Consider the following 121896-nt stretch of genomic DNA (forward strand, 5'->3'; position numbering starts at 1 on the left):
GAGATTGCTAATCGGGGGTCACTTCTTCTGTTTCTCTTCTCAAGCACCCTTTCATTATTCTTATGTGGGATGGTTCGTACTATGATTTGCCAATCTCTATAATGTGTTTTATGGAAATAATTTTCATTTATATTATACTTTTAAAACTGTCTCACTAATCATTGCTTAGGTCACGGTCCTGAAATCAGAATGCATGCATACACAGAAACATGGTGGTTCAACTTTTAATAACCTACTCCTTATACAGCTACTACAGTGGAACTACCTTAGAAATAGTTATAAATAGTCTTTTGGCATTAGATCAGGTACAGTAAATTTGGTTTCAAAGATTGTTACTTAGAGTAGCGTGTTACAAATGTGTTGTACTTGGAAGAAAACCACTTAAAGCATCCATATTTCAAGGGAAATGGAAACTACATTTTACCTTCCATCATCTGATCTACAATCTACTCCTGCAAGATTGGAGAGAAAATTGTAGGGGGTGCAGCCCAAGAATCAAGCTAAAGAGAGAGAATAAATACTGAAGACACTGAAGGGTTGGTTATTTACTGAACACAAGCATAAATATCTCAATAGACAGGACATCAAATAGAATAACAGGGGTGGAACTTCACATTCACCTTTTCAAAAGCAAGATTATACTCAGGAAATGGAACATATTACATCAGAAATGTTGGGGTTTTATTAGCTGGGAGTACGTTCCCTTCCAACATTAATTAATCTTGCCTAATTAGACCAATTTTTGTTATTATTAAAAGCCCTTCCACTGTCTCCAGCTTTTTAAATACAAACACCACTTAATTGATCTTTGCTGTTTTCCTTCTTCCAAAATCTATATGCACCCCTCACAGGACAGAAACAATTTTGAAATGAAAAATGGCTATTCAAAAGTAATGTTCTTTTTTCTCTCCAAAATACTTTTGTCATTGTTCTGGATATTCAACACCAAAAAAAAATGCATATTTAGACATTTTCCCACACTGTATCTAAAAATGTAAACCTGGTATAGCCATAGTTCAGAATGGAAGCTGAACATAAAACAAAAGAAGTTTTAATTTATTTATATATGTTTAGGCTTAGCCATCATAGAAAAATTGGTTTTGAGCAGAATTGAAGAAATAAAGACAGCACTGGAAAAATATTCTAGGAGTCTCGTCTGAACTTTTAAGGGTGACAAGGAAGGAAGTATCCTGGTCCAAGGCCATGGGTGGCCCTTGACTTCAAAAAGCAGAAACAGAAAGCACTACAAGATGAAAAAAGTAGACAGTGGTACCTGAAGCTTACCCATATTTTTGCTCGTTACTTCTAATCTGCAGTTTTAAATTAAAACATGTCCAGGTTTAATATGACATCCATTATAATTATGAGGATGCCTGGCTGAAAGATGGAATAGTCCAAATTCAATATTACGATGCCATACTTAGTGACCATACTATAATAAGCTTCCTGGGAATAAATGCTATTTAGTTAAATGGAACTTACTCTTAAATATAACGCTGTAGTATAAAATCCAATGATAGCAAATTTTGACTATTATGTCCAATAAAACCTTGGCAGTGGCTTAGAGAATGTGAATTCATAGTTAGGGTCACAAACTATAATGTGATTTGCATATCACATTATATGTTGTTGTTAGCTGCGAAGTCGTGTCCGACCCATCGCGACCCTATGGACAATATTCCTCCAGGCCTTCCTGTCCTCTACCATCTTCTGGAGTCCATTTAAGCTCACGCCTACTGCTTCAGTGACTCCATCCAGCCACCTCATTCTCTGTCGTCCCCTTCTTCTATTGCCCTCAATCTTTCCTAGCATTAGGCTCTTCTCCAGTGAGTCCTTCCTTCTCATTAGGTGGACAAAGTATTTGAGTTTTAGCTTCAGGATCTGGCCTTCTAAAGAGCAGTCAGGATTGATCTCCTCTATCTCCTCTGGTATCATCTGCTCACATTATATATCAATCCATTATTGCATAGTGTGCTGTGAGAATCAGACTACTTTGGATAGTTCAATAAGCCACAGTTTGAAAAATCCTAGTTCAGTGTCGTGTATAGACAAAAGCACATTTTAATATTATAGACAGAATGTTTTAACCTTGGTCATTTTAAGATGAGTGGACTTCATCTCCCAAACCATGGCTTGAAATGGAAAAGCTTGGGAAACACTGCTATATGAACATTTCAGTATTTGTTGACTAATTCTGTTTGGTTGCATTTAAGTACTATTGTTTATGCAAACTTATATCCCAGAAGGAAACTGATAAGCCATCATTTAACTGACTTCATCCATCTATTGCTCTATTAGTTCATTTTAGTCTCATAGCTTTTATTTTTTAACCAGGGAATGTTCTCCAGCCATCAGCTTTCTACTCTAGTGACTACACATTTTACCACAAAACTGAAATATCAGATAAATAAAGTTTGGGTTTCCATAATAGAAAGAGCACATTCATAGTATCTCTAAATTGGTTGACTAAAGGTGTTATCAATTAATCGATAAAATAACTTCAGTTTCATTTCTGGTTTGAAATAGGAATTTTGTTTGGTTAAGGCAATAAACTACTTGACCCCACTAACTAGATTTGTATTGTGCCTCAGTTTTCTGCTGACTCAGAACCCATGAAAGCAGAATTTCCCCTGGTGATGTTAATTCACCTGCATTGTCAATATTACTTGGAGCTGAATGAACCTGAAACTCCTGGGATATTTCTGTAAAGGGAAATTATCCTTCAGAAAGTTGAATTATATCTGTGGGACTCCATTACTTCTCCAATTTACCTACCAGATGGCTGCTCTGTTTTATTATGGATTATCCCTTAATTGAAACATCAAGATACTTCAAAGGAATACATAATGGTACCTATGCTCCAGAGCTATAAGCCATATGTTTAGTTCTATGGCACAGTACTAATGTTTTTTGTTGCTTTCTTCTGTTACCATTGTTACATTCTGAAAGGTAGAGGATTTTCCAGACAAAATTCCTAGCATTTAGATGTAAATTCTGCAGCTCATTGGCAGAACACAATATTTTTATGTAATTTTATTTTTTTAAAAAAAATCAAATAACAAGCAGCATATGTTCTCCATTGTCCAGAGGCTATTGGTGCATAAAAATCACATTCACTGCAAAAAATGGGCCTTCTGTGTTTAATAGTCCTACATGATGAGATGCCTTATTTTCTCTTTATTTATGAATGCAGGGAAGGAAGACCTCGACAATCACCCCTATTCACCTTCCACATAAAAGCTAAAGGAACTTTTTAAACAGTTTAAACACACAAACAATCAATGCAGGGTGGGTTTTTCCCCCAAAAATGGATTCACTGAATTCAATGCACACTGTATTTGTTTGTTTGTTTGCTTGCTTGCTTGTATCCCATCTGTATGCAGTACTATGCCTCCTAAAATGGTAAAGGAATTGTGTCATTTCCCCTCTCCCTTACACTAATGTTTTCATTGGAGTTAGAATTGAGCAAGACAGACTTCTGTGGGCCAGCACAACAGAATTCCCGCTTGGCATGCTTAAGTCTTACACTATACTCACGAATTGCTGGAGTATTGGTGCCAATCACTTAGCAGTAAGAGTCAGCAATAAGTCTGGGTTTCAAATCTTTACACAAAATTAAAACCTAATTTCTTTTATTATATTCTTTTAGTCACAGTTGCTAATGTTAAATTGGATTGTTCCGATTATTCAATTGTGAGGAACAGAAAGAAAAATGTATGCCTTTCTGTGATTCCATGTTATACATAAACTCCTATCCAAGTTATTGTATCCCTCTTTAATTATATTTTTGTAGATGCTTATTTGAGTGTGGAATTTTACTGCCACCCACTGTCAATTATTCAAATGCTTAGAGAATTTATGACTTAACCAAGCAGCATATTCAAGAATGTGTGGAGTTGCCCTTTTCTCTCTCTCTCTCTCTCTTCTCCTTCCACAACAAAGTGCAGAAATTCTTAGAATAATAATTAGAAACTTGGCACCTGTAATACGTCAGAGGTGCTGTGATATATCTCAAAGAATATGTCTGTAGTGGCTTCAAACTTTGAGTCAAACCTATGTCTTTCTTTTTCTTCTCTTGTACTCATAGCAGTTGCAAAGCTATTGTCACTGTATTTTGAAGCCTCTGCTAATATATATGCCTCTGACCAAATGTCTTTAATCAAGATTCTGTACAAGACCTATGTAAACTTGATGCTTGTGTTCTTGGCTTATTTGAGAGCAAGAAACAAGTGACTCCCTGAAAAATCTAGCCATAGAAGCAATCAAATAATTGTTAAATCTTCTCTACTTGCTGGTGTTTTTTTAAATGGATTTTTTATCACATGATGAAAGTGTGTTTTTTTTTCATCTTGAGGAAAGTAACATGTTATCTAATAGGACTTTTTGTCATATGGGCTTCCCTTGCCTATAGGCTGATCTTGATTTTTCATACCAAAAAGATTATTTGATCTACATTTTTTGCTGTTTTGATTAATTAAAAACAGTGGACATTGGGGCAGGGCAGTTTTCACTAAGCCTACTGCACTTCCAGGAGAGAAAAATTCTACAAACAAGGGCAGCTAATAGAGGTTTGACAGGAGAGTTCAGTGAAGGAGTTGAAAGGGTAGGTCTCTAATGAATCACCTCACTAAGTTGACAGCATATCCTTGTATTCTGCCTGGCAATAATTTGTTATATATTGCCAGGAAGGACAAGTGTACAGCAATGCTTGAAGGAGAAAATGTAAGAGGATTGCAGGAACAAGCAGCCACACTTCAGTTTTATGAAGATTCATTAGAAGGCTACAACAGAGGCTGACAGAAGCAGCAGTTTTCTACAAGAGAAACATATAAAAAGCAAGCCAAGCAGAGGAGAGTGATAAAAAAAAATATTTTGCTGAAAACTTGGAAATCACTTTCAGGCCTGCACTTGTGCTGGAGGGGAGGTAGTGTCCATGTGTGCTCTGTGTCTCTTAGGAAGATATGAGATTGCACTCAACAGAAGACAAGAAGCTGAAGAGCTGGGGGAATGCAAATACAACTTGAAAGAGGTCGCAAAGCATTATAAAATAAGTGAAAAGAATAACTAAACTGGGGTTGGATAAACCATTTAATAAAAAATCAGGATAAACATTAACTCCTAAAGATTATGAACACTGTCTTTATGTGAACACTCAGAGGAAGGAAAATAAGCAACCTGAGCTTGAATTCATGTTATAGGAAAGTAAATATGATGTCCTAGTGTAGTGCATGCCTTTAAAGCATACACGGAAATGTCAGCACAGCAGGGGGCTGGACAGCTCCAGGCTATAACCGCTTTTGGCGGGAAAGCCTGAATAGAGCGAGTCGTTGACAGCCCCAGGGCATGGTCAGCTTTGGCAGGAAGCCAGGGTTTAAATCCATTGGCCACCTGCACTGGCGGGAAGCCCAGGTTTAAATCTATTGGTCACCATTCACCTGGGCAGGTATAAGAGACGCCAGGTAACCCCTTCGCTCCAGCTTCATTTCTGACTCAATAAAGTAATACTACCCAGCTCAAGTGTCCATCTCTCCGTACAACCATGCGACTTTGCACCTAGATATAACTGAGATCTGGTGGGATTAATCATATGATTGGAATAAGCGGACCTAAGGATACAATATTTTCAAAACAAAGCCACAACCAAAAGGGCTAAAAAATAAGACTGATACTATATGTTTAAAAGTATCCACATAAGCACAGAAATGCAAGGGAAATCATTCTGCCATTATTCTTGAAAGGCTCTAAGATAAACAAAGTATAAGAAGAAATAAAATTCCACCATTTTTGGCATATGCTGCTGACCGTCAATAAAGAAGAAAGCAAATTGCTGGTATTGCAAAAAATAATAATTAAGTAGTAACAGTGACATCTTTGTAGAAACAATCTCTGTCAAAAATGGAAATCACAGTAAATTCCTGACCTTTTATGCTGACAACTTCATCTTTCCATGTGCCAGAAAGATGGGCTACTGACAGTACAGTGGTATATCTTCAAAGGATCTCTTTTTCATATTTTAACAACTGGAAAATTTCATAAAGAGAAGTTCTGCTAGGACTAAGGTGGAAGCTAAATTTCCACAGTATTAATAATACAGAAAACTACTTTAACTGTGAAGAAGTTATCTGCAAATGTCAGGTGAAATCTAGCCCTATGTTGTAAGTGAGGGCATAGCGCATAGAAATGGAGGTAGAAATTTCTTTCCTCACTTCACTTTTGATGCTGTGTCCTCCAAACACAGATTTCCTATTAGTGCTATGAAGGATACTCCCCAAAGCATCGACCTGTGAGCCCATTTCTGCATGCAGATAGTCATGAGCAGTTGAGGCACAGGGGCTCAGGCAAAGAATAAGAAGTAAACTTAAGACAATAGCTTAGGCAAAAAGAGGAGAGTTTGGGAGAAACAGTTGAGCTCTTTTCCTCTCCCTCAATCCCTGGTGCTAGTCTAGGCATTATAGTATCAATAGCAAGAGTAGATGTGTTAGAACTGCATGAGCAAAGTGCATTGTAAAACAAAAACATAGTGGGAATATTATTATTATTATTATTATTATTATTATTATTATTATTATTATTATTATTATTATTATTATTATTATTATCAACAACAACAATAACAACAACAACTAGGAGGCCTTTCTGTGAACATGTCAAAAAGCCACTTCCAGAATGTTAGTATGCACACAGGCACACCCCATCATGTGTCCTCCACTGAAGTTAGTTATTTTGTTAAATATCCCCTGCACTATGTGGTAATGCTACTCCTTGCCTGAATGCATCCTATGTGTTGCCTATAGCCCCTGAAGCTGCCAGTCCTGCCATCTTAGTTTCAAGCCATGTGATCCTAGATAGTCCACTATAATGTTCCCTTCCTGAATGATGCAGTGAAGACCTATCAACTTCATTACCACACAGTCACTTTCTCCTGTTCTAATGAGATGTGTGGTGAATAGTTTTATGCAAAGTTTACTATGCGTTAGCCACAGGAATCAATTGTCCCAGAGGTTTCGTAAAAGACAAAGGAAATCTGATGGGATAAATAAGAGGTAGCAAACATACCGGATGAGGATTGACATAAGCAGAAGAACTTTATTTGTAAGAGATCTCTCTCTTTTATTCATACAATCTTTGCTTTTCCAACATAAGCCATAGTTATTATGTGCAGCTAGCTTCTTATAATAACCATTTTCTTTCTGTGATGTTCACTTTCCCTATTTATTCTAATTTCCTTTTTATAACTTAATAATGAAAAAAAAACACCTTGGAAATAGGAGTCAATAGTTAGGCTCACTTGTTTCATCTTCTCAAATTGGCCTTTATTGATTCTCACTTAGAAAGTCAGAAAAGATCACAGGTAGATGTTTAGTGAGCTTTTCATCATCAAATCCATTTGGCTACTACAAATGTATGGCATTATAACAGTCAGAATGATGACAGAAGCAATACTTCAAAGTCATGGAGGAGATTTCCAACTCCAGTTGCACTGAAAAAGAGAAATCCCAGACAGTTGTGTGGAGCTTCCCTGGGAGCTATTTCAGGAGATTGTGCTCCAGCCCTTGCAGCCTGACCAGTATGTGCCAGGTGAATTAAATTCTGTCCCCTTCCTTCCTTTACAAAAGGCCTTTGAACTCATTTTAAATATGTGAAAAGCCTACATTTCCCACTAAACGTCATACCTTGAATAGTACCAATTTTAGACTAATCACCTTCTAAAGATTTTGCTCTGCTTGAATAATGAAAAAAGGTGATATAAAAATGGTATGAAACTAGTATGTCCTAGGACAAGTTGTGTTGAATGTAATTACATGTGCTTCAGCAGCTGAAGCAATGTGCTATGAGAAAAACTTTTAAAGTGGCATAAGTTAATTGCACCAGTTCTAGAGAGAAGAAAAGGGGGTTGGGTGCAGAAGGAAGGAAGTTGGTTGGTTCTTGATTTTTCTAACTGGGAAAAGTAAAATTCCTCTAAAAGCGATAAACAGGGAACACATTTTATAATCAAGAAGGACTAGAGACCATTATCTTTCCCTAGACATAAAGCAACTTCATTGCCATGAGAGAAAACTCCTCGTGCACAAGAGTCTTATGATGTATCAGCATACAAAAGAGGGCAACCATCTGTAAAACAGATCATGCTACTTCTTTAGTGATATTGATCAACATGGTATTACTCAGAGGGAGGGAGAAGGGGAAAAGTAATCTTCAGGCTCTACCAGAAATGACAGCATCATAGATTTATAATCAGTGGGCTCCAGAATCCCCAGATTCTGTTATCTTTTCCCTATGGAATATGCAAAACTTTGAAAAAAGACTCTGGCACTGCCTTCAGGTCTTTGGAGAAGATGACAATTATGGTCCAAAACATTTGTGGATGCCCAAGTTTGGAAAGATTGGTTCCTCCGGGTGAGATTCAAGGTGCTGGTGATGACCTATAAAGCCCTAAATGGCATGGGCCCGGATTATCTAAGGGAGCACCTGCTGCCAGCGTCAATTTCCCATCGTCCTGTGCGCTCCCACAGGGAGGGCCTCCTCAGGGTACCACCGGTCAAGGATTGCCGATGAGCGATCCCCAGGGGGAGGGCGTTCTCTGTGGGCGCGCCTGCCCTATGGAATCAACTGCCAACGGAACTCTGGACTGCCCCTGACCTTTGTTCATTTCGCCGGGACCTAAAAACCTGGCTCTTTGAGCTATCTGGTCTGGACTAAGGGGTTTAATGTTTTTAAATTGTGATTTTAATTTTTGTGGCTAGACTTAATTTAATTTAATTTTAATTTTATATTGTATTGTTTTTAAATTTTGCCTTGTAAACTGCCCTGAGTCCTTTGGGAGTAGGGCGGTATATAAACCGAATAAATAAATAAATAAATAAATAAATAAATAAATAAATAAATAAATAAAATAATTTCTTTAATGAACACAATGCTGTGTGAGGACTATAAGAAGAGAAGAAACTGTACGCTACTCTCTCTATAGCTGAGCATTTAGAAAGTATACTCTTATAACAAAAAATATAAAAAGAATAATTAAACTCTTAAAAGCTGTCTCCATAACACATGCACATACATGGACTTTTTAGAAAAAGGAAATTTGACACGATCACCTTGGATTTAAGAAAGACAAATAACAGCAATTTTTTTTCTTTTTAACCAACTTAAATTTAGTTTCTCTGAAGAGAAATCTTCCTTATTTGTAAGTGGATTAATTTTTTAAAAGACAACACTACTGCTTTAAAAGGTGACACTAGTGCACTTGCAAATGTTATACTTTTTTGAATGTACGTGGTTTGCTAAAAAAAAATGGTGAAAAAGAGGTTCTGACCAGGATTACTCAAGTTAGGTTAGAAAGTTGAAAAGAATGAAAAAGTATCTACTCAACAAAACAGATATAGATCAACCACAATGATGCAAAGGACCCAGGACACAATGACCATACATAACCCCAAGGACACAGAGCTCCCAGAACCCCTGTGAAACAGATAAGTATTTTCGTGAACCCATTGATTAAATGATTATGTTCCATCAAGTGTTGTTGACTGTTAGCAACCAGATACTGTAGATAAAATTTTCTTCATTGCAATCTTTTCCTGATCTAGTCTTTTAGGTCTTCCAATGGCATACTTGTTGTCACTGTAGCTGAGTTCAACTTCCTTATTGTCAGTCATCCTCTCCTTCCAGCCTTCCAGCATTACAGCCTTCTGTCCAGAGCTAATTTTTTCATCATGTGCCCAAAATAGAATAATTTGAGCCTGGTCATTTTTACCTCAAGGGAAAACTGTGAATCAACTTGTTTGCTTTCTTGGCTGTCCATGATATTCTCAGGTGTGTGTGTGTGTCTGTGTGTGTGTGTGTGTGTGTGTGTGTGTGTGTGTGTGTTTTCCAATATCAAAGTTCAAAAGTATCAATATTCTGCTTCTTCAAAGTCCAACTTTCACTTTCATAAAGCATCACAGAAAATATATGCTTTCATGATTTGTGTAAAGCCATGTTACTTTCTAAAGATCCTGCATACCATAATTAGAACCAAAAGTTTCCCTATTGCAGACCTTTATATGCAATATCGGCATGCCAGCAACCGGTCTGCACAAACAAGCAAAACCCCATCTGTGGGATGCAGGCAGCACACAAAACCATGCCCCCTCTGGTGTGTGGAAAAACCTCTCTCCAAAAGGTGCCCAAAAGGTTGGGGACCTCTGGCCTACAGCACCAACATAATTAATATGACATAGGTGAAGAGATTGTCAAAAATGTCCATGGTTTCAATGATGTCTAGGATAAGACATACCGTATTTGTGGCTGCCCTGGTAATTCTGTAGAAGATCCACTCCATGCAGAAAACACAGTTTGGAAGTATATGTTATAGGTATGCACCAGATAAAATTTAGCCCCAAATCAGGAAGTACAAAAAATGTTTACTACTTTGTCTTGATGAACTTTGAAGATTTAATGAATAAGATAATGAAATTATAAACACAATGACTTGAACCAGCATGAAATCTAGAGAAACTATCTTCTGAAATCTATCTTCTCTATACTGTATCTGATGAAAGGCAGAAATCTTTCTTTCCTGAGGCTCACCTCTGGTCAGCAGTCATTAAAGTCTTGGTTACTATCAAGCACATTTCCTTTTTTTTCTTTGGAGGGGAAGCTTCATTCACTGATTCAAATAGAACTCCCACACATAACAGGGGATGTGATTTTTTTCAAACTTTTCCCCAGATTTGGGAAGGAATGGGATTGTAGTTTCCTGTGTTTTCCTAACTTTTTTTTAAAACTATCCTACAGTGTTGATCTCTTCCCAGGGTACCGCCAATGTTTATGCTGACCTAACAGGTTAATAGGAATGTATACAGCTAAGAGCCTACAAGGTCCTACAAAAGACATCCAGCTGTCCTTTTCTCGTGATCAGGACTTTATTTCTAAATGTTATTTACAAAAGAGGAACTTATTTGTATTGATTTTCATCAAACACACAGTACACATGTGCACACATTATTTCCCATACTCCCAGGGCAGACCTGTAGGAGAACAAAGAAAGGGAGATTTGACAGAAATCACCTTCCCCCATCTTTCATTAAGTCAAAAGCCCTGTTGAGCATGAAAAAGCACCTTCTAAATCTAATCCATTGTCAACTTCTTATGAATATGTTACTCACATCATCTTATTAATTCTTTCTAGAAAATTAATAATAAAGTAGCCGCAATTTTCCTTACAGGCATTCAGGACAAGGAGGAGAGGAATGATTCTGGAAATTCATTTCAGATTTCTCCTTTTATTGCTTATCAAGGGACATTTTAGAAGCCTGTTAGCTTAACAGAAAAGGACAATATTTTATAACAAGAAAATGGAAATGTTTCTGTGTTGGTTCATTCAGAAAAAAAATCTACTGACTGTTTTCATGTATTTACATACCTTTGTGTGGGAAATTCTTAATAATCTATCACTCTCTGCAGGATGTATTGGTTACTTCTAAGACTAAGACTAATTCAGTCTCTGCTCTGATTCTAGCTATAATTTAATCATGGTTTCTCATTACAAAATATATTTATAGTAACATGGATAATCTGATTTCTTGATTAGTGTACACAGGAGCTAGTAAACACAGCTGTTCATAAAGGTACAATTCATCTCATTTCTTTTTAATTGATTTTCCAAGCCCCCTTTTATTTGTATTGCTCAGCAAAATCTTTCATTTCAAATGTTTCAGTGTGGCAGATCAGAGGATATTTGTTTCTAGTTTATTGCTCAATCATTCGATTTTTACAAGTGAAATACTAGAAATGTTAAAAAAAATAAAATAGAGCATATGGCTTGGAAGATATTATAAAACAATCTACAGAATAACCAAATAAATACTGTAGGTCCTATGCCTTTTGTTTCATGTCATTCATTGTGACTTAGAGACAGGGTTTAATTTAAACTAAGACATTCCTGGAACATATCTGAAATTCACTTACCCTGATTTCAAACTAGGAAAAAAAGAGGTATAGGCACGAACACAAAACCTGCCAATAATATATTAAAGAAAATGTGATTGTGATTGTTTTCACAACTGGCTAGTATTCTTGTTTTCCAGAATAGGATTTATGCAGTCATAGCATAATCCCCTAGCACCCATCTTTTGAGGCAAAAATTCACCATTGTTGCCTCAGAACAGTTCTAGATTCTTCTCATAACTAACATATAGACTTTAAAACAGGTATGTCACAGTGTCTGCCATGAGAATATTAGCTTTAACAGAGACAACTGCTTTTAGTAAATATTTCCATTCCTTTTTTTCCTTCTGTGCAGCTTTCATTACCATTGATCATCTGTAAACTCCCACTATTTTCTAACCAATCTTTGTCCCTAAACACTGATCAATTTTTTCTTTTTTTAAAAAAAATTACAAATTGTACTCTCCCAAAAGATGTGGCACTGCCTTATATGATTCAGAACTTTAATTTATTTCAGGCTTCCCCAATTTTGTATCTTTGGTGGGCAATACTTACTGGAAATTCTAGGAGGATTTTATTTTGTTTGGTTTTCACAAACATACCCTTGCACCATAGTTATAACCCAAAAAGTAGCTGGCTCAGAATTGTATAAAGCTTAATGAATCAGTAGATTTAAAACTGATAGAATAGTTATAATCATGGTTTATATTGTAAACTAGAACAAGAAAAGAAAAACTGTCTGTAAATATATTTCATAAATAAGTTCAACCTGATTATTTATAAAAAAAATTTCTAGGAATTCTGGTATTTGTACTCCTAACACATCTGGAATGGATCAGATAACTTAGGTTACAGCTACTAAAATAAAGTTGAGCAATTATAACAGTATTATTGTTTAGGGCTGCTTAGTGAACATGGAGGACCTTTGCCAAGCAATAGATTCCTTTGTGACACGTCAAGCATTTAAAAGGGATGGTTAATATGAGATAACTTTATTTTAATGACCCATAACATCTTGAGAAAAAGAAAAAGAATAATCCCACAGGACATACTGTGGCAAGGAAAGATGACATTAGTGCATGTTTGTAGATCTAAAAAGAAATCCCAGGAGAACAGCATTTCTCCCAGTTCTCTTATTACTGACATAATAAATATACACCAATCTGACTCTGCTTGTGCAAAAATGCCAGCATGGGAGTCCTTCGAAATATAGCCTGTTTTATAACCCTTCTCAAGAGTCACCTTAACATGTCACAAAAAGGGGGAAGAAGACAGAGGGTGGGTAGTAAAAAAAAGTAGAGGAAAAGAGCTAAATTCTTCTCACTGACTGCTTTAATAGGTTTCGGAAGCGTGAATGTAGCCTCCAAGGCTAATAATTAGAAAGAATATTGCCTCTCCTTTCTTCTCTTTAACAGCCACAGTACTATCAAGATTGGCTTAAAAAAGAGATGGAAACAAACATGTCCCACACGGTTTGCTGAAAGAAAGCTAAAGATACATTTCGGTGGTCTTATTGAATCTGTTATGAATATCAAAGTGTGCTATCACCCTTTGCCTTTTGTTTCTATCATTGTTCTGTTGTTGTAATGTAACACTAATGCTAACAATAATAACATAACAGAGTCGGAAGGGACCTTGGAGTTTTTCTAGTCCAATCCTTTGTTCAAACAGAAGACCCTATACCATTTCAGACAAATTGCTGTCCAATCTCTTCTTAAAAGCTCCAGTAATGGAGTTCCCACAACTTCTGGATCAAATAGTTCCACTGATTAATTGTTCTCACTGTCAGAAAATTTTCTTCTTAACTCTAGGTTGGATCGCTTTTTGATAAGTTTCCAATCATTACTTCTTGTTTTGCCTTCAGGTGCTTGGTCGACCCCTTCCTCTCTATGGCATCTGTGAGCCAATATTAATGTAAATATTTTCATTATTCAATAATTCTCTGTATAAATTAATTTTGGAGTAGTATTCATATTAAAGCCAGATTATCCAACAAATTTTTAAAAAGTTTGATAATTTCCCTAAACTAAGTTTAATTTTCTTTTCAAAAGTTCTACCAACTTCTGATTTCATGTAGACTTCTGTGAAAGTATCCTCAGTGTAGATTGATCTTAATTGTGCTATCTGTGTAAATGTTCCATTTATTTTATTTGATACAATTTGGGGCATATTTTGCTTTGTTTGTGCTTGTGTTTTTGACTGTTCATGTTTTTTATTACATGTTCAGTGTTTTAGAAGCTGACTGGCTGTAAACATTTATTTATAAAAATCAAGTTGGAGTCCTACATTTGTCATAATTCTCATAGAACTGCTGCTATTATTCCATCATGCCATAGAGGGAGTTCTGATTCCAGGTTACAGAGGTCAAAGTAGCAAGAATTAAGGGGAAGAAATTAACTTGGTGTAATGGTGTTTACTCACATCAGTCACATAGATCAAATGATAAACAATAATGCAAGATACAAAACAGAAGGATGCAAACTGAAAATATCTTCAGCAGCTTTATTTCTTTTTGCCATAGTTATTAGAAATTTGCCAATATCCTTCTAACCAATAAATTATAATTCAGTAATTATGGATGTGGAAATCATTCCTAGTTATTATGAAGGGTATTATTGTTGTTATTGTTAACTTGATTTGGAGACCAGTCAACTCAGTGGTGGGATTCAAATATGTGAACAACTGGTTCCCTGTGCGGATGCCACTTCCAGAAGTCCATTCTGGATCTGGGCAGCAACAGATTAGCTACCAGTTCTGCCAAAGTGGTGCGAACTGGCTGAATCCCACCACTGAGTCAACTCCTCTGAGGTGCTAGGTGGCTTACAATTACAAATTCAATTTGCTTCCATAGTATGGAACTCTAAATCAACTATCAGAATTAATATGGCTCAAAAATATAACTGTATTGCCTGATTGCAAAACAGTTTTCAACAGTAGTTCCTCTATCCCTGTAGCTATAGTAAAAATGGCATCCACCACCACAACCATATATTGATTTTCTTACTTGTCAACACAAACATACACATATTCTTTTGGAACGAAAGACCAAAGGGTATAATGTGGAATGGCATATTAGATGGCAGGAGTTCAATTTTAAATAGAACTAAAACATGATTTATGGGGGTTTTATGTTTCCCTAAAGTCTATAAATGAAAGATCTGGGAACTGGCTTTACATATTAATGCTTGTGTTATAGCTCTGAGACACTGGGTAACATAGATCCATGCTGGACTTTGTTCTTGTTGCTGTTAATCTCACTCTGCAGTTGCCAAAGGGTAAGTATAGCACATGTATCATAGAAGTATTATTGAAGGTTTCTTGGTACAATTTGTAATTTTTAAAGAAAAGAAGCTTCTAAAGAGGAAAAACAGTGTTCATTCAAAAGCCTTGTGGGTGTGCGCCATTCAGATAAGGGAGTCAATGTAGGAATAAAATATGATGAGATGTTATTGGCACAGGATAGCATAACCTATGTGCAAGTTGCTTGACAGAAAAAACCTGTTAGGTTTTCCTTTCATAAAAATAAAAAAGATAAATAATCCGTTGTGTGTCTAGACTTTAATCTAAGTGTTGTATCTATGTTTTATCTGTACCCAACAAAATCCAATTGCTTATACCAGGGGTCTGCAACCTTGACAACTTTAATACAGAACCTATTGTTCCTGGGCCGTAGGTGCTCCCATTCCATAATTTGGGTGTGATGTGATTGTCAGAGCTGCTGCAAAAATGCTACTGAATTGTAATAATGAGCTTTTTGCTCCTTTGTATTTATTATTATATTGTTTTATTGATACTTCTTCTGTGCTTTTACTTTGTGAACCAGTAGTTAGAAAATGGGTGTTGTGTACGTTAATTAAATAAATAATAATATAAGATATATTACTAACACAATACAATATCTAAATAAGATTTCCTGGACATAATTGAGACAAATTACAACAAAATTAATAATAAAACTGGATATTCCATTATTTCAAGCATAACGGCCAATAGATTATCAGTTTTCTCCTCCATTTCCAATAAATCTTCAAAATATCAATGTATATTCCATCTTCAGTTGAGCTTAATTAAACAATTAAAATTAATAAACTAAAAACATTAATATATTAAGAAAAAAAATTCAAATTATACTTTCAAATTATTTTAAGAACAATAGAACTTTCATAGGATCAAGATTTCTCTGATGAATAAAAAGAAATAACCTGTAATAAGTCTGAATTAAGAAGGCTGACCTCAGCATGAGGTTTATCAGTAATTGTGAAGTGATTTAAAGGAAAGGACCTTCAATGTTTGTACCTATATCCTGTGGCTGTAATTATCTGTGGAGAATTTTAATTGCAACAATGCAAACCCTGGCAACATTATATGTGATAAATATTTTTTTCCTAAAAGAAGAAAATCAAAGAGAAAATCTTATTCTGACCATTAAACTGTGTTGGGAAAAGAAAAATCAAGATAATAGGAGCAATAGAAAAGCACATTTGTAATTGTCTCTATGACCCCTATGCTATAAAGACAAGTTATTTCATGCAGAAGACTTTAGTAAGACTTTAGGTAAAGGTAAAGGTTCCCCCGCACATGCGTGCTAGTCGTTTCCAACTCTAGGGGCCGGTGCCCATCTCTGGTTCAAAGCCAAAGAGCCAGTGCTTGTCCGAGGACGTCTCCATGGTCATGTGGCCGGCATGACTAGACGCCAAAGGCGCACAGAACGCTGTTACCTTCCCACCGGAGTGGTCCCTATTTTTCTACTTGCATTTTTTACGTGCTTTCGAACTGCTAGGTTGGCAGAAGCTGGGACGAGTAACAGGCGCTCACTCTGTTACGCGGCCCTCGGGATTTGACCCGCCAAACTGCCGACCTTCTGATCGACAAGCTCAGCGTCTTCCATTAAGAATTAAAAATAAAGAGACATCAAGACTGGTTTTGAAAAAAGCTCTTTGAAAAGGAGGCTAAGATAAAAAAATAAACTAAAATAATTAAATATCTGCCTACTCCCATCTACAATAATTTGAGCTCTTTTGTGAATTCAAATACAGCTAACCTCATTCTGAAGTTTTCTAACTAGGACCCTTTTTTCTGATTATTCTTTTATCCTGACTATATTGCAAAGGGATAAATTGCTAAGGTAGCAAAGCAACGGGTGTGTTTCTTGCAAATTCATTGAAATCTAATTCTGAACCAAAGCTGGATTACAAATTAACATTCCAGCTATAAGTATTTTATTCATTAATAAACAATATTTTTTTGCAAAATTTCAGGTTTTCCTTTAATTAGAGCATAAAATATATCAAAGCTTCCTAACTGTCTCCATTATTAAGTACCCAAATTATGTAATACCTCTCAGTATCCAAAATATGTTCCCTGACTATATAATTAGAATATTTATACTCCTCTAGCAAATTTCCCCTGTCATGAACCTGGCCAACTCACTTCAGCAAGATCTAGCTAATGCTTAGATTGAAACATGCGGGAAATCCCAGGGCTGTATCTTATAAGGGAAATTGAAAATGAACCACAAAAGAAGGTAAAACAAACTGATTCCATCATATTTATTAATTAATTTGTTCATTTGTCTAATTTATTTAAATTTATTTATTTAATTGCACTAATACATTTTTTCTTAGTTTTTTCAGTTTGTTCGCCAATATTATGGAATTTTATTGTCACGTTCATGATATCTTGGTGGTGCAGTGGTTACAATATAGTATTGCAGGCAAACTCTGCCCACAGCCAGGAGTTTGATCCTGACTGGCTCATGATTGGCTCAGCCTTCTATCATTTCAAGGTCAGTATAATGAGGACCCATAATGTTGGGAGCAATATGCTGACTCTATAAATCACACAAACAGTGCTGTAAAGCACTATGGAACTGTATATAAGTGCTATTGCTATTGCTATCTTTGCTTAGCAAGAACAAGAAGAAATTTTATCTGTCTCCAGCTCATTAGCTCTCTGCTTTTATTTACTACCTGTTTGTAAATACTACCTGATCCAGTTCTATTGTAGTTTATTAATGTTGTTAATTTCCAAATAAAGTTTATCTGCCTTTTATGTTGATAAATCGTGCTCATCAGATTTATATCCTCACTTCTTAAAACTGGATTCATTGCATCCCAACTTGTTCTTAAGGATGTTTCATTTGTATTATTTTCTTGGAAAAAATTCTCCAAGTTTGGATTAGTCAAAGCTTTGCTATTACATTCTAGCAGAGTAAATGATTAAACTACCAATTCTAAATGGAATAATCTCTTCTAATTTAAATGTAATAATCATTGGACAGTGGTGCAATATAAAAAATTAATTACAATAATTCTTTAGGCATAGTTTTACCCAGTGCTTTTTTTGTAAAAGAAAAAGGTGCCGGAACTCACACATGTCATACAACCCGCCTTGCCTACCCTACAATGTTCCATCCAAAAAAGGTGCCGGAACTCCGTTCTGAGCGTTCTATGACAAAAAAAGCCCTGGTTTTACCTACATTATTGTTTGATATAGTTCTTTTCCCTTATTTAACTCCCTCCTTTTTCCTTTTTTTCTAAACCTGAAGATTCAAAAAGAGTAAAACAGTCAATATAATTTCTGTTACTCCACAGCTCATTGCAGCATTCTTATCTAATCTTCCACTTGTATCGAGTTTGCTTTTCACATTTTCAAGGAAAAATCATAGATTCCTTCATCTCTTGTTAGACAGCTCTGCCAACAAGCTTTGCATCTCAGTCAAACTGGAAACAATTTTTTGTCCTGAGTGGCATAGAAACAATTAATGAAAGGAAAGGAAATTTGTATTGAATCTCATTCTGCATAGGTTTTTCTGACAATGGTTTTAATGCCTTTCTTCGTAACAATATTTTCTCACAGTCCCATTTAATCTCCTCTAGTTCATTTGTTTTTCTTAGAATTTTGTCTGTTATATCTGAGTTCACAAATATGACTAAAATGTCTCTAGATTTTCATGTGTTCCTAGGAAAGTAAACCCAGTGAGAATGTTCAATATCTTTATCCGTTAAGTTCATATCACAGCGCACTTGATTAATTTTAGAGATAAGTAGTCAAATTGTTTGCTCCACTTTTCTCTGTCATTCCTTTAATCCTTAAATTATTTCTCCTACTACGATCCTGTAAATCTGCCAACTCAATTTTTATTTCAGAAATATTCTTCTGAGCCTTGTTGATCTCAAAGAGTCTTATTTGTAGTCCTATTGTCAGCATTGCTGTCTGTCTGAGCAATATCTGCTATTGCTATGACGTTTCTTAAATTGTTTATTCATTCACTCTGACATACCTGCCAAATCTTTAGATTCTCCCACAGCAGGTTTGTCCCATTCTGCTTTCATTTCTTTTTAAAACTGTTTTGTTAATTGTTCAATTACTTCCATATCAGATCCCTGTAGCAATGCTTCCGTTGCTGCTTCTTCATTGCAGGGATGCTCTTCAACTGAGTCTTCCAAATAATCCCCTTTGCTTTGCACAGAGTTTCTTTTCTGAACCTCTTGCTTTACTTATCTCACTGTTTGATAAAATGTTGACTAAAGAAAAAATCTGGATCAGGGGAAGAGTGGAAAACTCAGCATGCCATCCTCATGTCTAGTCATACACCGCATAATAATATTGTAATAGTGTAATAACTTGTGTTCTATTTTTATTAGCTTATCTTTGTGAATATCCCTTATCTCCATAAACAGGGGAGAATGGCATTGAAGATCTATTAAAGGAGAATGGTTCTTCACCCCTCTGCATCATGATGAACATTGATGGAAAGTTGTAACCAGAAAGGGTTCTCACACACTATTCATAGAAGCTCAAAGGTTAACAGAAGGTAGAGCTGTCCCTTTATTCCTGGTGTGTTGGCAAATTTATGATTCTTCAGATCACTTGGCTGTCTAGCTCCAGAAATTAAAATATATTCTACTTTTCTTTGTTTCATTAAAAATGCATTGCAATGAATAATATAGGAGGGCTGTGTATAAAAGTAAATGTCTGTGTCCCATTTAAATGTTTGTTCTTCAGCACAGATCCTTTGAGGGAAATTTATTGAAGGAAAGTATGGAAAAAGATGACCGGTAATTTAATTTTTTATCATAAGCATTAATGGCAAATAAATGACAAGAGTGCTTTGCATCACAAAAGAAAAGAATGTGAGATTTATCATGGAAAAAACAATAAACATACTGAGTATTTAACAGTGTAATTAATTTTCTTTTCAAAGAATGACCATAAGAGCTAAAAGCTTATGTTGTTTCCACTTTTGATGTGTATGAAATACCGGTAAATAAAAACCTTTTTTATAAAAAAGTTTGTATGAACTTCAAACAGAGATTTCTTATTTACCGTATATCATAAACACCAAATGTGGAAACAATTGGCCATGACATTAATGTTTAGATTAATTAAATAGACAATGTCTTAAAAAGAAAAATAATGAAGAGAATATCTGGAGAGATGACCATGCAAGGCCCCTAGGCATGAAAGTGATCTCAGAGGAGAAGTGTCTCAGATGTTCTTAGGGTAAAATACAATCAAAGGTAACCCAAGTGGTTTCCACCACATGTAAGAAAATCCATTTTGAAAAGAGAGAAACTGAAACATTTATTGCACTCTTTAAAAGATTGTGATCCTCTATTTTCAATCATATTCCTCAAAGCGATCTCTGACAAATATTTTATAACAATATCAAAATAGAATAAAATCGACAGAATTAAAGTTCAGCAGAACATATCTGGAAACTTATATCAAATGCAGTAACTGCAAGCTAGTAACAACACCAGCAACAAATTTCAGTTAATGAAACCTAAGTCACTATTATGAAACATCTGAGCAATTAAAATAGGGGGGTTACTATAAGGTAGGGGTCCCAACTCCCAGTTTGTGGACCGATACCAGGCCACGGCACACCAGCAACCAGGCCACACAAAGAAGCGAAGCCCTATCTGTGGGATGCAGTTAGCACACAAAACCACACTGCCTCCAGTCCATGGAAAAATCTCTCCCCACAAAAGCAGTCCCTGGTGCCCAAAAGATTAGGGACCTCTGCTATAAACTGTCCAATGAGATCCTGGGCCAGTTGCTAAAGGAAGGAGCTCCACAAATGAAATGGGTGACAGCCATCCACCCAACTGCAGATGCTAGTAGTATACAAGATGCACCTGCTGATTAAAGTCATAGGCAGCTTTTTGAGAAAGAATTGTGTACCACCAGAAAGCTATACTAAGCCATAATAAGAGGCACCATTTTGGGAATGCTCAAAATAAACATTAAAAAAAAATGAGATAAGTGCTTATTGTCCTATTACTATGTTTTTTTTAAAAAAATAAACAATTGATAAACAAAAATAATAAACACCTGCTTAATAATAATATAAGATAATAAACATCTTCCATGAGCATAATTCTCATGCACATGATGTAATAAATTTCTACCATGCCCTGAAGACTAAGGAGTGTATCCGTCACTGCCATTTTCTACCCTAGGGACAAGACAAATAGAAGAGCTATATTAAAACTGAATACAATTTCATTCACAATTTATTTGCTGGATGCTTTCAAGTAAGTAAAATATATATGTACTTATGTTTATGAAAAAGTCTGCAAAAATCTATTTTCTGAAGGAATTTCCATTTGAAACAGTCCTAGTGTGATCATACTACGTTCTCTATTCATGTCTTTTAAAGTTTAAAGAAAGTTCTTAATGTGCAGAGATTTATCCACATTAAAAAAAAACTGGTAACTTGATCTGAATTTTTAGCTACAGATCAAACTGGTATATCTGCAGCACTAGCTGTAATACCTCAAACATTATAATACATTTATGAACTCACAAATATTAGACTTTTTTCAAAACTATTTCATTTGCCAAGGAATCTTATTTCAGAAAGTAGCAATTCAACATTTTCTGAGATTTTAATAATCTCAAAATAAAAATATTTACTGTGCATATTCAAGCTCAGAATTAAACAGTATATAATAATATTCAGGTTACTTAGGATTTAGCAAATACTTTGCTTTGTCGTAAATTCATTACTTTAATTCTCCATGTCTTCTTATGGGAATGCTGTACCATATTAAAATAGCATTTCAGTTTAAGGGTTGGTTCACATATTACTGTGGGTTAGTTTTTCACTCATGGGAGCCATTTCGTGACCAACCGCATTATTCTAGAGTTAGTCACCCAAGGCACTTAGCCTAAAAACATTTCAGAAAGTGTGCCTATGTGGGTATAAATTACTCCCATGAATGGAAAAACCAGCCCCTAAGCAATGTGTGAATTGAGCAAAGAATTATATTTCCAAGGAATATCTTACATACTTTTGCCCCTCTACTTCTTCAAATAGACTAGACCACCCGGCATTTGTACTCCTGGGAGCCATTTGTTCCTATCGGTATTCTTAAATTCACATTTGAGATTCTTCCTGTGGCTCAGATGCAGTTTCTCCTAGCCTTGTGAAATGACTTGGAGAATATTTTTAAAACAGTTTATTTAATATCACTTAATTATTGGAGCACAACACTGTCTACTGCATTGTTCTGATTATTTTTGCTGGCTGTTTCTATGCTTTGTACATTGAAAATGGGAAAATAACATGGTTAAAGCTCTCTGTGGGTCACTGTAAACCAATAAAGTAACTGAAGTCAAATCCTGAAATAAGTTCCAGATGGTTGCATCTTTTAAGTTCAATAAAGAATGACTGCAGTGATAGCAAATTGATCGACTCTTTTCTGGAAAAAAAATAAAAAGCTTCTGTATTATAGGCTGATGCTAATCAACAGCACCACCTTCTGTTTGCAAAAGCTGAGCAGTTTACAAAATGCTATTTTTACTTCTTTTTCACATTAGGTCATCCAATTATGTCATTATTTCCCAGTTTTTATTTGTATACCTGACTTGTTTGTGTGATGTGTGAACATGAATCTGGCCATAATAAAGAATAAAAATGGCATTCATACATTAAATATAATCGTTTTATTTCTCTAATTACACTTTGAATGCTATGTTAATACTCACCAACTATATCTGTACGACAAGCATAATAGAGTGGCAAATATCCATATCAAAATGATTTGATAATTATTTTTTTTAAAAAATATGGATACATTAATACAATTTTCATTAAAAACTGTATTTATTTAGGGCAGTCAAGATGTCTTCAGAACACCTACTATAATACAATTTACATGATAGGTTTCTTGAAATTTTAATTAATGCCATGGCCAACAAGCCACAGCCAACTTGCCGCAGGGCAACTTGCTGCAGGATAACAGTTACACTACTATCAAAGAAATAGTGGAATAGAGTCATTAAAGAAAGGATTAAAAGGGGAGACAGAATGAAATGTGAATGGCAAAAATTAAAATATTTTTTATTTATTTTAAATGATTGTTAAATTGCCCTGTAGCAAGTTGTCCCACAGAGAATTGGCCATGACGAGGAGCCATCGCACCCCAATGGGATTGGCTCATCCCACTCACTCCAGTGGAAGAGGCCTACTTTGTACCCTACATGCCTTAGAATTTCAGCTGGCAGGGTCTGAGAGAAGAGCTATTTCTATTGCAGTCCCATCCTTTGGAATATTGTACTGTTGGAGGTAAGTCACAGACCTGCCCTTCTGATAGAGCCTTAAAACCTGGCTTTTCCAGCTGGCTTGGGTTCCCAATAGGGGCACTCTATGCTGAGGGTGAATGACAGAATAGAGAGAAAATCTCTACCCCCATGTACAGTAACCTGTCCTCTTATTTTTTTAGTTTATTTGATCTCTTTAATTCTAATCATTTTGTATTATTTGTTTTACTTATTTAACATTTTGTAGGCTGCCCAAAGTGATGCAACAGTGAGATGGGTGTAGTATAAATTTAATGTGAATAAATAAATTTTTAAATCAAATTTAGCCAACATCCATCTATCTTGCCTTTTTCGAAGTCAAACAAGGAATAAGACCCATAATTTTAAAGTGAGGACTGTTTAGCAGGTGAAGAGGGCTATGCAGGAATGAAAAAAGTTTTATTACATTTCTGACTTCAGTGAAAGTATTAAAGGCTCAAGGTTGTGGTCTTAATTCACCAGGTTTAAGATGATAGAAATGTACTATTTCTTGTTGATGGTAAAAGAAAATGGATTTGTTTAGGAGTGAAATTGAGATTTATCTTAAGTGGTGAGTCTTTGACCTTTAAATAAGTGCATGAAACATAAAAGTATTACAAGTCATACCTTTAAAATTCCCTTTTCCACATTATTGCTATCTACTTCATAAAAGTTGCCAACATCCTCTTAAATTTTGCTTTAGCTTTAACATCTGTACTGAACCTAAGACCCATTGTGAGTGCAGGGTTTGCAGGAGGGGAATAAAATAATCATTTCTAATAATACTTCATTTGCGGAGCGGCAGAGGTAGAGGACCTGGCTCACATCCTATTTGACTGTTGTTTGTATAAGAGGGTGAGAGACAGGTATCTTGGTCTATATACCAAACGAATGACCCATTGGGATCCCCATATCAAAATAACTTACCTTATGTCCAGCCAGAACTTGAAAATAACATTCAACGTAGCACAGTATTTAAACAAAATGATCTAGTTAAGATCTGCATATGTGGGACTGATTGGGGTAGATTGTAAGGGCGACTCCGAAATACAATGTTACCATATTTTATCTATATCTTAAATTTGTATTTTATTACTATTTTAACTCAAATTGTATTTTAATTCCATTTTAAATTGTATTTTATCAAATTCCATTTCGGATTGCTTTTATCTAGTTTTGGTGACGGTTTGTTGCTGGAACTTTGTACTTTGATATGGCCCAAGGGCTAATCAATAAAAGTTGTTGTTGTTATTATCTAATAATACTTTGTTGCAATATTATGATTTCAGCAAACTCTAAATAACTTTGCCATGTTAAAAAAAAACTAGAGAAAAGTGGTCAGCCCAACAAAGTCAGCCTTTTATCTCATTGCCTACTCATTAACACCAATATTGTACCAAATTATCACCTCATTTACTGCACAATTTGTTGCCATGCTGCCAATACTTTATTTTTTAGCTTCTTTGCTGCCATTACATTAAACAGAACTTGCTATGTTACTTATAGTCTGTGTTACTCAAAATCTGCCAGCAAGCAGCAAGTAACTTCACAACATGAGACCCAGTATTAGAAGCATAGCAACTAAGGATTATTTTTCTCTTTCTTTTCTTTTTTCTATTTAAAGTTCTTAATTGCTGGTGAGGCCAACTTGCATTTCTTCGGAAAGAAGAAGGAGCAAGATGTTTTTATGGATGTCATATCCATGATTCTGCATTGGGAAAAGTGAATACCAAGATATTTAAACTAATTTACCTATTCAAGTTCATCACGGTCAAGAAGCCATTTGTGTTCTCTCTCTTGATTTACAAAAATGAATCTCTTGATTTTGGAAGAGTTAATTTCAAATGAGTTAGATCTACAGAATTCAGTCAGAATTCATCTACAGAATTTTGAAGAGTCTACACAGTCCAATTTTTGTGATTGAAAGCAACATCATATCACCAGCATATAATTTTTTTTTAATAATTTCCAGTTCATTGTGAAAAATCAAGAGTCTGTACCCTGTCTTTAGCAGGACTTGATTTGAGCTATATTTTATAGCTAGAATGCACCTGGAAGAGCATGTTGTCATCAGAAATATCTACTTTTTTTCCCCGGAATAATAGGTCTCATCAGCTTTCTTTACCTTAATCAGTTCCATAAGATAGAACCCTCATTGATGGATAAATAGTATTTTTGTCTTCATATACAAAAAGGAGATAAAACAAATCAGCTAATTATGTCCTAATTCATTTGAACAATAATGGCTGCAAAACAAATGCAAAATCTCCTGTCATGGGAAGAATTAAATTTTACCTACAGAACAAGCTGGATTTAGGACAGGCTTCATTATACTGGATCAATGTTTTATATTGAAGCATTGATTTGGAAGTTGTCTGAAAATCTATCCAGCAGCCTTTAGGTGGTCTTCACTGAGTCATATCCAGTGTTTGATTTAATGAGTGTAAATAAATAAATATGAAATGTTTTGTGCAGCACATACACAAAATATATCCCTAATTTCTGATTCTAACATCTTGGCAAGTACATCTAATGATGGAGGACAGTTCTGAATATATATATATAAATTCATTACTTTGTCTTTAAAAACACTGTCAAGTATACCAGCTGGAGTTCTATAAGAAAAATAAATAAATTTTACATACCTGGGTAAACTTTATAATAATAATTTAAAGAAGGACCTATTTTGAAATTGGTCACTTTTTTAGCAAAAGATCAATAGAATCCATTTTGTTACAAGAAATAATCATGAAAGATAATAACAAAATTAGAATTTTACTTGTAAACAAGAAAAGAAAGTCTGAAAGAAAAGATTGATTTATTATTGATTATGTGCATGAAGTTATTTTCAATTCCTATTGACTACATAGATATATTTTCTCCATTATGTTCTGTCCCTAACCTGGTCTTTCAGTTGTTCCAATAGTACATCATTACCACCACTATAACTGAAGCCATCCAACTTTTCCATGTATTTGCGTAACGTGTTCAAAGTAGGATAATTTGAGCCTAGTCATTTGTAGCTCAAGTGAGAACTCTGGGTTGATTTGTTTGATTATCCATTTGTTGATTCCTTGGCTATCCGGGGTATTTTTAGGACTCTTCTCCAACACTGAAGTTCAAATGCATCAATGTTCTTCCTAATCTGCTTCTTGAAAAACTTCAGGATCCATGGAGTGTCACAGGAAATACTATGGTTTGTATGATTCTAATCTTTGTAGGTATAGACACATCACATCATTAAAATATCTTTTCCAAGGCCTTTATGACTGCTGTTTCAATTGTTAATCTGTGGCATATGTCTTCACTACTTGTTTCTTTACTATTAAAGTTTAATCCTAATAGACAGAAGCTATCTACCACTTTGGTATCTTTAATGCCAATTCTAAGACTACTTGTTCTACCATTTGTCATTAGTCTTTTTCATATTTAATTTTAGTCCCATTTTTTCACTGTTTAGTATTCGGGCTTGCAGATCCTTATATTTTTGTCTATCAGGGTAGTGTCATCAGCATAGTGCAAGTTATTGAAGTTTCTTCCTTCAGTTTTAAAACCATACTCAACTCCTAATCCACACAATGTTTATAATCCTAAGAAATTAATATGCAAGACAGAATAAATAAAGGACTGAGGCTTGTCAATTTCTGTGATTCTGCACTCTCTGACAGAGATGTCCATTTAATCCAGAGTCATCAAAATAATGTAACATGACACAAGTTCCACCTCTTATGTATTTACATGCATAAAAAGAGCAGAATTTGCATCATAATTCTGTGACATAGACATTTCCCTATGTCCTTTGATGCCCCTGTAAATCTGGCAGGATACTGAAGCACTGTTAAAATTAAAGGTTGCTGTAATACAAAGTGACCAAAGAAAGTCATGCTGCAAGTTCTGTATTGACTTTTTCATGGGTACATAAAAGATAGGAAATACTGCAGATAATTTTGTTCCTGTTCTCCCACACAGAAGCATCTACATTATTATTTCCTCAAATGTCTGCCATGATTGCAGGAAATATTATTTTACTCAGAGCTGCAACTGGCGCAGTGACTCAGAAGGTATATAAAGCCATTTTTGAAATAATCCCTAAGGTAAACGAATTAGTGGGTGCAATTGAATTTATATATTCTTAAACCTGTCACTTTCTGCATTCAATTCCCATTATTAAGTTCCTAGAATAACATTTGTAACATTGTCATTCTTCTCATACATTAACCCTTCTTCAAATGGCTGTTGCTGTCATTAGCACCTGTCTTGCCTGGCTGGTGTTATTAATAAGAACATAAAGTATACTTTCAGCAAAGATGTTGAAATTACCTCAGTTCCTCCATATTACATAGTTTCTAAGGAGCCAATTTCTAAAGGGAAAAAAAAACAGGCAGTACAAATTCTTCCACTGCCCAGAGATTAAAGCAAAGCTTTAATAAGCAGATGGTGACCTCTGTGAATCGGCCTGCCTATAGTGATTTATTAAAGTGGTTCTTACTCTCAGTTAATACTTGATAAGCTTTGAGGCTTTGGGTCTGTCAATTATTTGTAGCAAAGGCCACATGCCGGAGATCTAGAAAATAGACTAGGTGTATGAGTTCAGGGTGGGTAGTCTTTATAATATTAAAGTTGTAGGATGTGAAAGTCTCTACAGACAGGATTCTGCTCAGGCATTTACCTCTGTTCAAACAGTCATTATATTTGATTGTTCTTAAAAATTTGCCCTGCTTTCACCACCATCCTCTGCTGGTCTCATTTTTGCCCATGTTTTCTATTGGCTCTCTTATTATTGCTTTTCTTGTAGAGCTATCATTTATCATTTGCTAGGTTGCAAAATCTGGACAACCACTAGGTGGCAGCAGACATGTGGTAGTATTATCTCTTTACTGCCATGTAATAGTCATCCAGATTTTTTTTGCAGCTGAAATATTATCGCCTTATGTTAAAGAGGGCGGGGGAATGTCATTTTAAAATCCAAGCCAAATGGGAGAAAGATAAAAATCTCTGGGGAAGGAAAACAAGATAGATCTGGGAGGTGAGACAGATGAGTGGGGCTTTATCAGTTCCCCTCAATCTTACAGTAAACTTGGATACAACTGAAAAGCTAAAAGCAAGGGAAGATAACATTGAATCAAAAAAGAACCTCTAATTCAAGTAGCTGTTGTTTGTGTAAAGGCAAACAAATTCAGCTAAAATTTTCTGTCAGGATTCATGCTTTGTTTCATAGGTATCTGATAGTTAAATGCTGTGATGTCTCTGAGGGTTTTGGATATGATATTATTGTCTCTCACATTCATGTTCTCTGCACCTGGTCAGTGATTTACTTAGTTCTTTGTTTCCATGCAGTACAGAATCTCATTACATTAGAATATTTCCAAACAAGAGCAGGCTGTTAAACCCTTGCAATCTGCTCAGCCCTCTTATGTGAATTGCTTCAATCTTACTGGGAGATTATTTTTAAGATACTGCCTGTGGTGTTAGTGGTCCTGTAGGATTATTTTCTCCAACAATGATTCACAGGAGCCTAGCCAAAATGGAATAAGAAGTTTCACATCTTCTCTTTTCTTATTTTTAATAAAGTTTAATTTACTGTTAATGCCTGTTTTTATTATTCTGACTCCCAAGAGAGGACGGAAACAGCTTTTCCCCTGGCACACAACTCAAGCTTACATTACAGCAATAGGAGACGGTGCTACAAAAATTATTTCATTTTTGTTCTTATTTTTCTTTGATTGCCGCTATTGTGGGAAGAATCCAGAGAAAGAAATATTTTGGGGAATATTAAAAAGGCAGAATATATTTTCCCAAAGGAATAATGGAGAAGATCTTTAAAAAGACAGAAACCAGCCCCCAGAAACCAGCCCCAGCCTCCCTCCCCCAAGCAGAAACTAGATAGAGGCCAGCTTTTAGAGATGCAGATGTAATAATCCATTCAGGAAGGTTGGAGCCAGGAAGCTATTAGGACACCTAAAGAAACCTAAAATCTACATACCGCCAACCCAAATTCTAAGGACAGGAGACATAATAGGATTAACCCACCAATACCAAAAGGGCACACTCAGACTCAGGTCAAAGTACATGACACAGTAAATACAAAGCCTCAGATAGGAACAGGAAACAACCTCAAGAGCCCCAGAAGGTATAAAAACCCACCACACCCTGCTACATGAGGTCAGTTTTTCCAGAGCCATCTTTCTGTCTGACACTTCTCTTCAATAAACTGCAACCTTCTTTCTAAAGCGGTCTCCATTTTGATTATTCCCAGATTGGACTGGACCCTGATGAAGATTTTTTTTCCGACACCGCTTTGGATTGTGGAACTCCTTTTTCTACCATACACTGGAGTTAGGGGAAAGCTTCAGCAGATCAGTGAGGATTAAAAAAAAGTATTACAAAGCATCAAAGACAGGAACACAGGTCAGGCTGTATAAAACGAGAGTATTGCTGGCAAGGGAGAGTAGAGAGCCATAAATTCTTCTTCTTCAAGGAATTCCACAGCCTTTAGCATTTAAACTATAATGTTATTCTTTATTATTAAATGGCTATTTTTAATTTAGGTGTTTCTGTGTATATGCATGTGTGTAAATTCTTTAACATTGCTATCTTCCTGTCTTTCATAATGTCCTTGCTTAGGGACACTATCTTTCTTTCTTTTTTAGAGTATTATAAAGGCCACCCTAACTGTGCAGGTACTTAAAGTGAATACATGTGAGGGAAAGAATAAAGAGATATTTCAAGTCAATCAAGTCAGGGAAGCTAGCAGGTACAGTGGTCCCTTGAACAGAGAGGTTCAAACCATGCCCCAATATTTTTTTCTCTCCAGTTCTCATTTACTTGGATGAAAGATTAGTTGCCTTTGAATTTTCATTCAAAATAGAATTTTGGTAGCCAGGGTGTGTGCATGAATATTCAGTCTTTAGCACTCCAGTCACCTCACTTGCAGTCTGCAGCTTCCCTGTCCATCCATGTTTGAATAAAGTCACAAGGGAAGCTCTCATAAATCCATAAAGGTCTTTGGAGTGATGGAAAAATGTAACAAAAACAAAATCAGAAGAAGTGTACTTGACCACCTCAATAAAAAAGCAACCCCAAAAGAAATTTAGTCAAAAATCTCAAGCATCCTCAGAGTAAGAGAGAAAAATAGATGCATTTTTTAGGGAAGAAATGTTTTTAAGAAATTGCAAGGGATCTTTAAGCATGATACTCATCATAAGACGGTCTTTGTATTTGCTTCACCTAAGGAAGACATTTTCTTGTAATTTTGCTATTCAATATAACAAGGAGCGAACCCAGGAAGTGGGGTGATGTGTGTATGTATCTATACAAATATTTATATATCACCTGCTTCCTGGTGGCTCCTTGCCTTTTAGATGTGTTTAAATTTTTGGCTGAATCTCATTTTCCAACTCTCAAGTTTTCTTCTCTCACAGAAAAATGCTTGTGTTTTTCTACTGCATTCCAAATTCCAAGAATTTGTTGTGAAAATTCTTTTAGTGATGTTTTTGAACTTCCTTGATGTTTGAAAAGGGAAAAAAATGCTGTTGCTCCTAATGTTACTCCCTGATTCCACAATCTCGGTCTTTAAAAAAAAAAACCTTCATGGTAAACCCCAAACTTAACGAAATACAATCCTGTGGTGACATACTATCGTTTGCTATGTCCAAACAAATAAGACATATTATAGTTTAATATGATAGACAACTTTTCATAACATGCTAAACCCACAACATTCTAAACCACAGATATTAAATCTCATTTTTCCAGACTAGCAGCTGTTTTTTATTTCTGTTTGGTTTTAATACAGGGAGGGAAATCAGGATAGCTGAAGACCACTAAATAGAATGAAAGACAACATAGTCACACACAACTTTCACAGTGTTAAATCCATCCCTTAGAAATTCACCAGAGATTCTTTCTTCTTTGAACAGCCTCTGCTGCTCAAAACAAAAAAAATGTCTTTTCTGTCAAATGAAAGTATATGTTTTGTTGATTTTTTTAAAAAAAGAACCTTGCACTACTTTATATATATAATTCAGACTAAATGCTAAACTAGGCATCTGTATATAGCATTGTAACATCAGAATTGCTGTTCAACCTATATTTGAGTCTCAAAACCAGCATTTCCCAACACTGGCAGTTTGAACATGTGTGGAATTCAGCTCCCAGAATTCCCTAGCCAATCATGCCAGCTGGGGAATTCTGGGAATTAGAGTCCACACATTTTCAGGTTCTCAAGGTGAAGAAACACTACACTTGAGTGATACAGATTTTTTTTACAATTGGAAGCAATGTTAACAATTTAGGGAAACATAATCTGAACATTTTTCTGAAATTAGTTGTAACATTGTATATTCTTAAGATTGTGGCCTAAAATGGTGAAATGAAAAACACATGTAACAGATTGCAACTTCCCATTCATTTAAGGAAGCAAAAGATGAATAAAAATGGGAAAGTATTTATAACACAATCTGTTTTTATAAAAAAGGCAGTTGCCTATTTGATTTATCATCCATATTTGTTTTATTTGCTCAGCAATAATTCTCATTGAGGTGATTAGAATATATTTCTCACCATATAAATATTCTTAGACTGATGAAGTGATATTTAACCCTTATATCCCAGGGTCTCATATGGTCTCTTTCAAATCTTGGTGGTGACCCCACACATGATCTCCTAGACTTAGTTACCAAATTGTAACTTTTAATATGGCACAAGGGGGAAATATTAAGGAAATAGAGAGTAATGAATAACATAAACTGCATTTAATGTTAATTTAATTTAAATCAAATCAATTTATTTTACTTGACTCAAACTGTTATATTTTCAAGAAGGGCCCCAACACACTACCCAGAGATCAAATCAGTCTGTGGTTACAGAAAAATATCTTCTGGCTGGCTGGAGAATATAATATAAAGAATAGTGTGAATTAATTGCTCATTGGTCTCTATTGCTAAAAGAACTTTTATTGTTTGAGTGTAATTGACTTTTATTTTCATTCTCAAGTGAGCTTTTCACAGTGTAAAGTGCATAGTTGTGTAAATAGTATGAAGTGTATTTATTATGTCAACCTTATGAAACTGTTTCCATACCTATAAAAGCTCACACCCTGGACAGTATCTCTTTACTCTACTACCATCAGGTAGGAGATATAGGAGTATAGCCAGCTGCACCAACAGGCTGAAAAACACCTTTTATCTGTGGGCTGTTAGGCTTTTGAACGAGAAATAACTTGTGTGAATTTTATGCAGAATTGACTTGGGAGGCCGGTGTGTGGTGTAGTTGGTTCACATGGTGTAGCAAGATGGAGGGTTAGTTGTCACTGTGTGTTGGGGGGTGGGAGCACAAAGGGAGGCTCAGCTAATCTCAATGTATACATAGTTGTACTTTGACAATAAAGATTCATTCATTCATTCATTTTAAAGAAATCTCTGTAAAATGGAAACTAGATCACAGAAGAGAAACATGTATTTGCAAACTAACAAGGGTATAAAGTACTGATTTTAATCTACATATTTAATTATTACTAAGAAGTTTCAAACAAATTAACAAATCTGAACTCTAAATTTGTAATAGAGTTTTGGTCATCTTTTTTAATCCCACCTTTATTATCTTTACAAAATAACTCAAGGTGGCTAACATATCTCATACTCCTTCCTCCTCCTCTTATTTTACCCACAACAACCCTGTGAGGTGAGTTGGATTGAGAGAGAGAGACTGGACCAAATCACCCAGCCTGCAATATATGAGTATGAAGATTTCAAATTATATTGAAGTTAACAGGTAGACTTAAATAATCTCTTTTAAAGATGTAATGTTATCATGCAATCGAATTAAGCAGTTCCTTTTTCACAGACTGAAAGTACTAGAAAGCACCTATATTCATTGCCTTACTAGTACAATATATTGTTAAAGTCAATTCACAGGACAACAAAAGCAAGACTGAAAACCCATTAAAGTGTCTTTTCTTCCCATTGGCTAAGAAAATCACAGCAGAACAGTAGCAACCGGAAGAGTTGTACTCTTTCAATATATTTTAGATATCTACAGTATATGAGAACATAAAATAGATACAGATACAGGTTGTGTGAAAACACCTTTATTTATTTATTTATTATTTATTTTATTAATTTAATTTGTATACCGCCCTTCTCCTGAAGGACTCAGGGCGGTGAACAGGGCAATACATAATAAAAACAAGATACAAAAATTAAAAATTATTAAAAATTATTAGCGATGCCCCTAATAAATTAGTACAGATTAAAAGTTAAGACCAATTTAAAAAACCCAACCCCATCCCATCAGGTCAGGCCAGCTTGTTCAAAAAGGTGGGTTTTAAGATCGCGCTGGAAGGAGCGGAGATCAGGCGCCGTCCGGAGCTCGACCGGAAGATGGTTCCATAAATCCGGTGCGCCCACAGAGAACGCCCTCCCCCTGGGGGCCACCAGTCGGCATTCTTTGACTGGTGGCACCCTGAGGAGGCCCTCTCTGTGGGAGCGTACTGGGCGGAGGGAAGTTGATGCCGGCCGCAGGTGCTCCCCAAGGTATTCCGGACCCATGCCATTTAGGGCTTTGTAGGTCATTACTAACACCTTGAACCTCACCCGGAAGACAACTGGAAGCCAATGCAGCTCGCTTAGCAAAGGTGTGACATGGGAGTGTCGGGAAACTCCCAACACAACTCTCGCGGCTGCATTCTGTACCAGTTGTGGCTCTCAGTACGAGAACCATTTTATAGATTAGAAATATTAAGCAAACACAAATGATTAATGTTATAGCAATAGCACTTAGCTTTATATAGCACTCCATAATGCTTTATAGCCCTCTTTAATTGGTTTACAATGTCAGCATATTGCCCCCCAAAATCTGGGTCCTCATTTTACTGAACTCAGAAGAACAGAAGGAGGAGTCAAGCAACTCCAGGACCAAACTCCAGGCGGTGGACAGAGTTAGCCTGCAATAGCACATTCTAACTACTGCACCATAGAGATATTAGACTTTTGTAACAGGGAATACAAAATAAAATAATGAGAACAATTGGCAGAAAGCTATAGTTGCCAATGATTTTCTTATTTATAATTGTCAGAAAAATTTAAAGTAGACAAAAGAGTTTATGTTATTGAAACTTTGTGAGATGGATTTTGAAATACAGTTATGTACAAATGATTTCTAAGATCTATAATCTTCAACTGAAATTTGAAACAAGTACAAGTGAAAGAATATCTCATAAAGTGGGTTCAATTTTGGTTATGTATGATAAAGACATAAACAATATATTTTATTTATTTATTTATTTATTTAGATTTATATACCACCCTTTCCCGAAGGACTCAGGGCGGTTTACAGGATATTTAAAAGAAAATCAATACAAAAGCTAAAAACAATTAAAAAAGATTACATCATTCCCTGAGAAAAAATAAAAAACCCAGTTAAAGTTAAAAAAAAATTCTCAGCCTGGGCCAGAGAGCTCGAAGAGCCAGGTCTTCAGGTCCCAGCAGAATGAACGAAGGTCAGGGGCAGTCCTAAGCTCCGTGGGCAGCTGGTTCCAAAGGGCCGGCATGCCCACTGAGAAGGCCCTCCCCCTGGGTGCTACCCACTGGCAATCTTTAACCAGCGGCACCCTGAGAAGACCCTCCCTGTGGGAGCGCACTGGACGAAGGGAGCTTGATGCTGGCAGCAGGTGTTCCCTCAGATATCCCAGACCCTCGCCATTTAAGACTTTATAGGTCATCACCAGCACCTTGAATCTCACCCGAAGGGCAACCGGAAGCCAGTGCAGCTCGCGGAGTAGAGGTGTTACATGGGAGTATTGGGGAAACCCCATCACAACTTGCGCGGCTGCAATCTGCACCAGCTGAAGCTTCCGGGTGGTCCTCAAGGGCAGCCCCATGTAGAGAGTGTTGCAGTAGTCTAAACGGGAGGTCACGAGCGCATGAGTGACTGTGCATAGGGCATCTCGGTCCAGGTAGATTCGCAACTGGTGCACCAGGCTAACCTGGGCAAAAGCCCCCCTGGTCATGGCTCCTATGTGATCTTCAAAATTGAGCCGTGAATCCAGGAGGACGCCCAAGTTGCGAGCCCTATCAATGGGGGGTAACACCTCACCCCCCATCATTAGAGATGGAATAATTTGGTTGACCCGAGATGCCAGTATGCACAGCCACTCAGTCTTGGCAGGATTGAGACGAAGCCTGTTTCTCCCCATCCAGACCTGGACCGCTTCCAGGCAAAGGGACATCACGGCGAGGGCATCGCTGGGTTGGTTTGGGGTGAACAAAAAAATTTGGGTATCATCAGCGTACTGATGATACCCCACCCCGAAACCACGAATGATCTTGCCCAGTGGCTTCATATAGATGTTGAACAGGAGGGGCGAGAGAACCGACCCCTGAGGAACTCCACAAATGAGAGGCCTCGGGGCGGACCTCTGCTCTCCCTTGACGGGAGTATTGGGTATTGAGTATTGCGAGCGGCCCAGGAGATAGGAGGAGAACCACTGCAAAACAGTGCCTCCCACTCCCAACCCCCTGAGACGCCGCAGTAGGATACCATGGTCGATGGTATCAAAAGCCACTGAGAGATCTAATAGGACTAGGACAGAGGAACAACCCCTGTCCCGAGCCCACCAGAGATCATTCACCAGCACGACCAATGCCATCTCCGTGCCTGAAACCCGATTGGTACGGGTCCAGATAATCAGTTTCATCCAGGAACAGAGGAAGCTGATGCGCCACCACACTCTCGACAACCTTTGCCAGAAAGCGAAGGTTAGAGACCAGACGATAGTTATTTAAAACAACCGGGCACAGGGCAGGCTTCTTGAGGAGGGGTCTCACCACTGCCTCCTTCAGGGAGGCGAGGAAGACACCCTCCTTCAAGGAAGCAGTTATTACTGCCTGGAACCAGCCTCGTGTCTCCTCCCGAGCCGCATAAACCAGCCAGGAGGGACACGGGTCCAACAAACAGGTGGTGGAGCTCAGCCTCCTCATCATCCTGTCCACATCATCAGGGGAAACAGGATCAAACTCAGTCCAGATAACATGCTCAAGACCGTCCGATTCCTCCACGTCAGACTCTGCCCAGTCAGAGTCCAAACCGGCCCGGATCTGAGTGATTTTGTCCGTCAGATGATGACTAAACTCCTCGGCCCGCCCCTGCAAGGGATCCTCCCTCACCTCCTGGTTAAGAAGGGAGCGAGTCACCCTAAACAGGGCGGCCGGGTGATTATCTGCGGACGCGATGAGGGCAGCAAAGTAATTAGCCAATATATGTTTCATACATTGAACAATGGCAAAATATGTGGTTGAAAGGATTGGAATTTAAATATTATAATTTTAAAGAGAAAATTTATAAAAGTAAAATGATATAGTGTTAGCATATATCACCAGAGAAGTTGTCTAGAATGTATAAAGGTGCTTTAAATTTATGTTGGAAATTTAAACAACAAGAAGGATCAGTTGATGGATGCGTAAAAAAACTAGAAAATTTTAGATTCAAAGATATACATTGATTCTAAGAATATTAAAAAATAAATATACAATTGAATGGCCAACTCAGACAAACAAGCTAACAGTAAACAATAGCCTAATCAAGGAACCACCAAGACCACTCCCAAAACACTGACAGGGCAACGCCACTAGTATGTAAAATGAGAGCAAATCCCACTCCTTTCTAGCATTGATGATGTTACTTACTTTGGTAATGAAATGTCTGCAAGGAAACAATCAAGCTCAGAGAGCACCAAATGGGCCACTTATGAAATTTAGACTAGAAGTCTTCCTCTTGGGACTGATGGACAAATAGTTGGGGAAAAGTATTATAGAACTTTGGTTTTATAAATGATTACCACAGTAAAATTATTATATGCAGAAAAATGAAAAGATTTTGCTATATTGGTGAAGATGATGGAACTTATTGAAATGGCCGGATTGACTGGTTTGATTAGAGAGAAAAATATCTACATTTATTGTTAACTGAAATCCCCTTATAAACATTTTGGTAGAACAGAAAAAAGTGAATTTATGATTTATCATTTTGATTATTTAGGTTAGATTATAGAAAGAAGAGAGTCGTGTTGTAACCATGGAGCAGGATATAAAATTGTAATTACAAGAAGATTAAAAACCATTTCTTTGTATCTTTTTCTTTCTTTTCTATTTTCTTTTTCTCTTGCATTTTTAGCTCTTTTTTATTTATTTCTTTTTCTTTTTCCCCTTACTCTATATCAATTTGTATTTAGTTTTTACTTTTGTTTTGAAGGCTTTAGTAAAATAATCTTTTTTTAAAAAAAATAGGAGCTTTATTTCAAGCCAATGATTATAGTTTTCCAAATCCTGAGCAAAGTGTGGTTCTTTTGGATGATGGATAAAGCTGCTAAATATTTAAATTCTTTCATTGTGTGTTGGAAGCTTCCTAGTACAGTATGTGATAAATACTTTAAATGTTGGCTTTTTAGTTTCCTTTATGCTAACAGTGCAATCATGCTACAACATTGCTGACTAGGTTTCTAACATTTTGTTTCTATTTGCTGTATTCATAATAATTCCATCTAGTTTTGTCTTTCATAGATATGCAAATTCCTTCCATTTTCCTTCCACCAGAAACTCTTTTCATCATCATGTTTTTTCAGTTTTTCAGTTTGACATCATCGTTTTTCAGTTCTTTTTAAATGTAGATAAAACAGAATGTAATTATCCTTGTAATTATTTAATTTTTCCCCTTGCGGTCAGCAAAAAAAATTGTTCTCTCTATTATTGTGGAAACAAAAAACTGTTATTTCATGTTATTGTGCATTGTAGAAGAAGCTACAAAAGTGAGCAAGTACATTTAATACAGTTAATATTATTTAATGATGCAATAAGAACTATGTCACCAAGGAATAATCTGTTCCTTGAAAGAAAGAAACAACAAAACTCCACAACATTACTAAAATATATTCCCTTCCTTATCCCCAAGCCTGAACCGGTGATTAAGGCATCAACTCTGTGCATGTTTTTTTCAAAGTACATTCAAATCTAGTTTTTTTATATCAGCTAAAGCTGTTTACTGAAATTGTAAGGTCACTTCCAAACAAAATAACTTGGAAACATTCAAGAAATGTAAATTTTCTCATGGAATGTGTCAGCTATTTGAGTTTATGCACAATGCTGAGTTTATATCATATTGAATTTGAGACCGACTCTATTAAAAAAATCTGTGTCGTGGTTCCAATAGATGAGACTAATTAAAAGAACTTCAAGGCAAGGAATTCTTCCTCAAAGAACATTTTTATTTGGCTACAAAATAATGGCACACACAAAGGTGAACCCAAGACTAAATTCTCTTTCCCTTGGTTACAAAGTTGCAAGTTGCAATTCCCACCCCAATTTGCTATCATAAATCACATTCTCCAATTGTTAGAAAATGTGGGCACTCCTCCCAGCTCTCAGCTTGCCAAAATGTTATCAGCAATTACCTTGGTTTTCATACATTGGAATTGTTTTGGCTAACTGAGAACTACACACACACACAGCCTTCTTCTTCTAAACTAAATATGTGGCAACGAAGACAAAATTAAAATGGCTTCAATTTGGTTTGTCACAGCACTGACAACCTGAAGTTTAAGACAAAATGGCCTTAAATATAGAAAGCAATGTGTTGTCTCAGTGGACAGGAAAAGGGGTTGGACTGGTTTATTTGTATTTCTTGATCAACATTTTCCTAAAATGAGCTCCAGCATTAAGCAACCACTTTTGAAAGCAGGTAAAACTCAAGTATGCCACAAAAGAGAGATATTATTTCTAGGTGTTGTTTATCACCTAATCTTCAGAGAAAAGTGATCATTACATACAAAAGATAACATTTTAATTAATTCAGGGGCTCTAAACTATTCCAGAATTATTCTATTGTTCTGTATTATAGAATAGCTAATTAGGAATCTGCCATTTCCCACATAAAAACTCAGGCTCATTTAGGATGCAGCTCTTTTTGCTCTTACCCAAGTCACACCCACTTTTTAAATGTTTTTCTGCTTCCCCTTAAGCCTAGAAATATTTTTTTCTTCTAATAGAACAGGTGGTCCTTCACTTATGACTGGCCCTTTAATAACTTCTAACATCCATGATAGTGCCGGGTCCCACATCACATGGCTGCATTTTGGGCACTGGCAATCTGTCGCCATTTACGACTGGTTGCAAAGTGCCTTATGATTACATGATCTCCATTTGCAATCTTCTTTGCTGGCTTCTCCAGAAAGTCAGTGGAGATGCCAAGCAGGGAAAGTTGCAAACAGATGCCAACATACTGAACTACTGTTTTTTTTCCTCTTTGGAGCCTTTCTGAGTCTTCTGAGCCTCCTGGAGGGGAGGGAATTAAACTCCACAGTTCTGAAAGATAGGTACACTGTGGGGAATTGACTTCATGAGGAGCAGCTGTCTGGAGCATTTGTAGTTGATCTCAAATCCTTTCCATGCTCAGAGAGAAATTTTCAAAGAGCCAGTCTGTTCACCAGCTCTTCACTCTGCCATAGTCACCAGCTCTGCTTTTTGCAGTCATCTTCAGTCCACTACCTCTTCTCCAGAAGTCTTCAAATTTACATTTCATTTTATTTCATTTTATACAATTAAATCTAGTTTTAGAATTAAAATCTTTGGCTGGTCAGTATTCTCCCAAGAAAAGAACATATGCAGAGAACATTGTTCCCAGTCTATGGACTCATTCTCATCCTATGGAATGCAGTCTCTTGGAAGTTAAGCTTCATCCCACCTTCTCTGCCCTTAGGGAAAAACTTCAGTCAAATCCTTTAAGTTGCATTACAATTATTTTTGCCTTTTTATTATTATTATTATTATTATTATTATTATTATTATTATTATTATTATTATTAATAATAATAATAATAATAATAATAATAATAATATTTTGCTTATATTTTGTTTAAACTTAAGGAATACAGATAATAGTAACTTCTTTAGCATAGTCTAATCCTAACCAAATCTTAATAATTCCCAATATAATGTGTTTGGAACGTGGCTCAAGATCCCAAAACAAACAAACTCACTTTGAATTCCAGCAACAAAGTTTTATTTAAAAAGAATCATTTGTAAAGGCTTGGTGAACTGAAACACACGCAGGAGTTCAGCCACACTTTAAAGAGCTGTTTGACACGTTTTTATATCCTAACCCCGACGCAGATTCCCCCTTCCCCTATTGCATTCAGCACCCCTTCCCTATTCATCCGATAAACTAACTCAGACCACCTAAAACCTCTGCCCCCCTCCCATGTTACAGGAAGCCCCTTTGTGCACATCCTATCTATCACCGTCTAATTTTCTATTAACAAAGCTCGGCTCCTATAGTTATTTATATATGTCCTCTGCTTGCAGTTTCAGTTAGCGAGCAACTTCTGCTTTTCTTATTTGTATATAGTTTACTTGTGTGACTTGATGACTTTCAGGTGGCTTCTTCTATAGACCTTTAGGCATTAGAAATTTCTGAATAATAATCTACTCCTTTCAAAAGCAAATAATAAAAGCGCTTAAATTGCATGTATCATGCATATATTAATATATCCCCAATCCATACTTCATTTGACTCAGTGGGGAAAACTTTCGAAGAGTAACTGATTTTATCTAGCATTTGGGGTTGATTATTTAAATTTTCCCTCCTATCTTTTTTTTGTTCTGATCCTAACTGCTTATAGACCTTGACTTTAAGTTTTTTGTGCTCTGCATCTTTTTAGTAAATGAGAGCAAGACCTTATAATCCCAAAGTGCAATGGAGGTGAGCATTATCTGTGTGTATGCTACTATGCCTCATTTCATACTTGATAAAATATGTTCCACTGCAACCACATCACATAGCAGCTTTAATTATTTCCAAGCTAAAATGGATTAATGTATTTATTTGCTAGAAAAAACAGGAACTGATAAGTTGGGTCCAGCATACGTGTAGCAGCCAATTTTTTATTATATAGTAGTTTCTCTTAGAAATAAGAACACCACATGGCCCTATGGCTCTTGAAAATCAGGCTATGAGATGCTATCTATAAGTCAAAAGAATGTATGTATATTGTAAAATAATAATGTTTTTCATGGACAGCCATATATATTATACCTTCTATAAAAAGCTTTGGCAAACTAGCAAAAAGTAAGTCTGCTTTGCCAGGGAGAATGAAAGGCAGGCAGGGAGGGAGGGAGGGAGGGAGGGAGGGAGGAACTTTTTCACAGAGACTCTGTGCTGTCATTCCTACTAGAGTAAAATCACACAAAAAAGTATGATGTTTATTGTTATGTACTGGGCTTGTGGTGATACACCACGTGCCTTGCTGGAGCAGCTAATGGCTCTCCAGCACCCCAGACTAGCTATCTCCTGTCCTGCAATTGGCTAGCTCCAGGCGGCAAGAGTGGGTTCAAACCTATTGGCAGCTGCCTAGGGGCTAGACCAGGGGTCAGCAGCCTGAAACAGTGAAAGAGCCACTCGGAACCAGTTCCCTCACAAAAGGAAAAAATGGGAGCCGCAAAAAAATGTGTGCGCATGCGCGTACATGCGCCCATGCGCAGAACAGGGTTTGACTGAAGAGTGGAGCCAAGGCGAGATATGCACCTACCCTGCATATTTGAATTGATTGGTTGAACTTTTTTAGTCCCACTTTTTTTTTTTTTTTTGGACTGCACATGGCAGAGGACTGGGAGCCGCAGGAGACGGCTGAAAGAGCCACATGCGGCTCCGGAGCCACGGGTTGAAGACCTGTGGGCTAGACTATATATATATATATATATTGTGGCTGATTGTAGCCCAAGTTTCAGCACAGTTCTAGCAAGAATAAAGTATGAGTTATCCTGTACTCAGCCTCGTGTCATCATTCCTGCACCCAAGAGCTGTTGTGACTCAGGGCCAGCCTGTGGGTCCGACAGCCGGCTCCGATGTATCGGATGACTCAGATGAGGGGGAGGGAAACGAACCGGCTGATGATGGTTTGGAGGCTTTGCAGAGCCCTCAGCCGGGGACCTCTTCTCAGCTGCGTGAGCCCGAGAGTGCGGAGGAAGATGACCCACAGCTGGCCCTGTTCAAGGACGCCCGACGCAGGAGGCAGTCGAGCAGGAACAAACAAAGAAAGGCTGTGGGACTCCTCGGGAGGAGGCACAGGGAGACCACGCCCTGAGCTCTCTATAAAAGGAGTGTTTGGGGAGGGGCTGGTTGCTGAAAGCAACTTTTCCGCTTGAGAAGACAAGCTCTTGTGTTTTTGTTAACTGCGTAATTAAATCTTGGCAGATGCCTTTTAGCCTTGGACGCTCTCCAGTCTCTTCTTTCTGAATAGGGGTTTGCCTTACTACAAGGCCAGAAGAGGGCTGGTTCAGAACAGTTTGCTTTCAGCCCCCCACCCCTTATTACTACGATGGAGCAGCTTCTTGCCGAGAATGCCCAGCTCACCCAGCAACTCACTTTGCTGGCAGCTCACCCAGGAGGAAATGTCAGATAGCTATGCCGGATAAATTTGCTGGTACTCCAGAACTGTTTCCTGCCTTCTTGGGACAATGCCAGCTTTTTATCAGCGTGAGAGCAGCGGATTTCCCCACTGACCGAGATAAGGTGGGATTCGTGTTGAGCCTTCTGTCGGGAGATGCAGCTCGTTGGGGCACGCCTCTGTTGGCACAGCCTAGCCCTTTGTTGGATAACTTTGGGGGGTTTTGTCTGCGGATCGATGCCCGGCTGCAGCAGCGAAAGAGTCGCCGTGCCACCCCACAGACCCCTGCCGCCCCTGTTGTGCGTGAGCCCCCAGTCCAGAGGGAGGAGCCAATGGAGCTGGGTGCCGCCAGGTCCCGTCTCTCGGTGACGGAAATGGACAGACGACGATCGGAGGGGTTGTGTTTTTACTGTGGGGACCCTGGACATTTGGCTGCTTCTTGCCCGAAGAAGCGTCAGCGGGCACCAGTGACCAAGCCTGCCCCGAGAAAGTCTTCTACTTTGCTGTCGGGAAACGGCCCGAGCCCGATCTAGACGGTGTGATAGATCGGGTGACCCACAACGACCACGCCGAGCGACGCCGTTCTGATGGTGCCTGTGAACCTCCACGGCATTTGATTTTGGAGGCACGTCTGATCCTTCCTGGCAAGCCAGAGGGGATTCCGGTCCATGCCTTAATTGACTCTGGGGCTACCACTAACTTCATGGACTCGGCCTTCATGGCCAAATGGGCTGTTCCCCAGTGTCCGGTGGATCCGCCCATGCTTGTGGAGACCATCGATGGTCAAGTGCTCCTGTCCGGGCCTATTACGGCCGCCACGCAACCCGTGTGTATGGCCATCAGTTCTCATGTGGAGGCCATCCAGTTCTACATCACTTCGGAACTGCACTTCCCCGTGGTCTTGGGACTGGCGTGGCTCCGGGCGCATGATCCACAGATCTATTGGTCTCAGAACTTGGTCACCTTCCCAAGTTTGCAGTGCGTGGATCACACCCGCCATATCTGTGCCGGCCAGGTGGAGGGTTCCCCAGGGGTTTCCTTGCCTCCTGAACTGTCTGACTTTGCTGATGTGTTCAGCGAGTCAGAGGCGGACCAATTACCCCCGCACAGGCCCTATGACTGTTCCATTGATCTAGTCCCTGATGCGCCTCTCCCAGTGGGGCGTTTGTACTCCATGTCGGAGCCCGAGTTGGCTGCATTGCGGGACTTCCTGACAAAGAATTTGGCTCGTGGTTTCATTCGGCCCTCGTCCTCGCCAGTGTCTGCGCCCGTGCTCTTCGTCAAAAAGAAGTCGGGCGAGTTACGGCTTTGCTGTGACTACCGGAAACTCAACGCCATCACAGTGCGTAACCGCTACCCGCTGCCCCTCATCCCCGAGCTCTTGGACCGACTCCGGGAGGCTAAGATCTTCACGAAACTGGACCTGCGTGGAGCTTACAACCTCGTCAGGGTTCGGCCGGGGGATGAGTGGAAGACGGCGTTTGGTACTCGCTATGGACATTTCGAGTACACGGTGATGCCGTTTGGCCTGACCAACGCCCCCGCTGTGTTTCAGCATTTTATGAACAACATCTTTCGGGATCTGTTGGACCAGTTTGTTGTGATTTACCTGGACGACATCCTGATTTACTCCCCGTCGCGTGAAGCGCATCATCAGCATCTCCGTCAGGTCCTGCAGCGCCTCCGGAAACATCGGCTGTTTGCCAAGTTGGAGAAGTGCCAGTTCTACCAGGTGACCATCGATTTCCTGGGTCATCGCATTTCTCCTGAGGGCATCGCCATGGAACCGAGTAAAGTTGAGTCGTTGCAGAGTTGGCAACCCCCGCGTCGCGTGAAGGACGTTCAGCGACTTCTTGGATTTGCCAACTACTATCGGACATTCATCCCTGGCTTTGCTGCCTTGACAGCCCCCCTCACCCGGCTCCTGCAGAAGAAGACTCGGTTCCAGTGGAACGCCCCCGAACAACAGGCGTTCCAAGCTTTGAAGGATGCCTTCATGAAGGAGCCCATCTTGAAGCATCCTGACCCGCAACGGCCGTTTGTCGTGGAGGCGGACGCCTCCGACATTGCCATTGGGGCCGTGTTACTCCAGGCAGCGACGCCCAACGGTACCCTTTTCCCTTGCGCGTATCACTCTCGGAAATTGAATCCCTCGGAGCGCAACTATACCATCTGGGAGAAGGAGCTGCTGGCCATCAAGGCGGCATTCAAGGCTTGGAGGCATCATCTGGAGGGGGCGCGGCATCAAATCGAGGTCCGGACGGACCACAAGAATCTGGAAAGCCTGCAGACCGCTCGGAATTTGAACCAACGCCAGATCCGGTGGTCCCTCTTCTTTGCGAGGTTTGACTTCTGGGTGCGGTACATACCAAGCGGGCACAACCAGAGAGCGGATGCTCTGTCCAGGAAGCCCGAGTACACCCGAGTGGAAGACAAGCTTCCGCCCAGGACAGTGATCCCCGTCGAGTCTTTTGCTGCGGTGCGGGAGCCGGTGGATATACGGGCTCGGATCTGGGAGGCGCAGCAGCAGGAGGCGTGGGTGGCTCAGCGGAAGGAAGAGGTGGGGCCAGATTCGCCTTGGTCGGTCACGGATGGACTCCTGTATTATCGTGACCGGCTCTATGTTCCAGGAGGGCCACTCAGGGGACTCGTCCTCAGCCAGTGTCATGATAACCCGGCTGCGGGGCATTTTGGCCTGTTCAAGACTCTGAACCTGGTCTCGCGTACCTTCTGGTGGCCCCGAGTCCGACATGATGTCCAGTCTTATGTCACCTCCTGCGTCCCATGCAGGCAGGCCAAGTCAGCGACAGGGGCCCCGCCTGGTTTACTGCAGCCTTTGCCAACACCCAAGAGACCCTGGGGGGCTGTGTCCATGGACTTTCTGACGGATCTACCCCCATCCTCCGGCTTCACGACAGTGTTTGTGGTGGTGGACATGTTGACCAAGATGGCGCACTTCATCCCCTGTCGCGGCTTACCGTCAGCTCGCGCCACTAGTCGCATGTTCATCCAACAGGTGTTCCGGCTGCACGGTCTTCCCGATAGAGTCATCTCCGATAGGGGGGCCCAGTTTACAGCCCGCTTCTGGCAGGAGTTGATGCGGGCGTTGGACATTAAGGTTTGCCTCTCGTCCGCGCATCATCCTCAGACCGACGGGGGTACCGAGAAGGTCATCGGCATCTTAGAGCAGTATCTGCGCTGCTATGTTAACCTGCAGCAGGACAATTGGGTGGACTATTTGGCCATAGCCGAGTTTGCCTTTAACAACTCGCAGCACACCTCCACGCAGATGACACCGTTCTTGGCCAACGTGGGTTATCACCCCAGGTTTTTCCCCCTTTCTCCCGTGGACTCACCGGAGCCGGCAGCGAACGAATTCATGGCGGAATTACAGGCGATCCATCGGTTGGTGCGACGGCAGCTGGAGAAGGCCAAGGCCGACTACAAGAGGTTCGCCGATCGGTCGAGAAGGGATACGCCTCCATTATCGGTAGGGGATCGGGTCTGGCTGTCCACCAGGAACCTACCATCCACTCGGCCGGCGAGGAAGCTGGACCACCGTTACCTTGGACCGTTCCCAGTCGAGGCCGTCATCAACCCGGTCGCCTATCGTTTAACTCTGCCACGTTCCCTGCGCGTGCACCCCGTCTTCCATCGGTCCTTGTTGGTCCCCGAACAACCGGCTTGTCCACTTCGCCAAGCGGAACCTCCCCCATCAGGACCTCGTGATGGCGACAGCACCCCCGAGTACGAGGTCGCCAGCATCAGGGATTCCCGCTGGCTGAAAGGTCGCTTCCAGTACCTGATCGAGTGGAAAGGGTACGGGCCGGAGGACTTCACATGGGAAGACGCGACCGCCGTTCATGCCCCTGCGTTGGTGACTGCTTTTCACGAACAGTTCCCATCCCGACCGCATCCGGATCGGCAGACCCGGGGGAAGGGCCCTGCGGTGCGGGATAGTGTTGTGACTCAGGGCCAGCCTGTGGGTCCGACAGCCGGCTCCGATGTATCGGATGACTCAGATGAGGGGGAGGGAAACGAACCGGCTGATGATGGTTTGGAGGCTTTGCAGAGCCCTCAGCCGGGGACCTCTTCTCAGCTGCGTGAGCCCGAGAGTGCGGAGGAAGATGACCCACAGCTGGCCCTGTTCAAGGACGCCCGACGCAGGAGGCAGTCGAGCAGGAACAAACAAAGAAAGGCTGTGGGACTCCTCGGGAGGAGGCACAGGGAGACCACGCCCTGAGCTCTCTATAAAAGGAGTGTTTGGGGAGGGGCTGGTTGCTGAAAGCAACTTTTCCGCTTGAGAAGACAAGCTCTTGTGTTTTTGTTAACTGCGTAATTAAATCTTGGCAGATGCCTTTTAGCCTTGGACGCTCTCCAGTCTCTTCTTTCTGAATAGGGGTTTGCCTTACTACAAGGCCAGAAGAGGGCTGGTTCAGAACAAGAGCCCACTACTTAAAATTTATCCTTCCTGCTGAAACTGCTGTTAAAACAAGTATTTTCTGTTTATATCAGGTTTTGTATTCCTTTAAAATTGGAGTGGCAGAAAAAGGAAACATGTCTGCTACTATCTGCTGGCTGGAATCTATAGTAGAATGCATTCAGTCTCCCAAAATAGAGGGCTTCCATAATTGCAAACTCCATTTTCAGCAGAGTGAGTAACTATGGCAGAATAAAAAACAGGCAAGTATACTGCCTCTTCATAATTCCTTTCTGGACAAGGAAAGAACTTAAGATGAGCTGTAAGAGCTCCAGAGAGTTGCTTTTGCGAGGAGGCCACAAAACAGGCAAGGAATAGCCATTTTTGCTCAAACTGCAGTTGATGCTTCTCAATAGACACTGAGTTCACATACTTACTTTTTGAGTCAGTTTTAAAAACTATTAACTGACAAAGAAGTTTTAGATACAAGTTTAAGGATATTAAAAATATTTTGGAATATATAGCAACAGGGGATTAGAACTTTAATTTTGGAAAATTACAAATAGACTAAGAATCTAGATGGATTCAACTAAGGTTTTGGATTTAACTAAAAGGAATTTGTTCTGTATGGAAATGCTTTGTTTGAATTCTGTTTTAAAAAAATGATAGGATGAAATTTTGAAGGGCCGATGGAGATCGCAGGGGGGAGGAGCGGGGGTCGGTCACCTCCGGGGCTCCAGGGCTGGTCGTGGGGCTACCTATTCCCACGACATCAGGGAATGGCAGCAGATGTAGGAGCAGAGGGCCGTATCGATCTCAGGGAAGGCCTCTCCGCTGCTTACAAGCGGTGAGGCACTCCGACCCTCTGGCTCTACCCCAAGGTCCCGGGAGTGAGGGTGTGCAGCCCCCTGAGCTCCGGCTGGTGTATTTGAATGCCAGGTCCGTCTCTAATAAGGCTCCTCTCGTTCGTGATCTGGTCGAGGGTGAGCAGGCGGACCTGGCTTACATCACGGAGACTTGGTTGGGCCCAGAGGGCGGGATTCCTCTGGTTGACCTTTGCCCACCAGGTTTCCGGGTGCTGCACCGGCCTCGGGCTCAGGGTAGGGGTGGGGGTGTGGCTGTTGTTATGAGGGAGACCTTGTGTCCGCGGGAGGCCACTGTTCTTCAGATAGTCGGGTGTGAGTCTCTCTTTTTGAGATGCGGCCCTGGTGCGCAGTTGGGCTTGCTGCTGGTGTACCTTTCGCCTAGTCACGCAGCAGCAGCCCTGCCTGAGCTGCTCGATGTCCTCTCTGGGCTGGTGGTTGAGTTCCTGAAACTTATAGTTTTGGGGGACTTCAATCTACCATCGCTGGGAGGATCATCTGAGTTGGCTCGGGAGTTCATGGCTTCCATGACGGCCATGGACCTGACGCAAGTAATTTTGGGACCGACTCATGAGGGAGGCCACACCCTTGACCTAGTTTTTTTATCTGGACGGTGGTTAGATGATCTTGGTGGGGGCTCTCCAATTATTATGCCCCTGTCATGGACCGATCATCATCTCCTGTGGCTGGTCTTCCGTTTTGCCACCCCCCGCCGTGGGTGTTTGGAACCAATTAAATGGTACCGCCCCAGACGCTTAATGGATCCCCAGAGGTTCCAGGCAGCGCTGGGGTCCCCACCTGCCTCCCTTGCTCACAGCTCGGCAGATGCCTTAGTGGAAGCCTGGGAAAGGACAGCCACTGAGGCTCTTGACTGAGTTGTACCCCTGCGGCCCCTGACCCGGTGCAGATCCCGTCGAGCTCCATGGTTCTCTGCGGAGCTTCGGGAGATGAAGCGTCGGAGACGGGGCCTAGAGAGCGGTTGGAGGTCCAGCCGATCCGAATCCGACCGATTGCGACTAAGAGCCTACATTAGGTCTTATCTCGCTGCGATAAGGGAGGGGAGGTCTAACCACTTCGCCACCCTTATCGCGTCCGCAGATAATCGCCCGGCCGCCCTGTTTAGGGTGACTCGCTCCCTCCTAAATCAGGAGGTGAGGGAGGATCCCTTGCAGGGTCGTGCCGAGGAGTTTAACCAACATCTGTCGGACAAAATCGCTCGGATTCGGACCGGTCTGGACTCTGACTGGGCAGAGTCTGACGATCAGGACACTGGCGGTCTTGTCGATATCATCTGGGAGGAGTTTGATTCTGTGACTCCGGAGGAAGTGGACAGGATCATGGGGAGGCTGAGCACCACCACGTGTTTATTGGACCCGTGCCCTTCCTGGCTGGTCTATGCAGCCCGGGAGAGGACACGCAGCTGGTTCCAGGCAGTTATATCGGCTTCTCTGAGTGAGGGTTGCTTCCCCGCCGTCTTGAAAGAGGCGGTGGTGAGGCCTCTCCTCAAGAAGCCTGCCTTGGACCCAGCTGTATTAAACAACTTTCGTCCTGTCTCCAACCTTCGCTTTCTTGCGAAGGTTGTTGAGAGTGTGGTGGCGCATCAGCTCCCTCTGGTCCTGGATGAAGCGGATTATCTAGACCCGTACCAATCGGGTTTCAGGCCCGGGCACAGCACGGAGACGGCATTGGTCGCGCTGGTGAATGATCTCTGGAGGGCTCGGGACAGGGGATATTCCTCTGTTCTAGTCCTATTAGACCTCTCGGCGGCTTTCGATACCATCGACCATGGTATCTTGCTGCGGCGTCTCAGGGGATTGGGAGTGGGAGGCACAGTTTTACAGTGGTTCTCCTCCTATCTCCGGGGACGTTCGCAGTCGGTGTTGGCAGGAGGACAGAGGTCGACCGCGAGGTCTCTCATTTGTGGAGTTCCTCAGGGGTCGGTCCTCTCGCCTCTCCTGTTCAACATCTACATGAAACCGCTGGGTGAGATCATTCGTGGCTTTGGAGTTGGGTATCATCAGTACGCTGATGATACCCAACTTTTCCTTTCGACCCCAAACCACCCCAGTGATGCCCTCAACGTGATGTCCCGGTGCCTGGAGGCGGTTCGGGTCTGGATGGGGAGGAACAGACTCCAACTCAACCCCGACAAGACTGAGTGGCTTTGCATACCTTCATCCCGGGTTTATTCGGATGTTCCACCTTTGGCTATGGGGGGTGAACTATTACCCCCCGTAGATAGGGCTCGCAACTTGGGAGTCCTCCTAGATTCACGGCTCACCCTGGAAGACCATATAGGAGCTGTGACTAGGGGGGCCTTCGCCCAGGTTCGCCTGGTGCGCCAGTTGCGGCCCTATCTTAGCCGGGATGATTTGTGCACGGTCACTCATGCGCTCGTGTCCTCTCGTCTAGACTACTGCAACGCTCTCTACATGGGGCTGCCCTTGAGGACCACCCGGAAGCTCCAACTGGTACAGAATGCAGCCGCGAGAGTTGTGTTGGGAGTCTCCCGATACTCCCACGTTACACCGCTGCTCCGTGAGCTGCATTGGTTGCCAGTTGTCTTCCGGGTGAGATTCAAGGTACTGGTAACAGTGTTTAAAGCCCTTCATGGCATGGGGCCGGAGTACCTTAGGGAACATCTGCTGCCGGCATCAAGCTCCCTGCGCCCTGTGCGTTCCCACAGAGAGGGCCTCCTCAGGGTGCCACCGATCAGAGAATGTCGATTGGTGGTCCCCAGGGGGAGATCCTTCTCTGTGGGCGCTCCGGAGCTGTGGAATCAGCTACCGGTAGAGCTCCGGATGGCGCCCGATCTTCGCTCCTTTCATCGCGATCTCAAGACGTTTCTGTTTGCTCAAGCCGGCCTAGCCTGATGGGGATTGGTGGGGTTTTTATTCTTGTGTTTTAATTTTAATTTGGTGTATTAGAACTTGATTCCAACTGTTTTAATATGGGCAATTATTTAATCTTGTTTTAACGTTTGTATTTAGTATTTTATTCTGCCCTGTGAACCACCCTGAGTCCTCAGGGAGAAGGGCGGCATATAAATATTATTAAATTAAATTAAATTAAATTAAATTAAGGTTGAGCAATAGAGTGAACCAGAAGGAATTAAAAATTACAATTAAAGGAAAAGAACACTTAAATTCTACTTACTAATACAAAATGGAGCAAAATATTTTAACATTGGACAAAGTGAAGGATATTTTTCAACAATGGACTCAGATGTTTGTTTTAAGAGTGTCTGTTTTTGTAGACTCTATTTAAATATTATTGAATAGGAGCAAATTTTACCAGAGAAGACTAAGATTGAAGGTAGATTTAAAATGACAGGCTACAAAAAATGATATGGAAAAAGATGCCATACTAGAAGAAGACTGCCATCCAGGCCTTCACACTGTACTTCTAGATTTGTTAAGCTAAAGTCAGAATTTAACTCTAACAACAAAAAACAAGCATGGGCTCTAGTGTTGACTCAATGAATATACATGTGGCTAGCTAACTCAATGAATATACATGTGGCTAACTAGCTTGGCCAATGTAAACACTATTATTGATAAAAGTAGTGTTACAATCTACTATTATTTCATTAATAAAATAAAGGAACATCTTCACTCTACATGAGAAACATAAGTATTTCAGGCCAGACTAATTGATAAACCATGCAATCTGACATTCAGAAATGGAATGTATTCTGTTGAATGCAATTTACACTCAGGTAAGTGCATGCTCCATTCAACATTCAAAAAGAACAATTGCAGTTCACTTGAGTTAAACTTTTTGCTTCTATTTGGCAAGTTGTTTCATAAGAAACAATTAGCAGCCCTCCATTTATTACTGAACTTCAATTTCCAGATGCCTAAATATTGGAAACATTAGGACTTAAAGATCTACTTTAAGTAATGCTCCATTTTCTAATGAGTATGACTGTCTGTTCACTTGTCTCAACTTCACGATCTCCTTATGAAGCAATACAGTGGTGGGATTCAAATAATTTAACAACCAGTTCTCTGCCCTAATGACTGTTTAAGTATAAAAAAAGATAACTTAAATTCCTTAAAAATAATCAAAGACAACATACAGAAGTAATTAATTAAACCACAAAAGCTTTCAGAAAGCGATCTATGTCAGGTCAGGATATTCTATAATACAGAGGCTATAATGGATCTTCTCATCTCATGGAAGATATGTCACTATTAGTACATGTTCTATGGACCTGCACTGTATATATTTGGGGGATGTATTTGGGATGAGCTATTGGAGGCCATTGTTGGATATATACGTACCTTTAAAGCAATCAAGTTTAAATCTCCCCTCATCCTAAGCAGAAGAATTCACTATTTTGCAATGTCTATGTGCCTTTTGTCAGTTAACTTTTTATAAGAAGAGAAGATGAATATTAGCTTGAAGAGAAACTAAGACTTAGCATTAATTTTTCCTCAAATATTAATCAGTGTAGTTTTAATAAGATAATATGTGTCTATTTGTATAGCTAAATGTATCAACTTCCACCAAATATATACATCAATCACACCTATTTTGCATACTAATATAGTATGATAGTATATATTGCTTAAAGTAATTCCTACACAGATGCTGAGAATTGTATTCAACCCTATGTTGCCACCGGTTCTGCCAAACTGGTGCAAACTGGCTGAATCCCACCACTGGTACCACTTCAATGGAAAAATAACAGGGACCTGAAAGGAGTCCTCCCTAGGCAACAGTGATGTCACAAGCTAATCTTTTCAACCCAGAAATGCCTTGTTAGGTGCTTCTGACAAGAATGTAATAGTAATAACAGTAACGGAAATGCTAAGATAAAACATTTCTACTAGCTTCTTAAAATAAACTAAATGATTAAGATATAATTTAGGATATATCTATAAACTGATTGTAAGCAATGCTTCTCAAAATCTGAGATGAGAGAATATAGTGTGTCTGTATATATAATGTGTGAATCTTCCTGTTAAAGGATTCCTATGGTCAAATTATGAAAGAAATGAAACCCACAAGCCATTAATTCCTTGTAAATTAAACTTAATCATGGCATCATTGGACCCTTCCAAAAATGACCATAAGAAGCAAGGAATGGAGTTCTACCTAATCCCTTATAATTTTGCTTATAATATTAATTTATCAAAAAAAAATTATGCTCAGATAGACTATTCCTGCTGCTTGTTGATGATCATGCTAGCTAAGAATTCTGGGAACTGGCCATAGAAAAGGGAAAACTATTTTAAACAAAGTATTCTCAGTGGAGAACTTCATCATAAGACATCATTCGGCAGGAAAAATTCAATTTTGAACAAAATGCCCTAATAGATCAGCAAGTTGAAGTCAAGTTTGTTCTGCAAATAAATTTACATAGTTCTGCATGCTTTTAATTAACTGCACAATAGGCCTTTGATATTCTAATATGTCCACAGAGTCTCCTAATTACTCTGTCTGTACATACTAAATTATTATAATGTGAGCTGTATTCATCAAGGATTTTTTTCCTGGGGAGGACAAAAAGTGATTAATGAATTTTATTCAGGGGAGGGGAAGGAGGGAAAGACCATGTCCATGTTCTTGTCAACTCATCATCAGATTATCTTTTTAGCTGGTGACTTCCTTAGTTGCTGGTTACAAAAGTAGTTGGCTTATTCCCACCCCACAAACATGCATCTGTTTAATCACCCTGTAGATAGTTCTTCCTAGGTCAGCATCAAACCGTTAATTAACATGTCCTTTTCCTTGTCCAAGGAATTCAGATGCAACTATTTTTTCATCTGTCATGGTTCTGGGGGACTTCAATCTGCTGTCCCTGAGTTCAGCCTCAGAAGTCACCCAGGAGTTCATGATCACCGTGGAATTCATGGCCCTAACTCAGATCATTATGAGTCCAACCAGACATGATCTTCTTGACAGACCAATCGCAATGTGATCCTCCCCTGCCATGGTCATATCATTCCTGGTGTCCTTGAGACTCTTATATGCCACCCCCTCCAGAAGGAGGTTGCACCCATTCTAGCAGTCCACCCTCAGCAACTGATGGACCTGAATGGATTCCAGAGGTAACTGGAGATATCCTGGAGGTCCTGCTGAAGCCTTGGTAACAACCTGGAATCAAAGGGTGCCCAAAGCTCTGAACAGGATCATGCCTGTGCAGCCTCTCTTGGTCCATCACACCCAATGCTCCCCATGGCTCACAGAGGAGCTGTGAGTTATGAAAAGTGTTAAGAGATGCTTAGAATGCTGCTGGAGGAAAAAGAAGGATGATTCAACTGAACACCATTTAGAGCCACTATTAAGCCTATGTCGTGGGAGTAAGAACAGCCAGCCAGAGTTATCTGGAGGTAAGATGGGTGGCCCATAAACTTTATAAATAAATAATTTATCTGCCCTTATTGCATCTGCAGAGTGTCACCCTGCAGCCCTGTTCTGAATCACCTGGTCCCTCCTGGGTCAGGAAGACCCAGGTGATCATCTTCAGGGCCGTGGAGGTGCCATCAGTTATTCAAGCCTTGGTCATCTCACTCTGGGACTACTGCAATGCACTCTACAAGAGCCTAGCCTTGGAAGCATTTGGAAGTTTCAACTGGTGCAGAGTGCAGTGATCCAGGCATTCTTTGGGGTCCCCAAAGTGGCTCATGTTACACCGCTGTTCTATGAGCTGCACTGGCTGCCAGTGAGCTTCCAGGTACAACTCAAGGTGTTGGTTATTACCCATAAAGCCCTGCATGCCATGGGTCTAGATTACTTGAAGAACCATTTCATTCCTATGGGACAGGCCCGGCCCGCCATGCTGGCAGAAGACGCATGCTGCGGATAGCATAGTAATAGCATTTTAGACTTATGTACCACCCCGCAGTGCTTTATTGCACTCTCTGGGTGGCTTTTAATGTTAGCATTATTTGCATATTAGTCCCTATAATCTGGTTCCTCATTTTACTAACCTCGGAAAAATGGAAGGCTGAGTCAACCTTGAACCCTGTCAGGATCGACCTCCAGGCTGCCAGGAGAGTTTTCCTGTAACACTGCACTTGACCACTGAGCCACCGCATCAAGGAATTCCAGAACCTTCTCTGCTGTGGCTTGACCATTTGGAACATTTTATCCCATGAGATTGGCTCCCAACCTCCTGGCCTTCCGCAAGATCCTAAAGACTTGGCTCTGCCAGCTGGCCTGGGGCCCAAAGGGAGAAGCATCATGCTGGAGGTGGTTGGTGGACTAACAAAAGATTAGCTGGACAGAAAGAGACTGAAATATGAATTATTTATTTCAAAATACAAAACATATAAAATTTGCCCAGCTGAAGAATACTTGGAAATGCACATCAACAATGGGGAGAATTAATGCTCCCCAGGAAAATGCACTCTTATGTGGAGGTAATTGTCATTTTTTTTTCCTTAAAGATTAAAGCTTGCTGTTCTAAATACTTGTTGCAATTTACAGCACTGTTACATGGTAGATTTGGGCTAAGATACTTGATTTGGCAACTCTCTAAATGTCACTAGTTCATTGCAACTCAGTAATATTCTGTTCCTAGCCCCCAAACACCATTTAGCAAAGTAGAAAACATTGTGCGTGGAGTAAAGTTATGTTAGTTCTTTGCCCCAAAGAAATCTTTCTGTATTTTCAGTGGAACTCAGACAATATAATCTAATAATAAGATTCCGAGCCTACAAAGCAATATTGCTGAATGTTTTGATTCCACCATTAGATTGAATTGGTTGGTACTGATCAGTACTTTCATTTTAACACATGAATGAAGAAGTTTAAAAGGAAGGCTAGAATAAAAGATTGCCCCAAATGCACTTTTTAATAGAGCTTCCTTGAGGAAAAATAGTGCAATTTATTCTTTTTTGATTATGTGTGCTTAATCAAACCCTCGGCAAATTTCTAGGTAATTGACTTTTTGTTCCTGTTTAAATACCAGAGGGTATAACATAACCTGAATTATGAAACAAAACATTACATTTTATTTTTGCATCAGGATATTTTAATGAGAGAAAGGAAAGGCTTATTTAGAATGGCAATAAATATGCAGAGTTTCACAGCTAAGGCAAACATTTCAATAAATAACTTAATTGAACTGTGCATATTCAGTGATTGAAATCCGATTACTTTGTAGCTTAATTTGTGTACTGCTTGACTGTTCTGCTGTTTCAAGCAATTTAACATTGTTGGCAGTACATGAAGATAGAATGTTAAACAGAGACTGGTGCAGAGTGATATTTTTCATTCATAGTAAGAATTTTAATAGTAATATAAATAGTAGCAGTTTTCAGCATGTTGCACTATAGATACTGCCATTATTCGAAAAACATAAATGAACTTAAGTTTAGAGTAGGGGATCCAAGCTGGGATAGCAGACACATGTGAACTTTGATTGTGCACGTGGAGCATTTATACAAAACTATTTGGGGAATTTATTAATAAGTACCTTTGAAAGGTGGATACATTGCCATTTTAGCAGAAGCAGTACTATTAGCATCAAAGAGAGCATTAATCTTGGAATGGTGGAGCACTTAAGCTGTAAAGTCTTTAGAAAGAGGGGAAGCTGAAGTAAGAATTCAGGACAACCACCAAGGTGAATGTGTACAATAGCAACATATCTATGTATCAGAAAGAAACCAAGAATCAGGCAACCCACTATTTTATTTCCCAAGAGTGCCCATAAAGTCTATGTGAAGCTCAGAATCCTTGTTTAGAAATATAGATTAGGCTTCAGGTTGCTGCTTTGAAGCAAGCAGGTTCCCTTTTCATTTGAAATCAGAAACAAACAAACAAAACCCTAAAATGCGTAGGCAAACATCAAGGCATACACCATGTTACATCCCCTTTCCATCTGCAGGCAGCCCCACAGCATTTGATTTGATTTGATTTGATTTGATTTATTATATTTATATGCCACCCTTCTCCCTAAGGACTCAGGGCGGCTCACAACAATAAAAACTAAAAAAGAACATGAAAATACAAAATTTTAAAAAGAATTAAACAGTAGATATGTTCAATACATACTAATTTAACCCCATAAAACCAAATTTAAAACCATAGTCACTCCAGGCCCGATTGTTGAAACATCCATGTCTTCAGGTCACGGCGAAAGGACCGAAGGTCGGGGGCCATCCGCAGCTCCAGAGGCAACTCATTCCAGAGGGTCGGCGCGCCCACAGAGAAGGCTCTCCCCCTGGGGGTCGCCAGTTCCATGAATTTATTATACACACAACATAAAGTAATATAAAACAGTGATTCACATTTATTTCTGCTGCTCCAATGTCTTTTTTAGTATCTATTTTAATTTGCTAGATTTTGAATGTAAATTATAGCTTGCAGCAAGTCTTCCACTCAGTACTTTACAATATTCCTTAAACTGTATAAACTATATGAATGTGAGATGAACCCAGTCCATTTTTAATTAACTTTCCCATTTTTCTCATCTACCAAAATGTTTTCACCCAGAATCCATCAGAATTCTTTATCCCACATATTTTTTATTTTTATTAAAAATTTTATCCCACGTTTATTACTTTATAAGTCACTCAAGGCAGCAAACATGCATAATACTCCTTTCTCCTCCTATTTTCTCCACAACAATAACCCTGTGAGATAGACGGGGCTGAGAAACAGAGTGACTAGAAACCCCACTCTCCGGGTTTCTAGGCCAGCAGTTAATCATCACGCCAAACTGACTATATGAGTAACTAGTGGGTTGATATGCAATTACCGGTATGTAATTCAAACCCAAAAACTGCAGGAGAGAAATGCATGCGATTTTCTACTTTTGATTTGTCTGACCCTGAAAATGACCTGAAATGTTTCTTTTATTTTTTACTTAGAGTTATATAGCCACCAGTTCAGCACATGACTCAGGTCAGCATAAATCATTCAAAAATGATAATTATGACCATATGAAAATGGTCAGTGGTAAAAAAATAAAACATAAAGATATAAAATGCCAGGAAAATTTTAGCCAATGGGATCATACCATTGTCTATCTTCAACTTTGGTAAGAGCTAGATCTTTAATACCTTTTGAAAAGCAGGCAAGGTCAAAGCCAAACCAAATTCCAAAGGTGACAACAGCAAAGATGTGTCTCTTGGGTTCCCCCCACCCCCAGATTACACTGCCTAAACAACAGGATCTAAACTGCACTAACCCAATCAGAACTTACAGGATAAGCAGAAGTGATAGGAGATGGATGATTCCACAAATAATCTGGACCTGCACCATGAATCAATAAATACACGAGGGAGAAAATTATTTATCATGGCACACAGTTTAACATTTCATTGAAATCCAAGATATTCAAGGTCATCTGATTCTGAACAAACACTGCAAAGAATATCCTTAGAGTTACTTATACACTTGTTCTCGCCATGTGATCTGCTGAGCAGGTGCAGTACTCTTCATGAATAACAATAATATGGATATCTCAGTTACCTGAATGTATATTTCATTCATATTATTACCCTTTTGAGTTATAGTTTTTGGATGCTTATTTTTTTTCTTGTCTTTTTATTTCTTGGTTTGTCTGGGAGATAGATGCCCAGCATGACTGTTGTGAGTTGAGAAGAATATGAATTATTTAAAATAAGTAAATATTTAAATAAATAACTTCTAAACACTGGTTGAAACAATTGGAACTTCGGAAGCATGTCTTCTCAGTCTTGGTGTCTGTCTTGTGGAATAGCAAATCTCAGGGCCTTGGATGGCCCTTCCACTATCAGTCTTTCATAACGTACTAAAGATCTGATAGCTAGGCTATTGTTTAAACCCATCTTGGTATTGTGTTTTCAGTCACCCAAGGCATAATGTGCATTTGTAAAATATTTGGTTTCTTATTTGCTATTTTAAACTGGTTGTTGGCCATTCAGAGTTCTCTTTTGAATGGGCAGCTATGTAAATTTAAATAAATAAATAAACACATACATACATACATACATACATACATACATACATACATACATACACATTTAAAATGGTATAGGTCCGTGGTGGCGAACCTATGGCACGTGTGCCACAGGTGGCAGGCAGAGGCCTCTCTGTGGGCACGCGTGCCATTGCCCTAGTCCTAGGCCTTCAGATGGGTTTTATAAAACCTTTTTGCTTTAGGCCTCTGCCGCTGTGTGCAAAAAAAAAGTTTCAATCAATCAATCCATAAATCACAACTTCTCGCCGGGGAAAAAAAAGATCTCGCAAAGTTGGAATTGATTGATTGAACTTTTTTGTCCCACCCAGTCTGCTGTTACCACCACAGTCACACCCACCCAATGGGCCATGCCTGCCCAATTGGCCACACCCACCCAATGGCCCATGCCCACCCGGCACCCAAGGATACATAAGTGAGTTTTGGGTTGCAATTTGGGCACTCGGTCTCTAAAAGGTTTGCCATCACTGGTATAGGTATTATTTTATTGTATAGTCATCTCTTAATCAGGGTGAACACTCCTTGCCTATCTCTACTTCAAATCCCAAGGTAAGATGTCATAAAGGAATTATTTCATTGTTTCTTAATTTTTAGATTAAGAAGCAATGACGAAAACCAAAAATAAATAATAGAACCTTTTGTCACCTTATAAAAATATAGTTCCAGTGTGAGGAAAAGCAGGAAGCTGTGCTAATAGTAAATCCCAACTGAAACTGATTGAGCACTTTAGTAAAATAGTACTGCCATTTTCACTTTCAGAATCTGTTCGCTTTAATAGTGATTTAATAGTAATCCTTCAAGGTTTAAAAAAAAGTGGAGATGGAAAATTGGTTAGGAAAAAGAATTTGGCGTTGGTGTGGCAGCAGACTGGCCAGTCTTTGCTGAAAAAAATAGATAATTTGGGAAGGGGGGAGTTGTTTTCAACAAAAGAACAAAACTATTGCTAGATACTTTCTTTAAGTAATACATTATAAAATTATACTTTTAACTCAGGAAGCTATTCTTAATCTGACCCATTCATTGCTCTTGCCCCTAGTCTTTCAAGAGAAAAAAAGAGTTAAGATGCCCCAAACTGCAGAACTTTGAAAGTTCAAGAATACCACTTGCGGGTATATCTGTACATGTGCTTATTCATTAACTATATATTTACTAATCAAGGTAGGCTGAAAGATATCATACATGCTCTATCAGCCAAGGCAACTCATCCCTGAAGGCAGAACCACATAATACATGACATTCTGTCACAGATTCTACTGAGAATAACGTGACATTTCAGTCTTGCTGAATCCATGATGTGCATGAACATCACTACAAAAATAATCAAGCTAGCATTTGAAGTTGCTGTGGGATTGATGAGTGGGAGTGGATTTATTTCATTCACTTGTAAAGTAACCATGGCAGCATAGGTTATCCACAAAAACACTATCTCACGGTGCTTTTTTGGAGTGACCATGTAAAAAACGTAACTATCATATTGTTGCATGATTGTGTCAGGAAGCACTATATCTGTGATGAGCCCCCAACTTCCAAAATTTTAACTTATAATAAAGCGGGGGGGACTAGAAGATGACTATATTCCAGCTATCTTGTACAGGAAATAAACTAATCAGGCTAATTTCTGAGAAGATTTAATTTAAAATCTGTAGAGAAATCTGCTTTCAAAAGCATACTGTAGAATGTGGCTGCTGGGCTATTTTCCTTATTCCGCACATTCTTGCTAATAATTAATAATGGCTAATTATTTAGTGATATCTGAAACACAAATGTTTTGGGGAAACAGACCTGTTTTAAATCTAAAATTATATCAATTATTGGGAAGACAGCATTTGGCAGCCTTGAAAAGGGGAAATATGCTTGGGGACAGGGAAGGAATTGCTTTATTATGTCTTGATGATCCTCACTCTGAAAGTTTCCTAGAAAGGCCTTTTGTCTTTCAATCAGCCTGCTCTGGGGGCCCTTGTTAGCAAAAGGAAAATACTGGGAAGTAATGGAGAGATTCAGGAATACCCACCAGATGATCTGTGGGGAATACCAGGTTTAAGAACACAGAATGTTGTTTAGATTCCAACTTATTTTCTTGTTACACTATACAACATGGGGAAACACTTTCTAGTTTGGCATCCCAGGAGACCATCAGCAGCAAGGTCAAAGGACTGGTGATGGAATGTGCCTTTGTAAAATACCTAAATCCATAATTGGGAGGAGAATGATCTTCCTGTGTTTTTCAGCAGGCATAAACTTTTCCCTCTGCTGCTAAGTCAGCAGATATAGGTTTCAACACCTATATCACCTTTCCATTCCTGTTCAGGCTTCTTTTCCACTCTACTCACAATACTGCAAAAAAAGAACATTTATTAGAATATATAATGAATTTCAGCTTTTTAAAAAAAATCTACTTTAGAATGGGTTGGGTACCACCATTACTTCTTTTAAAAAAGAATGCACACACTACAATGCAATATGAGTTGCAATATTTATTCAAAATGTACATTGGAGAAGTTATAGATGCAAATTTAGATATATTAGGGAGTAGTGTAGAGAAAATTGTGGAAATGAAAGTTGTATTTAAAATTATGTAAGTAAATACAAATTTGAAAAAGATAATGAATACAGATGCTCCACCTACAGTATGTAAAAAAAGATGAAGCAGAATAGATTAAAAAAAAGTTCTACTGACATGAGGCTAATCCATATATCTCTACTTGGAAAAATAGATTCTCATATGGATTCTGGTAAATTTGTTGCTTGCATATTGGATATAAATTCTTGGTGTATGAACGGCTACACCATTGTAGGAGGATATTGACTTTGGAGCTACAGTGAAGCTACACTTCTATGCTACAGTGATTTTGTGTTGGTACATACCAAGTTATGAAGTTCTAGTATAATTATGCTTTTGTTAAGTATGCCATTACAAGCAAATTAATATTTTATCACAATAACTCCTAGCATTAATAATGAAATTAGTGCCACAGTAAACACAATGGAATCTTTGTAATTACTATGAGTAATGTGAGCTAATAGTGTAGAAGCCCCCTATATCCCACAATTGCAGTTAAGGGGCAACTTAAAGAGGATTTAAATCCTTTTTGAGAGCTTTAAATTAAATAAATGACTACATAAGGGTAAATGAAAAGCTCTCTATATGTTTTGTGGGTCCAAATACCATAAAAGACCATTTGGGGCTTACCTTACAAAAGTAGGGCAACTACTGCCAAGAAAAATAACGGAACTTCATGCATTCTCATTATAGTTACAAACCAAATATCCCAGTCGGGTCCATTCATGAAATGAAAAACACTTGAGCAAGCAGACTGGCTTAATTAGACAGGATAGGTAATAACTCATTAATCTTATTCAAGCACTCTCCTGGGGTCCTAACTCCTTTTCACGCCTTAGAAATAGATCATATATTAGGTTAGTTTAAGTCTTTAAAAGACAGGGCTCAGTGCCACGACCTTGGAAATGAGACAGATAACAGAAACCAGACAGCTGTCGTTCCCTTCCAAGTGAGAATGGAATGGTCTAAAGGGATTACAGATACAATAGACAACGTCGTTGATGGTATGTGCTGATATTATCTAAAAGGATTCCGCTAGTGTGAAAAGAAACAGAAAGGTCTAATAGTTTATCAAAAGCGTAAGAGTCACTTTCTTTTATCTTTCTAACGTGAAACAAACCAAACATAAATAACCTTCAGTTGTTTCAACTGGAGCTCTCTCTCCCACAGTTTCTTGGCAAGTAGCTGGGTGGTCACTGGAACATGTTCCAATAAACTGTATGCTTTGTTGCATCTTTCTTCCAATCATTTTGGTTTCCTTATTTAAAAAAAACTGCATTTTTCTCACACCAGCAACACACATGACAAAGGATGGGGCTGTATAAATGATTTGCCCTTTATGACCAGCCTCTTGGCCTCCTTGTCCCAAAACTTCAGTAGTAAATACAAAGGCTTTTGCGCGGGGGGGGGGGAGGTTCTGGTGCTTTATGAATGTACCTTTGGGGAGATCTATTTACATCCACATGAATAAGTATAAATTTATTGCAGGAATGAAGCTAATGTATTTTTCATGCTCTGAGCCCTTTTATTTATTTATATTTCCTATTTTTATTTCCTATTTCCATCTCCTACAGAGAAGGGCTCTGTAAAAAATTGCAAATCAAAATGTCCTAAAAAGTTTTTTTTTCCCCTATTGGAATGGTTCCAAACAATGTTTTGGTGGGAAGAGAAATAAGTATGTGGGGAGAGATTATCAATGAAAATCTATGTGTGTCTGTGAAAGAGAGGGAGGGAGGGAGGGAGGGAGGGAGGGAGGGAGTGAAGGGAAGGGAGGGAGGGAGGGAGGGAAGGGAAGGGAGGGAGAGAGAGAGATTTGCCATCAAAATTGAATCACAATCATGTTTTGTAATGACCAATATAAGTTTTGTACACAAAAGAACTATTCTTTATTGAAATAGGGAATTGTGGGTTACCCAAAATTAAGCTTTCTTCTGTATACTATAGGCTATTCTAGAATACCATTCTATTGCAATTAGACAAAATTTTAAAACAGGATATTGATATGTATTACTGAAAATATATCTTGAATTTTATTGATTGAGTGGGCTATAACTAGAAATATACTAACTTGTTTATTTTGACTATGTAATCACTAAGGGAATTAGAGAGGGCATCTCTGTTGATGTAACCTGAACTATTTACAACTGGTTATTTTTTATTTTAACTACCCAACCACCATATTGTTTCACAAATACATCTATATGTAAATATTAAAAAAAATAAAACTTGTATTAAAAAATTGAATCACAATCAGAATCAAAATAACAGAGTTGGAAGGGACCTTGTAGGTCATCTAGTCCAACCCCCCCCAAAGCAGGAAACCCTACACCATTTCTGACAGATGGCAGTCCAGTCTCTTCTTGAAAGCTGCCAGTAATGAAACATTCCACAACATCTGAAGGCGAACTGTTCCACTGGTTGATGGTTCTCACTGTCAGAAAATTTGTCCTTATCTCTTGTTTGAATCTCTCCTTGATCAATTTCCATCAGCTTCTATTCCTTGTCTGGCCTTCAGGTGCTTTGGAAAACAGGCTGACCCCCTCCTCTCTGTGACAGCCTGTCAGATATTGTAATCATGTCTCCCGTGAACTTTCTCTTCACTAGACTAGCCATGCCCAGTTCCTGTAGCTGTTCTTCATGTGTTTTAGCCTCCAGCCTCCTAATCATCTTTGCTGCTCTTCTCTGCACTTTTTCTAGAGTGTCAACATCTTTTTTTTATAGTGTGGACACCATAATTGTCCTTTTTCAGAGAGAGAGAGAGAGAGAGAGAGAGAGAGAGAGAGAGAGAGAGAGAGAGAGAGAGAGAGAGGAATAAATCACCATATCACAGAATAATATAGCTCTAAACCAAACCTCATACAAACAACAGAAAGTAACTGTGTCCCCCTTTGGATCTTTATTGGATGCTGACCAGTGAATTAAATTGTCAGTCCTCAATTTTTCTACTTCCATTTTCAGGATTTTGTCTTCTTCTATGCTGTCTCTCATTTTTCCTGTTCTTTGGCCAGAGTTCCAATGATTTAGTTGAAAAGTTGACATGGCACTTTTGTTTCCTCATTATGTTACGTTGCCATGTTTTCTCTCTTCAATTTCCAATTTTGTTTTTAGCAACTTTGAGAATGTTTTTGTCTGATGTTGTTAGTAATGGTATTTTAATGCAAGGATTATTATCCAGCAATGACAATTTTCAACTTCTTAGACAACAGCATAATATTTAAAGTTTATTTTAAAATGAAGTTCACTTGCTTAGTTTTTCCAAAGTATGCTTATCAAAAATTGCCCTAATAATGTATGCACGAGCACATTTGTCTTTAAAATTGTTCCTAGCTTTGTTGTTATGAGCTTGGGTCACAGATGAATGTTTGTGGAATGATAATTCTAATGGAATTCGATATTCACATGAAATGAAAGGAAACTAATGAGGAAGTAAAATGCCTGTTATTTGTTCTTCATCTTTTCTTAAAATGTTACAACTGCTCACTGAGGTAGCAAACAACTCTGTATGACTTACATAGAACAAACAGCTTGGAATGGTGAATAAATCACAAATAAACAATGACTGAAGTTAGTTCATTTCTTGAAAATTCTATGAAGAGTTCTTTCTTGCAAACAATATGGAGGGATAGATCACCATTGTGCCCATTGTACAATTAGGAAGCAGATGCATTTACTGTCTGGAATAACAAATTCTTAGAAGTTTCATGTGGCCGCTACTCTCTCTGCATTTACAAAAATCTGTAAACAAATCCCTTTTTGCAAGTTAATTATTCAATTAAAATCAATTACAGAAGTAATTATGCTTTTAATTTTTCTCTACTATTAAAAATGAGAGTCACATAAATACTCACTTGAGCAGAAGGGCAAGGTATAAACTAAATACATAAATGAGTCATTTTTGTCAGGATATGAACAAGCAGCCTGAGTCTAAGTTTCATACTCATTTTTCCCATTTCCCCCCCAAAATTTAGAAGCTTTCTTATCCATCTTACAAAAATCCCCACAGTACCAGCTTGGGGTAAAGATAAGTGGTATATTTAAGCCACCAGGCTGAATTATAGCAACTACATGGTGCACCAGTTTTAACCCATTTTCTAAAGTTGGACTGTCAGCCAAACCAATGAAACAGTGCTTTCATGGATACTTGGGCAATGAGAGCATTGAAATAGTTGCACTTGTGAATGTCAATGAAGTGTTTCTCAAGTGGAAATCTAATCTGTACAATGAGTAGTGAAGCAAATTTATAATCACAACATAAAGATTTGTGTAAGAAAATAGCTGATAGGGAGAGGCAAAGCCTAACATCTAGCTAACTATAACCTACCAAGAGGAGAGTCAGAGACCAAGAACTCCACATTGTGCATGTCTGGAACAAAAGCAGAAAGAACTTCTGCAGTGTATTGAACTTTTTTGGAATCTGCATTCCTAGGGATTTTGTGATGCATTTCTTAGTGACAGTACCAGGTTGACCTTCTCTGGGTTCAGAAACTAAGTGGGTCTGGTTAGCATCTTAACAGAAAACCACTAGGAATTCCAGGGCTAAAAATTGAGAAAATGCCTTGGAAGTCTGCATACCATTGTCAACTCTAAACTTCATTGAATCCATGTAAAACTGAATACAGAAATGGAAGAGACTATGGAGGTCCTCTGGTCCAACCCCATTCTTAAGCAGAGATCCTATACTATTCCGGACAAATGGCTGTCCAATTTCTTCTTAAAAACATCCACTGATGGGGCACCCACAACTTCTGAAGGCAAGCTGTTCCATTGATTAATTGTTCTCACTGACAGGAAATTTCTCCTTAAGTTCTAGATTGAATCAGTCTGTGATAAATTTTTGTGTGTTACTTCTATCGCTAGGAGTTTTGATCACAATGAAGAAGAGTTTACTACTGTACTCTTAGATAAAGGTAAAAGTGTATAGAGGATATTGGATGAACAGAAGCACAATGGAATTAATCAAAACTGAGTCTAACTGGGTATAAACCTCAATATCCACCATCCTGAGAATTTCTCCTCCTCCTTGTCCCTCCCTTGCTTTCACTTATGCTCAACTTTACTAATTACTAATTATAGCTCTCTTTTGTCACATTAAAAGTTGGTAGCAACTTTTGAAGTTGCATCCAACGGTTTCAACCCAAGATTAGAGAAAACGCAGATATTAGCAGCAAGTTACCATTCATAAAATCAGCACAATTATTTTATTAAAAATCAGTGAGAATATCAAGTCTAAGTCCCCACACACACACACAAAATAAAAACAAAAGAACCATTCTGAAAAAATATCAGGAGGGGCAGTTCATAAAAAAGTGAGTGCCCAGTATGTCCAACCTATATAAGTGAATGAAGACATTTCCAATAAAGATTTCCAAAACTCTGCGATATAACTGCAAGCATATCATAGATATCTTGAGACAGTGGAGTCTTCCAGAGGGAGGCATCAAAAAATTCAAGATGGCAAACATGATTGCATAACTGAAGCCCCATCCCTTTTTATTTTTGTACATTGTACCCATATTTAAAAAAATGGGTGGGGTTTTAATTGCATGATCACGACTAATAGCTTGAGGTTATATTTTTTAATATTACTGGCTTCTCTTCCCCTTTCCAACCATCAGCCAACTCATGACTGATACAAGGAGATTAGTATGTTTTTATGAATAATGCAAAACTTGAAATATAGTTTAAATGTTTTCTGCTTTCACAAAGGAGATTTGTGCAACATTTCAGATGCAATTCCCACATAAAAAAGTTATATTGAATAATTGGAGAAGGATGCTTAGTTCCTCTCAGTCAAAATGTACACAAATGCACATAGGGTAGACTGGCAACGTGTTTTTCTTGCTCTCTACTTAAATCAAAATTGGAATATTTATTATTGGTTCAATTGAGCTCTTTCTGAATTGATAGTTTATTCTATGACCACATGATGGCAGTACATTCCATAAATTAGCTTGTTAATGATTAAAATGTAATCAACCTTAAATAACTGTGTTTTTCAGAGTTATGGATTGTTCTAACATTTTTGGAGTTGCGTATACCATCTGATTTAAATATAAAAATATGTACAAAGGTATAAAAATAGATAATTTAAATGCTAAATGCTAAATTATTGTCTACTTTCTTTCATCTTTTCACAAACATTCTGATCAAATAAGAGATTCATCACTATATGTTTATATTTCAGGTTTCTTATGAATCCTGGACTGAGGAACAAGCACATTACTCACTTTTCCCTCTTCCCATTACTCACTTTTCTCTCTTCCCATTTCCCATCTCATTTAGCAATTCTAATGATGTTTTTTTAAAATCTTTCAAATAATATCATGCAGAAACATAATATATTATTCCACACAAATTTTGGCTTTCAATATGCTTACACTAAACTTTTTTAAAATACTTTTTTCAACTTTTTGCTTTAACGGAGGCAATTTTTGGTTTCTTGCTTTCTTTGATTAATGACGTGTCCCTGCAGGATGGATATGATTTTGGACGGTTCTCCTTTATCAGACAGTAAGGATAGACTGTGCATGTGCGTGTGAGCCTGTAGATGTAGTTTCATCAAAGTTTGTTAATGTTTACACACCTTCATGCAAATCCTTAGGCATGGAGGACTTTGAAACTACCAATACTGGCAGGAGATCTAATAACAAAGAGATTCAAATACTGTAACCATGTAGAGGAGCTTCCTTCACAACCTTCTCCTTCTACTCTTAATAAATTTGAAATAAATCATTTTTAAAAATATTTTTTAAAAAAATAATTTGTAGCAGTTTTCCTCTTACAGGCACATCTTGACATCTAAAAACTACTCTGGATTCCATGACCTTAAGCAGTATCAAAAAAAATGAAGTGATTTATTTCTTGCTCCACTGGGTTGTAGCTTATGTATTTTTATGAATCTCTTCTCCAGGATCACTCCAGTCAGAACAAACTGCAAATTATGCTGTGGATCCATTTTCCCATTGCGGACCTTTGTCTTTTTTGGTTCATTCCCCTAATTTCGGCTACTGAGTTTCAGATCCTGGTATAGAAACCCTTGCTTAACAATTCTCTCAATTCTTTAGACAAAAAGATTAGTAACATTATTTATTGTGTTTTCTGTTTCCACTTAATCTTCATCCCTAGAGCAACCAAACGCTCAAGCTGCTATGACTCCCTTCCTTCCTTCCTTCCTTCCTTCCTTCCTTCCTTCCTTCCTTCCTTCCTTCCTTCCTTCCTTCCTTCCTTCCTTCCTTCCTTCCTTCCCTCCTTCCTTCCTTCCTTCCTTCTCTTTCTTTCTTTCTTTCTTTCTTTTTCATTCATTAATCCATTCATTTTCTGTTGAAAGAATTGTAGAACTTAGATAGTAATTTGGGCTCCTTGTTCTCAGTATTTTTAGACAGCAGAAATAAACACAATGTTAGATCACCTCCAGACAGTGTATGAGAGTCTGGGGAGTAAAAATGTTGATGGCACGGAAATGCCCTCCTTCACACAACTGCTCTTGTTCTTCTTGTCTTCCTGGTTGTTGAGCAGGATACTATGACACTAAAATTACTATCAAAAGAGGAACCATATAGCAAGTAAGGAATGAGGTCTCTGTTATTTATGGGCTAAGCTGCAAAGAAAATCTATGAATATTTTAGTAGTATCACAATTACTCAAAGAAAGTGCTGCAATGAAAGAATTGTAATCCAGGTGCTAGAACTAAAAAATATTTTGCTGGGACTAATATCTCACTGAGGGGACAATGGAGTGATTTCCCCCCCTTCTCCCCCCCCTTCTTCTTTTTTGCAAACTGGAAAAAATAGGAAGGTAAGTAGAAAAGAGCTGTGTAGTTAAGAAGGCAGAGAATTTAAGAAGCAAGAATATCAGAGGCAGAATGCCTGAAAACCATAGCAAACTGATGGTCAACAAAATTCATTGTGAGGAATTGTTTTTTGTTTGCTTTTTTAAAATGTACAGTGCAGATTAAGATGAAAAACCAATGACAGTAGAAGTTATAATAGATGCCCAACTCATTCAATTTCAAATATTAAGATTTGAACATGATTTATAGCAAGATTCCAAGTCTTATAATTCTTTCCATAAAATTATTAATCCACAGTTGACAGTTTTGAGATAGATGATAGACAGACAGACAGACAGACAGATAGATAGATAGATAGATAGATAGATAGATAGATAGATAGATAGATAGATATAGATAAACAGATGAAAGATAGGTGATAGAGATATAGATAAGATACTCTTCTTTTCTAAATATCCCCTTTAATTAATGCTATGTTTTGAATTGAGTTGTTGTGCATAATTCTATTTTTAACTTACACAAGGGCCATGGGACCCTTTCATTTTTCCATCACATACTGACATCTTGTGGCCAATTCTTGCTATATAAGCATAACTAGCCCGATAGAATTACTCATCAGATTATTATAGGAGAGAAGAGAAAAATCTTTATCTCTCCAGATACCATTGAAGTGATGAAAGACCTTTTGTCTTTCATCACTGATTTTGCTGTCTTTGACTGCAAAGAGAACTTTGGAGTGCTCCAAGTTCCTTGGCTCTGTTTTAAGATATTCTTCATTACAGGATTCAAAACACATAGATGGGCAAAGCTGACATTTATTTGTCTATTTATTTTTTATTTATAGTTCCCTTAAAACTGCTGCCAAATCATTCTACATGCAGTGAATTTTCCTCCCCCAAAATATCTGTATTTATCTATTTGGTAAACTTCACATCCATTGGAGATCAGTAAGGGAAGAGTGGGAAGTTCATAAAATGTGATGTTCTGCAAAGAAAGACTTGGAAATATTTCTTATAGAACAGCTGGATATGAAATAGTTTCTGAAGCAAAAAACAAGAAGAGCCTGAAGGATATTTTTGCCTGTTCTTCTGGGTCACACAAGTATGCACATAGTTTCATTTTCCTGGGATAGCAAAATACTTCTGAAGAAAAATTTGGCAGTTCCTGGATGACACTCCCATGCTGATACTTCCATAAATGTGATCCAACCCTGCCTGGAAGGGAACATTTCAGTTGGGGCACTGATTCAGCTTCCATTAGCATTCATTCTCAGGTTCCCAACACAGCCTTTCAGCCACTCATTTATTACCTTTCTCATACATTCTGTTTGCCCAGTATTGGTTCTAGGATGTCAGATTTTAATTAGCAAGTAAAGTCCAGTAATGGATTTGATCAATAAGTGTTTATTAGTATCATAATAAACAACAGTAAGAGACTTATCTGAATCTTTCACCTTTAACATGAATCCTGAATGAGAAGTTCATTTTTCTCTGTAGCCTAAAGATATTTTGTCCTTAAGATTCTATGCGGCATCTTTTTATATTTGGTAGCTGAATCTGTAGGTATGTGGACAAGCTCCATTTTAGCCCAAAGTTAAATGAATATCTTGCATCCCACCAGGAATGGGTTACATGAAAGTTTCAGCTAAAAAGAATCCATTCCAGCCAGCACCCCTTGAAAGCTCGGTTTTACCCACAAACTCTCCATAGTTTCCTGTCAGTAGAAGGGAAATTGCTTAAACTGCAATTTGAGGTACACCACAAGTTGGAAATCAATGAGGTTACCTGAAGGCTGATGCGCTCTTTCTGCTTGGCCTTTTAGCAATATAAGTTACTCACTGCTTCCTGAGTACAGGAATAGATGATGTCCTTTTTCCATTCCTGATGGATTATGTGCCATCAAGTGAGTGTCAGTTCTTAGCAACCCCAGAGATAGATCTCCACCTCCTAGCCCATTGTAAATGTATCCTGTATCCTTGTTTTCCAACTTCAGTTCAATGCTATCCAAATCAGAAAGTCATAGCAATCCCAGTCCCGATTAGCTGCAATCCCTGTATACATCCTCTCTTCCTTCCAGTGACTGCACATGACATTGTGCAGTCTACTCATCCTGGTCTGCCAGGCTGCTATGTTCTCTACTGGTCGGCAATTGCTATTTTTTAATGTAATTTTGTAATTCATCCAACATTAAATTGTTAAATCTTCCCCCTAGAAACACATGCTCTATTCAACACCTATATTACCTTTCCATTCCTGTCCAGGCTTCTTTTCCACTATGCTCACAATACTGCAAAGTTTTTTTTCCTCCACCCTACTTTTTAACTATTATTATTATTATTATTATTATTATTATTATTATTATTATTATTATTATTATTATTATTATTATTATTGGGACGCGGTGGCTCAGTGGGTTAGGACGCTGAGCTTGTCAATCAGAAGGTCAGCAGTTTGGCGGGTCGAATCCCGAGTGCTGCGTAGCAGAGTGAGCGCCTGTTACTCGTCCCAGCTTCTGCCAACCTAGCAGTTCAAAAGCACGTAAAAATAGGGACGCAAGTAGAAAAATAGGAACCACTACGGTGGGAAGGTAACAGCGTTCCGTGCGCCTTTGGCGTCTAGTCATGCCGGCCACATGACCACGGAGACGTCCTCAGACAAGCGGCTTTGAAATGGAGATGAGCACCGGCCCCTAGAGTCGGAAACGACTAGCACGCATGTGCGGGGGAACCTTTACCTTTTATTATTATTATTATTATTATTATTATTATTATTATTATTATTATTATTATTATTATTATTTCCAACATAGTAATGTCCCTTTCTTTCCATGAAGCCGAGTTATCCATTCTCCCTTGCTATAAAATTTCCATGGAGCTACACAAAAATTATAGGAATGTTCCTCTGCTCCTACCTGCTCCCCTGTTGGTCTGATTACTGTACCATCAGAGCAATAGTGGTACCATATGGAGAAAAAGAAGAAATGTGTTAAAGAAGATAATGTGGGAAGAAGGTTGAGAGCACATACATGTGCAAACATCTGAAAAGCAAAAGAAAGTAGGCTAGTAAAGACAAAACAGTCCCTGAAAGGAAAAGGCAGGCAATGCAAACCAGTCCATACAAGAACCAGCAAGCAAGGATGGTCTTCCCTGCACAGAATCAACGGATGATCAGTCAGATCCTGTAGTGACTGTAGTCCAGACTGAGCCACCCCACAGCAATTCAGACTGGTATTTCTACAGTTGGCTTAAGAAAGAGCTGGGAGTAGTCAGGAGATAAGCAACTTAAGTTCCAGGGTGGGACTACCCAAAGACAGTAGCATGGAATTGTACATCTGCAAACATCTGGTATGCAGATACCCAACTTTTATTAGCATATTAAAAGTTATTTTTCTTTTTAGAAAACATCTTTTTTCTAATCATGTTTGATATTTTTTAAAAATCTGAAGCTCGTAATTTAATATGGCTGTGTTGTCCTATTATAGATATATTTCTTACATTTTGCTCCTTGCTTTTCTGTATAGATTATACTGTCCAAAAGTCATAACAAAAATTATTATAAATAATACATATTTATTGTTAAATAATATTTTATTTATTTTAACAACATTTAAGGCATATCGTAATACAAAACAAATCAAATCTTTCAGGTTCGCTGTTTGACTTTATCAGCCCATCACTTCTTAGCCTTTTGGCTAAGATTAAGTGTAGTTAACATTAAATAACAATTAAATAAGAATTAGAATGCTCTGGAAGTATTTGCCAGAAGGTGAGATTGGTAGCAGTAGCAACAAAATGCATAAGAAAAGTGGAAATCCCATGGATTAATTTTTTTTTTACTTCTCATTAAAAAACGAGGGAGCATAAGAGATATTGGATGGAAAAAATCAGCTCTGGAAAAACCTAAACCTTGAACTGAGCCTAGACCCATAGCTGGGAATTAGCCAAGCTGGTGAAACCTTTCCCAATCTAAAATTTTCTAGATGTACTGAGATAACACTTAGCATTCCCAGCCAGGATAATATATGAGAATTTGAGGAATCACAGTCCCAACATGTCTGAAAGGTGCCAGGTTGGGAAAAAACTTGTTTGGTAGATCAAATCACTTGTAGAAGCAAAAATAAAGCCTTTTGAAACAACTGTGAAGACTGACTACAAAGGAACTCTCCCACAGATTATGTCAGCGCAATGACATAAGTTACTATTTAACCTACAATCTGAGTTATTTTATAGTAATTGAAAATAAATCATTCTTGATTATCAAAAACCAGCAAAGATTCTGAAGAAAATCCTGAAAATATGAATCTATTGCAACAGGGCTTGTAGGGGTTGCAACAATACCTGCAACAGGCATCCATCTAGATGTAGTTCATCTAGTGTTTGTTAGTAGGCCTATTTTAATTGTTAGTCCTCTACAAGCTGAAATAAAAACTTACTTAAGTCTATGCATTCAAAGCCAGACTTGGAGTCAGGTATACACTGTTTGAGTGCAAAGTGCTGGCTTGAAAAAAGGAGAGAGATTAATGACATGGCTAAACAAGCTTTAGCAAAGATATCCATGCTAATTGAGCAGATGCATATTAATCAAATGGGCTCCTCCCTTTTACATTTGATAAATTTAATTTTTCTCTCCCTTTCATTTTTATTTTTCTTGCTGAGGTCTGCAAAAAGCCAAAAATCCCTACCTGATTTGACATGTCCATGCATTTCTGTCTTTAAGTTTGTATAATAACCCTTGAAAATAGTAACAATTTTGGAGATTCTATTTTTAAGAAAATTTGAGAAAGTATTTCTCACATGCAGTGACTAGGATTAGTTAATGTTCATAACCCTTGTGTGTTCTTTGGAGTTTGTTTTAACTTGTCAGCAAATGAGTCATGTTGAAATATTATTTTGCAATCTTTGTTCTTCAGAATATTAGTAGTGCAGTCATTTGGACTGATAAAACATGTTTAAACAACCTCATGAATCTTGTTTCTAATAGCAGGGTTGAATCACAGTAAACATGAAAAATCATGTACCGGTATCTGCATTTTCAAACATGTTTTGTGGAAAGTATGTATTACCTCTGCAATAATGTCAAATCTTCCAAAGGAGGAGGATGTTCTACTTTGTAGTTTTGGCTACCTACACTAGGTAGGACCAGTGTCTCTGCCAGGGACCAACTTTGGCAAAAGAAAACCTAGAACATTTATCTTTCTTAGAGACGATAATCTGTAGCCCTCCCATGCATACAACCCAAAGTATGAATCCAGTACATAGATATCATAATAAAAAACCAACTAAAGAAAACACATAAAATCAACATTTTCAGAGGTATAATACACAAGAAGATAACAACAAGGAACCTTCCTGGCTATCCTCATCAGCAGAAGCAGTGTTGGCAAATTAAAAACACAGGTCTGTCATAAAACTACCCACACCATCCAAGAGATCCATTACCAAAATAATAACCAGCCTCCCATAAGAGAAGCACTATTCCGATTAGCACAAACATACTGCACCAACCCTGAACATTAGAAAAAGGAAGCAAATCATCTATACAACGTCTTCCAACAAAATGGATACCAACAGAACTTTACCAAAAAGTGCCTGACTCTTACTCCATTATAGCACAGCCAACACAAGCTGTAAAAAGGATAACACAGCCATATATCAAAAACATCTCAGGAGCCATCAACAGATATTATAACTCCATGGAATCACCAAAGCACACAAACCAATGAAAGCCCTCCAAAACATCCTAAGTAAAGCAACAGCCCCAGCAGCCCCAGAAGAAAAACAGCAGTCCTCTACAACATACATATAAGGTTTGCAACAGCCACTCTTTATTTATTTTATTAAATTTGTTTGCCACCCATCTCACTACAAGGCAACTGTGGATCAGTTTACAACTTTAGAATAAAACATATTTATTGTATATTGTGTGTGTGTGTGTGTGTGTGTGTGTGTGTGTGTGTGTGTGACTAAAAGATGGGGAGGGAGCAGAATGTACGGGAGTCCATCAACTATTGCTATTGTTCCATCAACCAACTCCAGTGTGATACTCCCGCTTTGGGGCCCCAACTGAGCTGGCAGAGCCAGCTCTTTAGGCTCTTGTGGAAGTCAAGAAGGTGGTGGCCAATCTCACCTCAGGAGGCAAGATGTTCCAAAAGGCCAGGGCCACATTTTTTTCGCAGGCCCCACCAGTCAGTATTACCTGACCAATGGGGTCTGCATTTGGGAAATAATTGGAAAATAACCCTAAAAATCAGACACCAAAACATATAAAGAGTAATGTAATATATGCAGCCCAGTGCAGTGAAGCTTGTTCAGCGTTCTACATTGGAGAAGCCAAGCAGCCTTTACACAAGGGATGGCCCAGCATAGGAGAAGCCACACCTCAGGACCAAAATCAGCAGTATTTAAAAGAAAAAGGACAATGATGTTCACATTTTGGAAGGGAAGATAGATGGTTTGAGAGAAGAGTGAAGGAATCCATTTATGCCAAAGTGGAAAGTCTTTCCCTCAATAGGGGTGGAAACCTCTGACACAACCTGGCCCCCATTTATATGCAGCGTTTTCATCAGTCCCCAAGTGGTCCCCAAGACCACTTCAGAGGTTCACCAGGGAGGTTGCACCTAATGATCTACTTAGGATAAAGGATTTAGAAGTTGGAACATTTATATTTCAATGACTCTCTGTCTACTCACCTAATGAACATATCCAGATTAGGTGAGAAATGAAACCTCCCTGGAAGACATAACCCCCTCTCAACCAACTAATCAACTTCCTCAGACTGAAGAAGCAACTTGTATAAGCAGCAAAACAGTTCAAACCAACAAGATAAGTCTAGTTGTCACAACTCAAATTCCAGACAACTCTATATGGATGACTGAGAATCCAAGGAGTATGTGAGATGTTTACAATCTTTGAACTGATTGCTGGTTTTACCTTTAATCAAAGATGCAAAAGAGAGACAGTAAAATTTGCACAATTCTAGCTGTCCAAATTAAAGAGCAGGACTACAATTTCATATAAACCTTGCAAGAAGATATGTTGAATTTATACACTTGCCTTTTCTTAAAAATGTGAATTTGCCACTAAGGCAAAAAGAACCTGGTACTTCCCCGTTTTATATCCATTTCATGCACAAAGCCTGATGACCAAGCTAATCTGACTTCAGTGCTGATTGACTCGTGTGCAGCAAGTACTGTATCATAGTATTGCTGGGCAGACTAAACAGTCAGCATACAACTTCCAGTGACTCACATTGCCTCTCCTCCCCAATCATCCATTGTCCCTTGGGACAAATGACTCACTCCACCCATTGGTAGAGCTAAATTAATAACTAAAGGAATGTGGATTGATGCATGAAATGACATTTCTATGTAATTGCAGTTACAAACAGTACTGTACAACTTTTCTGTTTGTTCAGCATGAAAGCTATAACGAAAAGTTAAATGCTTGAGAATAATGGTGAATATATATTTTGGAGTCCTTTGAAAAAATTATTGAATACTTAATATATACTGCAAATATTGTACTTATAACTTCCAACGTAGTGGGCAAAGGTCATATACATAGACCTTTAATTTTATTTCATGTAGTCCTTAGCCTAATTTCAAAAGTCATATGCCAAACATATTATGATTCTCATAAGATTCATCTGTCCTTTCACTCAGAATATATTTTTGTGCAAGGCAAAAGGAAGGAAAAAAAGTGAGAGGGGAACTGTGCTTATCTACTTTAAACTCTGGATTAGAATTGCTCACATTCCAATTAAATAGTCTTTGCCTTCTCAATCCATTTATGCTGAATATTTAGCCATGTATTCTATTTGTACTGAATAAAGCTTTTTCAGTTTTTCATGTTTCTGCTAATAGAAACATCTACTTGAGTCTATTTTTGAAAGCAACTTAGTACTTACAATATGGCAGTTCAGAATCTCATTGGAGTTATGCAAGTATCACTTATTGTTCAACATGCTCTCTCAATGTAAATGCTTTATATTTCACCTGAGATTTGCCAGAGATTTTGGCTTAAAGCACCTGCTCTATTTTATTTTGGAACAGGGTTGCCTAGGCAAGAGCAGTATGAAGATTTGACAAGAACAAAATGGGTTTCATTGGGTGTTTTATTATGCTCCAGTGTGCATAACTGAATCAAGAAGAAGCTATATACTACTGCTGATTAGATTCTGGATAATTTCTCCAAGATAGTAGAATTATGCCTTCCATATCTAATTAAAAACCATTACCTTGCCTGCCAGCCTACAAAGGCTAACTTCTCAATTAGCCATGCCTGGCAGCAAAACAATGCAATGATTAAATATTACGACATCTGCTAATGGCAGGACAATAGCTGCAAGAGTCTTTGCAGCAATACTTTGTTCTTAGCCTTCTTCTTTTATTAGGCAGCTCTGCAGAAAAATAATTAGTATTTTCTTTTCACTGATCAAGACATTCACCAGCTGTTTCTTTTTCAGTACAAAGTGAGGTTTAAGGAAGAGACAGGAAAAGAACATCATCCTGTCCTTTACTACGTTATCCAAAAGTCAAATTAACAATTTACTATAAACACATTGAATGACTATCATTTTTATCTCTTTAAAGCAGGAGTGGGGAACTATGGCCCTTTTATGACTTGTGGACTTCAACTCCCAGCTCAGGAATCCTGAGAGTCAATGTCCACAGGTTGTAAAGGGGCCATCATTCCCCATGCCTGCTTTAAAGGAACATTGATAAGAGCTTCCAAAACCTAGGAAACTTAAAGAAAACCAAGATGATGGTAGTAATTGGTCAAGTTTTAATTCCTGTCCCTTTCATTTTCTTAGATTTTCCTTTGTGAAACAGTGTAGGAAAAATTATGGAGTTACCAATGAATTATGGGAGGTATCTGGATGTTTATCCATTTATGTATTATTCCATTTGCTCTGTAGATTTTTTTTTCTAGAAATCATGAATGATACTAGAGTATGTTCAAGAGGAAAATAATTAATCAGGATAAGTCCTAAATACTGAGTACATTTATTTAAATGTAATTTTTTTTCTTCCATTCAATTGTGTCCAATTCTCAGAGACTGCCAGGAAAGTTCCTACAGCTTTTTTGACAAGGTTTTTCAGAAGTCGTTTGTCATTGCTTCCTCCCTAGGACTGAGCAAAAGTGACTGGCCCAAGGCAGGACTAGAATCCAGTCTTTCTAGCCTGATGTTTTAACTACTACACCAAACTGGCTCTCTTGTTCAATGTTCAGCCAGTGTGTTTAAAATATACATAGTAATTTCTATTTAGGACACTTTTTCAGATTAATTTAGATTACCTCATTAATACACTTTTCAAGCCTGTTTTAGTCATGTTCAAAAGTACCTTAAAACCTATTTTTAATCACCTATAACTAGCAATCATATATATATATATATATATATATATATATATATATATATATATATATATATTGCTGACTGAAATAGAAAGCATACATGAAACAAAAAAGCAAAGGAAAAACTGAAATTATTTATTGCAATAATAATAATAAAGTTGGAAGGGACCTTGGAGGTCATTTAAACTTCTAACAATTAAATCTTCTGACCTCACCTCTTTTCTTAGAATCAAGGACGAAGATTGCAATTTGGCCAAAGAGATTAACTACGTAATTTCAGGTAACTAAATTGCCAGCAATATGTTCTTGGTGAGCAAACCATTTTACTGCAGTCATATTGACCCAGATCTGCTTGTCTGGTTTTTTCCCAATAAACACATGGAAAAATATACATATACAGGCCCTCAAAAGTACCCCATAAGGACTCTAAACCTCTTTCATGGATTCTATAGAAATCATTTTAATGTAAGACTATACTCAGAACAGCTATTTTACTAGTTTTGTAAAATAAAGGGGTTATCCCTTCACTAAGCAAGAGATTACGCTTTCAAAAACAAATCCCAAAGTAATTCAGTTTTTAAAATAATCCATGTTTATAACCTTGGTGCACCATAACAGGAAAATGATTCCTCAAAGTTATGAAAACTCCTTAAATCTGTATGAATGAATGAACAAAATATCAGCTCATATATTCACCCAGAATTCTTTTTTTTAATTTCCTTTAGAATAATTAAAATGACAAAAGCATTAGTTTTATCTAGACATATCAACTGAAACTGTGTAAGATGATAAAACTGCAACAGCATGTGAACTGATCAGATCACAGTAATTAGCTAATCTGAGTATCTGTTTACATATATTGTGCTTAATTTAACATATGTTGAAAGAAAAAGGTCAAAGCAACAATGATTTTCAGTGATCTGGGAGAGTGTGATATTGCAAAGCATAGTGTATCAAACTCTTGTGAAATAGGGCAGGAATAAAATAACTTAGAAAATACCTTAGTAAAAATGTACATTGTGCTTTTAATCTGATTTGCATTACAATTTTTTTACAGGCTTACTGTATTTTACTGTATCATTTTATATAAAATTGGCTAAACGCGAATACAGTATAGATATACAATATTGAGATATAATCCTCGATAATTCAAGGATGAAATACGATTGACAGAAATTACTATGCAGTAATTGGTGAAGATTCTAATTTTAAAATGTTTCTGTGTAGGAATCAAACCCTGTAACAGTTAAGAACCATTTTGGCTGTATCCCTACCATCTACCATCACCAAAGCTGGCAAAATCCACCCAATCAGAAAATTCTAGAAAAGATTTACATTGTGCACTCTGCCTTTTGCTTGGATTTTTCACTCATCAACTCACATGCAAAAACTGGTTCTGCATTTTCTTTTCTGTTAAATGCCTTTTGATTATGATATTCAAAGCGCAGCAGAGTTATTATATAACTGAGCAACTCTGCAACACTTGAAAAGGATGTTGACTGTTAATTATTTTTCTGTATTGTAGACGTAAAAATGGTAACACCTGAGCAATAAATAAGCTCCAGCTACAACCTCAAACTGCATCTATTCTTACCAGTGAACAATAGTCAGAACATAAAAAATAAGCAGGTTTTACAGAAGTTATCTTTATTTTTACACAGAAGACATTGTATTGTTCATGTAAAAATGTTTTTAAGGTATGAAATTATACAGTATGTTTAAACAACTACTTAGAAACAGAGTTGCAAAAAAACCCCAACTCATTTTAAGTTGGAACATACTTTGCTGGTAAATTGTGATACTTTTTATTATATTTTTGTAATTTAATACATAAAAATCAACTTTACATACTAAGATTTAAACAAGCATTATTTCAGTCTTTACTTTTTTCCAAATGAAAAATTAAGGACTACCACGACTTTTAACACTTTTAAGGGAGATTTTCCTTATTAGTTAATCTGCCAGAAATGCATAGGAGGAAGTTTATGTCCCACTCTTAGCCTGATCCGTATGTCTCAGCATTGCTGTATGGGAAAAAATCTGGATAACAACCTCTTCTAGAAAGAGGTTTGTCTGCTATTGACCTCTGATTAAAAACATCCTAATTTTTAAAAAATACAGACATCTTAATCTTTGCACCCCATAGAAATGAAGAAGTCTTAATATCATAATTAAAATATTTGCTAGTACTGTGAGGCAAGTATAAAAAGGAGGAAAGCAGAGAAAACCCATATCTAAACTACTTAAAAACCAGAAACTGTAATAATATATGTACAAAACTTTGCCTGAACATTCAAAGCACCTCAAATATAGTGCATACTAAGTATTACCCCTATATTACAACTACAGGGCTCAGAAATGAACCAATTTTATGACCTAAAAAACTTACCTGTAGATGTCTCAGTCCCAATTGTACATGTTCTTATCAATTTTATTTATATCGGGTCTCATTATGAATTTCTATTTTATATTTCATACTTAGTACATTATTTTCTTTTTTTTCCCCTTAATTACAGCCATAGGCTTTTGCCATGACCGTAATTTATAAACTGACAAAAATTGGACTTCAGTTGAAATAAACTAACACAAAAGTTGACAAAGTTTGATAAGGAGTAATAAATTCAAACCTAATTGCCATGTTAAGACAATGTAGCATTCTTTAGAACATAAATTATTCTGGAGGGTTTTATTTTCTATAATAGTTATGAAGAGAATTCATTTAATTATAAATGTCATATAACTGGGAGGAAGGGAAGGAGCAGAAGATGGAAAACCACAACTACCCTCAATGGCAATACTCACATAACAATTAAAATTTACATGGAGTACCACAGAACGCCCAATACTGCACCCTCCAGTTATACTAGACTAGAATTCACAGAATTCCCACCCAGAATTTTTGCTTAAATGATGTAATATGTTGAGCAAATAACTAAGCTAACTTTAGTAACCCATTCTCTATTATCTCTGAAAAAATTGTTAAGAATGAAGCCTTGATACAGACCATTTTTCTTGCTACTACTTACATCACATTTGTTTTTGCCCTTGGTTTACAAACATATGAGTAAGCTAAAATTAGTAAAGTCTATCACATTAAAACCAATGCAAAATGCAGCTACTATTAACTAGTTCCACTACTTTGAGCATAGTTTAGTAACATTAAGTGGTCACATATGGGGTAGACCAGTGATGGCAAACCTTTTAGAAACCAAGTGCCCAAACTGCAACCCAAAACCCACTTATGTATCATCGGGTACCGAGTGGGCATGGCCCATTGGGTGGGTGTGGCTCGTTGAGTGGGCATTGCCCATTGGGTGGGCGTGGCTGCAGGGGTAAAGGCAGACTGGGTGTGACTAAAAAGTTCAATCAATCAATTCCAATTTTGCAAGATCTTTTTTTCCCCCGCGAGAAGTTGAAATTGATTGATTGATTGAACCTTTTTTTGTTTTTTGCACACGGCAGCGGAGGCCAAAAGCAAAAAGGTTTTATAAAACCCAGCTGAAGGCCTAGGACTGGGGCAACGCCACGCATGTCCACAGAGAGGTCTCTGCATGCCACCTGTGGCACATGTGCCATAGGTTCACCACCATGTGGGTAGAATGTGAAATAACACTATTAAATTTCAGAAACTGGAATCAAATTGTTTAGTAAAACCTTGACCCATAATTTATTTCCTATTTTTCTGAAATATTTCTTTTAATATTTAAGATATTAAGTGCATCAAAAGTAACAGAGTTTTATGCTTTTATATCCAATTATATCAGACCTGGTCATTTCCTACTGATGCACTTAAATGTTCATATCAGGAATACAAAGCAAACTACTATTAGCAACAACAGCAATAGCAACAACAACACTTTTCTCTGAAACTACTTATCTTTGCTAGTATTTATAGACTATCAGAACTTTTATTTATTAAAAGATCTGTAAAATGTACCTGGACCCAATTATATTTAGAGCACCTCAATCGAAATTAATTAGATAAACAGGTTATAATTTTTCCAATTATTTAGTTTAAGGAAGACTAGATTCAGCTCCATGTTTAGGCTATACCTGTGAAGGTAAAGCTTCAGTCTACAAAAAAGTACCTTTAAATACTATATGCTTCTTGTCATTTTTTTATGATTATAGATTGCTAGCACCCTATGTATCTCTCCAATTCTCTAACTATAGGTGTACAAATATAATGAATCTATATTACACCAGAATAATAAGGATCATGTTAGTTCACACATAAAAATTGCAAAGCATGATTCATTACATAAAATGAAGAGTCAACATAGGTTGTTCCTTAACCAGTTTGGCTCTGTATTTTGCTTTTGATGAAAGAAAAGAAAATGCAGTGCTGATATTAGTAGTTCTTCTCAAGTTTTACCTCTGCTTATGATGTAATTAAAAATTACACTAAAGGAAAGTATTCGTCAGGTGAACAACAAGGCAAATAAAACTTTGCAATTAATTTAAACACTTGGGGAAAATTGTTGCATTTGCACTTCTTTGCTTATTTCTGCAGTGATATTAAGTACATCCTTTATGTTAGCTATACTGTTAAGATTATCAATGTATACACTAAACCATTTCTGCTTTTCATTCCATGTATTCTCTAATTAAAAAGATTTATTTAAGAGAGACATTTCATGGTATATAAGCAATTACTTTGTTAAAAGATCTTTATTGGTCAAAAGAACAACATCCACATAAAAAGAGGAAATTAGCAGGCTTAGGGGAAAAACCAATCTTTGCCAAAGTACCCTTGCCAATCCCCACTCCAAGTCCTAAAAAAGGATGATAAAGCCTAATTATGTTCAGTGATCATAAAACACTGGGTGTTTATTAAGGAGAAAAACAGAGGTTATATGAATGGAAAGGAAGGTCTTCCAAAAAAAATGGCATCTTGATCTGAAAACAGAAAAGAATCTTTGTTTTCATAAGATGCAAGTAATTAATAACTGCAATCCTTTGTCATTTCTCCCTATAAAGCTAAAGATTTAGCTAAATTAAAGAAAGCTTGCTGACACCCAGGCAAAATCCCTAAAAGGAGGAAAAAAAAGCAGGAAATAACGAATTTCTCCAGTGGGGATATTCCAGATGTGGGAGGGCTGCAGCTCCCAGAATTCCTAGTTATCATGGTTGAAACCTGAAAATTGTGGAAATAGCAGCCCCAAATAATCCCCATGAAATGCAGAAAAATAATAAAACTGTTGCATTTGGAAAGCAAGTTAATTACAAATTGACGTTGCAGCTAAAGAGAGTCTAAAACAAAACAGAACACAGCACCTGAAGTTTAGATACAGAAACCTTAGTCCTGACAAGCCTAATGTAAAGACTGTACTTTAGATTAACCACACCCATTACAGGAAAAACAAGAAACATAAATCTGGTGTATTCAAGCTTTGAAATAGCTATTCTGCATAAAAGCAGTGGTGATTTTTCCACCCTGTCATCTATCTCTTCACGCAAGTTTCTGCTAATGTCCTAAACTTTGGTTCCAACTGATCTAAAAAGTCAAGTGCCTCTTCTTCTTGCTGATCAGTACAGCAGCCTACAGAGCCTGCTGGCGATCCTCTTCCTTCATAGTTATATGAAAGAATATAGTCATCGGAATGCATATGCTCTTCGTCTTGCCCACAGAGATATACTTTCTGCACAGGAAAAAGAAAAAAAAAGTCATTTGTTTCCTTAAGCTAACCAAAACATATCTCATAAAATAAATTTCATTGATTTACCTTTTAATGTTTAATTTTTAATCAGAGTGTGTCCTCTAATGGGTTCCTATATATAAAAAATGCACATGATTGGTCTATATCATTCAATCTACGAAGACTTTAACAAAAAAAAAATCAGATTCCTACTGATCACAAATATACAACTTAGCATTTCTAAAGCAATTGCAAATAAAATTAAATAATATTTGTATATAAATTACTAATGCTATATTGGTGGATCAAATTGGCTTAGATTTATTATTGACATGTGTGCCTAGCCCTTCTATAACGAGGGCACTCAAAGAGGCTTAGCAGGCAAATTTAAAAAAATTATTATAATGGGTTAAAGAAAGAAGAACAAACAATATGGCAAGTGGGGACAAAACAAAGCAAACAGGCATTACAAATCACAAGTCCAAATAAACAATCTTTCTAAACAATATGGTAATTCATAAACAAAAGCAAAATTATTTCACCTAAATCCAGAGACAAGAAAGCAATTAAAAGGAAGATTCTATAAACAATAGAGAATTCAGTGAGATCCCAAATTCAGACTGTATCATCCCATAGATGTAGACAGTTAAGTCTAACTCTAAAGATACATGCTGAAGAAATTGGTTAGCAACCTTACCTCAGTCAGACGAGGCTGTGTGAAATTCTGCCAGTCTGAATAGTTGTATCTGTACGCATCCATCATGGACTGCCCATATCCCCTTCCAGATTCTAAAGTATGATGACCCACTCCTTTGACAGATTCCAAGGTGTGCTGACCTCCTCCCCTAACTGATTCCATGGTCTGGTGTCCTCCTTTGACCATTTCAAAACTTTCCTGTCCCCCTGTTTTTATTCCAGAAGCAGCACCGTGATCAGAGGTAACTATGTTTCCTGTTTTCACAGGAAGTATGTTCGGATCCTAAAAAGGGGGGGAAAGGCAAAGCTTTTCTTTAGAATGTTTGAAGAGAAAGCAACGAAGATTTAGATGTTATTTTACAGCTGGTTTAGATATTAGAAGAACCATAGAAACAAAAAATACAAAATTTTCCAATAGATATTCCACTTACAACATGTAGATTTACTATGTGAACAATTTATTAAGCATTCCTGAAATTGGTTAGTTGCAAGTAGCTGTCATTTGTTTAAGTTCATCACCCTTGTGTATGAAAGAAACTGGAGAGCTCTGTGATATTAGATTAAATGATTACATCTCATTTCTACCAGGCTGCGTAGATACTTATTTTATTTATTTATTTATTTTATTAAATTTATATGCCGCCCTTCTCCCTAAGGACTCAGGGCGGCACACAATAAAAATTAAAAACATAAAATAGAAATTTTTAAAAAGAATTAAACAATAAATACAATAATTATATGACAATTTAAAAACCAGTAAAAAGCTCATTAAAACCATAGTCAGTCCAGGCCCGCTTGTTGGAACAACCACGTCTTCAGGTCACGGCGGAAGGACCAAAGGTCAGGGGTCGTCCACAGCTCCGGGGGCAATTCATTCCAGAGGGTCGGCGCGCCCACAGAGAAGGCTCTGCCCCTGGGGGTCGCCAGCCGGCATTGCCTGGCCGACAAAACCCTGAGGCGGCCGACTCTGTGGGAGCGAACCGGGCGATGGGAGGTTGTCAATGGCAGCAAGTGGTCTCACAAGTACCCCGGGCCTAAGCCATGTAGGGCTTTAAAGGTTGTAACCAGCACCTTGAATCGCACCCAGAGGGCAACCGGAAGCCAATGCAGCTCACGCAGGAGTGGTGTAACATGGGAATACCGAGATACTCCCATAAGCACCCGTGCAGCCGCATTCTGCACCAGTTGAAGCCTCCATATGCTCTTCAAGGGCAGCCCTATGTAAAGAGCATTGCAGTAATCCAAACGAGAAGTGACAAGCGTGTGGGTAACCATGCATAGGGCATCTCGGTCCAAAACTTGCAGTTATCACATACAAACCATGGTAGAATACTAATTTTGATTCAAAAATCATAATCCAGTGGAAACTGAAATTAGATTTTTCTCAATGCCATATGCATCAGAAAACCATTACTGAAAATGTTGCTCAGCATGGACAATTCTATTTAAAATGGGGCAGTATATGCTTTAGAAAATAACATCTTTGCATTATTCCTGAGCCATTAAAATAAGGAAATAGCAGACTCCCATGCAATATAAGAATCTAATTAATACTCAAAATATAATAATTAAAAGATATGCTTTTCAAATTAAAGCCATAATAACTTTTTAAAAAGAAGCCTAATATTAATGGGAATATTACAAAATATTTGTTGAATCCCACCTATAAAGCTACGGCTTTCCCATCCAGGCAGTGTAAGGAATGAGAATTATCACAGGTGTCATTGCCACCAATCTCCAAGATCCTTAGGAAGAACCCAAGATTGTGGTTGTTACTGTTATTATTATTTTATTTTTAAGGGGCTGTTTAAAATTTCTCTTCCATTGCAAATTTCTCTATCCTAAAATAGAATTCAAAATTTGGGAAGGCTATTTATACGCAGCTGAACTTTAAATAGTTTTCTTAAAATATTTTTACTCTTCCACCCTGTCATCTATCACATCCCTTAAGGCGAGCTTCTTTCCTATACTGCTGTGACTGACTTGCATCTTTCTTTTAACAGCTGGAAGCAGAGCTGTTTAGACAAGCTGGCTCTACCTATTTACTCTTGCAAGCTGTGAGATAACAAAATTGTAGCTTTAACTCCAATCAGATAATTATTTTCTTCTTTTGTTTTAGCAGCATCCAGGGCCTACTAGACACTTAATCCTCATTATTATCTAACCTTCCTTTGCAGATGCTTACTCTGGTAGCGGAGGGTGAAAGAAGAGGTTGTAGGGCTGTAAAACTTGCCCAACCAAATCTACCCCTTTACTCAGGCTCACTGTGGCAGATAGAGGAGCAGCCCCTGGTGCTGTAATTAATAGGAATAATTTAAGTAAATATGATATTATTTGTTACAATCTTAGCACTTGTTTTGATAGCCTCCTACTTCAGTATCCATCCTATGAATTCTAAATTAATCAGCAATACAAGAATTTCAGAAAAGGCACAAGTACTTCCCAAGCATCATAATATGACTTACCATCACTTCTTCTCCAGGTGCTTCAGTATTAGATATGATTAAATTCTGATTGGCCAAATCATCACAAACATGCTTAGTGCCAGCCATGGGGGCGCCACCGAAACATCCACAAAGCGTGATCAGGATTACTACAGAAGGACAAAAACCAGTGTTAATGAGAAAGCAGCACATTTAATTGTTAGTAGTATTTATTACATCCACTATCCATCAAAGATAACTCCTCTGTCTCCCTCTAATGCAGCCATTTAACTCTCTAATTCTCTAAGTTTCCAGAAGCTGCATGCTATCTATTATCATGTAAAATTTTAAAAGTGAGGAGAACCGGTTACTAAGGGGTATCACAGGAAAGCTTTAAGCTATTTGTAGTTCTCCTGTCATTCAAACTATGAGAGCCATTCCTTCAAAAAATTCTATGTTAGTATGGTCTACATACCTTGGAACAAGAGTTTGTCTATAGGATGAAAGGAACCACCTTCCCTCACTTTTCCAAGGCGTGGGAGCAAAATAGGAGAGCTTGGTGAACAGGCAGAGCAAAGGTGCAGGCTGAAACTTGCCTATCCATTTTAATGTGTAAGAAAATTTCCTGTTTTAACATTTGGCTGGCCCACAGAGCGTCCTAATTTGGAATCATTTGTCTAACAAAATGCCTGAAGTTGATTTAAAGGGGGGTGGGGGACTTCTACAGCTCAATCACCATTGGGAACTTGATCAATTATGTGTAGCATTATATAACTACATTTAGTTTCAACTACCTTCAAAATCCATCTTCATGGTCAATCCATGAAGTATACAGGGTCAATTTAATATTTTTTAATTTGGTTTTTTAACTTTTGTATGGTGGATTTTTTAATTCCCTGTAAACCGCCCTGAGTCCTCAGGGAATAGGGCGGTATATAAATGTAACTAAATAAATAAATAAATAAATAAAATCCAGATTCAGTAGCATTTTAAATAAATAGTAGTTGGCCCTGATTTATAGTGCTTCTGTAGTATAAAGTGAATGGCTTATATTGACTGAAAAAGAAATTCTAATGCTTTTTAAGAAGAAAATTGCTCAACTGCGATGTACAGCAGACTGGTGAATCTGTTATTAACGATGTATACAATCTCTGGCCTGTTTAAATATGAATCCACTATTTTTTAATTTTACAGATATGTAAACTGTTGTGTTATATGTTGAAAGAATGAGAGGAGGAGAAGGTTGGGAATATGCAATGAAAGCAGCCTTTTTAAACAGCACATTTGATTCCCCTACAGCCCTATCTATGTACGCCACACTGACCTTCATTCATTCATACTTTCATTTATAAAATTTATATTGCCACCTACTCGCACATGACAATTAAAGGCAGCTTACAGGACAAAAACACAATATAAAAGAAATAAAAATAATAAAAAATGAAAATAATAAAGTAATAAGCCCGCATCCCCCACCCCCTCCCAGAGATAACACACATTCATACCTACCCTTTAATGGGCTCCATCCCATTCTGGGTTCCTAAGGCCTCTTGCAGGACCACATCTTCGGGGCCTTCCAAAAGAGTGTTAGAGTGGGGAACAGTCTAATTTCCAGAGGGGTGATGTTCCAGAGAGAGGGAGCCACCATGGAGAAGGCCCTTCTTTTGGGTTCCACCAGATGTATCTCCTTAGGGCAGGCATGTCAAACTGCTGGCCCACAGGCTGGATGCATCACATCAAACCCGTGCCCAGCCCATTGCCAGCAATGGGGAAAAAGTCACCTGATGTCACGAGTTTGACATGCCTGCCTTAGGGGATGGGACCTGCAACATTCTTTGCCTCCCCGCTCTAATGGGTCAGGTAGATGTGATTGGCAAGAGATGGATTCTCAGATAACCTGGTCCCAAGCCATGAAGGGTTTTAAAGGTAACAACCAGCACCTTGAATTGCACACAGAAGCAAATTGGCAACCAATGCAGCTCCCACAGGAGAGGTGATATATGTGCACACAGAGGTCTGCACAAAACCATGCAGGCTGCTGCATTTTGCACCAACGGGAGCTCCCGGATGCATTTTAAGGGCAGCCCCATGTAGAACATGTTGCAATAGACAAGGTGGAGGTGACTAGGGCATGAGTGACTGTGAGTAGGCATTATTGATCCAGGAAAGGGCGTAACCGATGCACAACAAACAGTTGTGCAAAGGCCCTCCTGGCCATGACTGCCACCTGCTCTTCAAATAGGAGTCATGAGTCCAGGAAAAACCCCAGATTATGCACAGGGTGTGTTTGGGGCAGTGCCACCCCATCGAAGACCAAAGGTGGCAATTCTCCATGGACCAAAGAACCCCAAACCCAAAGCCACTCGAGCTTGCCAGGGTTCAGTTTCAACCCATTGCTCCCCATCCAGCCCCTAACAGCCTTCAGGTACTGCGAGAGGAAAATCACAGCATCGCTTAGAAACATGCAAAACAGGGTACAATATTGCAGCATCTAAATAGATTGAAGTACAGTTGGAATATTTTTTTTACCTGCTTCAAATATCTCAATGGACAAATTTATCTATAAATAAATTATACATAAATCAGCGAATTTGATTTGCAAACTTAAAATGTCAAAAGCATTCTATAATTCAATACCTCAGTTTTATAGTCAAATGAGGAAAAAGTAAACTTACACAATAGCAGCAATGATCCCAAAATCATAGCAAGGATGGCCCAAATACCAAGAGTAACATCTGAACTCTGACGTGGTTCATATGATTTTGGTGGGTAAATACAATCTTTAGGAACTGTACAATCACACAGTGTAACTTTGATTTCAGAAACCCCAAAGTTGCCTTCATTATCAGATACTCTAATAGGAATTATGTATTCGCCAAAGTTTAAAGCATCTGATGGTTCTAAATATACTGATCTTTCTGCAGGAAAAAAATTAAAAAAAGAGAATATTATTTCAAATGTATTAGGTCAATTGTAAAAAAAATCAGATTTTAGAAATGAGCACTTACCATCATTTTCAGTTAATCTCCAGTTTGTAGTGTCTCTTTCAGGAATGGAAAAAGTAAAGGGAACTGTGTGAGGAGCTACATCAGCATCCACAGCAGTAAGACAAATTGGTTTTCTGTCCCTGCATATTGTATACTCTTTTTGAACAATGACTGGGTAATTATCGTTCTCGTCTAGTAGATTAACTACAATTGTTCCAGTGCCTGATTTGCCACCTAAAAAATATAAGCAATTTAGAAATTAGAAGCTCTTGTATTCCTGGGCTCCCCTATTCAATTATAATCCAAATCTAACCATGATTAGCTTGAGTTAAATACAAGTTTAAATAATGGAAAAGCTGCTTCCAGGAATGAATACATTTAAAAATTTCACAAGGCATTTCAGGTTGACTTTTCAATTTTGCATATAATCGCTAGCAGTAGGAAAGGTACGACTTTTCCAATCAATTTAAGAATATATAATTGCCTTCGTTTGCAATATAAGAAAGACCATGATTCTCTTCAGACTGGGAATCTGAAGAGAAGGCCATACACTACAGTATATCATGTAAACAGGGTGATATGTACAAAGGCATTAACACAATGGCTGTATGTAGCTCCTCCAAAATCCAGGTAAATTAACACCTGCTGAATTGTCCAATATTTTGTTCCCTTTATAATTTTAAAGGTTTTCCAAAATAACACTAATGATCATTTTCTATGTATTGCTTTTAACTTTGCTGTACACTGCACAAAGACACTTGTTTGTGATCTGGGCAGCCATGTACATATGACAAAAAATAAATAATAAACAAATAGGAATATTATGAACATGACATCTTTAAAAATTGTTCGGGCTTATTTCAACTATAACTATGGAACTTAGATCTTTGCTGTACATTTTTACACTGAGGGCAGGTTTTCTTTTTTTAAGGAAGCGTTGTATAGATAGTCCTCAACTTACAAACATTTATTTGAAGTTACAATGGCACTGAAAAAAAACAACTTACAACCGGTCCTCACACTTATGATTAGCACAGCATCTCCACAGTTGCATGAACACATGCTGGACAATCAGCATATATTTACAATAGCTGCAATATCCCAGGATCATGCAATCACCATTTGCAACCTTGTCAACCAGCTTCCAACAAGCAAAGTCAACAGGGGAAGCCAGATTCACTTAATGACTACATGATTCACTTAAAAACTGCAGTGATTCACTTAACAATCTGAGTCCTCATTTTACTGACCTCGGAAGAAAGCTGAATCAACCTTGAGCTGGTAAGAATTGAACCGCCGAACTGCTGGCAGTCAGCAGTCAGCAGAATTAGCCTGAAATACTGCCACCACAGCAATCATGGCAAAAAGGTCATAACATTGGGTACAACTCACTTAGCAGCCACCTTGCTTAACAACACAAATTCTGGCCTCAATTGTAATCATAATTACCTATACTATCAAAGACTATCTAGACTGAGAATGCCAGATGATAGTAGCTGGTGTAAGTATACAGTGATACAGAACTTTGGTGGTTAAAGAAAAAAACTGGTGCCACTGGTTATTAAATCCTTTTCACTTTCACTTCACAAGCCTAAATTTTGACTTGAAAGTGTGACCAAGTGCAAAATGAGAGCAAATTAGTATCTTTGATTAAGAAGGTTAAGAACATGTGTCAATATTCAAAAAGTACAACACACTTGGCATTTAAGAATGGTAGAAGTAATCATGTTACTGCTTATTTGGAAGAGTGCATTTGTTTAGCATTAGGCATATCAATATCTAGACGTTGTTAGTAACAGAGAAATGCTGCAAATGTTCTTATTGGTTCTTACATTGCTGGAAAAAAACCATCATTTATTAAAACTATAATTAGATAGAAAACTTAATTTTTATGATTCTACAAGAAAAGGAAAATTGATTAGATTAATAACTTGATGCCTTTTGTCAATTTTTGCAAGATGAGTAAATTATATGCATTTGAATTAAATCAGCTTTAAAAGGACACACATGAATATTTGAGCTTTTAAAAACTATTTTAGTGCACAGTGATGTCTGCTAAGAGGGTACAATAAAAATTCTTAAATATATGAATCTCCAAATTCAGTTAGGCACTAGCCATGTTAAATCATGGCTTCAAAAATATTTAACACAAAAGAAAATACATTAGTTTAGCTGCAGTGCTGGGATTCTTACTAAATTGTAAAAAATAGTGTGGTAATATATTATGAATGATTTCTTCCAAAGTGTTCCCCTTTCTAATACCAGTACATAAATAAAGCAAGAAACATAACTATGTATACATTTGGATTACAACCTCCCTATATCCAAACAAGCACAGCTTCTATAACAAAGAAGAGACCGTGGGCGCATATTCTGGTCACTAGAAAAGCATTGGCTATGAATCAGGTTTAAACATAATGCTATCAATTAATAAATAATGCTGGAAGCTTCCTGAATGAGCTTGGTGTATATTAGTAAAGAATAAGTGGCGAGTTCCTGATTTAACCACAGTTAAGCAAATCAGATAAATAGGCAACAGATTGGGAAAAAAACTCATTTGCAATCAGGTTGTTCTACTCATTAAGCAAGAGTATGTTTATAATGATCCTGCTATAAAGAATTGAGAAAAAGCAAAAAAAAAGCAGCATTCCATTAATAATGGAACAAATAGATTCATCAAGAAGCTGACTGACTTGAAATTTTCCCCCTCCATCTGCGATTGGATTCAAGACTTTCTCAGGGACCGGTTACAAACAGTGAGGGTTGGGTCTGCTTTTTCCACCCCCCTGAAGCTTTGCACCGGCTCGCCACAGGACTGTGTGCTTAGCCCCTACCTGTACTCTTTGTACACATATGACTGTGTATCATCCGACCCATCTACTGCAATAATTAAGTTCGCAGATGATACTACCGTGGTGAGTCTTATTACAGGGGGGGATGGGACAGCATACAGGGGGGAGGTACAAAAACTACCCATATGGTGTTGTAACAACAACTTGCACCTGAACATCGACAAGACGAAAGAGATGGTGCTAGACCTCCGGAGGAAAAAGGAGGAAACTGCCCCACTTTACATTGGGGAGGACTGTGTGGACAGAATTTCCTCTTTTAAATTTCTGGGAGTCTACTTCTGCGAAGATCTCACCTGGAAAGTTAATACAACCCAGGTGGCCAGAAAGGCCCAACAGAGACTTTACTTTCTCAGGGTCTTGCGGAAGAACAGGGTAGAACAACGGCTAATGACCTTCTTTTAACGGTCTACTATAGAGAGTGTCCTCTTGTACTGTATTGTGGTTTGGTATGCTGGTCTGACAGCCGCGGATAGGAAAACATTACAGAGGGTGGTGAGCACAGCACAAGACATTGTGGGCTGTCCCCTGACACCACTGGATGACATCGCCAGGGCTTGTTGCCTTGGAAGAGTGAGGAAAATTCTCAGGGATGACTCACACCCTGGTCGGTATCTCTTTACTCTCCTACCATCGGGTAGGAGATATAGGAGTATAGCCAGCCGCACGAACAGGCTAAAGAACAGCTTTTATCCATGGGCTGTTAGGCTTTTGAACAGGATATAATTTTATAAACTTTATGTATGATTGACTTGCGAGGCCGGTGTGTTGTGCAATTAGCTCACATGGTGTAATAAGATGGAGGGTTTGTGTCACTGTAAGTTGGGGATGGGGGCACAAAGGGAGGCTCAGCCAATCTCAATGTATACATGGTTGTACTTTGACAATAAAGGTTCATTCATTCATTCATTCAATCTAGACAGGGAGGGTAATTTTGAAATAATCTCTTAAAAAACTCATTTCACTATATTCTCTGTTCAAATTTATCTTTTTAAACATATTTAAAAACAGACTCTGGAGTAGTGAATGTAAATGCTGCTAAAGTAAAAATATTCTCATCTGTTTTTTTCAAAAAATAAAGCCTAGTAATAAATACAGGTAGTCCTCATTTACCAACTGCCTCATTCAGCAACTAACGGAAGTTACAACAATGCTGATAAAGTAAGTTTATGGCTGGTCCTCAAACTTGCAGCCATAGCAGTGTTTCCATGGTCGCGTGATTACAATTTAGGTGCTTTGCAATCAGCATGCATTTTATGGTGGTTATAGCATTCTGCAGTCACACGACCACCATTTCCAACCATCACAGATGGCTTCTCACAAGCAGTGATGGCTTAGCTATCAGGAAGTTGCAAGCTGCAGTCATGGAATGTTGCACTTAATGACCTTAAAAACTGTGGTGAAACTGATGTAAGTCCAGCACAGTCATGTGACATTCCACTTAACCATATCACTTAGTGATGGAGTTGCAAGCTCCAATTACAGTTTATATATCCAATATATTTGAAAAGGGACGCTGTGGCTCAGTGGGTTAGGACGCTGAGCTTGTTGATAAGAAGGTCGGCAGTTTGCGGGTCGAATCCCGAGTGATGTGTAACAGAGTGAGCGCCTCTTACTCGTCCCAGCTTCTGCCAACCTAGCAGTTTGAAAGCACGTAAAAATGCAAGTAGAAAAATAGGGACCACTACGGTGGGAAGGTAAGCAACGTTCCGTGTGCCTTTGGCGTCTAGTCATGCCGACCACATGACCACGGAAACATCCTCGGACAAGCGCTGTCTCTTTGGCTTTGAAACGGAGATGAGCACCGGCCCCTAGAGTCGGAAACATCTAGCACGCATGTGCGAGGGAACCTTTACCTCCTATATTTGAAAAGTAGATTTACATGCTGCTTTATTTTTATGTTTCAATCTCATCAATACTTCTGTCATTTCTTTAAGGGAGGATCTTTCATAGGAAATCATAATAAATATATAGCAGAAAATGACTTAAAACATATAAGATTTGTGGCATTTCTACTCACTTCGGTCTACTGCAGCAACTGTTACATTGCATTGATATAACTGTAAATCTGGTGCATCTCTGTCTAACATTTTAGTGGTGCTGATCTGACCTTCATTATTAATGGTGATCCAGTTACATGGGTCCTTTATTATTCTGTAACTGCAAGGGGGAAAAAACACATTCGAAACAAACATATGAAATGGTATTCTTCATAGTATCTTAGATATCTTTAAACTGTTTGCAAAATAGGCTAGTGCAAATGTATTGTTACATTAGTTCCACAAAACAGTTTATTCAGGAATACACTTTTAAAGTAAAGGGTAATATAGGCAGAAAAATAATTATTTTGAATTTTTTTCATAAATTAATCTCAAATATTCACGAAGCAGAACAACAGTTTTCCTAAACTGGGAATTATGTTAATAGGAAAATAAGACTATCACATCTGTAAAGAAATTATATGCCAACAGCAAAAGAAGTGCACATATAGATAATCTCACCAGTAGGACGAGGATGGAATAACATCCTTATCTGAAAATGAGGTTTTTAATTCAGGGTTTTAAGGGCACCCTAATCCCCACATACCATATTTGTGGAACCAAAAGCCAAATTTCTGTTTGTTTGTTTTTAAGGTTTGGGGGAGTCAAGGTTTCAATCATCCAATCATGCATACCATTTTGATACCACTAACCTCCATCATCCTGCTCTGGAAGGAAAATTCTCCTTTTAACTTTTAAACTTTCTTTCAATCCCCCTCCCCTATCCCAAGCTGAATTTTGGATCATGGAAGGCTGTTAGAAGATTTGAAGGATGAAAATGGAAGCAGTTGGACTCTTCAAAGTTTGCTACTTCCATTTTCACTTTTAACACACACCCAATTGCCTCTGCCACTTCCTGTAATCTCACTAGCTTTCCAGCAATCCTTCCAGTCCTCCAGCTGCATCAGAAACTTGCCAGTCTCTGCTCTACACCTATAATACCATCACAGCCAAATTTGTCCATAACAAAAAGGACAAGAAAGTGAATTAAGCAACAGAGCACAATACCGTATTTCTTCACTATTTCCGGTCTCTGGATCACTTGCGGAGTAATGGCCAACCACTGTTCCAGCTTTCAAACATTCTTTTATATCCAAAATATATATTTTAGGATTGAATTCAGGCCCTTCATCCACATCTCGTACTTTAACAACAACAACACAAGTACTTGTAGAAATTGGTCCTGAATTTGGTGCCATAACGTAAGGTACTTCATTATTCACAACAATTTCTAATCTTCTCTCCTTGGTTTTTTCATAGTCCAGACCCTAGAAAATGTATTGCAAGATTTGCTACAAATTAGTAGAGTTCCATTCTAAGTTATAATCACAAAGTACAAACCAACATTAAAAAAAACAGATTTCCTATTTAGCAACAATTTGAGGTTTTGGAAAGACAGGAAGCATAATCAAATCTACCTCTCTCCTTTCTTTTTGCTGATTATAAATTCTGTTGAAGAAAGAACGTCTTTTTCCATGCTTCCATTAATACAACAAACTCAGAAGAATCTCTAACAGTGCTAATTTAGAATGCCATTAACTATTTAAGTATCCTGATCTCATTTGACTTTAATGAATAATTTTCAGATCAGGCCCATGCAAAATGACTCTTACACCATCACCCTAGTCACTGAGGCACTGAGAGTTTAAATAAAAAGCTTAAATGCTTCTGATTCTATCTTTTTTGTGTGTTTTACATTTTGATTGTTTTATAATAATAAGAACATTTCATCAGTAAAAATATTTTTATTTGGCCCCAAGAAGTATGCAGAAACTGCTAAGCTTGTAAGCCGCCCTGAGTCTTCGGAGAAGGGCGGGATATAAATGGAATTAAAATAAAATAAATAAATAAATAAATAAATAAGAGGAAAGTTGGGTATCTTTAATGCTCAGGATAAAACAAGTAGCAAAACAGGATAGCATAAAGAGGGTGCCTTTTCTCCAGTCAAATTCAATGGCTGCTATGCAAATACAGGTTTGTTTTCTTATTATTTCTTTGCATTTTGCAAACCTGCTCCTATTTCCTCTTGGGCATAGTTCTATGTAATAAAAATGATAGAGCCATAGCATTGGAAGTCTAGCATAAAGCACTCAGCCATGAAATTGGAATAGCGTAAAGAAAAACAGAGTGTATTCAAATGTTTACAAAATAAAAACTATCAGCTTTATAATAAAAGTAGTGAGAAAACTATGTCGTCAATACAGCAAACACAATTCAATGCTGAAAAATTATTGCAAATTGTAACTTTTAGGGAAACTATACAACTACAGAGTTAGCGGTGTTAAAGTATCATGAAAACCACTGGCACCTTCAGTACTGGAAAATAGGACGGCAACTCCTAAGACAACTCTAAATGAAAGTGGAAATATACCCTGTAACATTTTGCATAATCTTCTTCCTTATTACCTTTTTAATACATAAGGTACCAGTGTTTGAATCCCGGTTTGTTTCAATTTTAAAAGAACCATCTTCATTTCCCTTTTTAATATTGAAAGTAGCAATCCAGGCTGGAGTTCCCCGTACATCTTTGTCTATCACACTAATTTTCGTGACTTCTGTATTAACTGTGTTTTCAGGTATAAATACTTCATACTGAAATAAGCAAAATGTTCATAGATTAACTTCATTGTGCAAAGTTTAAAACAATGTTATTATTCCAAGATGCAGTAATCCCAGATAGCATTGGTATATAACACCCTATTTGTTTTTGAACATAATTATACAGACTATATCTAAATCAAGACTATGAATTCTGGTCCTGCCATAGGCACAAAGGCAGGTGGGTGACCCAGGACCATTCACTCTTTCTAAGACCTAGGAAGAATACCAGAGCAAATTACTACTGAAATCTTGCAAAAAAAACAAAAAACCCTATAGACTTTTCCAGGTGATCGACAAGAATCAAACCCTCCCCAGTAATTCCTACACTCTCCTGTTCCTTTAATTAGTTCTATTACTGTGCTCAAATTTTAGTTTTGTTATACAGTTGCAAGAAAAAGTATGTGAACCCTTTGGGATTACGTGGAGTTTTGCATGAATTGGCCATAAAATGCGCTCTAAACATCATGTAAGTCACAACAATAGAAAAACACAGTCTGCTTAAAATAATACTACACAAACATTAGCTGTTGTCATGTTTTAATTGAACGTAAGATGGAAACATTCACAGTGCAGGGTGGAAAAAGTATGTGAACCTTAGGACTTAATAACTGGTTGACCCTCCTTTGGCAGCAATAACCTCAACCAAATGTTTCCTGTAGTTGCAGATCAGACCTGCACAATGATCTGGAGTAATTTTGGACCACTCCTCTTCACAAAACTATTTCAGTGTATTCTTGGGATGTCTGGTGTGAATTGCTCTCTTAAGGTCATGCCACAGCATTTCAATCGGGTTGAGGTCAGGACTCTGACTGGGCCACTGAGATATTTGCATACAGTATGCTTTCTACATGTGACAGACATAATGTATGTTTTCCTTCACATCTCTTTGGTAATGGACATCCCCTCTATTCTTCAAAGCTATTTTATTTACTCTCTATACTAGACTAAATGTACAGGAATAGAATAAAACATGCAGGGTTTAGACTCATAATATATATTCAATATACATATACACACATGTGCGCGCATACACATGCACACACACACACACATATACATACATACATACATATACACATACACAAACACACAATAAAAATTGAAAACAGATGACAAAAGTAAAACAAAATTAGCTTGAAAAAGTCAGACATACCACACCATGTTCGCACATCGGTGCGTGATCATTTGCATCACCAACTTCAATTATAACTGTTCCAGTGTTGCATAAACCAAAACTCTGACCTCCCATATCTCTTGCTTCCATTAATACTGTGTATCTATCTATTTTCTGAAAGAGAGCATTGTAGACATCAGTATTGTTTATTCATTCTTAAAAATGAAATAAATTATATATAATTTATAAACACAGAGAAATGAATCATGAGGATTTTTTAAAATGTGACTATTAAAGTTATATTATAATTTTATAACATATAAATTATAAATTATATAATTTATATAATTATATAAATTTATATAAATAACTTATAAAACATTATATAAATTAAAACGTTTTTCAGGTCAATAATGCAGAGTTCCATAAATTTATTTCCCTAATGAAGAACTTCTCCCTGACTGATACATCTGTCCTCTATGTGCAGAAAAAGTGGAAGAAGAAATATTTGCTTTTTCTTTTTCATGTTCTATGAAAGAAAAAGTACTACAGTTTCTATGTTTTCCAGAATACTAGCACTTTTTCTAGTTTCCTGCCAACCCCACCCCTCATCTTCCTTTCATGTTCATCTTTTTCAGGTTGCCATTCTTCCGTATAATTGAAATTTCGTGGGAGGTTGGCTGCTGCTTGTAAATCCCACACAAGGAGAAACAGTCTTTCATAGATTTTAAAATTCACAGATGGTTACAGATGAGTATGCTGAGTCCAATATGCAGATTTTTAACATTATGTCAGTCCTGGTAAATCTTAGCAAACCAGGTAGAAGAAGTCAAGTTGAGGAAGGCTGCAATAATTTTTATATATTGCTGCACTGCCAATTATACTGTTTAAAATATATCTAACTAAATGTTAGTATGGCAGAAAAAAGAAAAGAAAAAAGCTTTTACCAATGTATTATTAATTGGCATGCTCTTCGTCTATTCACTCTGTGGAATGAATAACCTTACAACACCCAGAAGGAAAGGTCCTCTTTTAACACTGTAATTATCTGAAAAGTATAAGCTGTCAATATGGCTAATTACAATCTTCTTCCTCAAACCACTTTCTATTGGGCATTTCTTCTTCCAGTTCTATGTCCCTGACTAGCAACTGACTTACCAATCCATTTCCAAGCTTCCATTGCTTCCCATAGTCTCTTTGAAAGTGCAGCCCAGAGAATTTGCATGTGCCCTTGATTATATTTCATATATGAATATTTTATCTACCATCTTTCGGTCAAGTTAAAAGACATGAATCCAATTTTGTTAGCATCATCAATCAAATCTGCAGCATGCTCAAGAATTTTGTGCTTCAAATTGGCTCCATGATCAATAAAACTTTTGTTACAAAGAAACTGTACATTCCTTAAAACCAGTTCAGTTCTATAGTTTAACGGCAGGATTCTAGGTGCCAAACACTCTTTAAAAGTTGTCCCTGAAAGTTGCAAAGGTAAAGAACAACATTAGGTTTCAGGGAAAAAAATTACCTCTCTGTCCAAGGATGGGGTATGCAAAGAAATATCACCAGAATCTGCATGTACAGTAAATAAAAAGCCACCCCGAGATGAAGGAGGAGTCTGTCCCACAATTCTGTATTTCAGTTTAGTGTGCAGAGTGCCGGGTTCATCTCTGTCTGTTGCGGTCATTTGCCCAATGAAGGTTCCTGCATGAAAAAACAATGCAGTGGTCTACTATAATATGCTTCTTGCACTATTATTAGAGAACTAGCTTCCAAATAGTATTGTATGTATGCCACATATTAACCAATACTTAAATTAATGCAATAAAGACATTTCCAGTTGCCTTTAAACTGCCCTCTTTCCATACGAATTTCTACAATTTCTCATAGATATTTCTACAATCCATCCTTGCTTGTTTCACTAAAGCTGTGATTTATCATACTGAATGAAATTGGTCTTTTTTTATCAACAACACTTAAATTTAAAACCACTAAAAGAATTTTGTGGAAAGTGTTTATTCAGGTTATATCCATTTCTGACTGTCAGTTTCGCTACAATATTTCAGTGGATGCTTAAAAATAAAAAAAAATAAAAAATATTCAGCAAATTAATAAGTTTGATCTCACTGTTCACATTAAAATGCAATGCTCGAAACAAACTTTCATGTTCTAACTAGAAAACTGCAAAACAAAGAGAAAAACTTTGTAGAATGAATCACATCTTTGTAGAAAACATGCTATCACTCAGATTTAAACCAAAGCAGCAGCACTAAACCGAAAACTCTTCCCACGTTCCTTCCAAGAAGAATCTTTAATATTTATTATCTTTAATAAATCTTTAATATTTATTAAATCAAGCTAGGGTGGGTTTGGGGGGTTGGAGCTTACCATTGCAGCCAGGCCTCCCTTGGATTGACACTTGCCTCGCCGGCCCACTTCTTCTGTGGCTGAAGGAGCAGCTTCATTCTGCAGCTGAGAATGGAGCTCCAGTCTCCATTTTGCAGTCAGAGCCCCTTCTGGAAGGCACAGTTCTCAGCTGCAGAGGCCTTCCGAAAAGGCCTCTGACTGCGAAATGCAGGCCAAAGCTCCATTCTCAGTTGCAGAATGATATTGCTCTTTCAGCCACAGAAGAAGTGGGCCGGCAAGGCAAGTGTCAATCCAAGGGAGGCCTGGCTGCAATGGTAAGCTCCAACCCCCCAAACCCACCCTAGCTTGATTTTTAGGCATGCGCCTCGCCCCAGAGCTAGGGCTTATTTTTGAGGTAGGGATTATATTAGGTCCATCCTCAAAAATCAAGCTAGGCTTATTTTCGGGGCAGGCCTTACTTTTGGAGACATACGGTATTCACTCTTTTAACGGCTGAATCTTATCCATTAAACTGCAGTCCCAACAAGGGATTGTTAACAATATAAAACTAAAATGTTTTCAATTATGTATACGCTTACCAGATTTGCTATTCTCTAAAATACTGAAAGTAACTGTATCAGGATTAAAAATTGGGGGATTATCATTATCATCCTCAATTCGGATTAAATGTACAAGTGGAATCTCTGGTGTGTAGCCGTCTAATGTCTTTGCATAGCAAATTATCTGTAAAAAAGAAAATATTTTAATTTGCTATCTATGCAGAGTTGATTTTTTTTGCTAATCTATTTTAACAATTAACATCATATGCTATTACATTCCTTGCACATTAGTATTTATTGATTTACATATTTAATTTGTATGCCATCAGACTTCCAGTAACTCTGGGCAGTTCACGAACTAAAGCTATACAATAAGACAAAAAAACAAAAGATAACAAAAGTGTGCAACAATGACATCATTACAGATTGCTAATAAGGGACTTCAACCATCCTAGCCAAAAGCCTGGATGAAAAGCTAGGTCTTCACCACCTTATGAAACATCAATAGGTATGAAGCATCCGGATTTTGGGGCAAAGGGGGGGGCTTCATTCCAGAGTGTAGACTCTATGACAGAGAAGAGGAATGTCTGACATAGCTTAAATGGCATAGTTTCATTGAAGGACTCCAGAGTGCACCAACCTTGTCAGATCAAATTATCCAGAAAGGAAGAGAACCATCATAACACTTTGCCCCCATCACCAAGTCATGAAGTCAGTTCAGAAGGACATAATGCAAACGATAACAAAAGTCACTGAGAGATCAAGAAGCACAGACACACATGTACCATCCCCATCTTGGCTCTGCCAGAGGACATCTACAATGCAACCAAATCTGTCTCATTATTAAATCCCAGCCTGCAACCTCACTGAAATAGGTATAATCTGCTTCCTCCAGAATACTCATCAATTTAAGGACAACCACCTTCTCAACAACCTTCCCCAGAATTAGAAGGCTGGAGTTTGGATGGTAGTTATTGAAAGCCACTAAATCCAAGGACAGCTTCTTGAGGAGGACATGCAACACCATTTTTTTTCAAAGGAGGAGATACCACCCCATCAAGGAGGCCAACACCTCAGCTCGGACCAAATGCACGTCACCTCCCTGATCACTTTTATGATGCAAGAAGAACTCTGATTCAAGACACTGGCAGCTGAGCTGACAGCAAAAGAGAACCCTATTTACTTTCTCAGGAGTCACTAGCTGAATCATGAGAGCATATTTGAATGATGCTATCCATCAGGTAGCCTGAATAATTCCTACAGTGGCCCAACAGATATTCCCAAGGGCCCTCCCTTCCCAACAGAGATCAAGGGATCTTAATCAGAGCTGCTGAATGGCAATCAGCAAATGCAATAAGGGTGGAGAAGTAATAATAGCTTAGCAGCCAAGTTTGAAATGTACTAGTAAGATTAACTTTGTATGGATCTCCAAGAGATGAAACTGCTTTTCTGAGTTTCATAAAATCTAAATTTTGATTTTCTTCTAATTATTAGCAACTTGAACAAGTAGTATTTAAGATCACTTCTCAGCATTCCAACTTTTGTGGTGTCCGCACAATCATGTGATTGTGATCCAGGTGCTCAGCTTGTAATTATGAAACTGGAGCATCCAGCAGTCACTGTGACCTTTTTTTGCAGGATAAATGGGGAAATCATAATTGGTAACCATGTGACATTCTTGCTTAAATACCCATTGTGATGGACTTAACAATAGGAAGCAGAACTGCTATTGGAATTGCCATAGTTAAGTGATGTGACCACATGATATTGCAATTTATAACCACATCAATTAACTAGTCCCAATTGCTGTCATAAACTGAGGACAAACCTATAGTTTAGAAAAATATGACTCTTACCTGAAATTCTGCGTACTCCTCCCGATCTATTGGGCAAGTAACAAAGAGATTTCCTGTTTCTTTTTCAATGTAAAAGTAATTCAAAGGTGGCTGATCCACACCAGGACCACTAATGGAATAGGTAATGTTGTAGTTTTGAGCTGAATCAGAAGATAGCTATAAAGAAAAAAAAGGAGGGGTGAAAGAAAAATATAATCATATCCTATATCCAGAAGTGAAGTAAAACAATCCTCTCATCCTTATAAAATATCTAAATATTTAAAAAGTATTCAGTATATATGCCAAAAGATGATAACATAATCCTCAGAGGTTGCTGGATCATAACACCCTGTTTCTCATTGCTTCAGATAGCAGTTAAAGTGGATAGCAGTTGGAATTTAGAATCTAAAGGACTACATTATGGATTGTTGTTAATTGAGAAGTCGTGTTCGACCCATTGCAACCCCATGGACAACGTTCCTCCAGGCCTTCCTGTCCTCTACCATCTTCTAGACTCCATTTAAGCTCACACTTACTGCTTCAGTGACTCCATCCAGCCACCTCATTCTCTGTCGTCCCATTCTTCTATTGTCCTCAATCTTTCCCAGCATTAGGCTCTTTTCCAGTGAGTCCTTCCTTCTCATTAGGTGGCCAAAGTATTTGAGTTTCAACTTCAGGATCTGGCCTTCTAAAAAGCAGTCAGGGTTGATCTCCTCTAAGACTGACCAGTTTCAACGCCTTGCAGTCCAAGGGACTCGCAGGAGTCTTCTCCAGCACCAGAGTTCAAAGGCCTCAATTCTTTGGCACTCAGCCTTTCTTATGGTCCAACTTTCACTGCCATACATTGCAACTGGGAAGACCACAGCCTTGAAAGTACACACTTTTGTTGGCAGGGATGTCTCTGCTTTTTGGTGTGCTGTCTAGATTTGCCATGGCTTTCCTCCTCAGGAGCAAGTGTCTTTTAATTTCTTGGCTGCAGTCCCCATCTACAGTGATCTTGGAGCCCAGGAAAATAAAATCTGTCACTACCTCCATTTCTTCCCCATCTATTTGCCAGGAATTGAGAGGGCTGGATGCCATGATCTTCGTTTTCTTAATGTTGAGTTTCAAGCCAACTTTTGCACTCTCCTCCTTCACCCGCAACAAGAGGCTCTTTAGTTCTTCTTCACTTTCTGCCATTAGAGTGGTATCATCTGCATATCTTAGGTTATTGATATTTCTCCCGGCAATCTTAATTCCAACTTTTGATTCATCTAGCCCTGCCTTTCTCATGATGTGCTCTGCATATAAGTTAAATAGGCAGGGCGACAGTATACAGCCTTGCCGGACTCCTTTCCCAATTTTGAACCAATCAGTGGTTCCGTGTCCAGTTCTCACTGTTGCTTCTTGACCCGCATATAGGTTTCTCAAGAGACAGATAAGATTATCTGGTTCTCCCATCTCTTTAAGAACTTGCCACAATTTGTTGTGATCCACACAATCAAAGGCTTTAGCATAGTCAATGAAGCAGAAGTAGATGTTTTTCTGGAACTCCCCAACTTTCCCCATGATCCAGCATATGTTGGCAATTTGATCTCTAGTTCCTCTGCCTCTTCGAAATCCTGCCTGTACTTCTGGTAGTTCTTGATCCACATACTGCTGGAGTCTAGCTTGTAGGATTTTAAGCATAACTTTACTAGTATGTGAAATGAGTGCAATGGTGCAATAGTTTGAACATTCTTTGGCACTGCCTTTCTTTGGAATTGGAATGTAAACTGATCTTTTCCAATACTGAGGCCACTGCTGAGTTTTCCAAATTTGCTGGCAAATTGAGTGTAGCACTTTTACTACATCGTCTTTTAAGATTTTGAATAGCTCAGCTGGAATACTGTCACCTCCACTAGCTTTGTTGTTGTTCAGCTTTCCTAAGGCCCACTTCACTTCACATTCTAGGATGTCTGGCTCGAGGTCAGTGACCACCTCATTGTGGTTATCAGGGATGTTAAACTCGTTCTTGTATAGTTCTTCTGTGTAATTTTTCCACCTCTTCTTAATCTCTTCTGCCTCTGTTAGGTCCCTGCCATTTATCATGCCCATTTTTGCATGAAATATTCCCTTCATCTCTCCAATTTTCTTAGAGAGATCTCTGGTCCTCCCTATTCTATTGTTTTCTTCTATTTCTTTGCATTGTTCATTTAAGAAGGCATTCTCATCTCTTTTAGCTATTCTCTGGAATTCTGCATTCAATTGGGTGTATCTTTCTTTTTCTCCCTTGCCTTTCGCTTCCCTCCTTTCCTCAGCTATTTGCAAAGCTTCCTCAGACAGCCATTTTGCTTTCTTGCATTTCTTTTTCTTTGGGATGGTTTTAGTTGCTACCACTTGTACAATGTTGCGAACCTCCGTTCATAGTTCTTCAAGCAGTCTGTCTATCAGATCTAATTCCTTACATCTATTTGTCACCTCTACTGTATATTCATCAGGGATATGATTTAGTTGATACCTGAGTGGCCTAGTGCTTTTCCCTACTTTCTTCAGTTTAAGCCTAAATTTTGCAACGAGAAACTTATGGTGTGAGCCACAGTCAGTTCCTGGTCATGTTTTTACTGACTGTATAGAGCTTCTCCATCTTTGGCTGCAGAGCACATAGTTAATCTGATTTCTGTGTTGACCGTCTGGTGATGTCCATGTGTAGAGCCATCTCTTAGGTTGTTGAAAAAGTGTTTGCTATGACCATCATATTCTCTTGACAAAATTCTGTCAGCCTGTGCCCTGCTTCATTTTGTACTCCAAGGCCAAACTTGCCTGTTATTCCAGTTATCTTTTGGCTTCCTACTTTAGCATTCCAATCCCCTATGATGACACATTTTTTGGTGTTAGTTCTATAAGGTGCTGTAGAGCTTCATAGAACCGATCAATTTCATCCTCTTCAGCACTGGTGATTAGGGCACAGACTTGGACTACTGTGATATTGAATGGTTTGCCTGGATTCGAACTGAGATCATTCTGTCATTTTGGGGATTGCATCCCAGTATTGCTTTTCCTACTCTTTTGTTGACTATGAAGGCTACTCCATTTCTTCTGAGGGATTCTTGCCCCGCAGTAGTATACCTAATGGTCATCTGAATTAAATTCACCCATTCCTGTCCATTTTAGTTCGCTAATTCCTAAGATGTCAATGTTCAGTCTTGTCATCTCTTGTTTGACCACGTCCAGCTTTCCTTGATTCATGGATCTTACATTCCAGGTTCCTATGGAGAATAAATCTTTACAGCATCAGACTTTTCTTTCACCACCACATACATCCACAGCTGAGCATCCTTTCGGCTTTGGCCCAGTCGCTTCATTCTTTCTGGCGCTACTAGTACTAGCCCTCTGCTTTTCCCCAGTAGCATATTGGATGCCTTCCGACCTGAGGGGCTCATCTTCCAGCATCATATCTTTTTGCCTTTTGGTACTGACCATGGGGTTTTCATGGCAAAGATACTGGAGTGGGTTGCCATTTCCCTTTCCAGTGGATTACGTTTTGTCAGAACTCTCTGCTATGACCTGTTCGTCTTGGGTGGCCCTGCACGGCATAGCTCATAGCTTCATTGAATTACAGAAGCCCCTTCGCCACGACAAGGCAGTAATCCATGAAGGAGACATTATGGATATATGTATTAATTATATATTGTTTGCTTTGATGTACACTAAGAAGGCAAATATAAACACTTAATATGGTTTTAAGGAAATTAAAAATATTCATATACACTGCAAATAGTTGGTGCACAGAGAAGGGGATATAGTTAGAGATAAAATACTTATAATTTTCCTATTTTCCATATATAGTAATGTTTTTCTATTCCTTTTTCAGTACTTGTAAATAATAAAAAATAATATAATTTTAGTATAAACTTTTTCATATAATAAAATAATTAAATGTACTTAGCATTTTTATCAATATTATATTAAATATAAATAGCTTAATATAAGCAATTTTTTATATATTATAAACATTGATGTGCATTTGGAAGGTTTACAAGCAAACTAGTTTTGCTACTCAACTTTCCCTTACTGTGTTTGAGAGCTATGTCAGAGTAGATGTTTACCACATATCTTCAATAGTAAAATAATCTAAAAATCAATCTCTTACAGAAGCTCTTAGAAATCTCAGTAGGCACTACATTTATAGCAACTAATCACATTCGAAACTGCAGAAACAATTTATATTATTTTGCTGTTCAATTTCAGTGTTTGAACAAAGAGATGAAGTCTGTCGGTATATATACTAATATTTACTTAACTAGGACACATGAAACAAGGAGTCATAATTCTTGAAAAAAATGCATTTCCTCAAAAGTGGAGTTTATTTACCAAATTTTAAATGGAAATAGAATGGTAAGCAAATCTGTAATTTTATTCTTTCACTAGCTTTTGGATATATCAGTCTTTTATAAAGGTGGCACCAACATAAAAAAGGAAAATAAAAACTAGATTTGTATCATATGTGGTTAACTTTGAAACAACTTGAATAACAAAGTGAGTAAGTTATATCAGGCAACAGTCTGTACACCTTTTTTATATAATTTGCCCTTTAAGCAAGATGAGCAAGTATTACTAATATTTGTGTAAGTGACTACACATGAGACTAACTGTATTGCATACAAGTTGCTAATAATACATATTCCTACTTAAAATAGGAGAAGGAAGTTTATTAACTTACCTGCTGAATTTGCATTGGGAAAGGTCCCAGTGAATTTTCCATTATAGTGGTTGGTACAGGAGCCCATCTTCGTTTACTGCGTCTGAGAACTTTCTCTCCTGTTTTGTGTGTCTAAGTTCAAAAAAATATACAAACAAGCAATGTATTTCTAAAATATATAATTTATTCTAGTATTTTCAGCTGACTTCCTTTCTTATATTTTTCAGTGGCCCAAACATACCTTTTTTCATGGAATGTCTTTACTAGCATCATTCTTTCTTTGACACAATGCTAACAGGATAAACTAAAAATTTATCATTCATCTATAGCTAAAGGGGTGCTAAAAGCTTCTGTTAGAACCATATATGCTAACAACATCTTTTAGGAACTGCAAGGCTGTCAGAAGAAGCCACATAGTTTTGTCTCTCTATTATTATTCTTTATTTAATGTGCTTTTAAATACATTATACATTTAATATTCAGACATAACCAAGATCCCAGAAGGAACCTCATGTCTATAGTCAAGCGAAGGTTTCTTTGCTCTCATTGCGTTTCATTAGTCAAAATTCCTAGAAGTTCTGATGCCAAGCATTTTGACTACTTCAAATTTCCACATTATGTTCCATGCCCTCCAGGGACTGGTTATGTTGATTGATTAATCTAGAAGTTACCAGGTTTGGAAGAGCTGATTTACATATGAACAAGGATAGCATAGCAAAAAAATCAGTATTTTCTTATAATCAGTTACAGTCAATTAACTTTCATAACACTAGTTATAGGCCACTTACCTTTGGGGAATGTGACAGCAAGTTGACATGGATTTGCTTTTGCTGATTATTTTGCAAGTTCTTGAGCAATATGGTGAATGTTTTCTTTCCAGAAGACAAAGAAACTGAATTTGATGTAAATATAGAACCATCTTCCAGAACTATAAAATCAGGGTCACTTGTACTGATCAGGTGAGGAGTTCTAAGATACCCATTCAGATTTACTAATAAAAAGACAAAAGGAAAGTCGTAAAGAATCGTTCCCAATATCATCCACATAAAGATACATGTATATACCCTAAAAATTTACATTTATACATAAGTGCATTAGATAAATTGGAGAATAGCAAAACTCTGCAATAATCCCCATAGAAAATATACGTGAAAATACAAAATTAAATAAACTGGCCAAATGTCACAAGATTTCAATTTTTAAAATGAAACCATGTAAAATTTCAAGCAAGTAAGAAAAAACACTTAGGAATGCATAAAATTCCAATTTTCTGATATGATATCATACAATACAATCAGCAATCTGTACAACTCTGGCTTTTATATTTTAAATGTATTGGCACTCAGACCTTGAAAAGGGTAGGAAGATGGGATTGGAAATCATATCATAAACATAAAACATTTGTCTAGAGACAGACATAAAACGAAGCAACTTAATGGGATCCAGATTTAAATGTTTATGTTCACCTATTTAGCTTGGCTTAAATAAATAATAAATCTTGATTTCATATCACCTGGTTAGACATTGTTGAGACACTGAATGCAGTAAATTGGAAAATAGAAAAGAAAAGAAAAGAAAAGAAAAGAAAAGAAAAGAAAAGAAAAGAAAAGAAAAGAAAAGAAAAGAAAAGAAAAGAAAAGAAAATGGTTGTTGATAATCCAAATATATGCAAAGGTAGAAGGAAGAAAATAAATAGCTAGCTCCATTTATTTCAGTTAAAAATTGTAATTTTAGTACACTTTCTCCCGAGCTGACATTTGGTCTGCTCATTAGTGTATTTTTAAATTTAAAATCTAAAACCTTGCTCTGTATGCAAGACTCATTCTTCAACATGCATATTTAATATTCCAATACTCTTTAATTAGGAAAATTCTCTTTTGAATACAATATGGTTTACTTCAAGAAAAATTATTGGGATGAGGAAGACAAAAATAACCACAGATATTAGATTCAAATTATAATATTTAAGAAAAATGCTGTTTTCTCACCTTGGCCAATTAGTGTGTCTGGATTTAGTTTTGGAGGCACATTTAAGGTAACCTTTTTGGAAGCTTCACAGGATAAACGTAATACCTAGATGGGGACAAAAGAATCAGTATTATACTTCAATTATATTTGTATTGCAGAACTATAAGTAATGAAAATAAATGTAGCCTTACACATCCCTGCTGCAATTTGCTAAATCAAATAGTAAACATGAATTGAAGCATTCAATTATAAGCAAAAGGAAATCTAGTCTTTTTTCCATATAAAAGCCTTACACATCCCTGCTGCAATTTGCTAAATCAAATAGTAAACATGAATTGAAGCATTCAATTATAAGCAAAAGGAAATCTAGTCTTTTTTCCATATAAAAGAATCTGATACATGATACATCACCAGGCATAGAAAGTTAAAGCATATCTGGTTCCACTATAATTTCCACTATAAGACTATCTGCAACACGTGATGTCACACATTTACCTACAAAAAGTATTTAACATTTGATTTTAAAATCCTTACTACATTATCAACAGAATATGGACGAAGATTAGGGAAAAAAATCCTTTCTATGTTGAAATCAATACATGAAACCTTTATTTCAGCATGTAACAAAATAAGAGGCAACGTAAAGGAACAAGATGCCATCTTAGATATATAAACCCAGATTTTGACTACAACCAAAGACCCAACAATGCAGAAAGCATCAGGAGATATTACAAACAAAAATTGCAATGTGTCAGTTATAAAGGCAGAACAAATTAATAGGACTCCATGATACCCTTAACCCACACCTATTCTTTCAAAACATTTGAATGGCTATGTGAATCCTTTCAAAGTTTAGTAATACTGCTATAATACATGAAGGTACAGAAATTTTATAAATTTTATAAACCATCATTATCTGCACAAGTAGTTGTATAAAACTGTGTTTCCATAATTTCCATCAATTAATCTGTGCACATTTACTAGGGACTACAAACCATATCACAATGACATGCCACTGACTTCATAGGGAAATTAACTTAGGATAACATACTACAAGCAAAATAACTGTGTACAGTATGTTTGGGCCAGCAGGTGAAATCGGGCAATATTCAAGCAACACATCTCATATCAAAGGGCGCAATGCAAGGAGAAAAAAACAGCAAGGCTGCCTTATTTAATAGATTTGGAAGAATATACTCAGTTATTACTTGAACCGGTTATTAATTTTTCCCCTTACTTTAGGGAAGCCTTGCCTATACTATGACTCATTTGAATGGAAACATTGATTGGGGTTAAAGAGCCTACAGACATCTTCAGCTACATTATGGCACCAAGCATACCACCATCATGCCCCATTTTAAATATAATTTATTTTATAAGGCAGAACTAATCAACAAAAGAGAAATACAAATATTTAAAAGAGCATCAAAGGCTCAACAAAATCTCATAATAAGCATAGCAGTTTTTTTTAAAAAAAATCTGGCAATTGCTACAAACAGAAGAAAAAAATTGATCCTATTGCTCTAAAATCTTTTTCCTTGCCTTTATTAAAAAGACTGTTAAATGTTGTATTGTCAAATACTGGCAATACAATACATATTAAGAATCCACAGTTTTTGTTTAGATGTCTTCTTCCTATGTGGTGCAATAACTCTTATAGCCAATTTGTTCATTAATCATTTAAACATTTTGCAAGTTAACAACAAGAAAAGATAAACCACATAGGTTAATGTTGCAACTGAAGTGGAATGGCCAGTGGAGAGGGATGCCAGGAATTGCAGTTCAGCAGTATGTGGAAGGTAGCAAGTTATCCATATTTGCTCTAAATCAATGGTTCTCAAAGTGTGGTCTAGGGACCATGGGCTCCATGAAGTCAAATACATAAATATTTTAAAAATACTCATGTTTTAACTGCTAATATACTAAATATTGATATAACTCATATAAACCAAAGCTCTTTAGAGTTCGCAATCTTTTTTAAGAATGTAAAGGGGTCCAGAAACCAAACTGTTTGAGAACCGTTGCTCTAAATCAGGGGTCCCCAACCTATGGGCCATGGCCCACTACTGGACTGTGGTCCACTGGCCACCAGGCTACGGGACAAGCTGGCCAATGTGTACGTACACTCACTCCCACTCGCGCTAGTGTCCGCAGACCCATTTGTGCATCCGCACGGGGCTAGTGGCAACGGCTAGCTCCTGCACAACTGCACAAACGGGGGCCGCTAGCACCGTGCAGGTTGTGCGGTCCTTTTGCGCATGTGCATGGGGCTAGCAGCAGGGGCTAGCACCTGCATGGCTACACATACAGGGCCGCTAGCGCTGTGTGTGTGTGTGCAGCCCCATTTCCACATGCACACATGTACACACATGTAAATTTCCCAGCTGCTCCCTTTCCTTCTGCGCCGCCAGCATAAAAAGGTTGGTGACCTCTACTCTAAATGAAATATGCCAATTGTAGTGAATAAAAGTAGAGATAATGCTTTAACAGGGTTTCCAGGGAAGTTTCTCAAGATGCTTTCTTGGAAGTATTATCAATACAGTAAACAGTAATTAGATCTGGTAGGTCACTCTATTGTGAGTGCCTATAAAGATATTGTTAACAAGATGGATATAAGCAAGGTTAGCATTCCAAAATAAATTGCAGTCACTATAGACCAGACATGTCAAACACAAGGCCTGGGGGCCAGATCCGGCCCGCAAAGTGGTTTCATGAAGCCCGTGAAACCATCCTGGAAACAGTGAGGAAACGGCCCCCACTGCCTTGGCCCTGGCCCAGAGGCCCTCCTTCTGCCAGAGACCCTCAGATCTGTCCCACTCGTGCCCAGGCCCCCAGGCCCCCATAGGCACCCTTGATGCGAACAATGTAGAGCTGGCCACACCCACCCAGTAGGCCATACGCACTCTAGCCACACCCACCCAATAGGCCATGCCCACCCAGGCCACACCCACCCGGCCCCCTGAGGGCAACCGCAATGCTGATGCGGCCCTCAATGAAATTGAGTTTGACACCCCTGCTATAGACAGATCTCTCATCAATAATAAGGTAGTCCTCACTTAATAACACTAATTGGTACCAGAAACTCAGTTAAGCAACATGGTTATAAGTCAAAAATCCACATGACTACATTGTTTAGTGATGGCAATTCTGGCAGTCCCAGTTGCCATTAAGCAAGGACCATGCATGTCATTAAGCAAGGGGGTTTATGTCACTGTGACTTGTGACTTCCTTGCCAGCTTCTCCATTGACTTAGTTTGTCAGAAGGTGGCATAGAAAGTTGCAAATCACAATCAGATGTCTTTGGGGATGCTGTTACAGCTGTAAGTATAAGAACCAGTCACAACTATCACTCATTTCATCATTGTCGCAAGTACAAATGGTTGTTAAATAAGGGCCAGCTACATTCCTTCCATGATAAAATGCTCTTAGAATTAGAAATTTAGAATTTCCTAGGGAACAATAGTTGATAGAAAACTGAAAGCAGTAAGGGTTATTACTGAGCAAATCCACTGAAAAGTGTTGACTTTTGTGGAGAAAAGATCAAAATTGTTTTTTTTTCCAAAAAGATATGTCTGTAAAATATGCTTTTGTATGTGTCTGTCAGTCTTGATTTTAAGGATTGTGGGGACAAGTTCCTGCAATTTTCTTGGCAACATTTTCAGAAGTGGATTGTCACTTCCTAGAGCTGAGAGACAAAGGTCATCCAGTTGACTTTATGCCCAAGGCAGGACTAATGTTTTAAGAAGTTGTTCTAAAAATAGACCAACCCTCAGGAGACTGAAAACAGTGACATACAAGTTTAAACTGAGGCAATATAATCATTAGCTGAAGTGGAATCTATGGCACATATGAATTAACTTTAGTCTTCTCTACATAGGATTGTAGAGATGAAGCCCCAACACATCTAGCAAGACAGTAGCAAGCATTTTGTTGGGCAACTAAGAATTGCTGCCCAGCATGTTGAAGAGGTCATAATGAGTTGAGATCTATATTGACTGAACAGCACATGTTTATAAAGCATACTCAAATACAGTGAGGTATAGTTTAATATTCTCACGGATTTTAATAGCCTATTATATTTTAAAACAAAGTAAAATGTTAAACATTTGTATATTATTCTCTATTCCTATAGGAAGTAGTGTACTGCATGCATTTTTTTTCCTTCAACATTTATTAATCACTCAATGCTAAGGAGGGATTCAGGAGATGCAGCACTAACTAAAAGCAAATCCTTCAATCAAGTTCTTTTGTATTATAATAAAATTATAAAGGCTGGGAGAAGGAGAAATGCAAATTGCATATAAACCACTCAATGCAATGGAAAAGAGAATGTTCACCACTAAGACCAAGCCTCTGTTCCTAAAAGCTTCTTGAGCAGATTATTTGTCCACTCTACTTAAATACACCCAATAAATGGGAGCATTTATTTCTGATTAACTGGTCCTATTGCCCTTATCATAGAAAGCTTTTTAAATAGTCAAGAGGAATGACTTTCTGTATATTAAATTCATTATTCCTAGTCCTAAACTCTGGAATGAAAGAAAATGACTTTTGACCTTCTCTGTATAACATCCCTCCTGGTATTTGAAAATGTTGTTCTATCTCTCCTCAATCTTCTCAGCTCAAAACTAAACATGTCAACTCCTTTAATCTTTCTTCACATAACTTTACTTTCCCATTTTTGATTATTTTTTTGTCATTCTCTAAACCCATTTGTTTATCTAAATCCTTCTTAAAAGGTTATGTCCTCAAATGATATTATCCTTGAGATGGTCTTTGCTCCCTGCTTTCGAAACTCTTTAAAGAAGAATCTCTTTTGAGTCTAGTTTCTTAATGAAAGCATCCGTGCAATTTTGTTGGGAAGAACAGGGGAAAGCTTGCTTTCATCTGGTTTTGTTTTGGCCTATAATTTTTTTTCCTGCTTCACAATCTAATTCTACGCTGATATTTTTTGGTGTCCCATCAGGGTCCAATTTTGCTTAGTTTTTCAACATTACCTGGAGATGCATAAAATTTATTTCTCAAAACACAAATGTCAGCACATCCTAGTTATCAGTAGCGTTTAATATAAACAGTATATATTTCTCATTAATTAGAACAAAGAGGTTTCACTAACATTCTTGGAATGTTGTCAAGTATTGAATGTTAAATTCAAGAGCACGCCACAATTTCATTTAATACCATTAACTCCAATTACTTTGTTTATAATATAAAATGTTATCAATAGCAAAGAATATTAAAGGTTACAAAAGGAAAGCACATCAACATAAAAAGAAGAAAAAAAGCATTTTATCATCTTGAAGGGATGATTTTTATGCTTCCACAGCTCTGTGATTGATGAGCTGGGTTGAGAGACAATAACTGATCCAAAACATAGATTTATATTTTTAAGTTCTGCTTCTTATTCAAAATAAATATAAGTAAAATGTACCAGTCACTTTTCCAAATTCATTACTATTTGAGCTCATTATGATTGCAATATTTTACTTCTTGAATTTATCAGTATTAGCCATTCTATCTTGAATAAAGGGATGTATGTATTAAATTCATTTTTCCAAAATAGAGAGTACCACCTAAATATTACAACTGCAGTATTTTACTTCTTGAATTTATCAGTATTAGCCATTCTATCTTGAATAAAGGGGTGTGTTCATGTATTAAATTCATTTTTCCAAAATAGAGTACCACCTTAATATTACAATTGTTTCACAAGTCTTCACATATGAAGTACACTGCACTTCTTTTATATTTCATCATTCTTCATATTTAAATAAAAATATTGGTTATTGAAAGATGCTTACAAATATTAGACAGTGGTGGAAGCAATATCTAGATATCTATTTCTATTTCTATATCTATCTATTTATCTAATATATATATATATATATATATATATATATATATATATATATATATATATATATATATATATATATATATATATATAAAACAAATGCTTATTAACTATTTTTTAGATTACCTTGCTAGGCCCCAAACATGGGACAAATCTTTATTTCCTGTGTCAGCCTATCCTGAAGGCCATCGACAGGCAGTAGTCACACCGGTGACAGCTCATATTTGTGTAAATTTTAAATTGCTAACATATATATACCTACCTACCTATATCTATATATATGCAATAGATATTCCAAACTAGAGCAATTAAATAAGAAGCCAGCTCTCTTCTCAGCAGAGGAATATGCAAGCAAATTAACTATCTTATCGGTATAAACAAATAGTTGTTTTCAAATAGGAAAAAAAATTTCCTGAGACCAACAGACAAATCAAAAAAACAAACTATAGTACAGCAAAGTCTGCAAAAGTTAATACCATTCTCAAAATTATATGCAACCTAAAAGTGGACGCCCTTCCAGAACATGAAATATGTAGTATTTGGTTCTATCTTCTCCTTATTTGCATTCTTTCTTCCCCAGGATTCAGAAGCTGCTTAAAGTAAAATGCTTTTAAAAATCTCCTACTCGCCTTTCCATTCACCTCCAACCTCTGCATCAGGTTAAGGAAAATAGGGACAAACTTTTATTTATCGTCTTTTGTTCCGGAAGGGTGAAGTGAAAAGTAGCTTTAGACAGCCACCTTATTTTAAAAGCAAATTCAACGCTTGGTATAGTTTGATCTTCACTTCCAATTAAAAGTCGATGCCTTTCTTTAAAACCAGCCATATTTTGCCGCCTAACCGGCACGGCGAAAGACACCTTCCCTCCAAGCCTCTTTTACTTTCGCTGCCCTTCTTCACAATTTCAATTATTATCGGATTTCTCCCCTCCCCTCCCGTCATTTTTCTGAGCGCACGCGCGGGCGAAAGCAAGAGAAGTCAAAGAAAAAGTTAAGTCTTAGGGCAGGGGTCTTCAAACTTGGCCCTTTTATGACTTGTGGACTTCAACTCCCAGAATTCCTCAGCCAGCTGGCTGAGGAATTCTGGGAGTTGAAGTCCACAAGTCATAAAAGGGCCAAGTTTGAAGACCCCTGTCTTAGGGTTTTGCCTTTTAACTGTGTAAGATGTTTTCTTAAGAAAAGCAAAAAGAAAAGAAAGCAAGTGTATGCCAGGCGTAAGCCTTTGATCTCTCCAAGGAAACTTTCCACCGAGTCAGGGCGCTTCTGCCGCATCCCGACACAGGCGCTCCTCTAAGCAAACACGCCACGCCGGCGCAAAGCTTAAGTCTTTGCCACGCGAAGGCAAAACTCTCGAGGTACCGGGTGGGCCAGCGACGGCTTCGTGGGCTTTTAGCCTGCCATCCTTTCTGCCTCCACTCCCTCCGGAAGGTGCATTTCACCACCACCCCGCCACTTTCCCAGCAGTGCCCACTCACCAGGAGGCCGAGGAGGAGCTGCAAGCAAGCGGCTCCAAGCGGGCCCCCTCTCTGCCTTCTTGCCAGCGGCACCATGTCTGGAGGCTCGCGGTTTGGCGGGAATTGCGGCCGCTGGGGCTGGTGCGCCGAACTCTTGGCGACTCCGACCAGGTGAGTCTGACGTTCCCCGCCCGGCTCACCCAGCTGCAGCTCCAAGGGCGGCCCGAATGAGGAGGAGGAGACGACTTTGTTTTCTCTGCCTTTCTTGGTTCGCTCAGGCTCCAGTTGGCGGCTCCTCCCGTCCACGGTAGAATTTCGCTCCTAGCCAAGGTGGGGCCGTCGGAGGGAGGGAGGTTAGTACTACCAACGGCACCTTTGAGATAGCCTAATTAGTTTCCCTCGTTCTTTCTTTCTATTTGACCAGGGAATGGAGCCCCAACCCCGCCCTGCTCTGAGAAGGTAGGAAAAGAGCTGGAATTATATGCCCGCCCCGGCTGTTTTGTCCCTGTATTTCTCACTCACAGGAATGTGTGTGAGAAAACGATTCACAGGGTAGGCGAACCAGAAAGGCGGCTTCCTCCTTTAGCTTCGTTACCTCTTAGTAATTGCCTTGCCTTCGGATGGCCTTACTCTCTTTAGATGAGTCTGCTTGCAGCGATATAACTTGGGCGCGACGCCATCAAAACTCCTGCCACGAATGGACTTTCTTCCCTGAAAAAGGCAATTGAATATTTGTTCAGTTCCCGTTTTTTTCTTCCCTGGGAAAGGGAACTGGATAGTATAGAACTGAATAGTTGTTCCTAAATACCTTTTTCAAGTAGCAAGTTCAATTATTTTATTTCTCTTTGCCTCTGGCCTCCTGCAACTCAAGAATTATTTCACCAGGGGTCATTTTCTTTCCCTGTGCAAATGCGAGCTAAGCAAACGCTTTCCTTAACAGAACTGGTTTATCAATAGGATTTGGAATTTTACATGTATAAATCATTTCCTCCCAGAATAAGTTCTTCAAAATATTTTTTTTTAATATACCTAATGGGGTCAGTGTGTTGACTGGCACAGTGGTGCCTCTAACTATTAAAAACATTTTAGCATTTGAAATTGTGGCAGTATAAACATTTATGTATTTGAAATGCAAAGTTAAACACGCATATTGTCAGCCCTTCAAATTACTTCAGACAGGAAACTAAAGACATGAATAATTATGCTATCTTTAAGTTTACAGTAACAGAATCTTAAGTCCGAAAGCACTACTTTCCTTTGTTTACTTTCCAGAAAACTAGGGAGTGTCTCTGCAGACCCACTTTCTACCTCCCTATTCTTCCTTTGGACTCAAGATTTCTCTTATCAAATCATTGTTTAGGCTGCTACTGATCCCTCCTGTTTCTCAAGATTGTTTTCACAGTACATTACAATGTAGAAGTGTTTTGTGAGCTACATATATTCTCTTCCATTGATAGAAGTGTATGCTTAGGGAAAGACATTCTAGATGAAAATGTTTTAATCAAAACCTTCATAAAATACCTTTTTCATTTGATTAACTAGATCATCTGCACTAGTGTCAGGGCAAGCACATTTTTTTTCTTGATTCAGATCTTGGGAAGACAAGGGGATTGCTACAGAAGAAAATTCCCCCATTGAGCAAGAAAGGTCAAATTTCAGCAATTGCCAGTTTGAAATTAACAAGAACATCATCTGAACATAGAATCTATTTTCTTTTCCACAGAGTTATGAAGAGAACTGGCTTCCTTTTTTTGGAATAAAAGGTGTTTTATGAGGAAAAAACATGACATAACATCAAAAATTATATCATTGTCCAAGGTCCTTTAAAATATAGTGGAAGTCCACTGTATGTAAATAGGATGGGCAGTTTTAAGTGGAAGTAACATCGGCAGTTTGGCAGGTCGAATCCCGAGTGCCGTGTAACAGAGTGCCTGCCTGTTACTCATCCCAGCTTCTGCCAACCTAGCAATTCAAAAGCACGTAAAAATGCAAGTAGAAAAATAGACACCACTACGGTGGGAAGGTAACAGCGTTCCATGTGCCTTTGGCGTCTAGTCATGCTGGCCACATGACCACGGAGACATCCTTGGACAAGCGCTGGCTCTTCGGCTTTGAAACGGAGATGAGCACCGGCCCCTAGAGTTGGAAACGACTAGCACACATGTGCGGGGGAACCTTTACCTTTACCTTAACTCTTAAATAAGCTGCTGTGGGATTTAGAAACCTTTGAATACATTAGTCTTGATGGGTTTTACCATTTCATGACTATTTTGAGATCAAGAGTCTAGCCTCTACTATCCTAAACACTTTATCTTTCAAAAGTATTAGTGACTGAATGAATCACAACCTTATTACACCCAAAAGATTAATTACTGTAAAGACTTCCTCCATCCCATTTTCTAATCAACTTTAAATGATAGCAACATGTAACCAACATATTAAACATAATTAAATAAATTTTAAATAAATGGAACTCCAACATCACAACTGGGTTTGTATTTCCATGAATGTATGTTGATAGTCATTGCAAAATAGTTTTAATAGCATGTTTTTCAAATAGAAAAAGCACTTAGACTTATATACCACTTCACAATTCTTTATAGTCCTCTCTAAGTGGCTTACAGAGTCAACATATTGACCCCAACAATCGGGGTTGTTATTTTACCCACCTCGGATAAATGTAATTACTGTTATTCCAATTCTATCTCTACATTCTATTTGTAGAGAAGTATATCTTGAAGTCCCCTTCATGGATTACTGCCTTGTCGTGGCGAAGGGGCTTGCGTAATTCAATGACGCTATGAGCTATGCTGTGCAGGGCCACCCAAGACGGACAGGTCATAGCCGAGAGTTCTGACAAAATGTGATCCACTGGAGAAGGAAATGGCAACCCACTCCAGTATCTTTGCCATGAAAACCCTATGGACAGTACCAAAAGGCAAAACGATATGACGCTGGAAGATGAGCCCCTCAGGTCGGAAGGCATCCAATATGCTACTGGGGAAGAGCAGAGGGCTAGTACTAGTAGCGCCAGAAAGAATGAAGCGACTGGGCCAAAGCGAAAGGACGCTCAGCTGTGGATGTGTCTGGTGGTGAAAGGAAAGTCCGATGCTGTAAAGATTTTTTCTCCATAGGAACCTGGAATGTAAAATCCATGAATCAAGGAAAGCTGGACGTGGTCAAACAAGAGATGACAAGACTGAACATAGATATCTTAGGTATCAGTGAACTAAAATGGACAGGAATGGGTGAATTTAATTCAGATGACCAGGTATACTACTGCGGGCAAGAATCCCGCAGTAGTATACCGCAGTAGTATCCCGCAGAAGAAATGGAGTAGCCTTCATAGTCAATAAAAGAGTAGGAAAAGCAATACTGGGATACAATCCTCAAAATGGCAGAATGATCTCAGTTCGAATCCAAGGCAAACCATTCAATATCACAGTAGTCCAAGTCTATGCCCCAACAACCAGTGCTGAAGAGAATGAAATTGACCGGTTCTATGAAGCCCTACAGCACCTTATAGAACTAACACCAAAAAATGATGTCCTTATCATCATGGGGGATTGGAATGCTAAAGTAGGAAGCCAAAAGATAACTGGAATAACAGGCAAGTTTGGCCTTGGAGTACAAAATGAAGCAGGGCGCAGGCTAATAGAATTTTGTCAAGAGAATACAATGGTCATAGCAAACACTCTTTTCCAACAACCCAAGAGACGGCTCTACACATGGACATCACCAGACGGTCAACACAGAAATCAGATTGACTATATGCTCTGCAGCCAAAGATGGAGAAGCTCTATACAGTCAGTAAAAACAAGACCAGGAGCTGACTGCGGCTCAGACCATGAGCTTCTCCTTGCAAAGTTTAGGCTTAAACTGAAGAAAGTAGGGAAAAGCACTAGGCCACTCAGGTATGAATTAAATCATATCCCTGTTGAATATACAGTAGAGGTGACAAATAGATTTAAGGAATTAGATCTGATAGACAGAGTGCCTGAAGAACTATGGACAGAGGTTCGCGACATTGTACAAGTGG

At 38.1% G+C, this 121896-nt stretch overlaps 1 protein-coding gene across 2 annotated transcripts; it reads right to left on the bottom strand.

The window, feature by feature from the left end:
- Positions 1–83905: 83905 nt before the first annotated feature.
- On the bottom strand, positions 83906–118172 carry LOC310638714 (desmocollin-2-like). 2 transcript variants are annotated; one of them, XM_083359987.1, is made up of 17 exons: positions 117879–118172; positions 110571–110655; positions 109371–109573; positions 108604–108714; positions 103944–104099; positions 102127–102271; positions 100710–100885; positions 99224–99358; positions 97876–98061; positions 96478–96737; positions 95451–95590; positions 90603–90815; positions 90270–90512; positions 87637–87764; positions 85173–85454; positions 84563–84608; positions 84266–84478 (listed from the first exon to the last, which is right to left on the bottom strand). In XM_083359987.1, the coding sequence occupies exons 1-16, from the start codon at positions 117951–117953 to the stop codon at positions 84573–84575; spliced, it is 2574 nt and encodes an 857-aa protein (XP_083216113.1). In that variant the 5' UTR covers positions 117954–118172; the 3' UTR covers positions 84266–84478; positions 84563–84572. The 2 variants fall into 2 exon arrangements, with proteins under 2 accessions (XP_083216112.1, XP_083216113.1); XM_083359986.1 differs by lacking the exon at positions 84563–84608 and having other exon boundaries at positions 83906–84478.
- Between the last annotated feature and the right edge of the window lie 3724 nt (positions 118173–121896).

The sequence above is a fragment of the Vipera ursinii genome (assembly GCF_947247035.1).
Source record: "Vipera ursinii genome assembly, chromosome: 3".
Lineage (NCBI taxonomy): Eukaryota > Metazoa > Chordata > Lepidosauria > Squamata > Viperidae > Vipera > Vipera ursinii.

Excerpts from the sequence above, each read along its gene's own strand:
- LOC310638714 (XM_083359986.1), bottom strand. The coding sequence starts at position 117,953 with ATGGTGCCGCTGGCAAGAAGGCAGAGAGGGGGCCCGCTTGGAGCCGCT. Across the intron at positions 100,886-102,126 it reads TTTAGAGAATAGCAAATCTG|GAACCTTCATTGGGCAAATG; the intron begins GTAAGCGTATAC and ends TTTTTCATGCAG. Across the intron at positions 99,359-100,709 it reads CCCCATCCTTGGACAGAGAG|AAAATAGATAGATACACAGT; the intron begins GTAATTTTTTTC and ends GCTCTCTTTCAG.